General features: G+C 42.1%; 4 protein-coding genes across 14 annotated transcripts in view; 2 read left to right on the forward strand and 2 right to left on the reverse strand.

Annotated features, from left to right (window-relative positions):
* Positions 1 to 32,791: 32,791 nt before the first annotated feature.
* LOC100144286 (uncharacterized) lies at positions 32,792 to 41,653 on the reverse strand. 5 transcript variants are annotated; one of them, XM_012967966.3, is made up of 9 exons: positions 39,474 to 39,595; positions 39,076 to 39,194; positions 37,764 to 37,858; positions 37,376 to 37,467; positions 37,076 to 37,174; positions 35,568 to 35,677; positions 34,694 to 34,802; positions 34,249 to 34,360; positions 32,792 to 33,367 (listed from the first exon to the last, which is right to left on the reverse strand). In XM_012967966.3, the coding sequence occupies exons 1-9, from the start codon at positions 39,545 to 39,547 to the stop codon at positions 33,122 to 33,124; spliced, it is 1,056 nt and encodes a 351-aa protein (XP_012823420.1). In that variant the 5' UTR covers positions 39,548 to 39,595; the 3' UTR covers positions 32,792 to 33,121. The 5 variants fall into 5 exon arrangements, with proteins under 5 accessions (XP_012823420.1, XP_017951633.1, XP_012823423.1 ...); XM_018096144.1 differs by lacking the exons at positions 39,076 to 39,194; positions 39,474 to 39,595 and adding an exon at positions 41,566 to 41,653; XM_012967969.3 differs by lacking the exon at positions 39,076 to 39,194 and having other exon boundaries at positions 39,474 to 39,591.
* Positions 41,159 to 70,693, forward strand: med12 (mediator complex subunit 12). Of its 3 annotated transcripts, XM_012969009.3 has the most exons (44): positions 41,162 to 41,717; positions 45,241 to 45,345; positions 45,447 to 45,638; positions 47,553 to 47,712; positions 47,932 to 48,104; positions 52,658 to 52,768; positions 52,857 to 53,111; positions 53,266 to 53,412; positions 53,522 to 53,621; positions 53,711 to 53,847; positions 54,033 to 54,164; positions 54,278 to 54,407; positions 54,583 to 54,812; positions 56,144 to 56,224; positions 56,954 to 57,118; positions 57,223 to 57,367; positions 57,452 to 57,564; positions 57,894 to 58,037; positions 58,159 to 58,322; positions 58,503 to 58,634; positions 58,824 to 59,051; positions 59,200 to 59,344; positions 60,388 to 60,508; positions 60,651 to 60,752; positions 60,871 to 60,984; positions 61,078 to 61,241; positions 62,063 to 62,242; positions 62,459 to 62,530; positions 63,275 to 63,432; positions 63,528 to 63,689; positions 63,866 to 63,977; positions 64,116 to 64,205; positions 64,360 to 64,469; positions 65,145 to 65,280; positions 65,367 to 65,528; positions 66,032 to 66,415; positions 66,583 to 66,721; positions 66,802 to 66,989; positions 67,296 to 67,367; positions 67,518 to 67,741; positions 67,815 to 67,971; positions 68,117 to 68,308; positions 68,480 to 68,561; positions 68,722 to 69,126. In XM_012969009.3, exons 1-44 carry the CDS (start codon positions 41,490 to 41,492, stop codon positions 68,763 to 68,765), a joined length of 6,582 nt encoding a protein of 2,193 aa, XP_012824463.1. In that variant the 5' UTR covers positions 41,162 to 41,489; the 3' UTR covers positions 68,766 to 69,126. The 3 variants fall into 3 exon arrangements, with proteins under 3 accessions (XP_012824460.1, XP_031747371.1, XP_012824463.1); XM_012969006.3 differs by having other exon boundaries at positions 41,159 to 41,717; positions 57,223 to 57,564; positions 68,722 to 70,693; XM_031891511.1 differs by having other exon boundaries at positions 41,159 to 41,717; positions 57,223 to 57,564; positions 68,126 to 68,308; positions 68,722 to 70,693.
* Positions 70,694 to 73,073: 2,380 nt separating this feature from the next.
* On the reverse strand, positions 73,074 to 87,361 carry LOC100493164. Of its 3 annotated transcripts, none has more exons than XM_004916820.4 (10): positions 87,185 to 87,361; positions 83,350 to 83,653; positions 82,339 to 82,512; positions 79,826 to 79,983; positions 77,733 to 77,931; positions 77,141 to 77,237; positions 76,592 to 76,763; positions 75,591 to 75,731; positions 73,584 to 73,705; positions 73,074 to 73,279 (listed from the first exon to the last, which is right to left on the reverse strand). In XM_004916820.4, the coding sequence occupies exons 2-10, from the start codon at positions 83,601 to 83,603 to the stop codon at positions 73,223 to 73,225; spliced, it is 1,374 nt and encodes a 457-aa protein (XP_004916877.2). In that variant the 5' UTR covers positions 83,604 to 83,653; positions 87,185 to 87,361; the 3' UTR covers positions 73,074 to 73,222. The 3 variants fall into 3 exon arrangements, with proteins under 3 accessions (XP_004916877.2, XP_004916878.2, XP_012825008.2); XM_004916821.3 differs by lacking the exon at positions 87,185 to 87,361 and adding an exon at positions 87,036 to 87,164; XM_012969554.3 differs by lacking the exon at positions 87,185 to 87,361 and adding an exon at positions 86,019 to 86,379.
* Positions 87,362 to 103,423: 16,062 nt separating this feature from the next.
* The window catches only part of nlgn3 (neuroligin 3), a 52,055-nt gene continuing 11,299 nt past the window's right edge, over positions 103,424 to 144,179 (forward strand). The window contains exons 1-2 of one of the 3 annotated variants that reach the window (XM_012968135.3): positions 103,424 to 103,702; positions 141,332 to 141,922. In XM_012968135.3, coding sequence (XP_012823589.1) covers positions 141,484 to 141,922 — 439 coding nt within the window. In that variant the 5' untranslated portion in view covers positions 103,424 to 103,702; positions 141,332 to 141,483. Of the gene's footprint in view, positions 103,703 to 141,331; positions 141,923 to 144,179 lie in introns of those variants that run through there. The other 2 variants (XM_012968133.3, NM_001171827.1) reach the window with 2 other exon arrangements.

The raw sequence follows: 144,179 nt of genomic DNA on the forward strand, positions 1-144,179 counted from the left end.
CTAACATTGATGTACCATAAAAAGAGCAAAATCCAGCATGTCATTCTGAAGAACCACAAGTAAATATAAGAAAATGTTATTGGATAGGTATCATAAATATATATGGGATTTATATGGTGCCTATAGTAGCAGTGGGATAATAGCCTCTGGGAAGGGACTGTGGCTGTGGGATAGCAGGTATAGTAGGGAGAGATGGTGCCTATAGTAGCAGTGGGGGATAATAGCCTCTGGGAAGGGACTGGGGCTGTGGGATAGCAGGTATAGTAGGGAGAGATGGTGCCTATAGTAGCAGTGGGATAATAGCCTCTGGGAAGGGACTGTGGCTGTGGGATAGCAGGTATAGTAGGGAGAGATGGTGCCTATAGTAGCAGTGGGATAATAGCCTCTGGGAAAGGACTGTGGCTGTGGGATAGCAGGTATAGTAGGGAGAGATGGTGCCTATAGTAGCAGTGGGATAATAGCCTCTGGGAAAGGACTGTGGCTGTGAGATAGCAGGTATAGTAGGGAGAGATGGTTCCTATAGTAGCAGTGGGATAATAGCCTCTGGGAAGGGACTGTGGCTGTGGGATAGCAGGTATAGTAGGGAGAGATGGTGCCTATAGTAGCAGTGGGGGGATAATAGCCTCTGAGAAGGGACTGTGGCTGTGGGATAGCAGGTATAGTAGGGAGAGATGGTGCCTATAGTAGCAGTGGGGATAATAGCCTCTGAGAAGGGACTGTGGCTGTGGGATAGCAGGTATAGTAGGGAGAGATGGTGCCTATAGTAGCAGTGGGGATAATAGCCTCTGGGAAGGGACTGTGGCTGTGGGTTAGCAGGTATAGTAGGGAGAGATGGTGCCTATAGTAGCAGTGGGGGGATAATAGCCTCTGGGAAGAGACTGTGGCTGTGGGATAGCAGGTATAGTAGGGAGAGATGGTGCCTATAGTAGCAGTGGGGGGATAACAGCCTCTGGGAAGGGACTGTGACTGTGGGATAGCAGGTATAGTAGGGAGAGATGGTGCCTATAGTAGCAGTGGGGGGATAATAGCCTCGAGGAAGGGACTGTGGCTGTGGGATAGCAGGTATAGTAGGGAGAGATGGTGCCTATAGTAGCAGTGGGGGGATAATAGCCTCTGGGAAGGGACTGTGGCTGTGGGATAGCAGGTATAGTAGGGAGAGATGGTGCCTATAGTAGCAGTGGGGGGATAATAGCCTCTGGGAAGAGACTGTGGCTGTGGGATAGCAGGTATAGTAGGGAGAGATGGTGCCAATAGAAGCAGTGGGGATAATAGCCTCTGAGAAGAGACTGTGGTTTTGGAGTAGTAGATTTAGTAGCAAGGTAACAATAACAGCAATGTGCTATTATTACTATTGCCCAGCCAGCAGGCTTTCATTTGTCAGTTTGTAAATCATGACTCTCTTTTGCAGCTCAGGGCTGTGAAAGGTGCTCGGTGCCGCAGGAGCATAGGTTGGATAATTCTGCATGTTATCTTCTCTGTGTTTACAAAGGCTTTTATTATCTAAGGTCATATTATATTATCTAGAGATATTGTAGAGTGGAAATTTTGAAGCAACTGTATTTTAGCTGGGTAAGCAAGACTGAGTATGCCAATACTTTATTTCCAAAGATCAGGATCAAGTTTAAGAAGGCTTATTATTAAATATTCAGGAGTCTCTTTATGTGTTTCTCTAGTTCATTAAGGGCTGTGACAGACAGGGAGATTATTCACCGCGCGACAAATCTCCCATGTCGCGGGCGACTAATCTCCCCGAAATGCCATCCCACCGGCGAGAATGTAAATCGTCCCACCGGCATTTCGGGGTGACTAATCTCCCTGTCTGTCATAGCTCCAATAAGTCTAATGCCAAATGAAGCATATTTTCTCCCTGTGTTTATCTGCCCCTGTGCCCCTGACTGCTTTCTGATGTTCTGCACCCAGAGCCCCTGCATTGGCTCAGGTACATGGCGCTAACGTCAGTGCAAATATGAATACTTGAGTGTTTCTGCACCAAATTCCTCCCCTTGTGCCTGCACTTGGGCCGATGCAGTGGCTCATCAGAAAGCAGTTTGGAGAGTAGGGACAGAAAAACGCAAACTGAGAATCTACCTCATGTGGCGCTTGCCAGGGTCGTATTTATAAATGATAAAGTTTAAAAAATTAAAATCCCTCCCCAGTCGTTGCCAATTTCTCTGGGTGAAATTTTTCTCTCAGACGTGACATCACTCTGACACATACCAGCAGTGACGTCCAGTACTAGGCCTAGCCAGCTAGGCGCTCTAGGGAACCCGACTGGCCACTTTGCTGTACACACAACCCACCCTCCATGCGTACACAACCACAGTAACATGATACATTTGCACCGGGGGACAAGGACCAGTAAGCCTGTTTCTGGGGGGACAAGGGCATGGAATTGGGGTAGGCAGACTGAAGAAGTACATGCCTAGCGCCCCCCAGCATTGCACCCTAGACGTGTGTCTCTTATGCCTACACGTATTTCCAGCCCAGGTAACATCACATGCACTGGAAGTAATGTCAAGCACAGCTGTGCATGTGATGTCACTTCCTCTGTCTGGGGGGACATATTTCGGTCTGGCACCTAAGTACTTCCCTGGCACTAGCTGAAAGCTTGGCACTATGTCTTGTGACCGAATGCATTTGTTACCGGAGGTTAAACTGGAAAACCTTAATTAGTGGATACAATATTGCGTAACAGCTAATGAAAAACTAGAGCAAAAGGAAATGTGAATAATAAATTTGTGAAAGTGTAAATGTATGACACATATACAGTAGATTGATGAAACTGCATGACTTTGCAGGACTTGTACTTTTTGGTTGGTAACTTTGTAGTATATGTATATGGACATTCCAGTGCAGTAGTTTCTGGGTAAGGGCTGCGACAGACGGGGAGATTAGTCGCCCGCAACAAATCTCCCTTGCCGTGGGCGACTAATCTCCCCTAAATGCCATCCCACTAGCGAAAATGTAAATTGCCGGTGGGATTGCATACTCGGTGACTAAATCACCGAAGTTTCCTCTCAAGGCAACTTCGCCGATTGACGCGCCGTGTATACTATCCCACTGGCGATTTACATTCTCGCCGGTGGAAAGGCATATCGAGGAGATTAGTCGCCCGCGACAAGGGAGATTTGTCGCGGGCGACTAATCTCTCTGTGTGCCACAGCCCTAAAAGTCATTGTTATTGCAGGGCTATAAAGGAGACAATCTGTCTGTGTAGACAGACAGGGAGAGAAAGAGAGAGGGATGGTGGGACAAATTGGTAGCCATCTCAGCCTTTATAAATAAGTGACATATGTTGTAGCCCAGAGGGCCTGTGCTTAGGGCCTCACATCATTATCCTAGGTAGCTTATGTAACAGGGCAACATACAGTAGCAGTAGAAACAATGCAACCTTCATGTGGGTGGGGTCAAGTGAATAAGCCCCCATTAAGTCATGCCCAATGTTATAGTCTGGTATCAATGCTATTATCTGTACCAGTTACTAGGGATGGGCGAAATAATTTTGCAAGCCGAAAAAATGAGCAGCACAACAGTAAAATTCACTGCAAGTCGATTCCTTTGACGTGGGCTTCAAAAAATATGCATGCGTCAAAAGCCGACACGCGCATCATAGAAAGCAACGCCCGTGTCAAAGGAAGCAATGCGCGGCAAATTTTACTGTTGTGCAGCAAATCATTTTGCCCATCCCTACCACTTACATTGCACGTGTTCCCTATTGCAGCGCTGGCTTTAGATTAAAAATAGCATTTTCTTAATGGGGAAGCAATGCAATATTCCCAAGAATTACAACACACAAGACCAGGATGGTTCCACCATAAAGGTTGGACTAGGCCGGCTGGACACCAATAAAACCCATACACGATCCCCATCTGCCCACCCTGTCACTCCCCTGCTGCCCTCCTCCGCCAAATGCGGCAAAAATAAGTATAAGGTGCATGCACTGGGGGGAGCAGGTGGCCAGCGGGGGCCCCAAAGGTGTGTGTGGCCCTCTGGGGCATTGCACACTCCAGTCTGACCCAGTCTGAACCATTATAGGTGACTTTTGTGCAGTGTTAAAATGCTGCAATATGTATTTGTATTTTCTGACCTAGATATTCTTGAAACTAGCACTGATATTCACATATTTACCTTTTTTTGTCCAACCAAAGGTTGAACCTTCAAGGGGGACCCTTAAAGTGAAAGACAAGCTTGCAGGTGAGCACTGGCAAATACCAGAGGAGCTGCTGTAAGATGCCATAGACAGTCACTATTTACTGGGCAGGCAGGGGGCTGTTTGGGCCTCTGTGTACTTGAAATTCCAGTGTCTATTTTGAATCCCAGTCTGGGCCTGGCTGGCAAAACTGAAATGCATGTGGAACAACATACTATACTTGCAGCCCCAAGCACAACATGTTGGTCTACTTTTTCTAAACAGATGAAAACTGAGAAGAAACTTCCAAAATGGAAGTCTACAATGGAAACTGTATAAACTAAAGCCTTTGGATGAATATTTCTTGTTTTATCTACCAGGGAATTGCTACCCTGTAAATGGAATTCCCACTGCTGCCTCATTCTTTGTATATGTTTGATGCAGGTGCAGTCAGGGCTGGTTTTTATTACAGGGCAGAAACAGTATTTTCTCAGGGCCCCCAAGATCTAACAGAACAGTACCTTTGGGGTAAGCTGGGAGTGAAAATGACATCTCTATGGCATTCTGGGAGTTGGGTATCTCAGATTTATGTAAGGGCCACAGTCTCCCTGATTTCAAGGGCCCCCCTCATTTCTCTCTGTAGGTCGAATCTGTGTGAACTCTGAGCACTGTTGTTCCCCTTGCGCATATTTATTATTTTATTTGTTCGCGACTTGTCTCACGTCGACAGCCATAAACCTCAGTAAGTGAGGTGTTGTGTGGCACAAACATGATAAAATGTGATTCACTTTGGTAGATTTTTGCCTAAATATGTAAGTAACTGGCTTAGCCACGTTCCACAAACACCATAAAAACTGTCTGCTACAATAAAAAACTATATGCTGCTGACCTATAGACACCTATGCAGTAAAGTATTTGTAAACTCTCACTGAGACAACCTTTAGTTCTGGCAGGGTGCAGGGAAAACAGACTCTAAAGAACCAAAACCTGGGCATACACATACTAATAAAATCATACAAAACCTATTTTTTACGATTTGCAGACCATGTGTCGATCAGATTTATTGTCCCGATAATTTTCATACCATGGCGGCAGGTCGTTTAGTCGATCGGAAAGGTTAAAAAATATTGGTGGGTTAACCATAAAATCTGCAAATGTATTGTGTATCTGACAAAATCCCATCACATTGGAAGTTACTTTTGCATGATCTGTGTCTGCCAACTATTTCATGTTCAGATCATCCTCCGATTTGTGGCTCACACTCATTGGTGTAGATGCAAACAAGCAGACAAGACATGTTATGCTCATATAATAAGCAAAGATGTCTGTTTACTAAAGTGCAATAGAAGGCTATCATTGCACCAGAAATAACACCAGAGCTGCGCATATGTTTCCCTCTTTAACAATATCAGTATGCATGAATTAGTGTTGTCTTTAGCAATGGTGCCATAGTAAACCTCAATCTGCAATAAACACTTGCACTTTGCAGAAATAATCATAATATTAGCAGTTACACTTGCGTAAATAACATTGTTTATTTGATGAGCCAACATAGGCAATTTTAATGAACTTTAGTAAAGGGACACATATGCCCTTCTATGTTCCTCTCTGAGGGTCAATTAGGGTCTATTTTCCTTTTAACAAGAATGCCACTGCCTTCCCAGCAGTCCCCATTCAGACCTCACAAGAAGCTAACACTCATCATCCCCACCAAAAGTGACATGTGATATGCACTAAGGTTACAGATGTCTGCCTGGTTCTTAAGGTAATTTGGAGCCCCTTGCTGGAAATGGAAATTGTACACTTAAATGAGTGAGCTCCCTAAATAGAGTTCCTGCCGAAAATTCTTTTTCCTCATTTTTGTGCATGCTCATTAGGTCAGTTGTGGCTAACAGGGAGCACTTCAGCTGTCGCTATACTATAAATCTTATCTCACCTAGTCACCACTGGATGATCAAGGCCCTGGGCGCCATTGGTTAAGGTGCAGTGCCCTGCAGAATGGCAATTTCACACTGTTAATTGTCATGCATGGGCTTTACCTAAATGCTCTAGTGCACGCAGCAGCATAACTATAGAAGAAGCAGGCCTCATGGTCACAGGGGCCCCCCTGGCCGAGGGGTCTGTGTCCTCTATAGGTCTAAGATGTGCCCCCTCCCCAGCCACTCTCTTACCTACTCAGTGGGAGTGGCCAGGGAGCGGGGGACACGGTCAGGCAGGTGGAAGGTTGGTTGGGTTGGTGAGTGCCAGGCCCTCTGAAGATTTTTGCTCTGGGGTGGCGACCAGCAAGTCGTTGTTATGCTGCTGAGTGCAGGGCTGTCCAGCTGGAGGCCTTTAGTCTGGATGTGGCTCTCCAAAGGATTTTTATGACCCCCAGCCTGCTCAGAGGCCCCACATGCTTTACCATATGACATAATTATTTTAGTTGAATCCGGCCCTTCAACATGCTGTATGAGATACAATTCGACCACTACATGTAATTAGTGGTGGATCTATTGCATGTATGTTAGGTAATGTATGTTAGGCAGTAATCACTTGTGATGTCTAGGTTCAGAGCTCTTCAACTTCAGTCAGTGGCAGTCAGAAGTGTCTCCTTAGGTTTTAATAGAGTCCCTAACTATGTCACATGTAAAAAAGCTGTTACTACTTGTAATAAGCTAGAAATTATGAAGTAATTGCCCCAAAGAGACCTATTTCCAACCAGCAGGCTGAGAGATTTCTTCTTGGGTCAAACAGGACCACACAAGTGACTAGGTTACCCAGTTGCCCCTGTCTCTGGTTAGGAGTTAGCCCCATTGGGGCCATTTTGGCTACTGGGAGTGGGCAGAGGATTAAGCCCAAATGACATCATTACTGAGATAGCAATAGAGCACAAAGTCATTGGCTCCACCATAAGCATCACACTGGCGTCATCAGTGGTCATTCTGATGTCCAGCACTGGCTCTATGCTGGGAAAGGGAATGACCCTACATTCCCCAAATAGCTATTGTCAGGGAAACACCTGTTACTTGGGAAGAATACTGACACTTGTCCATCTGACTACATGTAAACACTGCAATGCACTTCTTATCAATCACCTGTGCCGCCATTTTCATGCAATTCTCATAGCAAGTAATGGGAAGGTGGGCTTTCCAAATAATTTTAAGCTGCCATAGTATTAGTAGGGGGCTGTATTTCTCCTACAACTACATATTTCTTTATGTTTACTTGATTTAAATGCATGATGCTTTTATGTTACTGGTCCCATCTGTGTTTTGCAATGCAGGAAACCTTTTCAGGGAATGCAGGAAATAGTTTTGATAGTTTGATAAAGATACAGATTTACTTTAAATATATACAGATATAAATGTCAGTTCATGAATCAAAAAGGTAACAAACCGGAAAGAGGCAAATATTATCTCAAGTGATTTTATATAACTGGAAAGTAAATATCCACTCTGACCCTATATTGTGTATTTCTTTAGATTCCTAAATCTAGGGAGTATGAAAATCTAAAGGAGCTTAATCTTTACATTAAAGGGACAGTTCACCTTTAAGCTAAATAATTTAAAAACTTATAAGAAAACAAAAATGAAGTCAAATTGCAAATTGTTTCTAAATAGCACTACATAATACTAAAAGGTCATTTAAAAGTTAAATAACCACTTTAATTTGGGGTGCTCACCTTCCAGCACCACCCACAAGCCTTTAGGGTGAAGACACACAGAGCTACTTAGTAGCAGCTACTTGTCACAGCTACTAAACGCCAGGAAAATACCCTGCCGTAGAAAAACACATATAGAGACATTTATCAGTAAATGATCAGCATTGTCTGTTTTTGTAGCCACGACAAGTAGCTGCTACTAGTAGCTCTGTGTGTCATCACCCTTAAGCTGGCCACACGGCGATTTTTGATCTTTTGTGCGACCATCGGTCAGGGCTGAATCTTCAGATATGGAGGTAGAAACAATAGGCTTTCTAGCTCCTTCTGTCGATTCAGCTCTGAAGGCAGATTTTGCTCAGGCGCCTTCTATGGCGCCCGATCAAAATCTTCTAACCTGCCCGATTAGCGAGTTGACCGATATCAGCAGCCTCCTGCGATATCAGTCATCTCGCCGAGTTGCCGTACACGCACCGAATATCGTATGAAACGAGGTTTTGTACGATATTATCGGTGCATGTATGGCCAGCTTAAGGGTGTAAAGGAATATAGATTCTACCTGTATAAAATATAAGATTAGCAACAATAAAAAGATAGAGCTATGGTAAAATGAGAGCTAGTATTATCCTGAGCTGCTGTCACATCCAGGGCCCATGTACCTTTCATGGCACCCTTGGTCACTGTAGATTTGGGTGACCTCCCCTCTAAGCAAGTGCTGTGACCCTTGGTCCCATTCCCTGGCGCATCCTATCTGTATGAAATAAAACAAATCATTTACTAACAAAACACGCATACAACACTCTTTCCTTGCAGAATTCTGTTTTTTTTCTTGCCAAGGAATGCAGGGCGACATTTATTTTTGACAATGACATCAAATTATTTTGTAGTCTGTTTTATGCTTAGTTACTGCATGGGGTGAATTTGTGCTGACAAAATGTTATGACTGCAAATTGATTTTTTGTTCACAAATGTATTTTTTATTTGATTTGTTTGCATTTTTGTTTTACAGATTTAAATAAACTAAAAAGAAAAGAAGAAAGAGGAAGGGGTAAGAGACAGACGCCACTTGGGAAGGTAATTCATTTTGAGATTGATACTGAATTCAATGTCATGTAGTAGTGATAAATTCTAGTTATAGATGATCTTTCATTTCTGGTTGGTTGTTTTTAAATATGGTGTATCAGGGGGTTGTACCTATAGAAGAAAGGGACCCTGCAACTGCTGATGGGTAGCGGTAACAGCAGTTTCAATTCATGCAGTGGTGTAACTATAGAGGAAGCAGACCCTGCAGTTGTGGGGGGGCCGGGGGGACAGGGGGACGTGAGGGAGGTGCAGGCAGGGAGGGGGGGCGTGAGGGAGGTGCAGGCAGGGAGGGGGGACGTGAGGGAGGTGCAGGCAGGGAGGGGGGGCGTGAGGGAGGTGCAGGCAGGGAGGGGGGCGTGAGGGAGGTGCAGGCAGGGAGGGGGGGCGTGAGGGAGGTGCAGGCAGGGAGGGGGGACGTGAGGGAGGTGCAGGCAGGGAGGGGGGGTGTGAGGGAGGTGCAGGCAGGGAGGGGGGACGTGAGGGAGGTGCAGGCAGGGAGGGGGGGTGTGAGGGAGGTGCAGGCAGGGAGGGGGGACGTGAGGGAGGTGCAGGCAGGGAGGGGGGACGTGAGGGAGGTGCAGGCAGGGAGGGGGGGCGTGAGGGAGGTGCAGGCAGGGAGGGGGGGCGTGAGGGAGGTGCAGGCAGGGAGGGGGGACGTGAGGGAGGTGCAGGCAGGGAGGGGGGGCGTGAGGGAGGTGCAGGGAGTTGGGATGTTAAGGGTGGGCAGGTAGTGCTTGTGTTACGTGCAGGCCCCTCTGGAGACTTTTTTGCGGGGGGCCCGGCGCGGTCTTGGAACGCCACTGAATATATGTTTATGAGAAATGAATGATTCCAAAAGTTTAGTGAGGCCCTTAAAAATTTTACTGTGAGGCCCAATAAATTCTAGTTACGCCATTGTGTCTCCACATCTGTATAAGTGCTGTATAAGTGGATCAAGTATACATTATCCCCAGCAACAATGACTGTGTGTTTTAGGCTGTGTAGTAAATACATTGTGCTAATCTCTGTTAAAGCCAATAGAGTAAGTGAAGAATGTGCACAATTGCTTTGTCCCGGGTGATTTCAAGATACCATTATTTCTACTTCAGAATGAATTAACAAATTTAACACTATATACCCAGGGAGCCCTTTCCCAAATGGAGGTTCTGCAAGTGCAATGAAACTGAATTTACCTCACCCGAGACTGTAAAAAAAGGGACTGAAGGTCACAAGAACAATGTCTCACTAAGGTTACATTGGGAATGAAGGAAGGTTACAAGATTAATAGCCCAGGTTAGCAATGTGCCTATATACACAGCTGGGTGGTTTTACACAGGTTACACAGTTATTTGGCTTTTGTGGCTCTATCTTATTTAGCATCTCCAGTTAGGACTGGCTACAGCTACAGAGATCAAGGCAATGTTTGGCACTCTGATGCCCCTGTTAATATGTGAACCAACTGGCTTCCATGGTACAGCTAAACCCTGTGTGTCTATTTGTGATAACAATGCAAAGCTGGAATAAAGAAGCTACATCTATAGATACATAAGGCCGATGACAATGTAAATCGCCAGTAGGCAAACATATGTGTTGATTTGGCTTTCTGAAGATGCCCAAAGTTGCCTCACAAGGTGATTTACATTCTCGCCGGTAGGAGGAGGAGATTAGTGGCCACCGGTAGAGCAGATTCATTGTGGGGCAAATAATCTCCTTGTGTGTTATCAGCCTAAAGCTGGCCTTACACGCACCGATAATATCGTACGAAACGAGGTTCGGTGTGTGTATGGCAAGTCGGCAAGTCGTCCGGAGGCTGCTGATATCGGTCAACTCGCCGATCGACCAGGTTAAAAGATTTTGATCGGGCGCCATAGAAGGCGTCTGAGCAAAATCTGCCGTCAGGGCTGAATTGGCAGAAGGAGGTAGAAATCCCATTGTTTCTACCTCCTTATCTGCTGTTTCCGCCCTGAGCGATAGTGGCAGATTTAACGATCTTTCGTGCGACCATCGCAAATCGCCACGTGTGTCGCCACCTTAAGGGCGAAGACATTTGGGGAGATTAGTGCCATGACTACGGGAACTGATCACAGCAAACTGCTACCATCAGGGTTGGACTGGGTGGTGCAGGGCCCACCAGAGCTACTGCCTCAGGGGCCCCTGCACCCCCCAATGGGCCCCTGCCGCAGCCTTCACACCCCCTGAAGGAGCCCACCAACCCGTCAAACCCCTTCCCCGAGCAAGCTTAAATTAAATTTAACTTCCACGCATCGGAGGAGCGCCCTGTGGGAATCGGGTCTGGGCCGCGGGGGCCCACTGGGTTTTTTCCTGGTGCTACGTCAGCCTAGACTTTTTAAAAAGTCACATAAATTAATCTTCCTGTGTGTCTTCGCCATGTGTGTCAATCATGCATGGAATATGACAGTTGACATTTTTGCTAGTTCCAGACAGGAAATGTTGCAGATATTTAGATACATTTGCAGTGCTACATGCAGATTATCAGGTCTCGTCCACACCCTCATTGTTTGAAAAGCTGATGTAAGAATGAGACAGAATTTTTGATTTACGCTTCCTTGTGACTGGCTCATGTATATTTTCTGCATATCTATAGCTAATATATGAAGGTGTCCCAAAAAAATATTTGACCTGCTCCATAAAAAGGCAAGAACATTTTAACAGTGGAGCATGTGGTGGTCTTTATATTAACTCAGTTTCTTAAGCTAGATTGCAGTTGTCAGTTTGCTGTTGGGTTGGTTGCTCCCCATTATTGTCAGTGAGAGATGGGCTTATGGCACACCGCACAGCGGGATCACCAGCTTCCCCATATTTCCAGATAAATTAGTCTGTTTTTGTGCAGAGCTTAAACAGGCCTGTGCTGAGCATACAAAGGATATAGTTCCCCTTTAATCTAGGTGCTTCTCTGGTCCCAGCACTTGGGGTGTTTGAAACAGTTATGTAGTTTGTACAAGTAAAACTGGGCTGCATGTTTTTAACTGTATTATGGTCTATTCATATTGCAGAAATCTTATCTAGAGCCCTGAATAAACCCATGGGGATGAATCACGTCACCTGTGCATTGAACAGAAGCAAATATTCTGTGCTTGGGAAGTTCACAATGTATTTGTGCAGATTCTGGTTCCAACCCATCTCTCAAGCACTGAAAATAAATGCCCTTTGCTCTCTTTAATGCAAACATGGTCTGGTCAATACTTTCTTATCATCCGATCCCCCACTTCTTGCTATTGTTTGTTCCCAGTTAGAGGATTAGTAGGAAGGTAGGAGAAGTATTGGGCAGCCTGGGGGGGTCCATTTACACATTAACCCAGTTGTTCCAGACATACCCCCACCATGGACTTTACCCCTTTTCTGGTTACGTGCAGAACGGCCAAAAAATTAGAGCGCAGGGGATTAGTGATTTAAATTAAACTTGTGCTTAAGGGTGAAAAAACACACAGAGCTACTTAGTAGCAACTACTTGTCACGGCTACTAAAGCCAGAAAATACCCTGCCATAGAAAATACTAAGAATTGCCTCTGCTAAAACACACGTAGAGACAATTATCAGTAAATGATCAGCATTGTCTATTATAGTAGCCGTGACAAGTAGCTACTACTAGTAGCTCCGTGTGTCTTCAACCTAAATCTTCCTCCCTTTCCTACAATCATAGCAAAGGCACCAGTCTTTGTTTTTATTGATATTTGCTGAAACCTTCTTTGGAATGTAGGCAGCCAGTATGGCACAAAAATACCCAAGAAAATTCATTTTGGACCACTGTATCCTCTACAGGTAAATGTTCTGTGTATTCTTGTTGCTATGTACTGGAGTCACAACTCTTGCCTGCTACACAAAAATTAGCACAAAAGGCAATATGTATGGCCCCACAAAAAATAGAAGTTGTTAAAGATTAGGACTTTGCTGCTGTTTGTTGTTCTGAGTCAGATCTTGGCTAGAGAAGGGCTGTACAGCGCAACATTCCCCCATCCCTTGAAAGCACAGGGTAGCGGTTTGTAACGTGTAAGTGGCAGCCCTTAGATCCAGGAGTTGTATGGAGGGTGTCTTTTAGAGCACTGACAGACCAGGAGATTAGTTGCCCACAATAAATTTTTTCTACTCAGGCAACTGAACTCCTGCAAATGCCTTCCTACTGGCAATAATTTAAATTGCCGGTCAAACATATGACTTTGGCTTTCCAAAGTTGCCTACAGTTTCCTTGTAAGGTACAGTAGAGGAAATTTATTGCAGGTAACTAATATCCTCATCTAAAATTGCCCTAAGCCCTCCCACATTAAGGTATGAAGTGTATGAAGGTATGGTTATATTTTTGTATGCACCAAGGTTGTGCAACCTGCAGCCCTCCAGCTGTCGAACTGCAAATTACCACCATCACACTAGGACATCCCCCCTTTAGCTACAGTTTCCGTTTGCCTCACCTGTCTTTCAGTGCCAAAGCTCATCTCTCTTACCTCTTGATGCTTATAAGAGCACTCTAAAGGCCATGGCCCAAGGGTAGATTAGTTGCCAGTGGTTAAATCTCGGCTACCACGGGTGACTAATCTTCCTGAAATGCCTTCCTGCAGGCAATAAGTCATGTGAACTTTCCTGAAGAAGACTTCGGAATGCAGCGCCGCATATGCCTTCCCAACGGCAATTCACTTTAGGGTCATTGCCCTAATATTCATAATATAGACTAAGATCCATTTGTTTGGCTAGGTGGGTGGCCAGGTTTGCCTAATCTGCCCATTTTTCCTGGGGACATTGTTCAAATGGCATAGGGTTCCAGAACAAACCCACAGGGTAGGACTGTGTCCTTGGCCCACTGCGTTCTTTGCCCAACGGTTGGCTCAGCTGCTATCTGGCCAAGTCCCAAGATATTGGTCAAGAAGACTGTACCCTTTATGTCAGCTCCATCAGATGGCTGGTGTACATCCAATGCCAGGCCCCACAAGCTGCAAGGTCACTAATATGACTTAGGGTTCAGGCTTAAAGGAAAACTATACCCCCACAATGAATACTTAACCAACAGATAGTTTATATTATATTAAAGGAATACTGTCATGGGAAAACATGTTTTTTTTCAAAATGCATCAGTTAATAGAGCTTCTCCAGCAGAATCCTGCATTGAAATCCGGTTTTCAAAAACCCAAACAGATTTTTTTATATTTCAATTTGAAATGTCCCATGGGGGTAGCCATATTCTTCATTTCCCAGGGTGCCACAGCCATGTGACCTGTGCTCTGATAAAGTCACACCTTTGCGCTGCACGTTGGAGTGATATCACCCCCCTCCCGGCAGCCGATCAGCAGAACAATGGGAAGGGAGCAAGAAAGCAGCTCCCAGTAGATATCAGAATAACACTCAGTAGTAAGAAATCCAAGTCTGGCTTGGGACTCCCCCAGTTACATGGGAGTAGGAGAAACAATAGGTTACCTGAAAGCAGTTCTAATGTGTAGCGCTGGCTCCTTCTGAAAGCTCAGACTCAGGCACAATGCACTGAGATGGCGCCTACACACCAATATTACAGCTAAAAAATACATTTGTTGGTTCAAGAATACAATTTTATATGGTGGAGGGAATTATTTATTTTTATTTATTTATTATATGCAAACAGTGTAATTTAGAAATAAAAAGTACCATAAAAATAAATAAATAAAAATATTTTTATTAAAATGGTTTATTTAGATGAAGCAGGGTTTTACATATGAACTGGTTTGTGTGATATATTTTTAAAGAGACCTACATTGTTCTGGGGTAACGTTTTCCTTTAACCTCAGTGTTTCATGTCTTTTTTATTAGATATAGTTGATGAATAATCATGCTTTTTTTGGAATTTGTTTAGAATATCATGGTGTAACACACCCCCCCGCCTGTTATTTGTCTCTAGTTAGGAACTGTCACGGGAATCACAATGAAATATGTGACCTCCTCTGTGTGACACTAGTATGACATGTCCCCACCCAGGGACTCGCTGTCTCTCAGTCCTGCCTCCCCCACCCCCTGCCCCCGGGCTCTCTGTCCCTAAAGGATCTGGAGACTGTAAGCAGGAGGGCAGGTCCAAAAAGTGTGACTGTCACACAAAATGTGTGACACTTTATAGGACTGTTGATTACTAAAAATATCTGGATTAAACTGCATCATTACAATCTCATGGTTAGAGGATTTTCCCAGCCGGATTGATAATGGGCTTATCGTTAACAGTTAATAATTATGGTACCAAACGATTCCTGGGAAGAAGGAACACAAGCTTCTGGCACCCACACCAAGCTGGTGCAATTTATGATTATACTTTAACCTGCCATTTATTTGAATCTAGCCTGAGGGCTGCCACCTGTTAAACTCTGTGAACCAGACAGTCTGGATTTTAGTTGACTGGTCAGGTCTGTAGGCCTTTCAGTATCAGGATTGTAGTGCTCATATATATACACTTCAGTGTTCATAGAGTTCTCCTTTGCTTTCCAAGGGCAGGATCTAATTCTACCCACCATTGGTGCTACTTGGAAAACAAACAACTGGCTGCTTTTAGCCCCTTGTTGGGAAAGGCACATTTACAAAATGTGCCTTTCTCCTTTCAATATGTTATTTTGAGTTTTTGTGCTTTGAGATAAAAATATCACACAGGACATAATGTCACTGTTATTGGAATCAAATATACTAAAACTAAAGGTGGATCACGTTTCGTATGATATTCGGTGCGCGTATGGTGGATGACGAGGCGAACGATATTGCGAAAGCCTTGGATATCGGTCATGTCGTCGATCAGGCGGGACAAAAGGTTTTGATCGGGCGTCATTGCCCAAGCAAAGACAAGCGTTTAGAGCTGAATCGCCAGTTGGAGATAGAATTCCTATTGTTCCTACCTCCATAATGGAAGATTCAGCCCTGAACGTTAATGTGACCAGTGCTCGCAGAAAAGATTGTAATTGTAACATGTATGGCCACCTATATAAACTCTGCCTTAGTACAAGACTGTGCAACATATACTTATATCACATCATATGACAGAGGGTCTGTTGTTACTATGTGGTGCCACCTGAATTGTATCTAAGCTTTAATACAGAAATATTTACAAAAACATTTATAGGTAATGGGCTGTTGGGTTGTTGTTACTCTGGGTGGGCAAAGTGCAGTTTGTGCTATGTACCTAACATGCAGCCAGGGTTTGCCAGGATTATACTTTATCTGACTGTTTCCTTTCCAGGGATAATAATCCCATTGCCTGTGTCTAATTGCTTAGTGCAGCAGGTACTTTTTACCTAAATCCAATAGAAGGGTCATTTTTACGAAGGTTCAGTTAGGTGTGTATATATATCAGTAGCGTACCCTGTTGACTTACCTGCTTTAATTTGATTTTCCTCTTTAACAAAGCAGTGACTTCTGCATTTATATTCACCCAAACTTATTAAGTACTTAGATTGTAAGCTCAGTGGTGTTTACAATCCGTCTCTTAGCCAGGTGGTATTTAGGCCCTATGCTGCCCTAGGCACTAACCTCTAGCTACCCCTTTTATCTCACCATTTAGAGCTTGAGCAGGACCAATGGCGTAACTACACCCCCCCCAACTCCCAGTCCCAGTTGTCCACCCACCATTCAGTTGTTTATGGTAAGTGGTGAACTTGAAGGCAGTGGTAAAGAGGACTACCATACAACAGACATTGTGGTCCGGGGCACCCAGGCAGTTGCGGGGTCTACCACTTGTGCCACTGAGCAGGACAGTCTGCACCTATTTCTATTGTCAAATAGAGGGGTACCACACAACCAAAGGCCAACAGCTTCAAATCTAAAGATGCTGTATCCCTTTGGCACCAACCTGCAATCCCCTAACCAACCTGCTGTTCACAGATTCCCCCACCAGCCTTCTTCTGCTCCAGCGCAATTGCCTCCACTGTGGTCTGGGGGGCAGGAGATTCAAACAGCTGTGAAAATCTCCCACCCAGTTTTCAGTGGAGAAGCAGCCATTGAGTGCCATGCTGCCCACTGGCCCAGGCCTTTGTAGCCTGCACACAAATCCAGGCCTGAGCAGCTTTAGAGGGGTGGTTTTAAGGTGCCTGTAGAGAAACCTATCCCTACTTGTAGTACATGGCTCATGTTGTTACACTTGCCTAGTTCTGTGGTGATTAAATGGGATACGCTTTTAAAGAATAAAAACAACTGAACTGAAGAGCTTCCATTTATAGTTTGGCTAACAATAATTCCCTTTGACAGCAACAGCCTGCTCACACCTGTCCAACAGAACTGGAAACGTTTCTATAGCGTTGTATATATGGGCTAAACTACACAGGAGATTTTGATCAGATTTTGTGGGTCAGATTTTATCTGTCATGCAACACCACAAAACAGTAGGAGATTCTGTAGGATAATACGAAATCTGATCCCCACAGCTGTAATGTAATGTTGGATCAGATAAAGTCGGATGGTGAGTTTTGTTCCTGCATCTACATCCGACAGTCAGTGTTTTTCAATGAAAGAAAAAAGTCTTTCAGACGCCATTAGATTTTATCTAGATGAGGACACAGCCCAGCGTTCCTTCCTACAGGCGCACTGTGTCAAATGGCAAATCTCCCGTGTAGTTTACACATCAGATTTGTCTATCAACACCATTATTATTTTTAACCCATGCAACTACATCCACCTTGTAGGATGTGATCTGTCAATCTGATGCCATCCCACAAAATCTCCCGTGTAGTTTAGCCCTTAGAGTGATATGCATGTCGGCCTTTATAAATGAGAATCTAGTCATTGATTTATTTGCTAAGTTTCTGGGAGTGAAAGAGAAGATTGATTTTCTGACTGGGCAAACAATGCTAAGGTATTTGTTAAGGGTCAGATTAGGGGCTGAGAAGGGAGAGAGGTGCCCGGGAATGTATGGTGCAGGAGGAAAGCTCCAGCCTCTGGGAGGGCAAAGCACTGCCCCTGTGTGTATGTGTTACTCCTGTGTGTATGTGTTACTCCTGTGTGTATGTGTTACTCCTGTGTGTATGTGTTACTCCTGTGTGTATGTGTTGCCCCTGTGTGTATGTGTTACTCCTGTGTGTATGTGTTACTCCTGTGTGTATGTGTTACTCCTGTGTGTATGTGTTACTCCTGTGTGTATGTGTTGCCCCTGTGTGTATGTGTTACTCCTGTGTGTATGTGTTACTCCTGTGTGTATGTGTTACTCCTGTGTGTATGTGTTACTCCTGTGTGTATGTGTTACTCCTGTGTGTATGTGTTACTCCTGTGTGTATGTGTTGCCCCTGTGTGTATGTGTTGCCCCTGTGTGTATGTGTTACTCCTGTGTGTACGTGTTGCCCCTGTGTGTATGTTGCCCCTGTGTGTATGTGTCGCCCCTGTGTGTACGTGTTGCCCCTGTGTGTATGTGTTACTCCTGTGTGTACATGTTGCCCCTGTGTGTATGTGTTACTCCTGTGTGTATGTGTTGCCCCTGTGTGTATGTGTTACTCCTGTGTGTACATGTTGCCCCTGTGTGTATGTGCCACCCCTGTGTGTATGTGTTACTCCTGTGTGTACGTGTCGCCCCTGTGTGTATGTGTTACTCCTGTGTGTATGTGTTACTCCTGTGTGTACATGTTGCCCCTGTGTGTATGTGCCACCCCTGTGTGTATGTGTTACTCCTGTGTGTACGTGTCGCCCCTGTGTGTATGTGTTACTCCTGTGTGTATGTGCCACCCCTGTGTGTATGTGTTACTCCTGTGTGTATGTGTTACTCCTGTGTGTACATGTTGCCCCTGTGTGTATGTTGCCCCTGTGTGTATGTGTCGCCCCTGTGTGTACGTGTTGCCCCTGTGTGTATGTGTTACTCCTGTGTGTACATGTTGCCCCTGTGTGTATGTGTTACTCCTGTGTGTATGTGTTGCCCCTGTGTGTATGTGTTACTCCTGTGTGTACATGTTGCCCCTGTGTGTATGTGCCACCCCTGTGTGTATGTGTTACTCCTGTGTGTACGTGTCGCCCCTGTGTGTATGTGTTACTCCTGTGTGTATGTGTTACTCCTGTGTGTACATGTTGCCCCTGTGTGTATGTGCCACCCCTGTGTGTATGTGTTACTCCTGTGTGTACGTGTCGCCCCTGTGTGTATGTGTTACTCCTGTGTGTATGTGCCACCCCTGTGTGTATGTGTTACTCCTGTGTGTATGTGTTACTCCTGTGTGTACGTGTTGCCCCTGTGTGTATGTGTCGCCCCTGTGTGTATGTGTTACTCCTGTGTGTACGTGTTGCCCCTGTGTGTACGTGTTACTCCTGTGTGTACGTGTTGCCCCTGTGTGTATGTGCCACCCCTGTGTGTATGTGTTACTCCTGTGTGTACGTGTTGCCCCTGTGTGTATGTGTCGCCCCTGTGTGTGTCAGGGCTTAGAGATCAGATTTAGTTTACTATTAATTTTGTTTCAGTGTTGTCCTGCCTCAGGTGGTGCAGGCAGAGAATAGCACTGTAACAGAATGTGCCAGCCTTGTGTACCACTCGGGAACATAGGAAACAGGGGCCTCCACCCTGGGCTCCACCTTTGCACATTGCAGCAGAGTGGCAGTTGTATATAGAGGAAAGACACTGTGCTGGCACGGGTGACTGGGGGTGTCTTTACTATAGTTTTCCCCTACAGAACAAATGTTCCAGGCCTCTGTGCTGCCAACCTGCTTCAACCCCTCTTTTAAAATATTTCAATTACATAATCACGTAAAATTGTATATGAAGGCATTTATTTTACACAATGTAAGTGTTTTCAAGTGTGGCCATTCCTGTCTGCAGCAATTAAAATATGTTTTCTGACACTTTATTGCCTGTGGGGAAAATGATTTCTTGCAGGTGACAATGTTCCCTGTGTATCACAATAAATACATTTTATACCAGGTACTAAAAAATTTGTCTACAATCAAAAACCAAAGGAAAATAGAAAGGTACACCCTGGTACCTCCCTGCTCAGTGATTCCAGATACTATAGATGCAGACAAATTTAGCACAGGTATGGGATCCCATATATTGTACAGATTACAGTATAGGGCTTGCAATACATTTGTGAGCAAGAGGAACACCAGGGGACACCAGGAACACCACTTGGCCCCCTACTGTTCTTTTAAAAAGCTCTACTTGCTAATGAGTGTTGTAGTTTAATAGCAACATTGCCAATAAATGGGTCTGGCAGTATACTGCCTCCTTTAGTTATAATAAATGGATGTGGTATTGGCATTGCAGGTATTTACAAAAATAAATGTGTGCATTTAAGCATAGTTTCCATAGGGGACCAGAATTCACTAAGTTCCACTTTCAATTAAACTAATTTGTTTTTTCCTGCACTTAAAGGTATTACTATTACAGGTAACAGACCCCTTATCTAGAAACCCATTATCGAGAAAAAGTTCCTAATTACGGAAAGGCCATCTCCCATACACTCCATTTTAATCAAATAATTCAGATGTTTAAAAATGATTTCCTTTTTCTCTGTAATAATAAAACAGTAGCTTGTACTTGATCCCAACTAAGATATAATTAATCCTTATGGGAGGCAAAACAATCCTACTGGGTTTAATTACTGTTTAAATAATGTTTTTAGCAGATTTTAGGTAGGAGATCTGAATTACGGTATCCAGAATACCCCAGGTCCCAAGCATTCTGGATAATGGGTCCCATACCTGTATTTCCACTCTCTACTTAAACAACTCCCTAGTTTTTCTGGAGATTGTGTGATTTCTAGAAATGCTACTATTTACCAGAGTGCAAACAATGAAATTGGTCAGTGTGCTAGGGGGCACAGTTACAGGGCCACAGAGGGAGAAGTGTTTTTTTATGTGGCCCTGTATATTCTCCATATGGTGTAACACTAAATTTACTTTGAGCTCCATGTTTATACATCTTGACCATCACTCTGTTCTGCACACATTCCGTTCAGCCCCCTGAGTCATTCTGAGCCCACACATGGGGTGCTAAACTAGTACATGTATCACCGGCAATGCCCTTCCAGTTCTAACTGCACCCACCCAGTGGCAATTAAGCAAAATCCATCAAAGTGATAAGAAAACTAAAAATATACAAGATATGCACACTTGTAGGCTTGCACATACACAGGCACATTTCTGGAGCACAGAAAAGGGAATTCACTTTGTGTCATCTTACTATGCTGACCCCATATTGAATTGCCTAAGGTCACAGGGCGGCGAGACAAGAATGGCATCAGGCCTCTGTGTAGACCACATTCCCAATCACTCAGCTCATATGAAGAGGGGTCCAGTTATGCTATGGTTTGACATGGGAAGTGCAGGAAATGGAATAAAAACTAAATGGTAATTACAATATAGACTGTACACGGGTGATTTCAGCTGGCGATATCAGACAGATTCTGAAGCTTATCTGCCTGTGTATGGGCACCACTGACGAGCCCCCCCAACCAAACTCTATGTTCACCCTTTAAATTTGATGGTTTGACCATGGGGCCAAATAGCCCGATATCGCCCACCCGTAGGTGGGAATATCGGAAGAATATCTACGCACTTGAAGACCTCGCCAATCGAGCGGATCTTACAGTGTATGGCTACCTTTATTCTACTCAAGGTTCCACTCCCATATCCTTAGTGACACACAGTAGAACTATACCTAGCCAGTTCCGTTGGAGATAAAGTTTATAACATTCCAGAACTGGCAGAAGATAATCTCTCCAGCACAACAGTCCATTCACTCCCTCGAGAAGTAAAGCTTCTCACCCCACAATGCTATCATGACTACTAGACAAATATATGCCTTGGCAGCTTTCAGACTGACCAAAACAGCAGCTTATATCAGTATTCATTACATGTCAAGATGTAATTTTTAAAAATACTGGGCATATACTGGCATTATTCCCCTAAATAGACAGTAAAGCACAGGGGTATTGTCATCATGTCCATAGCAATTATTTCCCTGCATACTGCTTGCTTTAGTAGGAGAAACTTTGTATAAACACCATTCTCATTAGAGCCACTGTTTAGCCATTATACAGCTTCTATACGTATGTTTAACATTCACTTTTAATACACAGTGAAAAGTAAATCTTTGGTGTTTTTGGTCTTCTTTCTTCATATATCTACTGTTACCTTGCACCTGGGTGAAGGTGTGCAGTCCTCTCTCTCTATATATATATATATATATTAGTATGTGTGTGTAGCAGAGTTACATATGTACAAATATTGAAACAGGCACATGTTCATGAAGTTCAACCTTTCACTCCATTCACTACTAACAATACTAATATACTGTACTATGAGTAATACATACAAGTAATATAAGTAGTACATGTAGCATTGTATATTTCCCCTTTCACAAAGGAATTTCTTAAAACTTTGTGTTGTATTTGCCATTATAACTTCTGTTAGAGACTGCCATACACACAAAAAGCCACCCCTTGTTCAATGCCAACTAATACAGGCAGTGGAGCTGGGGTGTCCAGTTTATTTCCTGGTGTCCCGCAGTCCCAGTCCGACCCTGAATATAGGGGTATATATATATATATATATATGTGTGTGTGTGTGTGTGTGTGTGTGTGTGTGTGTAATATAATAAGGGGGAACTTTTAATTTCAGGGAAGGTAGTTCATAACCGACAGTATTTGTATGAAATGCATTCAAATACTCTGAGCGAGCATCAGACAGCAATACAAACAGCTCACTTAGCTCCTCATCTCACAGAGTGACAGTACAGTTCATATCAGTTAATAAAGGAAAACCCCTTAAAACACATATCTAGAAATTCTATACTGAACTGACTGTACTGAGCCAGAGGTTGAGATGCCCTATAACTGTAATAATTGAGGCCTGCACACTGCCTACAGAAGTTCCTTGTCTTGTAACTTTTGCATGTCACACTGCACATGTTCAGTAATGATGTGTGAGTCCGGAAAAATTCAACCTGTCCCTGATCCTAAACCCCCGGGCTACCACTGGGGGGAGAGGGGTACAGTAGTGCCGGGCCCCATGAAATCTTTTTCCGTAAGAAGAGTCCGTGTCGCAAAAGTTACACAAAGTTATGTAAAAACTTTTTTCACCTGGGGCTAGCCATATTCTTTATTTCCCAAGGCCAAGTGACCTGTGCTCTGATAAACTTCAGTCACACTTTACTGAGGAGCTGCAAGTTGGAGTGATATAACCCCCCTCCCAGCAGCTGATCAGCACAACAATGGGAAGGGAGCAAGATAGCAGCTCCCAGTAGATATCAGAAGTCAGGCTTGGGACTCCTCCAGTTACATGGGAGTAGGATAAACAATAGGTTACTCGAAAGCAATTCTAATGTGTAGCGCTGGCTCCTTCTGAAAGCTCAGACTCAGGCACAATGCACTGAGATGGCGCCTACACACCAATATACAACTAAAAAAATACATTTGTTGGTTCAAGAATGAAAGTTTAAATGGTAGAGTGAATTGTTTGCTATGTAAACAGTGTAATTTGGAAATATAAAGTATTCCATAAAAATCATGACAGTGTCTCTTTAACTATTTATATGAACTGCTGTTTATATTGGGATCTATTTACTGAATTATATCAGTGTCTTCTACATGAACTTTCCAGCAAGGGAAAGACTGGTTACTGGGCCCCACAGCAAGATCATTGGGCTCCTACGCTTACGCAATTTATACTTCTGTTCATGGAGGACCCATATAAATAGCTTGTGCAAAGAAAGTGAGGTTACATCTGTCACAGAAGCTGACTATAATCACATGGAATGTGCCTCTTCTCTGCTAAATGGGATGTGGGGGCCTTGGGCTGGCACAGAAGGCTGAAACACAAGATGGAGCATGACTAGACTTATTCTTAGTTGAGCTTTAGTTCTCCTTTAAGTGTTAGGGGCTAATAAGTAGCCTTCTCCTGAAGGATAACAACTGCACAAACCCACCCCAAACACACAGAATTATTGGCACACATACTGTACAAACACCACACAACAACTGGTTGCACCCTGTGCCATGGAAATGCAATGAGCCAGGAGCGCTAGAGTAGCATGATATAATGACTGGGGCTGTGGTGTGTAATGAAAATGTGACGTGGGTTGTGGGTGTGGTGTATTTGGGCAAATAGCTTCGTAAGATAAGAAATTCTGATTAATTGGGGCGTGGGGATCAATCAATGGAATGTGCTGAGTCGCATGTGTAATATCCTGTATCAAGTTCCTTGCCCTTTTCACTCATGGACATTATTAACTATGCAGCTAGCTAGCAATAGGGCGCAGTGTTTATTTGGGCCAAGTTGTCTGTTATGCCTCTATGGGGAGGAAACATATTATGAGGACAGAACATACAGCCCCATATAATATGCAGTGCTTTCATAATGTAGTCTCTACTTCTTTTACTTGCTGTATTAAAAATTAGCAGTTTATTCACTGAGCTGCCCCTTAAAAGACTTTTCAGCCATTGCTTAAAAGGTACATGATCTCGTTTTAAGTTGCCATTTATATTCCTTGCACCCATTTTGTCCTGCAAAAGCGAAGGTTTTTACAAATTGGTGAGTATTACATGCTTCGTCACAGGGCTGTTTATATTCTTGGCTTCTGCTACTTTGTTTTTAAAGACAGAACCAGCAGTGTGGAAAACAGAAAAGGGATAAATAGCAGCAGCAGTTACATTTGTAAATAACTCCAAAAGCAGTTGCAGTTTTTAGGACTAAACATGTAAAAGTTGCTCAGAATTAGCTTTTCTTTCATTATATGAAAAACCATTCAGTGTCTTTTGTGCCACATGCCACAGACGCAGTACAGAGGGCAGGGCAAGAGAATGGAAGAATTATTGTAATTCTTTGTATTGTACCTATATATTCTGCAGTGCTATACAGAGTATGTTCAGCCATGCATATCATATACATAGGCAAAGGAAGCCACAACATGTTGCGGCTAGAGCTAATAATAAATGAATGGTGCTCCCTACGTTGCTCAGCTTGTTCTTAACTGATCTCATACGCAGAATATAGACTAGGGCCTTACAAAGGCAATTCTTTCTGAAGTGCAAGAAACTCAGAGCCAGGCTAAGTGTTATTGGCTCCCCTTTCTGTCCATTTGTCATCCTTCTTCTCCCCCCCCCCAATGTTTCTCCACAGCTCCCCTGGTTCACACTGCCCCCCAGCTATTGCTCCCTGCCAACTCCCTCTGCTGCTCCAGAGGCAGTTGCCTCATCTACCTATCCTTAGTTCCAGCCCTAACGTCTGACCTCAACATAGATTATCTCCCAGTTTTAATGTCTGTCCCTTCTCTAACTTCCATCGAACTGCTGCCTCAGTGCATGGACCTTCATGCTACCCACAACATCAGGCCTGGATCTGTGGAAAGGTCACAAAGGCCTTGGCCTAAGGCAGCACAGTTTTAGGGGTGACATGCCCACTTGCCTCACAGCTTTCAAATGTCCTGTCCCTGATGCAGTTAGGTTGAAGTCAACACACGGTTGTGGGGAAGAGGGGGCGAGCGTAGCTTCAGGTTTGTTATCGCACGCACGTGGGGAATTTTAACATGCATCTGCAGGCTGGCCTAGGGGAACATATATTTGAAATCTGTCTCTGCATGTTACTTCACACACTACTGAGAATATTAAATGTCACCCCTTGCACATAGCATGCTTTGTCCACCGCTGCCCTCGGAAAGAACAATTAAATTTGCACCTCGGTGGTATTTTGGTGCTGAGGTCTGCCTGTCAGCATTCTATGTGGAAGCCATTCATTAGAATAAGCAGTGTAACAGGCAGTGACAGGTGGGGAGACTATAGCTGTGTGTCAGACCAGTGACAGCCATGTTACAGGTGCCTGTATAAGGAATATTTTGCCTTTGAAATTGGCGTGCCCTTTCTTGGTGTAACTAAACATGAATAGATGGATATAAACTGAATCATAAGCACAATTCAGTTTATATCCAGGGAAATAGTGGTGAAATAAATCCAGACTTGGGACAGACAACCTCCGCTTCAGTGTTTCTCCTGTGCCTGCCATTGAAAGAGCAAGTCTCATATTTTGCTTGGGGAACGGTGCCCAGTGACAGGCTATTTTAATTGCCATGCTGAGCACTAAAGTGGTCAATATGTCCCATGTTCAATGCTGAGCGCATACCTAACATGGGTGCAAAGCGAGTTCACGTGCATTGCACTACAAATGTGAATGTTGGGTCCAGAGCCATGAAGGGGAAAAAGAAAGAGCAACAGTCCAGACAGTACCAGTTACACAAGCCCTGTAATACAATGAAAGCATAAAGATCAGAGGTGCTCCGTGCTCCTAAGGTAAATAAAGTCCAAATCTAATTGTAAGGCCGGTTTGTTTGTGGCATTAGACCTACTATGAACACTAAGGAAAACATTTAAGCTTAACAATGTGACTTTATTTATGGCTACTGAAACAAAGAGCAAAATGAAAGATAAGTTAAGTGGCATTCAATAAGATATTTACCATTGGATCAAGGGACATACATAGCTATTGTTTGGAACACCATCCATATCATGCAAACAAAGCCCAACACCTTGACTTAATTAACAACAACATCAACACAACAGATTGGAAGATATGATAAGGCGTCAGGGACGTGAATCAAAAGGAAGCGATTAGCTGTGTGTATAGAATTTCATAGGTGTAGTGTAGTCACAGAAGTGCAAGCTGAGCAATTCCTATTAATTAACAAGAGCACAATACTAGTGCACAGATTTATGGGTACTTGTAATGATTGTGCAAATAGCTGCAGGCCACTGCAATCCACTTTGGTGTGCAAAGACCTGCAGACTGCGCTTTGAATTGAATGCAACCTGTGTTAAGCTGGCCATAGGCTGCGCATGATTAAAAAGGGGCAGATGGAGGGGAGCACGTAGGCATCCTCCCCTGCCACCCATAAATCTTGCACGTCATTCTGAGAAGTAGGTAGATGCAGCAACCTACCTTACTGGGTTACCTGCATGTCATGCTGTTACGCTCAGCACTTAGTGCCAGATTTTTTTATTTGGCATTCAGTGTAGAGTGCAAGGGGTGAAAGTTCCGTACTGAATCAGCACTAAGGGGCACCTTCCCCTTTAAATTCATTCACCAAGCAGCCCCACGGTTCAAAAAATAGGTCCTAAGCTCCATGTTTTTTGGCCAGAATAAGTCTTGAGCCCTAGAATAGAGTTGCACCTCTCTTTGTATTGGATGGTACATAGCCACCTGATGCATGCCCCTAGCTTGTGTAACATTCCGAATGGAGGGAGCCATGTTTGGACCCTGGCGTGCGCATAATGAGCACGAGTGTGACATAGTATCTGTCAACATCATTTAGAAATATCCGAAACAGAATACTTAATTCTAAGCAGATTCCCAGATTTAATCATAGTTTAATCAGGCCCAAAAATCCTCAGTTTTCAGCTCTTCAGAGTTCTCAGAGTTCAGGCAAAAACCCATTTCTAGATCTTGCCAGTCGGACTATAGAATTTTACTTGGAATGAGCTTATTACTATACAGGGCTCTAGTGAGAATTCAGTTCAGCGTTGGTCTGTTTTTCCATGGGTACAAATGCAGAAATGAATTAAACCAATCAACACATGAGATTCAATGTAATAAGAATTGCTTTACTGTAAATGACTTCTAGAAAGAAGCCCCCAAAATAGTCCCTGGCATTTCAAGTACACAGAGGCCCAAACAGCCCCCCACCAGCCCAATAAATAGTGACTGTCTGTGGCATCTTACAGCAGCCCCTCTGGCATTTGCCAGAATCCACAGTCTGGGCCTGCATTCCCCCTATAAAATCATAACAACTGGTTCTACTTAGAACTGTAATTTTAACACTTTCATTTTTAGTGTGTAGTGGTGGAATGTTCCCCAAGCCAAACACTACCATTGTAATTTACGATGATTTTATTGGAATGTGGAAATATCTATCTTTGCAGTCTGTCGCGTTATTGACAATTTGCCAGTCATGCTTCTCAGGCAGAATCTGCACAGAGTACACACTGTTTAGTAGATTTTTTGCTTACCTTTATAATGATGACTTCCTTCTGTGGCCCAACTGTGTCAGGGGCTACTGGCCCAAAATTTGAATGTGAGGACTGGGAAACAGGAAGGAGAGGCAAGATAAATGCTGACTGACAGACTTCATACTTTATTTAAAGAGGATTAGCATTAATTATATTAACTTCATCTCACTAGAATAAGAAACATCCCAAATATAATCCTCAAAAAATCTTACTCTTCACTATTCCTATCTCGGCAACTGTCTCTACATGCAGCTTTATGTTGGAACTAAACTGGCCATGTTTAGCAAGGTTGCCCAACAAGCAGATCCTTCCCTCACTATGCGCGCCTTGAGGTGGAGCAATATTGGGCTGATCCAATTGTTTGGCTGAAGGGGCCGAATCTGCAGCTCAACTCAGTATGGCCACCTTCAGTCTCCCCTTCTGACTCAAAGTATCAGGCTAGCAACACTACAATTTAGGGATCGTCTACAACAGCAAACACAGTGGGAATCATTTATCAACACTGGGCAAATTTGCCCGTGAGCAGTAACCAATGGCAACCAATCAAATTGTTGCATTCATTGTTCTGCCTGCAGCTGGCTGAGCAAAGCCAATCTCTGGTTGGTTGCTATGGGTTACTGCCTATAGACAAATTTGCCCACTGTTGATAAATTAGCCCCAGTGAATTTTGTTTTGGTACTGTGCACTTATGTTCATGGGTGACCCTATATAAATATCTTTTATGGGGCCTCAAAATTTCTGATGATGGCCCTGGCCGGATATAAAATCCAGCACATATAGCAGCATTTTTAGTATTAGTTCTCCTTTAAAGAATGAGCGTTTCTGACTTGTGAGTCACCTTTCAGTTGAAGAGTCTGCTCAGAGTTGTACTTATAACAGAGCACATAGTACATTAGGAGGATGTGAACTGATGTTTGGGTTGAAAGGAAAAGAAGATGATGAAGGAAGTATTTCCGTTTGTATTATTTGTATGACATGTTATGATTTCCAGTGAGTTGTATTCATTATTGAAATAACTAGTGCATTAGACCTGGGCAATACTTGCCTGCTATAGGTTACACTAGGAAACAGCCACGTTCTTTATCTGGTTTGTTGAGAGCTTTGTTAGACCGGTTCTCCTTGTATTGCAGTCAAGTAGTACAAATGATTGGGTTTCCAGCACATTTTTTTTTAATGCATTTTCTTAATGTTAAAAAAGCTGAAATTGAGATGGTTTGGGGAATGTTTTTCTTTACAGGTCTAAATTTTAAATCTCAGTGCCCCATCTCTCAACCTGATCTTGTCCATCCAGAGGCCCAAACAACTCTCTAAAATATAGTGACTGTCTAAGGCAGTGCTGTCCAACTGGCAGCCCGCGACCCCCTCTGTGTGGCCCCCCACCTGTCTGGCTGCTTTGATGGCTTACCTTTGTGTAAGCTTTAAATTGTATCAGTACTGATCTTAACTGACCCCCTGCATGGTTCTCACCTCAGATTCAGGCTGTAATCCCTCTGTATTGTTTAAAAATTTAATCCCCTGTGTTGTTCACACCTTCTAATCTCTGCATTGTTTACCCCTTGCAGTGTTCACACCTCAGGCTCAGGCTGTAATCACCCACATTGTTCTCCTGTTCACACCTCAGACTCAGATTGTATGTACTGCCTGGCCTACCTGTGTGTAGACAGCATAGGGTAGGCAGAGTATGACACATAGGCAGCATAGGGCAGGGAGGGCATGGCACACACAGGCAGGGTAGGGCAGGCAGAGCATGGCACACACAGGCAGGGTAGGGCTGAGTATGGCACACACAGGCAGCATAGGGCAGAGTATGGCACACACAGGCATCATAGGGCAGGCAGAGTATGGCACACACAGGCAGTATAGGTTATAGTATATAGTGCTGCCTGTGTGTGCCATACTCTGCCTACCCTATGCTGCCTGTGGGAGGTGAACCTGGCAGGGGTTTGTTTTGGGAGATTGTTAGCAGTTGGAAATAGCGATGAAATGGTCTCTAAAGTGTGTAATTATATGCTGGGGGTTGCTTCCTTGGGGAGGAGGAGGCATATGGATTTAAGGGTATGTCTTTATATGACATAATATAATTCTTTCACATATAAATGATGGTGTGAGTGAGGACGAAGCATTTGGATTTTTACTGCACTACCACCATTGTGATAAAATGGGTGTGGTTTAAAGGGGGAGTGGTCAAAACTGGCTTCCATTAGCGGCCCTCCACCATGTACACGAGAGAAATTCCGGCCCTCGGCACCGCAGAAGTTGGACAGCACTGGTCTAAGGTATCTTACAGCAGCCCCTCTGGTATTTGCCAGAACCCACAGATCAAGCCAGTCCAGGCTTGGCCATTGCGGTCATTTGTATATGTTTCTTATGAAAACCTCATCAGAGGCCATGACTTTGTATTACAAACCCCATTGCAGATAGGGTTTAACTCATAGTATTACTTCTATGCAGTGACATATAGAGCAGGCCCAGTTCTGCTTTCTTAATACAGGTAGGGTTTCCACCTTTTGCTACATGTAACTCCGAGCTGGAATGTGAAGTCATTGGGTGGGGACGTGATGTCACTGGGGCGGATTGGTGATGTCACAGGACCTCGTCCATTTTGGAGAGTCCTGCCCAGTTTTTCAAATTGGGACAAATGGCAATCCTAAATACAGGGGGCACCGAGGCAGAATTTGCAGGTAAAACATTTTTTGCAGCGGGGGGGCTGTCCCAAAAAGTTACATCACTGAACCTATGAGGAAGATCACCTAAACCAATGCTGTAGTAGGCCAATTATTTTGCATTCCACATGTTTTAGGGCATGATTATAGAAAGAAATCTATGACGCCACTGAGTAAACTGGTGGCCTCTTGAAACCTCTTCCTCGACTTCCGGTCGGATAGCCATGACCTACAAATTTAGAAGTAAGGTACACAGGTCACTAAAAATTGGGGTGACTTTCTGTTCTTTAACACAGGTCAAATTTTAGGCACATTTTACAGGGGTCTATAGGCCAACTGTACTTATTTTGTGGTCTATGTGTAACAAGCTTGAAGATTAAGAGAGTAGAACCAATATGCTGGCAATCAGGGCACTGAAATACACTCAACTAATCACACTGCATTATCCAAAAAATTATACACACATGTACCTTATTATAAAGGGCATTTGTACCAAGTTATAGTTGGATAAAATAAACTCTTTGGCAGTCATCTAATAAGACATCTACCTATAATACTACCTGTTATATGATTTGCTAACAAATAAGGCATGACATTGACAAAGTCGGATTGTCTGCATTTTGGTAACAAAGCAATTTGGTACTTCATATTATTAGTTTCAGGATTTGGTTTGTGGGAGCCAGTGGGGGTTGTTTTATTCATGGGCACTTTAAAAATGCAAGCATTCTTGCTATACAGGATAAAATCTAAATAATCAATTCATGTAATAATAAAGGTTGAACATATTTGAACATAAGGCTAAACCATTGTATTCTTTATCTGAAATAGGAGAGCTGTAACAGTCTGCAGAAAAGTGGCCTGCTGAATGTTGCAAGTAAAACAGCCATATTACCTCATCTGCTGGTTGAATTCGGAATTGCAGCAGATATGACTTCCCTTGCTATGGGCTATCTCACATGGAACTTTGGATTAGAATTACTCTTTGCAGTAAAATAATAAAAATGGTAATAACCTAAGCCTGTGGCTTGCATTTATTGGGGGAAAAAAACAACAAAAAAAACAGGATTATGCAACAGCAACCAAAACAAAATCCAAGGGCACCTCAACCCTTGTGACAATGGCCCTTGCATGGCCCCATTTTCAGCAACTGTTGGTATCAGATTCCAAGCGTTTCCAAAGCAGCAGTATAATATGGAAATAAAAGACAGAGTCCATATCCTAAAGCTAGAGAATTCCTTTCTGCTAAGCCTTCCATAGGAAAAGCTGCTGTAGAACAGATTAAATGCTGATAGGGCAGTAACAGTCTGTTGATTTCAGTGCATGTTTTGGGACTCAATGTATTTATCAGAATCACAGTGAGGCAAAATTATCAATTATAAACTTGAAGTGCACACATATTGGGCACAGGAGGCAGTATCATGGCCTTTCTAAGTTCTGGCACATTAGTGATGAGTAAATCTGTCCTGTTTTGCTGAAAAATTAGCAAAACGCGTTTGTTGCGCAACTTTTTTGTCGCGGGTTTTTTTTTGGCTGTGACCACGCCCAATTTAGGAGCACAGGTTTCAAACGCCAAAACTGCAGTTGCCAATAGCAATCACCATAGAACAGTCTACTACAAGTTAGAAAATAAAAGCAAAGACCTGGTTGGTTGCTATGGGTAACTGTGCTGGTGCAATTTAGCACCTGTGTTTATCAGTCTTAATATTCCTACACTATGGTACTGAACAGGGTAGTGCTGCCCCCTGGTGCTTTGTTTTATTCTGCAGCTTCATACAGACCAGCACTCTAACATACTTACAAGGCTCTGCCCTTGCAGAAGAAAAAGGTATTATAATGTAGCCTTAAGGTGGCCATACACGGGCCGACTATAGCTGCCGATATCGGTCCCTTGGACCGATTCGGCAGCTAATCGGCCCGTGTATGGGCAGGGCAGAGCGGCCTGGCCGACCGATATCTGGCCTGAAATTGGCCAGATCTCGATCGGCCAGGTTAGAAAATCCAGTCGGATCGGGGACCGCATCGGCTCGTTGATGCGGTCCCCGATCCAACTGCCCCATTGCCGCCCACATAATCCGATTGTTTGGCCCCAGGGCCAAACGATCGGATTATTTTTTTTTACCTAAATGCTCCCCGATATCGCCCACCCGTAGGTGGGGATATCGGGGGAAGATCCGCTCGCTTGGCGACATCGCCAAGCGAGCGCATCTGCTCGTGTATGGCCACCTTTACTCTGCTACTCTAGAACTAGGAACACCTTTGTTTTATTATAAACATATTTTATAAACTAGTTATGTTCCAAAGTAATGAATACAAACCATGGACTTATTTAAAACCTTTACACGTCTGTCAGCTGCCTATGCATAGTAGTAAATAAAAGTCACCACCGCATAAATAAATGGTTTACACTGTGCTTTTAATATTAGTCAGTAATTCAGATCTGCCTATTATAGAGAGACTTGGAAACCATATTTGGGGCAGAGGAACAGAATTCTGGAAACAGAGTTTTTGAGAGATCAGTAAAATAGATAACAGGCAGAAATAGTTATTCCCTTCACTGACAGCCTGTAAAATAATATTTCAGAAGGGGCTGTGTTGCAGCATGGGCAAAGTCTGCACTAGTCCAGTAATTTATAACAACCAATTAGCACTTAGTATGGAGTATGCTAGGAGCATGAGACCAGTAAAAGATAAGGGTTACATTACCCAAGTGCATCCTAGAATTTCACACACACTCACTGGCAGATGCCCATGAATCCATAAGTTTTAATATGTTTGGCAAAGTCATCTTCACTGTGGCCTGAGCTTGCTTTGTAGTCAGCAAGTGCCTCTTCTCCTCTATAGACCCTGAATAATCCTCATTTGAGCCACTGTCCCAGGCGCTGATGTGACTGAGAGTTCCTCCACCACTGCTTCTCCAATCAAGAAAAACCAAAGAATGAAGGCAGCAATACATGGGGTTCATTATACCCTAAAAAGCAGAACACATTATAACATGGGTTTCATAAAGGCAAAATGGTTTAGCAGTGTGCTACCAAAATGGACACTACACACCCAGTGGTAACTTCAGAGCCCAAGAGCAAAAAGGCACAGTTGGGTAGCTGGGTTCTAAATTATTCACAACTTTAATATATATTTGCAAAACAGAAAATGTAAAATTTTGAAAGTGACAACAGTAAAATGGAATTGTTGTATGGCCCAGTAACAATGAATCAATCCTAGATGCATGGCCCCTGCTACTATTTCTTTAACAGGGTTTGGGCATAGACTAGGAATGGGCGCCTGCACTGCTCATCTGTTCATTTTACTTACAGGTCATAACAGATTATTTCTGCTTCATTGTTTAACTAACATTGTTTCAGTGGTGTGGTATAAAAGATTTATTTATGGGTTTGTTCTAAAAATAATAATCATCTATATTGTGGCATGCAAAAGATGCAAGTATTGATTTTACAGAATTATTTATTAACTGCTATGTCAAGCCTACACAACAGACTGGTGCAATGGAAGCATGTGTTGGTTGGTCTCCGATCTTTTCCTATAGCTTTCCTTCCAGGATTTGCTCAATTACCTCAGTTATGCACTGAGCCCTTAAAAAAATTAACAAATACAAGGCCTTTGATCGCTACAGGGACAAGGTTTAATTATTTCAATTGTTTAGAATATAATTTACAATGTAAAATAATGTATATAGTGCATGTGTCTCCTGAGGGCAGTCATTTAGTTATTCTTGATGTTGCTTAGATAAGATTTAGAAAAAAGCAAACCTGGCTTTATTCCCCCCCAAGAGTATGGACACTTACTCCCTTATTAACATTGGCCCAATTTGTGTTGCGTGTTGGGGTGTCTTACCATAATCACCCATGTTGTCAAAGCTGCCATCTGCATCTGTTGGGGAGGCTCTGTGTCCCCATAAGTCTCTACTAGAAGCAGCAGAAAATCACAAAAAATGTTGCAAACCCAGCTGTGGGGAGAGGAAAAGATAAGGGCTGGAACAACACAAGGCACAAATGAAATACCATTTCAAGCACTCAGTTGTAAGTGGGCATGCAAAATTGCTTCCATTCAAACACTATGTACTTGTATCTATACACACACTTTTACATACTTGGGTCTTCGGGTAAATAAATTGGGTTGTCCCAGCATTCTACAGAAGGTACAAAGTACAGGGCACCCCCAATGCAGCATGGCAGAGTATACTGTGCTATGGTGCCTGTGATATCTAGTGGAGTCACAGAGTAAAGGGAACTACCACAGGACTATGTTCCTAATTAGGGTGAATATTACAGAATCTCACCAGGTTATGAAGGCACTGCAGATCTGAAAAAACCTTCTACATAAATTGTGCTCCCTGAAACGCTCACTGCTGGTGTATATGCCACACCTCATCCTCAGCACAACTGGCACTGCAAGAGACAGAGAGAGAGAGACAGAGGAGCATAATGCCATTATATCATTTCTAAACAATGAATAAGGAAAGAGGTAACCTGCCTGTGTGGGAAGTGGAGTTCCAAGAGGAACTGGGGTATTTCTCCATTTAAAAACTTAAAGCAAGCAGACCTGTCGCTGTGTCCCCCAAAGCCCTGGGCTCACCTCTCCAGTGTTCAGACTGGGATGATGGGGGGGCACTGCTTTTGTAGCAAAGGAGCTCAGAAATCTGTTTCTGCATTTATTGTGGCAAACCAAAAAATACACAACACTTTGAGAGTACAAACTTACTTTCAGATAGTCACTAGTCACTCATGTGGTTACCTGACAATGGGATGTTGTCCCCCACACCCCCCAAAAAATGTTTTATATAATAATGTGGTAATATTTACTGATATATATTACAGTTTGGCGAGATTCTTTAATAGGTCACTTAACATGATACAAACTATCTGTTGGTTAACTATTCATTCTGGGGTATAGTTTTCCTTTAACTTTCTGCTTTGTATGAGGCACTGATAAGTGCTTATACTGTAACACATGGAATGCCAAACTTTTGACTGGCAGTGTACACAGTATTTATATAGGATTATATGGTTACTGATGCAGTAGGATTACAGTATACAGTACATATAATTATAATCTTCATATATACACTATTATCCTACTGCATCAATGAACACCTGAACAGTCTTGTACTGTATCTACTGCATTTCTATTCTAGTGGTATACACAGTACCTACCTTTAGTGATGGCATGTCTTAGAATCAATGGACTTCCCAGCAATGCAAGCATGAAGGGGACATACACAAGAATATCATGGAACAGCACAAGGCCTTGTTTAGAGTCACAGCTGAAAGAATGTATACATTTTACTTGCTATACATTAGTTGTACCCGAGACAGCAGAGAATTATGCTCAAGAGATTTCTGTGTGTCATGTTCCTTAAAGGAAAGCTAAACCCTAAAAATAAATAGAAATTAGAAATGATATTTACTACTATATTTTATTTTTGAACTTACTGCACCAGCCTAAAGGTGAAGCATAGATGAATCACTGGTATAGATACCAGTGATCCCCAACCAGTGGTTCATGAGCAACATGTTGCTCCCCAACCCCTTCAAATGTTTCTCCCAGTGGCCTCAAAGTAGGTGCTAATTTTTGAATTTCTGGCTTGGAGGCAAGTATTGGTTGCATAAAACCCAGCGTAAAGTCAAAGAGAGCCTTCTATAGGCTGCCAATCCACAAAAGGAGCAACAAAATAGCCAATTATAGCTCTTATTACACCCCCTGGAGCTTTCTCCATGCTTGTGTTGCTCCTCAACACTTTTTCCGTTTGAATGTGGCTCATGGGTATAAAAGGTTGGGGGATCCCTGATCGATACAGTAGTAAAGATCCAGGCTCTTACAGTTTTCATAGGCGATCACCATGCTAGTTTTTGTTAGCAATGTCAGTGACACGCACATGCCCAGTGTGCTTTGAGCAGCTGTGTTAAAGCAAATTTTTGGGGTTCTTGCACATTATCAAGCAGAAAATGACACGTCTGCCATGTACTAATAATCTGATTTAATTACTAATAAGCCTTATATTGTGATATTTATATTCTATATACAGTATATTGAGAGTGGGACAGCAGCACAGAGTAGTAAAAGCTACTGGGGCATCTTTGGAGGCATGGATCTTCACTGCTACAGGGCTGTGGTTGCCTTGAGCTGGTACAGAAGCCAAAAACATGATGTGCAAAATGTCTGCCCTAACTCTTTAGTCAACAGACCTATGGTACAGCTGCATAAGGCAATCTAAATAAAGCAACCGACTAACACATCTCAGATTTTTTAAAAAGATGATCTACAGGCTTATCTCACTAGCTTGTATGCACTAATAACACAAGATACCTTTAATATCCTCTTTCAGAAATCACAGAGCAATATTACACAGGAAACAAAACTAACAGAGATTGGGAGGCAGCACTGCTATCCTTTATAATGGTAAAAGTGGTTGTTAGGGCAAAAGTTTCTCAGATTGCATAAGCCTAGTAATTTCTATAAATTATAATGTGAAGACCTTTGAAGACCATTCCCAGTATCAAACTGGCCTACATGAATACCAGAGTATCTCCCAGTAGGCTTAGGCCTTAACTGGCTCCAGGAAAGGACGATTTAGGGTACAGTAAATCCAGGCCACAGAAGTTGGGTTTCTTTTGGGCCCTGGGAAACCTAATGGCGGGAACTTATGGAAAAATTTTGTTACCTGTCTTCAGGTGTATTAGGAAGCACAAGAATCAGTAACCCATGAAGCCACAGGAGACTTGGGGCCCCCCAGCATACAAAAGCATACAATTTTCTGAACCTGTAAGAGACAGGGAGATAAATCAGTCACAACACTGGATTAGCAACCAGTATTTGGGGTAAGCCATATAAGTCCCTAAGTGTGGCCATGCAAGGAAGTACATATTCCCCAATGAAAAGAAAACAAAGTGAGCACATTTTAAATCCACGGATCCAAATCAAGTCACATCAAGCAAACTTATATCATACCCATCTTCATTACCTCTCTGGATTTGGGCTGAAGAGCTGAGCTACCTCCAGAGAGAAGCAGAAAAATGCCCAGAACAATACAGAATAGAAGTAAAGGATCCACGTCTGCAGACACAAGAGTAAAAAAAAATCAATGTTTCTGGGTAACATGGGTGAAACGCAGTTGGCCAGTCGAGAATATAAAGGGCATTATAGTTCATATTTAAATACTAGCATATTTTGCAGTACTGTGTCATGTTTTTGGACAGACAAAAGCATAACAATTACAAAAGATGGGTCAAGCATAAATAAAGAATACAAATAAAGGGGTATAAATGATTAGGTGTTAGATAGTAAAGATAAAATATGGCAGAAAGTTACAGTGAAAATGACTTCTTATTGGTCAGTAACAAACAACTCACTGAAATCAGCACACAAACAGCTCGAGGGAACCAAGACTCCTGACTGGATAAAAAATCTGGAGCACACAGCCAAATGAGAGAGCGCAGCAATAAACCTGAAAAAAGATAATATATATTAATATATTCATGCTCTGTAAGGGACACAGGGAGATTTGTTGCCACGAAATCTAGGCTACCGTGGGTGACAAATCTCCCCAGAAAGCTTTCCCACTGGTGATATCATGGTGTCAAAACACACTAGGCAATTCATTTTCTGAAGCCGCCTGAAGTTTCCTTGCAAAATAGGGGTCTAGTTTATCGTGGGCAAGTATTTGGGGTGGGAAATCCTTCTGTATAACACTCAAATTATATATATTTGATACAGGTATGGGATCCGTTATCTGGAAAACCATTTTTTTATTTTTAAAATAAAACAGTACTTTGCACTTGATGCTAACTAAGCTATAATTAATCCTTATTGGAGGCAATATAATAATCAATATAATGCCTGTTGCGTTATTTTACTAGCATCACTTTAAATAAGCGGCACTTGTAAAAAATGCAAAGTACAGATTATTGTTAACATTACGCAAGCAAAGGTTTTGTCAGCCCTTTCATTATGCGCTTAATTATAATTAAGCATGTTAATCCTACCTGCACAAAAACATTTGACCCAATACACCTTAAGATGAGATTTACTTTTAAAAATGGCCATTGGCCAATGATCAATAGCTAAAAGTGGACAGTATCTGAAAAAGCTGCACACTGTGGCACAAGGTTTTAAGAAGTGGCTGGACAGATAACGCTCAGCTACCATTGTTAAAAATGTCAAATTAACATTTTGGGATGCAATTATGTTTAGGATAATCAGACACCTAGAAATTCCCATGCAGCCTTACAGAAGCACACACTTACATTGTTTGTTGCAGCTACACACATGACACAGATAGATGCACCTTATTCGTGCATCTGGTGCTCTCACTTTCATTCACAATGCAGGTGAACATGCAAGCCAATGTATTGGGCCTACTGTATTTTTAAAGCATATTCAAGAACACTGCAGCTGAAATATGCCCTAAAACCATGCCCTTAGAGCTGCTAGCTTACCTTTTTAAAACCAATTAGATGAAGTTAACATGCTGCTGTTTAGGTTTGAATGTTATTTGGTTTGCATGCACTAGTTACGTATCTGGGCTGATAAGCAGCCCTGCAGTATGTATGTTTTACAGGTGTTTGGATTTAAAGGGACGACGTGTCCCTTCAGAAAATTTGCCACATCCTTTGTGATAAATGCAGGGTTACCAAAGGCATTCAGGTAAATTAGATTACACACCTGATGTTCCCAGGAAAGTGGCCACATTCAATATCCTGCCCATGCTCACACATTGTTGCTCCTTCTTGCCATAACTGCGGTAATAACAGAACGCCAAGACACCCAGTCCCATTACTGCACTGCAGACACATGTTGAATGACAGAGTGTTGGTTTGAAACCCAGGACTAAATTAGTGCCAGTGTCGGCCAAATAACAGCACATTCTGGGCAAGTGCACTGATGCCATATTAATAGACTAACATCAAACCTTACTCTGAAAAACAATCCCCCATCACAACTGAAACTGAGCAATAAGTGTGGGGTGTGAAACATCCGATCTGGGTGGTGCTAGTGTGTCCCATGTGCTGTTAATTGCAGGTTGGCTAGTTGAGCCAATGAAATACTACTGCAATGCTTACCCCAGTTCAGCACAGACTGCCCAAAAACAAAAGGTTCTTTCATCTATGTTGTGTTTCTTTCCTATTAAAGACATTTAATAGGAATAATTTATAAGCCATGACAGTTACAAATGACGTGCACTGCAGTTCTATATAAATCTGAGGGCCAAAGTTTGGAGGTCAGATATTGGTTGAGTAGGATGTTGGGAGGGGCCTATACATGAGCCAATAAGCTGCACTCAATTTCGAGGGGCCAACTCAGTTTGAATCAGCCTGTGTATGTGCATGGACCAGAATCTTGTATTCATGATCTTTTAACATTATAAGCATAGCATCTTTGTTAAAAAGGTGTACCAATAATCACAGTATTTATTATAAACTGATATAAAAAAAAAAGATTTTAGCAAGAAAGCCTTATGCTGCTGACTAGAATAACTAGAATACAGCAGACCTGGGTAAGATGGGGGACCATGACAATCGCTGGGTCTGCTGTACAGAGTCATCAACCAGCACTATTTCATGAGGGCAATAATGATACAATCCTGGGCTTTTTCACACTCTATTTCATGTTATCATTTAGTGTGAATAGGAATTCAGACCTAAAAAGGACTGAATCATTGTCTCATTCATGACATGGGGCTGGTTGATGTCTCTGGTACAATTCCAGGTCCCCCACATTTGTCTGCCAATGGCGCCTGGCGCCACAAAAAAGTGTATTGGTTGAGGAGGTAATAACAGGGGAGGAACTACCAGCAGGGGGTGCTGGACGCTTGTGCCGATTCAAATCAACCATAAAAACTTCACCCAGGTCCCTTTGCTTAAAGTTCCCTTATTGGATAGTAGCAGTCCCGCCATATGGCTGAGGGCGCAAGCCCCTCCCACCACCCCACTGGGGAGGGCATTACACCACTGATTTAAAGGGAAACACCTAATGTGGTGCAGTGATTTTAGCACAGCCATAAACACTTCATAACTGTACCTATATAAAGGGAAATATGTTGGAAGGAAACCACTAAATGTAGGGCTTCAACAACACATTTCCCATAGGTATACCTATATCATACCTCCCAATATTGAAAATTGTGATCATTTGGCCATGACCTGATCTGCTCCATTCATGTCCAGTTTTATCCAAAAATGTCCCTGATCAAAACCTTGCCCACTCTCTTCTGAGTTGTTTGAAATATTCCTGGGGAGCTGAAGTGATCTGAGCCTTGCCTTGCACAGTTTATTTCCCATAAGCTTTCAATACAAGTTGGTGGGCTGCACTGCAATCAGAAAATCACCTCAATATAAAGTATTCCTGAGTTCCATATTGTACCAGTGATGTGCTATGCTTTGGAGTTGTGCACCCAAATTAAAATGAACCCTCATGATTGAAAAGGCCTATAACAGGGTGCCCTAAGCATGATAGGGGTAGGGCTACCACCCAGCCAGTATTTAACCAGCCCAGCCTGTAAGTCACCAGCTAGGCCAGGCCAGATTTACTGGCAATATAATTGTAGGCCAATTTTCAATACCCTATGAATCCCTCCTTCCCCTCTCCACTGACAGATTACTCCTTATAAAGCCAGACCTGCCTAGAATCCGCCCATGTGACACCCCCACCTGCACCCCTGGCTGAAGGCCGGTAAAATAGTAAAAGAAAAAAAAAAACAGCGTCCCTATGGATGGGGGGTGTATCAAGGTGTGGCCAGGAGTGTTGTCAAGGAGCACACACAAAAAGGCACTGGACTGGCAATGTTATCTCTAGGCATGCCTGAAATGGGCATGTTTCTTTTTTTCTGACGTTTCTTAGATACAAAATAGAGTTCAAGTCAGCCTGAAGCGTACAGGTTAGTAAATAAAACACAATAGAATGCTACGAATGCGACCCCTTGTGGTAAAACTGGGTACGGGCAACAGAGTTTCCCTTTAAAAAGCGCTTGTCTTGACCAGGGATGGGAGGTTTTCTTCTAGTGAACATATCCAGTACCTATAATATTACATTCAGCAGCCAACCATTCAAGACATAAGACGGCCGTGACAAGCACAAACATGGCCGCCCTGGCCTCACTGCTCTCAGTATCACGTGACCAGGCGCGCCCGCAGCGCTCTGTGTTTGTGCCCAGACCTGTTGGTTCCATCCGACGTCATGTCGTGCGCGCCGCCGAGCAAGGAAGGAAGATGGCGGCCTTCGGGATCCTGAGCTACGAGCACCGGCCGCTGAAAAGACCCCGTCTTGGACCCCCAGACGTGTACCCTCAAGACGCCAAACAGAAGGAGGTGAGACCCGAGGGGCTGTCAGGGCTCCAGAATGGAAGAGAAGGCTGCTTAAACCGATCTGGCACTAGGGGATTGTGGGAAAGGGGCCATTTAAAGGCAACACACACAAATAAGGATAATCTGCAAACCTATAAATCGGGGGATTTTACCAACAGTTGAAAGATTTAGCAGCCATTGTGCTTTATTAGCTTTGTACAAACAGCTGCAGCTGAAATAATGGCAGCAAAAAATATGATAGTTTGCTACAGGTTACTGCTTAGGTGCAATTAATTTGCCCTGTGCAGCTAAATGAACCAGTCCTCCAGGGGAGGATTGATACACATGAAAAAGAAAAAAAAAAGCAGGGTAATGGGCAGAAGGATATATCTAGGCTATTTAAAGTTTGGCACAGAAGGCAAAAAGGTAGTTTTAACAAAATTAACATTACAATCAACTTATAGGGCACCAACATATTCCCCACTTCTGTGAATATAACAATTTATATACAGACATAACAATAGTATTGGGATAATGAGAACACTGTTTACAAAGGCTTGTAATCTGAAGGCTGGGGCAAACAAAGTAGAAGGTTGACTGGTAAATTAGCAAGGTATATTGGCAAGGTTATTGCTTAAAGAGGCTGTAGAGGTTGAATATGCAAAGGCTAAATGCAAGGCTATCTAGGAGAGAATGGGTACTAGTAAATATAGCTTTTGCTGGTGCTGATGATATGAGTTCCAGGCCAGAGCTTACAAGGGAACAGGTATGGTGCCCGATAGTGATTTCTGGCTAAAAAAATAATGGCTGGAGAGAAGCAAAGCACAGAAAGTGATTTCACTGGTGGGTGAGATTTACAGAAATATAAGATAGATGGGGCAATACACCTCTATTTGTAAATACATCACTAATCAATACAATAATAGAATATGATTAAATACAATTGCATTTAAGATTAAGTGACCACTTGAAGTTGGTCTTGTCTCTGTACAGCTGACCTTCTAAATGGGTGTGTAACTTACAGACACGAACAGGGCAGTAAGTGCAATTAACAGTGGTTGAGGCATTGCTACATAAGTGCCAGACTGAGTCAGATGTTATGCTTCAGAAAGAGTCTTTAAGTTTAGTTTTAACGGGGTTGAAGGAGGATTCTCTCCAAAGGAATTCAGAGATGGAATCCAAATGTATAATGTGGGAGGTGTGGCCAGGCAGTGGCTATGAGAGGAAAGATGAAGTTAGCAGGAGAATGGACTTATGCCTACCTGTGAGCCAAAATAGTCACAACAAACAGGTGAAGGTGTCATAGAACCTATGCCCCTTTTAGAGGAGAGGTCAGATTTTGGGAGGCCAGTTAGTATTAAGTTGTGGTATTCTACTTGGCTAAAATTCCAGTTGACTGTCTTAGCTATTGATTAAACAAGAGAAGGCAATGTTGCTTAGGTAAAAGTGCCAGTTGTTAATGATAATGTTAACATGACCAGAGTCAAAGATTACACCCAGGTGGCATGTTGAATTACAAGGGATAATGATCACGCCATTAGTAGCAATAATAAAACGGGAAGAAGGACCAGGTTTAGGTAGAAAGTTGATATGTTCAGTTTTTGTTAAAGGAACAGTAAATGAAAGTGTATAAAAGTAACTAAAATTTAATGTTCTGCTGCCCTGCACTGGTAAAAGTTGTGTGTTTACTTCAGAAAGTCTACTATAACTTAAATAAATAAGCTGCTGTGTAGTATGGGGGCAGCCATTCAAAGGAGAAAAGGCACAGGCACATAGCAGATAACAGATAAAACACTATTGTATTCTACAGAACTTGTCTGTTATCTGCTATGTAACCTGTGCCTTTTCTCCTTTTTTCCAGCTTGAATGGCTGCCCCCGTGGCTACACAGCAGCTTATTATATAAATTATAGTAGTGTTACTGTAGCAAACACACCAGTTTTACCAGTGCAGGGCAACAGTGCATTATATTTTTATTACTTTAAAGCTCTTTTATTTTTTGGTGTTACTGTTCCTTTAAGCTTCATTGAAATGGGGGTTAGTTTAGGAGGCAATGGTTAGATGGCAGTTTGAGATCTAATGCTTAAGTTCAGTTGTTAGTACAGGTAAGGGGTTTGATAAATATATTTGGGTATACTCACAATAGGATTTTGTTAGCATAAAAGACACAGAAGGATATGGTGGAAGAGTGAGAAGAACCCCCAGGATGCAGCTGGATTATGGATAACCAGGGAATAAAGAATTTGAGAAGGGAGTGGTAGACACATATTCAGATGATAGGTTCAGGAGGGTTAGAATATGGATAGGACTTTTAAAGAATCAAAGCTTTGCATAAATGTTTAAGAAGGGAGTTTAATTGCAAGCTTACATAAATTGAGACCTTTGAAGATTAAGGCTTTTAGTTGTTTGTGGAAAGGACAATGCTGGGTTGAGTAGGTCAGAAAAGAAAGAATGTTGAAGTTAAGGCTTTGGGAGGTTGACCACAGAAGAGCCAAGGCAGGGGTAGGTTGGCTGCTGAAGAGCTGAGTCATATGTTGACCAGAAAAGGCTGGAGAAAGCTAGCCAAATGTTTAGGGTCAGTTTCTGAAGGTTTTTGAGGGAAAATCAAAGGGCTAGGGGTACGTTGGATAGGAAGTGAGAAGAAGCTGGCAAGAGAAGAATGAAGGCCTTTGAGAGGTTTTCCAGTAAAGAGTGAAGGACAGTGAAAGTTTGTACAAGGAAAAATGGAGACCAGATACTGGCTCATGAAGAGTGGTGGCCAGTGAGATCTGTGCCAGGGAAGAGTGTGGGTTGCCAAGAGGATGGCCTGGAATAAGTAGAAACCAGAGATTAGTTTTCTGGGAAAAAGACTGCATAGTAATGTTAGGTGGGTCAGAGGGGAAGTGGAAGTTGGCTATGCATAAACAAAGGCTGGGTGGAATTGGAGGACATTGATGAATGGAGGCATCCTTAGAAATGGATGCTTGAGGCAGGTTGTCAAGCAAAGTGGATGTTAGCAAGGGAAAAGTGGAGACGGGAGAGAGGTTAGTCATGGAGGATTGGTGGAGGTTTGCCTCTAAAGGGCCTAATCTGGAGTTTGGTAAGGTAGCTGAGGCGAAGGGACAGAGTGAAGAATGAGAGGAATGGATAAAGGATACTGGATATGGAAGAACAGTCTTGAGGAAGGTTGGCCAGCATAGTAGCAATGGTAATATATTATGCTTGGTTAGGGTTAGCTGTACAAATGCTAGCTGATGACGAGGTGGTGGCTGTGGAGGAGTTAGATGGAAGACATCTGTGCATAAAGCTGACCTTAGGGGTAACTGCACACTATACAGAATATTACATTTGAACAGCAAAAATCAAAATATATTGTGCCTTTGTAGGGCAGTAGAAGGTAAAATGCTATACTTCTAGATTTATTTGACCTGGCAACAGAAAATTATTATTATTATTAAAAACAAAAAAAAGGCTGGCCCATGGTGGAGATGTCTCAGTGTTGCTTGAAAATTGATTACAACCTATTATGATACTGACATTTGGAATGTACTGTTCCTGTACTCTTCCAGGATGAACTTACAGCTTTGAATGTGAAACAAGGATTTAACAATCAGCCAGCTGTGTCGGCAGATGAACATGGCAGTGCTAAAAATGTCAACTTTAACCCTGCCAAGGTAATTTCTCCTATCCAAAACCAAATATCCTCCATATTTAGCCAATGCCAGTTACCTTGTTTGTTTCTGGGTTCTAAATAAATTCTACTTTGCATTTATAGATCAGCTCTAACTTCAGCAGTATCATGTCAGAGAAGCTGCGTTGCAACACTTTGCCAGACACTGGCCGCAGGAAACCACAGGTCAATCAAAAGGACAATTTCATGCTGGTCACTGTTCGCACTCAGAGTTCAATCAACACCTGGTTCTCGGACTTGGCTGGTACCAAGCCCCTCACACACCTCGCAAAAAAAGTGAGTCACATGTTTAATCGCTTTGTGCATATGTATGTAATATGACATGTACAAGACAAGAGCTTTGGTTTCCTTTACAGAAGAGAACCTTGGAAACATCATGTAATTTTTGTAGTGACCACTGCAGAGTACCTACTAAGATAATATATGTTTAAAATATATGCTTGTAGACTTTTTTTGTAACTGTGCAAAAAAACGTTTTAGAAAGCAGAGCTGAGGGTGTCTGGGTTGAGGTTAGCAAGGGGTTCTGAAAGGATTTGGGCGAAGGAGTTCTGATCGTAACGGATCCCGACAGTAGGATGCAGCAAGATACATAAAGCCACATATGCTGTGGAAGTGAGACTGAAACTAAACAGCAGCTGGCAGTGGCGCCTCTAGTGTTTTAGAAGATTCAAGATAGACATCTTTCTTGTGCAAGAACAGGCGATCCAAGTCCTTTTTAATGGCAATCACTGACTGTCCCGGTTGCCTTTAAAATAATTCTAATTAAAAATGATTTATTCTTGATCCATTATAATATGTAATTGTTAGGCTGAGATTGTCTGCTGCTAAAAACAGAGTTATTTGGAAGAGACCTGTAACCCCAAAGCTTCCTAAATGTTTGCTGAAACCTGACAGAGAAAACTTTAAAGTTATTATCATCGCAGCACTATTCATGGTGCTGCAAAGGGCTTTTTCACCATACCCTTTAAACTGTTATAACCATGATGTTGCCCTGTTGGCTGTCAGACAAACACCAGACCTCCAGCTGGAGAGCACCAGGATCTACATAAATTGCAAAATAATAGAATGCCTTCGAGCATCCAATATATGGTGGACAATTACCCTCTCCTACCATTTAGTGTAAGGGTTGCACTATAAGTTTGAGGGCAGGGGTCATGCTCATATCATTTCTGAACATGCTCAATGTACTACATTCTTAATCTGCAAACGCATTCCTACAATTTATTACTAAGAATAGATCACTATGTCAGATTTAGGCTTTAGGCCTGCACTAGAGCAAATCAAACACCTAATATAGTTATTTGTCCCTTCTTCGGTCTCACCGGACTGAAATCTCTTATATCTTCCTCAGTTGTTTCTCAATGATTGGGGTTTTTAATTCTGTTGAACGCTATAGAAGCCAAGAAGTTAACTGCCCGTCAACTGCAACATAGAATAGTTGGCAATGGTGATGGGCCATAGAGGCATATGGAGTCAGAAAGTCGTTTCGTTTCAGCCCTTCTGTCTTACCATTGGTGCAACCTTTGTGCATCTTGAAAAACTTCCAAAACTTCCCTTGCAGCCATTTTCCCTTGATTTTCTAGTCTTAAAGGAACAGTAACACTAAAAAATAAAAATGTTTTAAAATAATTAAAATATAATGTACTGTTGCCCTGCACTGGTAAAAGTTGTGTGTTTGCTTCAGAAAGACTACTGTAGTTAATAGAAATAGCTGTTGTGTAGCCATGGGGCAGCCATTTAAATTGAAAAAAGGAGAAAAGGCACAGGTTACATAAGAAGATTACAGATAACTGTGTAGAATACAATGGGAATCTAGGCTACTTATCTGTTATCTGCTTAGTAACCTGTGCCTTTTCTCCTTTTTTCAATTTAAATGGCTGCTCCCATGGCTACACAGCAGGGTATTTATATAAACTTTAGCAGTGTTTATGAAGCAAACACATAACTTTTATCAGTGCAGGGCAATAGTACATAATATATTAATTATTTTTATACACTTTCATTTTTTGGTGTTACTGTTCCTTTAAGTAAGAATATCTCTGCTGTGGTATCTTCCAAATTTTGTGAACACATTAGGAAAAAGCATAACAGGCTTTGTCTTTGTGCATAAATCTAATCATAAAAACACTTAGTAAATATGGTACAGCCTACATTTCAAACATAACCTCTTTTCTTTTTCGTGACATGCAGGTACCCATATTTGGAAAGAAGGAAGAAGTCTTCGGCTTTCTAGCTCGTTTCTCAGTGCCTGTGATGAGGGCTGCCTGGCTCATTAAGATGACCTGTGCATATTATGCAGCCATTACAGAAACCAAAGTGAAAAAGAGGCATGTCATGGATCCCATCATAGGTAAAATGCATCTCATTTGGGTAATAAAGGGACATGTAGAATGAGTGATCAGTGCATATCAACAATATTCAAAATGAGCGTTTTGTGTGAAAAGTTAGTGATCTGTGTGGATCAGCACCAGTGATCTGTCAACAGTTTATTGTTGGGTAATAAAAAATGTATGTATAGTTTCAGCCTAAACCTGAAGGAAATCTAGGAACTTTCTCATTCTTTGTGCAGAGTGGACACAAATTATCACCCGGTATCTGTGGGAGCAGCTGCAGAAGATTGCAGACTATTACCGTCCAGCCCTTGGGGGCTGTTCCTCTCCTTCAGGTCCTATGCCACCAGAGGTGGAAGTGGCTCTAAAACAGTGGGAATACAATGAGAAACTGGCTTTGTTTATGTTCCAGGTGAGAGCTTTTTTTGTATTGCACTTTTCCCACATTTCATGCTTTCTGGTGCTGTCCTACCCAACTAAAGAAATTCTAGCTTATTATGGTACAGTAGGCTGGTGTGGTACTGGCTATGACCTTCTGTTAGCAAAACTAGCTTTTCGGGGCAGGGATTTTTCAGTTGGTAATGGGGATACAAGAGTCCACAAGAATGATGGATGGGTTGTCAGAGGAAAGGAAATATAAAAACAAAGCAGCAAAGTTGGTAAAAAGTGTGATATTGGTTACAGGGGTTCAGTATACCAAGCTATACAGGAGTAAAGCACCACAAGAACTGAACTTCAGAACATCAGGGAGAGATTCCCTCTGATTGTTTATGGGCAGTATGTGGCAGCAATTTTTATGCTACTTTTTTAAAGGACAGGGAAAGTGTCATTACCCCGGAGGTAAATACCTCCAAGCTAATATAATCGCTAACCCTGTAAGCTAGGTCAGTGTTTCTATTTACTGAAAAGCGCACTTGCCCAGGTTCATTTTGCTGTGAGCGTTACGCTGCCCAGCTGTATGGGACAATACGCATGGGTTGTATTTTTAAGAAATTGGGGCATGCCAATACACATTTCTAAAATTTTACTGCACATGCAGTTTAAAAGTTCCCTTTTAAAATACCTTGTGAGTTGTATGGTGCAGTGAGAAATTGTAACCTACAACACCCATGGTCATGGCTTGAACCAAAAAGTTTTCTGTGGACCTAAACAATTTCTAAAGAGTTTGGACTGTAAGGTAGATCGTATACAAATGGGGGCAATTCAGCACCGCTGTAACCCACCCCAGGGGTGGTCGAACAACAAAGATCACACCAAGAGCAAGGTGTGGAATACTCTAAATGATGTTAAAGAACCCCAGGCTAGCATCTAAGGAACTGAAGGGCCTCTCTTGCGTCAGTGAATGCATGTAGAAAGCCACTTCTATAAAAGAGAAAAGCTTTCTGTCTGTCTGCAGTTTGCTAAAAAAAAAACACATGGATAAGTCAGAAGCCTATTGGAAGAATGCTATGTGGATGGATGAGACCAAAAATAAAACTATGGCTTGAATGAGAAGTGTTATGTTTAGCAAAAGCAGACACTGCATTCCAGCATGAGAATCTTATCCCTTGTATAAAACATGGTGGTGGCATTGTTCCATCCCTAGGACCTTGTGCTCTGTGAGGAGTTGGGCTGTATTTTTAGAATGCTGGAAAAAAGGATGTCTGTCCATTGCTATTCTGTACTCACTGCTGTCTCTGACTATTGAAGCAATGAAGCAGAAGCCAGCTCTCATCCAGCCAAGAATCCCACTGCTTTGCATGCTTCTTCTCAGATCTGGTTCTGCTTCATTGTTTCAGTAGTAAGAACCAGCAAAATGGCAAGGGACAGACTTAGTGCTGCTTCCAGTAGCAGTTACAATTACAAAGAATTTTAAAACTAATACATATGTCTATCAAGATTCTCATCCAGGTCATTATACACAGTATCTAGTAGAATTAATTCTAAAACAACTGGACTTTTCTGATTTTTTTCCCTTTAAAACGTTTCACCACTCATCCGAGTGGCTTCTTTACTTCAAGCGCAAGGAAGTTTTCTATAGACAAAAACATGGCTGTGCTATGGGTTCCCCTGTGTCTCCAATTGTAGCAAAAATGTACATGAAAGAAGTGCAAAAGAAAGCCATGGACACCTTTAAGGGAACACCAAGTCATTGGTTCAGATATGTGGATGACACCTGGGTCAAAATTAAAGCATGCAAGGTTCCAGCCTTCACTGAACACACAAACTCGGTGGACAAAAACATCAGGTTCACAAGAAAAGATGTATAAGACCGCAAACTGGCATTTTTGCACTGTACAATAGTTATCAACGAAAGGGGGAACCTGGATATTGAAGTATACAGGAAACCCACTCACACAGATCAGTACTTACTGTTTGATTCCCACCACCCTTAGGGACATAAACTTGGTGTTATTAGGACTCTACATCATTGGGATGAAACTGTGGCAACCAATGCAGGGGCTAAAGAGAAGGAATACAAACATCTAAAAGAAGCTCTAAAAACTTGTGCCAGACTGGGCCTTTATCAAAACTAAATCAAAGACAAGCAAAAAGAACAGACCAACAAACAGAAGGGAGGAACACAGCAGGCGAAGCAACATAGTTATTCCATATGTTGCTGGAACATCAGAAAAGATTAGGAGAATTTTCAACACACATCACATTCCTGTGTTTTTCAAACCCAACAACACTCTGAGATGGAAGTTGGCGCACACTAAAGACCCTACACCAAAGCACATGAAAAGTAATTGAAAAGTAATGTGGTCTATGCTGTCCAGTGTAGTGAAGAGTGCTCAGACTTATACATTGGGGAGACAAAACAACCTCTCTGTAAGAGAATAGCCCAACATAGGAGGGAGATCTCCTCAGGGCAAGACTTGGCAGTCTATCTACACCTCAAAGAAAAAGGTCACTCTTTTGAGGACAGTAACGTGCATATTTTGGACCGAGAGGACAGATGGTTTGAAAAAGGGGTGAAAGAGACCATTCAAGAAGCCTAAAGAAACCATCCCTGAACAGAGGAGGGGGCCTGCGACACCGCTTGTCATCAACATACAATGCCGCTTTGACATCCTTACCCCAGCTGTTTCACAATAGTTCACACTTTCAGTCATGAAACGTTTTCAAGGACAAAAACTCAGAAAAGTCCAGTTGTTTTAGACTTAATTCTGCTAGAAAACTAGTACAAATTTATAATGAATGCATGCTGGAAAATTTCTTAAGTTTGCTTTAATTGTAATGGCTTTTTGGGTTAGCTGCATCTTTAATTTCTGTCTGTTGATTACTGGGTATGCTTCATGCAGGCACCCCTTTGCTATCATATCTTTTATTTACCAAATAATGGATTGTTGAGGTTATCAGTGGCACGTGCAGTATTGTAAAGGAGTAGTTCACCTTTAGGGCTCTGGCACACGGGGAGATTAGTCGCCCGCGACAAATCTCCTCCCTGTTCACGGGCGACTAATCTCCCAGAGTTGCCATCAGTTGCCATCCCACCGGCAAAAATTTAAGTTGCCGGTGGGATGGCACACGCGGCGGCGCGATTTCGGCAAATCGCCGAAAATGCCTCGCGAGGCAACTTCGGCGATTTGCCAAAATCACCTGCGCAGCTTGTGCCATCCCACCGGCGACTTACATTTTTGCCGGTGGGATGGCAACTGATGGCAACTCGGGGAGATTAGTCGCCCGTGAACAGGGAGATTTGTCGCGGGCGACTAATCTCCCCGTGTGCCAGAGCCCTTAAGATTATTTTTAGTATGTTATAGAATGGTCATCTAAGCAACTTTTCTATTGGCGTTCATTATTTATTTTGTATGGATTTGTAATGATTTGCCACCTTCTTCTCACCCTGACAGCCAAAACTCTCTTGCTCTGTGAGGGCACAATTTAATAGTAATTGTTACTTTTTATTACTCATTTTTCTGTTAAAGTCCTCTCCTATTTATATACCAGTCTCTCATTCAAACCATTTCCTGGTTGCTAAGGTAATTTAAACCCTAGCAACCAGATAACTGCTGAAATTCCAAACTGGAGCATTGCTGAATAAAAAGTGAAATAATTAAAAAAAAAAAAATACAGAATAAAAAATGAAGACCAATTGCAAACTGTCTTACAATATTACTCTCTGCATCATACTAAAGGTTAACTCAAAGGTGAGCAACCCCTTTAAATGCTGTAGTCCTCTTGGCAAACCGCTTCAATACAAAATACACTTGCTGCCAGGCTGTTTAGAAGAATGGCAGATGCACTCCCTACAGCGCAGCATAGTGTCACTGAGCATTCATACACTAAGAACTGAAAGCTGCCATTCTTTCATGACTGTGCCATAGGCAGGAGCAATCCACATTTACCTGACTGCCTGCTGAAATGGTTCTTCCCTAGAAGGCCTTCTCATAAAAGGAAAAGGAAAAATGTTTTATACATGATATGGCCCCACTTCCTTATACATGATCATAAAAGGTATAATGTCCTTCTCTTTGTGGTGGCCTTCACTGATTAGGAATGCGCTCAGTTGAAGCCAATCTTTTCCTGGCTTATAATTGGCATGCCATAGCAGCTGCCAAGCCCCAAAGCGCTACTCTACCTGTTATGGCTCAAACCACTTTAGTGCTCCTTTAAGTGATTACGTCAGCTTGGGATAACTCATTTATGTGATTATTCAACCTTTACGAGCCAAAGCAAAGCACTAGAAAAAATGTTGAGATTTTAGACACAACCACAAAATACCTTGCAAAGAGTGTTGGACTCCCTATAGAGCTTGCAAAAAGAAGGCAGAAATAGTCCTTGCCTCACACAGCAATTAAATCTCAACTATCCATTAGAGTTAGAATCACTTTACATATCTGAGCAGCACTGAGGCATCTGGGATGATAAAAAAAGAAATGAAGATTATTTTGCTATTTCAGAAAGAGCTATTGGTAATGATAGGTTGCCATATCTATTCATGGCTAAGGATATAAACCGCTATTCTCTTTATTTATGCAGGACGGAATGTTGGATCGGCACGAGTTTCTCACATGGGTCCTGGAATGTTTTGAGAAGATTCGTCAGGGAGAAGATGAGCTTTTGAAACTATTACTCCCACTTCTTCTGCGGGTGAGTATTGTAAGAATTCTTGGTGTTGGTAAGTGTAATGTCTGTTGAACCTTCTTTTGACCTTCTTGACTCCACATCTGTGCTTCAGTATTCCAATTCCCTGGTTCAGTCTGCTTACCTCTCCCGGCGTCTGGCCTATTTCTGCACAAGGAGACTAGCACAGCTGTTGGAGGGCAGTGGGAGCCACCCAGGACACCTAATGACAGCACAGACAGGCACAGCTTTGCCTCCAGCACCTGCACCACCACCTCCTTCTGGATCAGCACCTTCCTCACCTTTCAGTGACCTTCTGCAGTGCCCACAGCATAGACCTCTTGTGTTTGGGCTAAGCTGCATGCTGCAGGTATGGATATGCTCTTTTTGGTATTACCCTAAACCCACCTGAAGTGCACAATACTGTCTATTCTGTGTGCTGTCCACCATTCAGCAAAATTAATGTATTCTTTTTGCTTTCTTTACTTTTTATTAAAAGTTTGCCATCTGTTTTCTCTTTACAGAGTATTGTCCTTTGCTGTCCTAGTGCTCTTGTGTGGCATTACTCTTTAACTGATAACCGAATAAAAACTGGGTCACCTCTGGACCACCTTCCCATTGCGCCCTCCAGTTTGCCTATGCCTGGAGGCAGTTCTGCCTTCACACAGCAGGTTAGTGGTGACTAAGGGCTGTGATTATGTCCCATCCATAAGCAGCCAAAGAAACCATGTCCCACTCTTTGTTTGCTCTCACAATGTATCAATTACTTATTTATTATAGGTGCGTAGAAAACTGCGGGACATGGAGCAGCAGATAAAAGAGCGAGGGAGATCAGTAGAGGTCAGGTGGTCATTTGATAAATGTCAGGAGGCCACTGCAGGTACATTTGTTAATACTGACTTGTTGTTTGCTTAAAGTTTTTTTTTTGCCTCTTACATGGCAGTCCTTCTGAGTGGTGCCTTCTTCCAGGTTTTCCTATTGGGCGGGTCCTTCATACTCTGGAAGTTCTAGACAGTCACAGCTTTGAGAAATCGGACTTCAGCAACAACCTGGACTCTTTGTATAACAGAATATTTGGACTTGGCCTAGGCAAAGATGGGCATGAGGTAATGGGAAATGGTTGAAGGAACCCTTGCTTGCATTTTTCTTATTATGACCCAAATTCTTTAGTTTAGGGATTTTCTGTACATGCTTCCTTATACATATGTTTACTTTCTTTTTTATGGATATTATTGTCTCCCTTTCCCACTGGTTTTTAGCCTAAAATAGTTTGTTTTTTTTTAACCTGGAGATATCACCTGATGATGATGCAGTAGTCACGCTTCTCTGTGAGTGGGCTGTCAGCTGTAAACGTTATGGTCACCACCGAGCACTGGTGGTGGCAAAGTTACTGGAGAAGCGGCAGGCAGAGATTGAAGCCGAGGTATGCCTCTGAAGCCTCTTTATTTTAAAGTTGTATCTCAAAGGAATGACTGCACAGGGGACATTTTTCTTAAGATCTCTCATGTGCTTTGTGTCACCTTGTTTCCCTGCCAGCGATGTGGAGACTCAGAGGCAGTTGATGAAAAGGGATCTGTATCTTCTGGGTCTTTGTCTGCTCTGAGTGCACCTCCTGTGTTCCAAGAAGTCCTGCTTCAGTTCCTTGATACACAGGCCCCTATGCTAAGTAAGTGTGATTAAGTTGGGGTTGGTTATACTTTATATTTTTGTGTCTGGTATTTCTTCCCCCCCCCCCCCCCCCCCCCTTCCCTAATGCTTACATATGCAGTTTTTTAATCCTCTTCTTTCTAAAAAAATCTTTTTCCTTTGAACTGACCTAAGTGTTTTGTATTCTCCACCAGCGGACCCGGCTAATGAGAGCGAACGTGTGGAATTCTATAATCTGGTGCTGCTATTTTGTGAACTAATTCGACATGATGTTTTTTCACACAACATGTACATGTGCACACTTATATCCCGTGGAGACTTAGGGATCGACCCACATGCACCCCGACCCCGCTCCCCATATGAGGACCCTTCTGATGACACTGACCGCAAAGAAGGAGAGGCCAATAGCAGCATAAAATTAGAGGTATGCAAAAACATACACAGGTATAAAATAAACCATGAATAAGAACAAATGCTTAGCATTTTTAGGAATTTTTTTTTGTTTCAGTATCATATCAGTCTAGCATTCAAATACTTATGTAAAATATATATTGATGCACTAAAAATCTGGATGCTTTCAACAAGGTACTTAATGACGTGGACCAGAGTATCTGCTTTCTTAGTGTATTAAAATAACACTAATAACAATATTTTTTGTGTATTGTGTTTTCACCAGTATTCAGACTTGTCCAACTTGGGTTCCAGTGTCAGTCAAAGCACCTATTGTAATAATTTATACATTTATCCAGATCTAAAAGCCTATAGCAAACTATTAGATGTTAACGTTTTATAATATTGCTTTAGATGCTTCTCACTTTTGGAGGTTTTTGCACTTTTCCTATCAAAACTAGCATTTGTACTTCACTTCCCTGTCCTTCAGCCTAACATCAGTCCCCCCTTTGCTGTCCCCTTGATGAATGTCACCTCAGCATAGCATATGTCTTTCCACTTTTACCAATGCTAACATGGATCATCAAAGGGAACGGGTCAGTACCATACTACTTACCCACCTTTACTGGCCATGGTGGACATGGCAGTTCTCTATACAAGTGTTTCCTCCCTCCATAAAGTGGTCTCATTAGGATGTAGCCATTCCTTACCTCTGCCCCAAGTCCAAAAACCACAAAAAGGTCATGCTAAACTTCTTAGACCTGGTTTGTGTCTTGAACTATTACGTTATAAGGACTGAAGTGATTTTTAAGTCTGGGGACCTGTTTTTAATTTTGACTGGTGTTTGCCAGGGGCAACCTGCTTCAAAAACCACCATTGCTCAGTGTATCAAGGAATCCATCTGCAGAGCTTATGTGGCCCAAGGTCATCCTGTGCCACTGGGAGTTTAGGTACACTCCACTCAAGCAAGTACCTATTGGATGTTTAGGAACCAAGCATCTTCCTTGCATTCCTTTGCCAAACTGTATTGTCTTGATATAGTTGTGGCTTCTGACACTTTGTGAAGCCCTCCTGATGGTTTCGGCCGTAATTTGTACATAGTTTGATTACCTTTGTTTACTGGCTTTGCTATTCAAAACAGAACAAGTGAGGCTGTGTTTAAGGTTTATCTGTAGTGGGAGGAGAGTATTTGTACTAGTGTCTTGTGGTGGAGACTATGCCCACAGTTACTGTGTCCACTGAGAGACTGAAAAGATAAAGAATTAATGGTGAATGCCTAGTTTTTGTTGTTCCATACTCATTCAAATTACAGTTTCTTTATTTCCCCTGCATTTCCATTTATGTTTTTGTCTCTGTCTGTGTCAGGATACCACTCTCTCGGAAACCATGGATATTGATCATGGCTCTGGGGCTTTATTCGAGGACATGGAGAAAAGTGAATTTCCGGTAACTAGGCTTATATCCTTTTTTTTTTATTGTTTTCATTTTGTTACGTTCATTGTCCATTATTTCCTATGCTAGATTCTTTTAAGGACATTTGTGTGTAGGTATGTGATATATCTGCCCCAACCCCTGTCTAACTGCAGATATGCCATATATAATATCAGGTTATGCCTTGTACTTTACTGTTTGTGGAAGGTAAACAAATTAAAGATTAAAGATTAATTGTAATTGTCCTACTCATAATTTGGAAATATGTCCTTATGACATAAAATGGCTTATGCTACCCTACCCATTCTATAGGGTTGTTTTATACAACATAAAATTTGGGTAGTGGAATAATACAAATGTGCTATAGAACTTAGGGCTGTCCTTGTTAAATATTTGCCTGTTAGACTGTTAGTGCCAGGAGACCCTCTTCAAAACCTGGAACATATGGCTGTAGATTTTTAACTTGGGCTTTGACATAATGCAGCTGGCTGGCTCTTCCCAATGACTGTTGCTGGTCATGAGTGATTAGCCATTTGCAAATCTGTTTGCACACTTTAGGCCATGGTAAGCTTCTGTTGAGGTTGCTAGAACAAGCTATGTACATATAGATCTTGTGTTATCCAGTATGATTACCTTTAGGAATGTTATGTTACGCTTAAAATACTCCTTTAGTGTTTTACTTCAAATGTGTTCTTTGGTTTGCTTTTTTACACTAACTTTCGTTGCTATTCTTTCTTCTTTTAGATGTTTTCACCTGCCATGCGCTGTGAGGGGCGAAGTCCTGGTCCTGAAGATGGGGACCGAGATATCCGCCGCACAGTGAAAGGTTTGAATGGGGAGGGACCTCTTTCCGCACTGTATGATCAACCGCGACATATACAATATGCCACACATTTCCCTATCCCACAGGTACGTTGTCCTCTCCATCAAAAAGTGTTTCCTTCGTCAAATTGCTGAATTCTTGTTATTATGCCTATTAATGTTAAAAAAACATTCTTCTCTTGTGTCTCAAGGAGGAGTCGTGCAGCCATGAATGTAATCAGAGGCTTGTTGTTCTTTATGGGGTGGGAAGGCAAAGAGATGATGCCCGTCACATAATCAAGAGGATTACACGTGATATCCTGAAGGTGCTAAATCGCAAAAGCACCTCTGAAACAGGTAAGGTGGTGGTCATGGGGAAGGTCAAACAGATTGAGAAGCAAGTAAATGTACCAAAACTGACTCTTTCTCCTTGTGGAACAGATGAGGGGCAGCGCAGACGCAGGGCAAAGCCTGAAGCATTTCCCACTGCAGAGGAGATTTTTTGCCGCTTTCAGCAACTTTCACATTTTGATCAGCACCAAGTCACTGCACAGGTATCGTAACTTGTGAATTCTCTGGCGCGGGTGTGCCTTATTATTGAAGCGATACCTGGAATATAAGCAAAATCATCCCATGTTGGCTTCTTGTGGGTCTGAGTTGCATTGTGTGATGAGTGATACATAGAGTGGTTTGGTGGTGTCTAGAATATAAGACTCATTGTGATGGGTGAGTAACGCTTTAGCCCAGTTTAGGGCAATGCTAAACGTATCTGCCTTCTCTACCTGGCACTGGCTAAATTGGTTGGCTGGTAAATTCATAAATTGGACCTTTTCCTGGCATGAGTAAATGTTTAGCCATTGTTTGTCTCGTGTTTTAATCTTAGGTATCACGGAATGTGTTGGAACAAATCACAAGCTTTGCTCTTGGTCTCTCCTATCACCTGCCCTTGGTACAACATATCCAGTTTATCTTCGACTTGATGGAATATTCTTTAAACATTAGTGGTCTCATTGACTTTGCTATTCAGGTATTGCTTTCTGTCTGCTGACTTTATCAGTTATGTTATCTGTATTTCTCTGTGGGTTCCAGAATACTGAGTTTCTTTTGATACTATTTTTTCCCTGTCTTTTTTTTTTTTTTTATTACAGCTGCTGAATGAGCTCAGCGTGGTAGAGGCTGAGCTCCTGCTGAAATCTTCTAGTCTGGTTGGCAGTTACACCATGGGTCTGTGTTTGTGCATTGTTGCTGTTCTGCGTCATTATCACACTTGCCTGATCCTCAACCAGGAGCAGACTGCTCAGGTGTTCGAAGGGTGAGCAAGGGGGTGCTCTGGGAAAATGTGCAGCTACATGCTGGGGAAGGAAGTAATCAGTCTGCATACATTTTTGGCAGAGAATATAGGCTGCATATAAATAGGGATTTTGCTATGGTAGCTGTGCAGGCTATAGTGTGGTGCTATTCTCCAGAGGTTCATACAGTGTGTTTCTTACAGGTTGTGTGGAGTGGTGAAGCATGGAATGAATCGTTCAGATGGCTCATCTGCGGAGCGATGCATCCTGGCATATCTCTATGATTTGTACACATCATGTAGCCACTTAAAGAGCAAATTTGGGGAGCTTTTCAGGTGAGTTAATGCAGAGATCTACCACTTGTCTGTGGAGATGAGGCACAATTACTTGTTGATTGGTCTGTACCTTAGATTTAGTTTGGGGTTCACAACTCACTTGCAAGATTTTTCCACACAAAATCAATCTTGTGAACCTTTAAAGCACTGACAACTGAACATTATGTAAAATGTATACTTTCTCTACAGTGACTTCTGCTCAAAGGTGAAGAATACAATTTATTGTAATGTTGAGCCATCAGACTCCAACATGCTGTGGGAACAAGAGTTTATGCTAGACACCATCATTAACCCATCCGGACATAGTGTTAACTGTGGAATGCTGGGAAAGTTGCTGAGTGACTCCCCAACCAACCGCTATAGTTTTGTGTGCAATGCACTTGTCCATGTGTGTGCGGGAGACCACGATACAGACAGGTGAGAACTTGACTTGCATGACAGAAACAAGCGAAAGCTATAAAGTTATAATGCGTTAGTACATCAGCAAGCAGGTTAAGCAGGAATGTCTATTTCAGTCACAAGTGCGGCTATTGGAAATAAAGTGATTGTGTGTTCTTGTGTTCAGGGTAAATGACATTGCCATTTTGTGCGCTGAACTGACTGGATCCTGCAAAGCCCTGAGCTCCGAGTGGCTGGGAGTCCTAAAAGCCCTCTGCTGTTCATCCAACAATGGCACATGTGGCTTCAATGATCTGCTCTGCAATGTGGATGTAAGGAAAATCAAAATGTTATTCATTGTTATGTTCTGACATTTCTTCCACTGAAAATTGTTGCATGGGCTTAATTCTTGTTGACACCTTATGGTAGTGCTGTCTGTTCTCCATGACTTGGGCCAGTTATGTGATTTTTCATATGTATGAGGAATGGATTATTGTCAAATGAAGTCTGTGGAGAACTAGGGGCCATAAAATTATTTTGAAGGGCCACTGATAGACAGCTATGTCATGCTGTTTGGTGGGAGCATCACAGCATCAAATGATGTCATGTAATTTTCGGCAAATACATAGTAGCTCTGAAACAGCAGACGGGTGAGTGCTAACTTAGTTGCTGTTGGTAGCACTGGGACAGTTTTGTTCAGCTGCTGTCACTTTAACCCAAGGTTTACATTAGCCCTTACCTGACACAGGGTGCTCATTATACTGAAGTATTTGTACACAGTCACACTGTGTGTGCAGTATAAACTGCAGCTAACTGCAGTAAGACGGATGATTTGTTACAAAGGGTTGATGCTCTGGAGTAATACTTAGGTTAATGCCAATGGTGGCCTGAAATGTTGCTGATGTCCCAGGTCTAAACCATGTTTTTGGAATAAAGGCTTTCTAATGTGCTGTGCTCTTCTATTGTACAATTTCTGCAATGGGTCATGAAAATTTACAGTACACGCATAGGCTAAGGAGGTATGTAGGAGCTGGCTCTGAAGTTTGTGCTTTCAGTTATAGCCACTTTTAACTCTAACTTTTCTTCTAGTTGTCTCCAGTTCTGTCTCCCTTTCCCTCCCCTGTGCTTTGTCTGTAGCATAACAATATAGAAAAGAGTAGGAAGGGGCCTTGACAGAGGTACTAATTAGTAAGCTGATTGGAACTTAATTGGCATAATTCTGCTTTTGTCATGTACCATTAACAACAAAAGTATTTTAGTTCATATTTTTACTGCCCTTTAAACTTAAGTTTTGGTTATATACCAGCAAATGTTTTCTGCCAGGTTTAAGACCTATTCTCTGACAATTTCTTATCACTAATGTTTCTCTCATCAGGTTAGTGATCTCTCTTTCCACGATTCTCTTGCCACCTTTGTTGCAATCTTAGTTGCTCGCCAGTGTCTCCTTTTGGAAGATCTGATTCGCTGTGCTGCTATCCCATCCTTGCTAAATGCTGGCAAGTATTTCTTATTTGTAGTAAGTGGTTGGGTGTATGTTTACATGGGTTTTAGGTAACAATGCCAGTTTGTGAGAGGTTTTATTGATGAGGGGACTTTCCCAGCATGCAATGAGCAGGATTCTGTATTTTACTTCCTCAGCTTGCAGTGAGCAGGACTCAGAGGCCGGGGCTCGTCTCACCTGCCGAATTTTACTCCATCTCTTCAAAACCCCACAGCTGAACCCTTGTGAACCTGATGGTAGTGAGTATGACGATCAGAGGGTGGGAAGGAATCCTCATAAAGGATCCATGAGTAAACAACTATGCAATTGTTAAGAAATTCTTTAGTATTGTTAAGTATTCTCCTTCTTTACCATAAGGTAAACCAACTGTTGGAATCCGTTCATCTTGTGACCGCCACCTTCTGGCAGCATCTCAGAATCGTATCGTGGATGGGGCTGTGTTTGCTGTGCTGAAAGCTGTGTTTGTTTTAGGTAGGTAGTCACTTCAACTTGCCTATTTGCCTATAATCACAAGATCCATACCTGCAATTTGCATCCTTGTCCCTCTGCCTTTATTATTCCAAGGTGATGCAGAGCTGAGGGGCTCAGGATTCTCACATCCCACTGGCACTGATAATGCTTCAGAGGAAGATATAGCTACCAGGAGAGCAGGGGGTCGGCCAGTATCAATTGAAACAGCCAGTTTGGATGAATATGCAAAATATGTTCTACGCAGCATATGCCAGCAAGTGAGTAACACATTTTACAGCTATAAAATTCTGACCTCACCGTCAATCTGCCCTAATAAATACTTTCTACCTATCCATGGCTTTCAAAATGGTTGCACTTATATCTGAACCTGTGGCCCCCCCAGGCTATTCCAAAAATTCAGCCCATGTGTGGTGTTGGTAATTGGGGCAGCCGTTTTCAGTCTTGCTGAATGGCGGGCCTTTCAGATGAATGGTTACTTACCTGTTTGTTCCTTTATTTTCTGGTACGGAGAATTACAGACTGGCTAGAAAGTCTCACATTATGCTATGTCCACAGTGCATGAAGCCAAGCCTGGCCTGGTAGGATTTTACAAAACTTTAGCTAGGATCTACTTACCTGTTTGTAATTCTCCGTACCAGAAAATAAAAACAAACAGGTAAGTAGATCCTAGCTAAAGTTTTGTAAAATCCTACCAAGCCAGGCTTGGCTTCATGCACTGTGGACATAGCATAATGTGAGACTTTCTAGCCAGTCTGTAATTCTCCGTACTAGAAATTCTCACATTATGCTATGTTCACAGTGCATGAAGCCAAGCCTGGCCTGGTAGGATTTTACAAAACTTAAGATAGGATCTGCCCAACCCAATTTAAGTTTGGCTTTAAGTTCCAGTTCCTGGCTTGTGGCCAGGATTGTGCTAGAGATGCCCCGTACTTAACTGGAGATGAACTCCCCTACCCAGAGAACAGAAATAATTTGCTATTTGGAAAACCAGGGAAAACAAAATGTGCTAGTGCCTTATGTTAGAAAATGAGCTAAAAACTTCTTTTAGTGAATCTTGTTAATTATATTTTTGTTGCAGGAATGGGTTGGAGAGCGCTGTGTGCGTTCCCTGTGCGAGGACTCTAATGATCTACAGGACCCTGTTCTGAGCAGTGCTCAGGCTCAGCGCCTCATGCAGCTTATCTGTTACCCACACAGACTGAATGATACCGAGCAGGGAGATAATCCACAGAGGCAGCGAATCAAACACATCTTGCAGGTGAGTATGGATCTAAGGTAATATAACAGAAACCAAACGATACTGAGCACAAAAATAAAGGATAGAGAAATTGTGCTTCTGTTTTATTCATGGTAAAGGGATAACCAGAGAACCCTGTATTTATTCTGTTCTCATTCCTGTTGTTCCTGCATCTTTTGCTGCCATTCACCTTTAATTCCTTGCACAGTTGAACCTTATTTTTATTTTTCCCAACAGAACCTGGATCAGTGGACAATGCGTCAGTCAGCACTGGAATTGCAGCTAATGATTAAACAGACACCAAGCAATGTAAGGAGTGTCATTCTGTTAGGGGCCTATGGGGAACATAGTATTTGCAAGTTTTTTTTAAATAATTTTTTTATGGCTATACTTTGTCAGTGGAACATGTGACACAATGAACTATGACTTTGACATAGTATCACTTAGCCACAATCTGTTACATTTTAAAAATAATGTTTCTTTGCTTTCAAAAACTTTTTATGAATTGACCAAAAGTTTGTAAAAGCAATTTTATTTTAAAAATGTAACACATTGCAATGGAAACATTTGCATCCATACTTGTTTCACAATCAGTGGCTTGCAATATAATATTTCACCAATAGAGGTTGCTGTGTAAACACTGTACACAGTATTAATATATGGTCATAAGCAGCTTTCAGTAGCTTGGAAAAAGACTGGTGTTGGTCTGAAAAATTGCTAGTGCCCAGGTCAGGGAACCGTTACTTCAATAAAGGCTTTTAAGAAGATATTGCCTCATTGGTACTGTCTGGTCAAAGAATATTGGATGATCAGATGGATGTGGGTGTTATGTGACTTGCACCAAATATCAAATATATTGTCTTAAAGGTGCTGATCAAAAATTTGCTGTGACAACTAAAGTTTTAGCCAAGAATGTGTGATGTTGGGCAATATCTTATACACTAGTGTTACCCATAATATCTGAGGAACTGTGAATGTTTTTTTCCCTATTCTTGGGGGACACAGCAACTGCACTTGGGCAATTAATGTCTAAATCTTGATTGTTACCAACAGGAAATGAATTCTTTATTAGAAAATATTGCTAAAGCCACAATTGAAGTATTCCAGCAATCGGCCGAGAATGCCTGCGCAGCCCCCGCCAATAGTGCTGCCCTGAGCAATGCTACCTCCAGCAACGCTCCTCCCAACAGCAAGACAAAACCAGTACTCAGGCAAGTGATGCTTCTGTTGTGGTCTATTACTCTATGGCTTTGTTTACCTTTCATATTATTCATTAGCAATAACTAAAAAATCCTTGTCAATGCAGTTCTTTAGAGCGGTCTGGGGCTTGGCTTGTGGCCCCTCTCATTGCAAAGCTGCCTACATCAGTTCAAGGTCATGTGCTAAAAGCAGCAGGGGAGGAGCTAGAGAAGGGCCAACACCTAGGATCTTCTTCTCGCAAGGAACGTGACCGTCAGAAGCAGAAAAGGTGAGTAGATTGTGAATGGCAAAGGAAGACCAGTTGGGGAGTTCTTATTGAGAGCAATACGTAAGGGTGATATGAATGTATAGGAAATGTTTGTTCAGTCACCTGATAAAAGGCTGAGGTTGTTTCCTTTTCCTTATGTTGCTTGTGTTATATATTCTTATGTCTGTGCCTTGCAGTATGTCCTTGCTAAGTCAGCAGCCATTTTTGTCACTGGTATTGACCTGCCTAAAGGGACAGGATGAGCAGCGGGAGGGGCTTCTGACATCACTCTATGGCCAGGTGCAACAGGTAGGTTGGGTAACAGTCCCTTTATGTTTTTCTCTTACCAACACCACCCACTATCACTTTTTCCACAGCTTTTAACCTTCATACATTTGAATTGCTTTTGAATCACTGTCCTTTTAAATCCAAACCCTCCCACTTCAGATTGTTAGCAACTGGCGGGAAGATCAGTATCAGGACGACTGCAAAACTCCTCAGCTGCTGCATGATGTATTGAAACTGAGGCTTAACCTGGTAAGTAAGAGAAAGAAATATAAAGCAGAGGATGAAGTGTGATAAATGAATTATGTTTCTTAGCAATAGAAGTCCCTACAAGAATGCAGCGGAAAATGCAGGTGAATTTATCCTTTATTACTGACATCTTCCCTGTCCTCAATTTCCTTTCTAGGTTGGTGGGATGTTTGATACAGTTCAGCGCAGCACTCAGCAAACCACTGAATGGGCTGTTCTTCTGCTGGACATTATCAGCAGTGGTACAGTGGATATGCAGTCAAACAAGTAACGTATACACACTCTTTGTGCCTCTTCATCTGTACTTGTTTGCTTTGCCCACTGATTCCCATAATCAGTTTGTTTTCTCTTCCTTAGCCTTAGATTTAAATAGCTAAAAAAAGAAAAAAAAAATCAGGATTTTGCTAATCAGGCTGTTTTGTTAGGGAAAAATCAGAATTCAGTGACAAATCCTAGCCAATCCCTCTATAAACTATAAATCCTGTGATTAAAGCAGGCATAGAGTATCAATTTGACATTGCATTTTTATACCTCTTAAAGGAGAAGGAAAGGGTTAATCATTGGGGTGTGTCCAAATGTTAGGCACCCTTATTGAAATTACAGTAGCTTACTCAAATCCACAGGTCAGTGCTTCTGTTAGCAGTGCTCACTGAAAAGTACCCCCATTGATGTACCCTTTCCCTCTTGTTCAGTAAAGGAGGAAAGAACCTTTTAAAGTTACCCTTTGTGCTGTTTTATTTAAAAATCCGGCTGCTTTCCCATGGTGTGCACCAGTTGGCAGCACTAAAGGTTGCCAGCCAATGCCCATTGATAAGCAAGTAGCCAGCAGTGAGGTGGGTCATATTTATATGTGACACCAACAAATTGACATTCAGTACCATGTATTGTATATGACTACTCATCATCAGCTGTTTGTAATCTCATCTTTATGTTGCTTTGCAGCGAGCTCTTCACGACTGTCCTAGACATGCTCAGTGTTCTGATCAACGGAACTCTGGCAGCTGATATGTCCAGTATATCTCAGGGGAGCATGGAAGAGAATAAAAGGGCATACATGAACTTAGTAAAGAAACTGCGGGTAAGGGATTCTATGCATGCCTTTTTTCCTATTTGTATAGAAACAACCACATCTCTTCTAATCTCTTCTTTCTATGTTTCCTGTAGAAAGAGCTGGGTGATCGTCAGTCTGAGAGTCTAGAAAAGGTTCGTCAGCTCCTTCCTCTCCCCAAGCAGACTCGGGATGTAATAACTTGCGAGCCACAGGGATCTCTTATTGATACCAAAGGCAACAAGATTGCAGGTTTTGATTCTATTTTCAAAAAGGAGGTGAGTGCTTTAAGCTTTAAGTCTTGCTGTGCAATGCATGACCTTGGTATAGCTGCTACTGCAGGTGACAGGACAGTAAAGAGTAAATTGGAGTTTCAGCTTCTATAGTTAGATCCTTTCAGTTGATAGTTCTACTCCACTGCTCTGTGGTCCTTCTTCTGAGTAAGACACCCAGGATCTCTGGTTGCCCTAAAACACAACATATCAAACATGTATCAGAAAGCTGCAGGCTGACAGCTGGGGTTTGACCAGGAACAGAGCCCTTTTGCAGTACACCCAGATGTAGGCCACCTTGGGGCTTCTTGGCTAGGATCCTCTTAGCCACCGTGTTTTGTCCCAGAAATTAAGAATAAATAAAATTAGGATTGTACTCTCCTTTTCCTTACCGTTGGTACATTTCCTCTCTGCGGCTTCCCACTAACCAGCCTGCATTTTGCCTGCCTTTGCTGCTTTTCTTTTTCACATCGATTTTCTCCCTAAATATCTCCTCCTTCCTTCTACAGGGTCTTCAGGTTTCCACCAAACAGAAGATCTCCCCTTGGGATCTGTTTGAGGGGATAAAACAGTCTGCTCCTCTTTCTTGGGGCTGGTTTGGTACTGTACGTGTGGACAGACGTGTGTCTCGCATGGAGGAGCAACAACGTTTGCTCTTGTATCACACCCACTTGAAACCAAAGCCTCGTAGTTACTACCTAGAGAACCTTCCTCTTCCACCTGAGGATGAAGAACCTCCTACTCCTACAAGTACCGAGCCTGACAAAAAGCTCAGCGAGGCTCTTAAGGTGGACAAAAGTGGAGTGGGTGGCACCACTAACACTGATGACAGGAAGAAGCCAAGCAAGCCCAAAAGAGAGAAAAAGAGGAACATGGCACCCAGCAAAGTAGAGGTTTGTCTGTCTCTTTTGTTCTCCCAGCGTGAGCACCAAGATTTACTGTTATCCGCAACAAGATATTTGAGTTGCAATCTCAAATATTGTAGTTGCTACTCAAATATCTGAGCACTTCTTTGCCACTTCCTACCATCTTAACAAGCCCTTTGCTTGTGACCTAATAGGAATTTCCACTTGGTCCTGGCCGCCCGGGCCCTTATGGAATGGTCCCCACTGATCTTCTGCATACCCAGGCTGCTGGAATGTCCCGTTTACCTTATGCAACCCAGAACATGTATGCTCAGAACCAACCACTACCACCAGGTAAGTATATGTCTTACTTCCTTTGGCAATAAACTTTCAAAAGGAAATATTCTAAGCCTTCCTGTTCTGAACACTCCTAGGTGGTCCGCGTCTAGATAACTCATACAGACCTACGCGGATGGCTATGGTAAAGGTTCCTGCCCGACCTCAGTATGTCAGTGGAGTCCCTCAAGCTGGGATGATGGACTCATACAAGCCTGTGATGTACAGACCACAGCCGCCAATTCCTCAGGGGCAACTATTAAGACAGCAGCTGCAGGCTAAGTTGGTGAGTTTGAGGTTGTTTTTGGTGATCAGGAAAATTTGGATAAATATAAATAGTGTTCAGTGTCTTTGCAAGGCTGTTTTAGCCAGAGATCAGTTTTCACTGGTGGTTCTGCATACAAGAGCTTTGACCTTCCCCCTTCGTAGTTTGTGGGAGGAATGTGCATTTCAGAGAGGACCTGAGATTAGCACTAAAAACTTATGCAGATTTTTGGTAAAATAGTGGTGGTCTCTTATGTAGTTTACTCCATACACATCTGTGTGTCAGTATTACTCGGGCAGATTCAGAATATTATCGTCTCCTTTATAGGCACAAGGAATGATGCCGCAGCCTGTACGGCAGATGAGTCAAACTCCTTCATATGGCTCTATGCAGCCTCAGGTATGAATGGGGGGATTAAGTGGGTTGTTTCATTCTGTATTTTTCTGAGAACTGACTTGTTTACTCTTCTTTTGCCACCATTTTAATTATATCATAAAATGTCAAACTTTTTTTTATGATATTATTTCTTTTCTTACTGTACTTCCCTAGGGTTACACATCATATGGCTCTCATATGACCTTGCAGCAACACCCTCCTCCATCCCAGGCTGGTGCTTTGGTGCCCCCACCATACAGTACTCAGCAATACCCTGGATCTCTTCCCCCTTCTGGTGGGGCTCTTCTTGATCCAGTGCGCCAGATGCAGCAGAGACCCAGCGGCTATGTGCACCAGCAAGCCTCTGGTTTCAGTCACAGTGCTTCAGCTGGACAAAGGTATGTACAGCTGTAGATAGGCGTGTCAGTTGCTGATTAAATGACCATAATAACACTGTTTGTACCATTGCAGATTCCCGCACCAGCAGATAACTCAGACAGGCATGATGCCAAGCATGGGTCACCTTACTACACAGCCAGTAACAGGTGCAATTCGGCCTCAGCTGTTACCTGAACAGCAGCAACAACAACAGCAGCAGCAGTATTTAAGACAGCAACAGATATTAAGGGTAAGAGGTTAGAAAACTAAGGGGCTATGATAATATTTTCAAACTAGTTTCTATATCTGGCCTCCTGGGTTGCTAGGCCGAGTGACAGAGGCTTAGGGATTTGCAGAATTTATTTTGAGTAATAAGCAGACATAACTATTTTCAGCAACAACAGCAGCAACAACAACAACAACAACAGCAGCAGCAGCAGCAACAGCAGCAGCAGCAACAGCAGCAGCAGAATCAGGCACCACCTCAGCAACAAGCCCCTCCACAACCACCTCCCCAGCAGGTCCCCACAGTCCCACAGCCACAAACGCAAGGACAGCCACCAGGGCTTGGCATGCAGACACTGCAAGTAAGTGTGGGGGTTGGCTCTGTGCTGTCTGTGTCCACTGAATGGAGGTACTTGCATGAATTACTGAACTTCACTGGCGACTTTATTCCCATTGGCTTCCTGTCTTTCCTCACAGATCTAAGTTTTACACATTTTTAGTTTAACCTTTTTCCTCACAAATCTCTCTCTCAGTTTCAGAGACAGGGTTTACAGCAGACCCAGCAACAACAGCAAACGGCAGCTCTGGTCCGCCAGCTCCAGCAGCAACTGTCCAGTAAGTAAATCTCCAAGCTGAGGCACCATAATCTACACACAATGGGCAACCCTCACTATAGAACTTACCTTGCCGCCATTGCAGTTCCAAAGCCAGTGAAGAAACAAACACCCACAAAGTCTGTCTTTATCTGTACCCATTAATGCTGCTTCTTTTCCAGGCACACAGCCACAACAAAACTCCAATCCGTTTGGCCGCTACTGAAAGGTCGTTCCTCCCTGTGATTTTGTACCTCTTTTGGATGAATTCTCTCGGCTCTCTCCAGATTGATGAGACAGAAAGGCAGCACTTTAGAAGATTTTATTTAATTCAAGGAGCGGAATGCGTTTCTGGTTCCTGTTAGAAGTGATCGGTGTTACCAGATTTTCTGTGACGTAAAAAAAAAAAGGAATTAATTGTGGATCTGAATATTGCATATGTCCAAGTCACAGAACGAGGGACGTGTATATCTTGTATCCTCCCCCCTAGTGAATTATGGGGGTTCTTATGTCTTGTGAACATTTATCTTTTAAAATGTTTTTAATATTTTGTTAACCAAATGATTAAATTGTCATTTTGTAAAGTATTTATATGACTGTGCAATCTCAGCTATCAAACAGATACCTCTGAGGGCTGAATCTGATCTCTGACCATGTCTAGTATGTACTGAGTGATTTGTGCCAGCAGGTGGTATCTGGTCCTACTGTGGCTAGCAGAAACCTTTACTGCAAAAGAAAGCCATAGGCTTTTACAATGTTACATTTGGCGTTTTCTCATCATGTGACTGACTTGTGCATTCTGTATATGAGTGACACTTTCTTGCCAGCTACAGATTGCAACTGCACTTCTAGTCATTCCTCATACACTATAGTGTGTAGTATACCTCTGTCTTATACACCCAGAACATGAGGTTTTTTTCTTATAGGTCAGGTGTGATAACGCTCCATGTGTATCTGTAGTGTGCACTGGTCTCTGTGCGGTACTCACAAGTCTAGAGTATCACAGACATAAGCTTTAGATTTCAGTTTGAGGTCTGTGTACAGATGTATTCTGTGTGTAATTCAGTGTTGCAACTGCATAAAGAAAAAATGCCGACATCATAACTGGACTGTGGACAATACAAACAGTAAAGCTGTGTTTTTTAGATTCAAGTACTCGTTTGAGGACCAGCATCAGGCCAAGGCCTCCTTAGCTCATCATGAGGTTAAAGATGAATAGGAACATTCATTTTTCCAGTCTCCTTGATGGGGTATCCAAGCAGATAAATAAGCCTTTACTCCAAATCTCACCTTAAAGGAGAAGAAAAGGTTAAATCACTGGGGGGAGGGGGTGGGGAATCAATAGGCACCCTCCAGGGATTATAAAATCATAACCCCAGCCCCCAGGGCTCCTGCTAGTAGTTTTGAGTGAGCACCACTGAGTGATTGCATTCCACTTCTTCAGTGGCCCCGGGCTGGCACTGCCCAGTACTGTAAAAAACAAAAAACCGCTTTTTGCTTACAGTTAGGCTTTAGCCTGACCAGAGAGAAGAGGGATAAATATCGCTCTGTGGTGCATGCTCAGAAGTACCCTGGGCTGGTGCAGCTTTCTTCTAACAGGAGGCACCAACCTGGGGTATCAGGTAAGTGGTTATAATAACCCCCCCCCCTCCCTGGGATTAAACTGGCCTTCATCCTGGACTTTCAAGTCTTTCTAAAATGGCAAATAAGCACTGACCATAAATCCTAGCCATACTAGCCTTCAGGCTGGGCCTCCTGTTATGTTTCCAGCCCCCAGTTTGGATTTATATGCACAAAATTAATCTCCAGTTAGAAATTACTTTGTCCTGAGAGCCCAGTATTACTGCTCTAATGTAGATGTTTGGTTTGCTATCCAAAAGACCTTGCTATTGTGTCCTTGTACCTGAGACCCATTAACATGCTATTGCCCTCAAGGTTAATTTTCTGTTGCTTTCCATCATCATCCTTGTTCAAACTCGCAATAACAATGCAGTCATTGTGTCCATTCCAATGCCATTCTGCCATAACCTCTTTCACCAACATATATTAATTGGCCTTCTGTTACTGTGTACCATGCAGCATCATTATATGTCAAGCTAATATTTTGCTTTATGCAGTCATTTCTCAGGAGCAATAAAGGAAACATATCTCAGGCTATCTCTACTTTCATTATATGTCGTCTTCATATCTAGGAAGGATTTGTGAAGCTCATGTTTGCCACTCTGTTCACGTTAATGAATTTTCTGAGGATGTCCTGCCTTACACATTACTTGATTATTTTCTCATTGCAGATATATTTCAAAAGAGTAACAAACCATTAATCTCTCAGTAGCTACAGGGCATCCATGCTAAGTATCATACCTCTGGTTTTCTTTTACTTTCTAAAATCATGCCATTTGTGGATATAAGAATGTTTTCATGCACTGAAGCATTTTCATCAGCAGATACAATAGAAGAGGCAGCCAATTACAGAACCAACTCTGTAGTAGTACAGATGGCTCAGCTCCAATAAATAATTAGTGGCTGCCAAAGGATGTGGTAGTTTAATATGTAAAGCTAATGTGAATAAGGCCCAGGGCCTAATGGTGTATACACCCTTAAGTACTTTGAGATCTTCCCAGACTCCCTTTCATCTGGTATGGTTCTAGTAGTTTGGAGGAAACTAATGTAATTCTGATATTTAAAAAGAGACTAGCTCACCATGGCAGTTGTAGGTCTCTGTATTGGGCAGGTTATTTGATGGTTTAGGGATCAAGTTCAGGAGATTTTTCTGGACATTGGCATTATAATTAAGAATCAGAATGGCTTTATGGTGGAGTGTATCATAAGTTTACCGTATATACTCGAGTATAAGCCGAGGTACCTAATTTTACCTAAAAAAACTGGAAAAACTTAGACTCGAGTATAAACCTAGGGTGGGAAATGCAGCAGCTACTGCTAAGTTTTATTAAAATAAATACCAACAGAATTACATTAAATGAGGCATCAGTGGGGTATATGTTTTTAAGTATTTATTTTAAATAGAAACTGTAAACTAGCTCTGTAAGTGGAGGGTCAACAAAACAATTGTTTTATCAACAATGATACCTTAAGAGTACTCTGCAACCAAGCTAAAACACAAAGTTAAAATCCTTCAAAACTATATATGGTTTATATAGAATATAAAGTGAAATGTCTAGTGCAGAATGGGACAGGTGAGGATGGTAGATGAAGATAAATTTGGGAGCGGGCCAGGGCACTGTAGGGTCTGGTTGCGGGTGGCCTAATTTGCACACAGAGGGTGCTAGTTTGGAGGGACCCATGGCACCCGACTCGAGTATAAGCCGAGGGTGACTTTTTGAGCACATTTTGGGTAATGAAAAACTAGGCTTATACTCGAGTATATACAGTAACTGCTTTTTGTGGTGAACTAAGTAGGATCTTACACAAAGGGTATGCAGTAGATGTGATCTACTTGCACTTTGCCAAAGGGTTTGCTACATAGAGATTTGATTTCTTAGGCTAATGCCTGCAGATTAAGAATCAGCCTTTTCCTGTGCCCACACCTAGAGCCATACATTCGGGCTAGATGCAGTTACAGAGAGCGGAGATCAGCAGCAAAATCTGTTCCGGGTGCAGGCATAGGGGCCGATTCTTGGCCTGCGTTTAGCCAAAGGCTGAGAATCGGCCCCATGTCGCTTTAGCCTAAATGAACGAATGTTGGTCTTGATAAAGCAATCATTAATTTTCTCATTGAAGTCAGGTTCTTAGTGGATCACCTACAGACCCTTTCAGCACCCCACTATTATGTAATTTGATCATTAATTATTTGGAGATGGGCATTGTAAATAAAGTATCTAGCCAATGAGTGCATGCAGACAAACAGAAGCAGGATTTGGTATCAATGCAATCAGACCTGGACAAACCAGTTGTCTGGGCGGCTATATGGCAGATTTTAAGTGAAAGAAATGTAAAGTTACGCACGTATATCCATAAGTGGACTAAGTTAGGTAAATCCTTAATGGAGAAGGACCTGAGGTGGATTACAATTGTAGCAAGCAATGCCAGTTGGCAGCAGGAAGGGCTATCGGTACGGATTCATGGGGAGGCAGTTCTCCCATTTACAGAGCACTGACTGCAGTGCAGTTTAGGTTTCTAGTGGGACAGTAGGGAGGGAGTTTTGTGAATTCTCATGGGAGGGGGGAGCAGGAGAGCTGCACAGACTCTGACCCCAGGAATGAAGGATTTTTCTGAGAGAGGAAGTTAGATACCTTAAGTTTACAAAAGGACTCGTGCAGCGTTTGTGGCTTATGGCTGTATTTACATAGACCTTTCTGATAAGGCTTACTTAGTTTTTACCTTTCCTTTAATCAGCCAGAAGAGCTAAATTTATATGCAATAATAAGCAAGCCCCCCAAGTCCAGCACTCCCCATCCCCCAGGGCCCCCTTTGACTGCAGGGTCTGATTCCTCTATTATAAAGCCACTGCTGGAAACCATTAGAGCTAGTCAGTCCTCACACTCATTCATACATCCAACAGAAACTTTAGATTATATATATATATAAATACATCTTTATTACACAAAATAAAGGCAGTACTCCTACCAGAATAAATAAGGAAATTATCAACCTGGGGGTATTTAAAATCACATTGTTAAACATGCAAAACATATTTTTCCTTCTAGATGAAAGGGCATCAAACAGTTACTGATCAGCCACAGAGTTGGACAGGGATGAACTGCGCAGGTTGTACCGCGGCGCCTGAAAAAAGATCAAGGAGATTATTAATGGCATTGAAAAGACACAGAAAAGCCTCACCTGGCCCCCAGCCCCACCTGTGACTTGTGCACCACACCCACTCACACTTCTATCTTTTTATACGCAGCAATGCATGTACGGCACTGGCACATTCTTGGGTTTTTTTTTTTTTTTTTTTACACAATACATCCCCTTTAAAGAATAAGGCAGAACTAATTTCTTTGCAAAAGTTTGCTTATGTGTGCACATCCCTCCCAACATCATTCCAAGTGCCGGACTTAACCCAGAGGAAACATGTAGAACTTACTGTTGGCTGAGGAACAGCAATATTGTACACAGCTGGCTCAGAGGCCCGAGAGGTCCTCCCACGGCTCACTCTGCGCGATGGAGAACGGCTCCTCCTTTTTGGCGTGCTTGTGATTTGTGCCTCTGTGGAATAAACCAAAGAATTCTCTATGATCATTTTATACAATAGCTTTACATCTGCAGGCCAAGGACTAAAAATGGAAGGTTACACAAAGAAAATCAGAACTGATGCAACTAAACCACCAGTAAATAGCTAGCAAATACCTTTTAGGTTCTAGTTGTTTTTTATTTCAAAAGGCATGTGAGGGTTGGTGGGAGGGTGCTACTACACGTAGCCTCCTTACCTATGAGAGTTAATCAATTACACCAGACAATGTCTAAAGCTACATTGATGTGATACAGACCATCAGGATGAGGAATGCATCAATGCGCTGATTTAAACCTGCCCAATCGACATCTGGCAGATTTTTGGGCAGGCCTGTCTGAGGGCCCCATACACGTGCATCCTTGTCAGCACTTGTATGGGCACCTTTATAAGTAAGCTCCTCTAGGGCAGGGTCTGATGTGTCAGTGCCATGTAAACAATAATATTTAAGAAAAAATATTTTCCCACTAGGACTAACTGGCTTACAGAGCCCACTAGGTAGAGGCATTGTGTTTATACTAGATAACCAGGCTTACTGCATACCTCCCAACTGTCCCGCTTTACGCGGGACAGTCCCGCTTTTGCCACCCTGTCCCGCTGTCCCGGATAGGTGCGGATCTGTCCCGCTTTTAAAGGGCTCCGCTCCCGTGACGTCACACGCACGTCTCCCCTTAGCGCCGCAGCTTCTGCACCACTCGCTTCAGTTTTAACCAAAAGCCATTCACAGTGCAGAAGCTGCGGCGCTAAGGGGAGACGTGCATGTGACGTCACGAGGATGAGAAGAAGAGCCCTGGGGCGCAGCTGAGGAAGCTGGTGGTAGGAGCAGGGGGACGCTGGGGAGGACACTGGAGGAAGGTAAGGGCAGCTGGAGGATGTTGGGGAGGATGTTGGGGGGGCTGAAGGATGTTGGGGGGGCTGAAGGATGTTGGGGAGGATGTTGGCGGGAGCTGAAGGATATTGGGGGAGCTGAAGGGTGTTGGGGGGAGCTGAAGGATGTTGGGCGGAGCTGAAGGATGTTGGGGGGAGCTGAAGGATGTTGGGGGAAGCTGAAGGATGTTGGGGGAAGCTGAAGGATGTTGGGGGAAGCTGAAGGATGTTGGGGGAAGCTGAAGGATGTTGGGGGAAGCTGAAGGATGTTGGGGAGGATGTTGGGGGAGCTGAAGGATGTTGGGGAGGATGTTGGGGGGGGCTGAAGGATGTTGGGGGGAGCTGAAGGATATTGGGGAGGATGTTGGGGGGAGCTGGAGGATGTTGGGGGGGCTGAAGTATGTTGGGGAGGATGTTGGGGGAGCAAAACATAACACCTGGCTACCAATGTCTGTCATGAGTCGGTCATTAAATACAGGTGCCACAGAGCATAATGAAATCCTTAGGGCCACAATATGTCATAAAATGATTGGGGCCACCGTGTCTGTCTTCTGGTGCACTTTGTGTATGTTATGCTTTTCAGGTGTGGTTTTGTAAAATGGGCCTGTTTGGGGGGGTCGTGGCCATAAAGTAGGCGTGACCTAAAAAATTTTGCCGCGCTACACGCAGCAGACATTTTTGTCCCTCCTTCTGATTTTAAAATGTTGGGAGGTATGTTACTGCACCAGCTCCTCTAACTTTTGGACTATTCAGTGAAGGGGAGGCAAAAGCAGTGGATAGTTCAGCCCAGCCTGAAGGATGGTTAATGGGTGAGGGGGGGGTTAGCCCATTTTCACTTAACTTTTTTTTTTACATCATATACTTGTACCATTGTTATTAAGGAATGTACTCTGATGGAATAAGACTATTGTAACTGTACATAGGAATACTTTATTTAGGATATAGCTTTACATCCATGACTTTGTGGCAAAGAGATGGGGTGTTATCCAGTCTCACCGAGTGGCTCATTGTAGAGAGAGTCAAGCAACAAACTGTGCACTTTATGCTCTTGGATAAATGACGGATCAGGAAGCCCCGAATCTGCTGCCACCAGGGGGATGATGTCCTGCTGCAGCTCAGGCTTGTTAAGAAGCTTCTCTGAAGGGGGAAACAGACATTTATAAACAGTTCAACTTCAGCATGTTTGTACATTATTAAAAGGAGAGGTTAACCAGCAGGCAATCATGAAGAGCAAAATTTTTGTGCAAGGTATGGATTTGCAGTGAAATTCCACACTCCAAGTATTTTTGGGAAACCACCACAAGATTTTTCACAGCAAAAAAAAAATCTGCAATGTATTTTGCACAAAAACCAATAGCCACATAAAAATTTGACTTCAATGTGTTTTGCAAATGTGTACATTTTTGCAAATCTCCCAGAGTTTAGTGGGCAATGGTATTCTATGGTAATTGTGTTTTAATGTAAGATTCATGAGAAATACAAGCAATAAGGTCTAAAAAAAAACCCCCAAAGAATATAGCATCTGCAACTTCTGCTCTGGATTTTCTATCTGGCACTGGGCACACATCCTCAGACTGGGATTCAAAATATGCCCGGGCATTCCAAGTACACAGAGGCCCAAACAGCCCCCCACCAGCCCAATAAATAGTGACTGTCTATGGCATTTTACAGCAGCCCCTCTGGCATTTGCCAGAATCCACAAATTGCCAGTCCGGGCCTGCACATTCCCCAAACAGAAGTGCTCAAATTATGAGCTCTATGGGGTCCAAATTGCACTACTTAATACTCTTGCACTTCTGCCTTGGGGAACCATTTCATATATATAATATCAGTGGGCAAGGACAAGTTTTTTTTTTCTATCTGTTCTCTTCCCATATAAACTATTTTACTTCCCAGCATCCTTTTAGAGGTTACACTGGGATTAGGAAGCAGGGAACTGTACTTTATTAACAGTCAGAGGTTGTCCCTGCTTAAGGGCACAGTGAGGAGAATATTACCAGCCTCCCGGAGAATGCTCTGCAGCTCTGCTTTGGTTTCCTGCAGCCCTTGCAGCACCTCCAGGCTCTGCTTCTGTACATCCCTATGGGTCAAAAAAAAGTAGAGGAGGATCGAGAGGCCAATCGAAGTGGAGATTTTCCGCACTATTCCGACCCAGAAGGATATACTCTCCTGGAAGAGATTGAAAGTGGCATTTTCAGAGGAGGTTCCTTAATCCCCCATATAGATCTGCACCCAAAAAAGGGTTATTTGACTTCACAACAGCCTTTATAGATTACATTTTTTGGCTCACTATTATTGAAAATACTTTTTATTTTGCACAGTCTATGGTCCCTTTGGACCATTTATTACATGACATTCTTAACCTTTGTAATAAAAGGCACAGAGTTTGCCCAGGTACAGTAACCAATAACAAGCCATAACAGATGACAAGTAAATGCTTCCTGCTGATTGGTTGCTGTAGGTGAAGAGAATTGCACCTCATATTACATTTTATTTTGTAACTCTATCAATGGAGTGCATGAATGGAGTGCATAATGAGCTCTCACCGTTTGTTCAAAGCTGGAATCAGAGCCTTCCAGGATATATGAGCAGATAGTTCTCTCCGTGTATATATTGGCTGCAATCAGGCCAAACAGAATCAACCTTAAATACAAACAAACACAGATGAAAACACAAAGTATATCGGCTACAGCAAAAAACAAAACAAAACAAGGAATCCCACCCCTTGCTTAAATTTGGAAGTCAGATGTATTGAAACTGAGCATTTAGGATTGGTGGGGGTTAGTATGATTTTTATTGTACATTTGGTGCAGTAAAGTGTAAGACTTTAGGCTTTATGATCTGGAAAGGGATGGGAGATATTCTATATTAGAGGCGTGCCTCCTGTAGCTAGATACAAGCCTATAATGGCTATCTATGGATTCTGGCAAATGCCAGAGGGGCTGCCTTAAGATGCCATAGACTTACTATTTTTGGGGGCTGTTTGGACCTCTGTGTACTTAAAATGCCAGGACCTATTTTAAATCTCAATTCAGGCCTCCTGGCTTGGTGTCTCAGCTTGCACCCTCTGTATTGTATTAAAGAGAGAGAGAGACATGGCCAATCTCAGCTATAGATCGCAAGGCAAACTTGGGTTACCTGGCACCAGCAGTTCGTTGTGTAGAAGTCAGCAGGAAAACAGCAGCACTGGCCATGAGGTTGTAAAGAAAGGAATACAGAATGTTGGACTCGCCCACAACAAACTGGTGTAGGTAGGTGATGCGGTTGAAGATTTCAGAGAACAACAATCGCTGCTCATTGGCAGACTGCCGCATCTCATGGAAAGCTTGCTTCACTCCTAAAGGGGACAAAGAGAGATTTCTCTCAAACCATATACCAATGTCCTTTACTGGCTCAGAGGCTAAAAATGTATGTTCTCCTCTCGTCAGAGGAATCCTATATGACACCGATCTATCTGCCTCAATGTGGCTACAGATAAGTGCTGACAGAGGCGCAGGCTGCCACACATAGGCCAAAACACATTTAGAGAAAATGAATTAATGGGCAATAATGAAGATCTGTTATCCAGAATGCTCGGGACCTGGGGTTTTCGGGATAAGGGGGTCTTTCTGTAATTTGGATACATACCTTACATCTACTAAATATTTTTATATATTAAATAAATCTAATAGGGTTGTTTTTCCGCCAATAAGGATTTATTATTTCTTTAGGATCAAGTACAAGTTACTGTTTTAATATTAAAGAGAAAAAAATAAATCATTTAAAAAATGTATAATTATTTGGATAAAACAGAGTCTATGGCAGATGACCTTCTCATAATTCAGAGCTTTCTGGATAATGGGTTTCCAGATAATGGCTCCCATGCCTGCACAAATATCTAAAGGACAAGACACTCCTTTTGGGGGGGGATCTGGAAAGCAAAGGTTCCAATTGCCATCAATATCCACCCAATTAACTATCCAACACCCCATGCTGAGCACTATAGCCACGGTGAAAAAACTACAGCTGACCGTGCCACCATGGGGGAAGTGAGCCTCTCCTCTGTAATTCTCAAAATGTATTGCACCACAATATAATGTAATTAGCTGCTGTGTGTTTAAATAACTAGATCCCTGGAAAGATAAAATATATTTCTTCAGTTCATATGGATTGACAGTGAATTAGTATTGGTTCCCTTTAATTCAATCTCTCTAAATTAGTTTTGGCCTATGTCCTAACTGATAGCTGGGCTGAAATTTAACCCAAGATCATACATGAGACTTGGATGAGTTCTTAAAGGAACAGTAACACTAAAAAATGAAAGAGCTTTAAAATAATAAATATATAATGCACTGTTGCCCTGCACTGGTATATATAAATTATAGTAGTGTTACTGTAGCAAACACACCAGTGTTTGCTACAGTAACACTACTATAATTTATATAATAAGCTGCTGTGTAGCCATGGGGGCAGCCATTCAAGCTGGAAAAAAGGCACAGGTTACATAGCAGATAACATATGTTGTAGAATACAATAGTGTTTTATCTGTTATCTGCTATGTGCCTGTGCCTTTTCTCCTTTGAATGGCTGCCTCCATGGCTACATAGCAGCTTATTTATCTAAATTATAGTAGACTTTCTGAAGTAAACACACAACTTTTACCAGTGCAGGGCAGCAGCACATTATATTTTAGTTACTTTTATACACTTTTTTGGTGTTACTGTTCCTTTAAACAACATAATACCCAAGGCTTTTGTGATACTAAAATCTGCAGTTAGTATTGGTGTTGTTGTATATAGTTTATGTATGTGAGTGTATAGGTAGGTCAGTATAGGTTTGTATGTGCTGGGTTTACTTGGAAGGGTTGAACTTGATGGACTCTGGTCTTTTTTCAACCCTATGTAACTATGTACTATGTACTTGCAGAGAACAGGGCTTAGCAAAGCAAGGCTGAGTTTAGGGGTTTCTGAGGCAATACTAATGGTCTTGATGCAGCCACTGTTTCTACAGTTGTGGGGCCCACCGTACTACCTGAGGGATATATTTCTAATATTAAAACCAAATAATTTGCAGGGCAAAGTTATTCTACATATTTATCACCAGGAAATGTTCTTTCATATCTGTGGACGAAACATGAAAAACATGGAGAAATCACTTAACCCCAGAATTATCTCCAGCAGTGCCTTTGCCCTAAAATTGTCCATAGAAAACCAGTGTGTATGAAGACACTAAATCCATTCCAATGTACTCACCCAAAGTGGACTCCTGGAGGGTCTGTTTCAGCATGTTGCCATTGCGCAGGATCTCCTCCTGTGACTGGAGAGTAGCATTCTGTGCTTGCATCATCTCTTCTGCCATCAGGTTTGTGGCCTCTAGTTGCTGAGCCACGCTGTCAGAGTTTACAGTCAGTCTGGAAGGGAGAAGAAAATAGTCCCGATAAATACCACGAAACCAGACAACCCCAATGTTAAAGTGATTTATTTAAATCTAATTTGAATCTCACAAGAAGAAAATTGCCCAAAATTATCATCTTAAAATTCTAAAACTGCAGAAATTGCTATAAATAGACTCACCACACGTACCTCAGTATAGGTGATATGGTGACTTCTCACTGTACTTTAGAATCAATCCAAGAAGTGAAAATAATTTGTCTTGCTAAGATATTGTTTCTATGCAGAAGCCCCACATTTAGAATAGTCAAGCTAATCACATGGGACTAGACAATGTTGTCCACTTTCCTCCTTTTCCCTCATATAGAAGTCTTAACAACAGAGCAGCATAAATGAACTTGAACTGGATAACTGGGACTTTCCTGTAGGAAAGTATACTATTATGTATCAGTTCTAAATCATAACATTGATTGTTTCATGACTCTAGATGCAAAACCTAGTTACACATTTAACAAGAAGAATGTCCATGCCTTTTTCCACTAAATGCTTTACCCAGTGTCGCACTGGGATACCAGGGGCCCACCAGAAAACCTTAGCACTTAGGCCTACTCTCCAAAATTATTACTTCTCCTCTCCCCACTCAACCTCTTTATTCATCCAGTATCTTTTTATTATCACTCTATCTTTTTAGCCTTGTTGTTTTCACACAGAAATAGGGAATGACCATGGAATAGGCCAAGAGTTTAGGAGCAGAAGGGCCCACTGACAACTGTGCCCACTGGGAGTTTTCCTGGTATCCCTGTGGGTCAGTCCGACACTAGCTTTACCCCTACTTCTACACAAACACCATGGCTCCACCATCTTCCAGTTGTTACTTAAACAGTAATAAGTGTGTGGTATCAAATCTATAAACCATTTTAGATTTGATCAAATTATAAAGGAAGGCAAACTATTTGCCCCAAAAAGGATTTCTTGAAATAGACACAGCTTTTGAACAGATACAATAAAAAACACATACCAGAACTGTCAAAAATATACACAAATCTGAATCATCGGAATTATCCAAGTAATCCCAACTACATAGAGAAGTGGGAAGCCAGGCTAACAGAATATCACTCTCACAGAGTGGAAAGAGAGCTTCATGTTATGTAATAAATCAAGTATTGTCTCTAAAACACAAGACACCAATTGCACAATGCTCTTCCAATGGAACTGTGGTCATTAATCATGTGTTTCTGGGTATCCCTCCACCGCTGGAGCATCAGTAATGATAGAGACAATGACTCCACTACACATCTGGTGAGCATGCTAATTTATCCAACTTTTTTTTGGACTCAGATTACGGACAACACACACAAAGTGACTGGAACCCTGTTATCCATGCAGGCAGGACCAGTAAGAACAAACAACATATCCTTACTGTTTACTTTAAGCTGCTAAAGCAATGACAACCTCCTACAATATATAAGGCAGAATAGTGACCTAATTCAGCCTTTTAAGGGGTGGTTCATCTATGAATGTATAGTATGTTATAGAATGGCCTATTCTTGCATGTTTTCAATTTGATTTCATTTTTAATAGTTTTTGAATTATTTGCCTTCCTCTTCCGATACCTCCCAGCAACCAAAAAGCTATTGCTTTGCGAGACTACAGCTTTTGTTATTATTCCTTTTTATTACTTATCTTACTATTTAGGCCCTCCTATATACATATTTATGTCACTGTTTTAAACCACTGTCTGGTTGCTAGGTTAAATTGGACCCTAGCAACCAAATAGCCACTGAAATTCCAAACTGGAGAGCTGCTGAACAAAAAGGTGATCATTCAAAGAATGGCAAATAATAAAAAATGAAGACCAACTGCAAATTGTCACATCATACTATAAGTTAATTTGAAGGATAACAACCTCTTTAAGATTCCCCTGGTGAAGGAGGGAGGATGAGTCTAGACCCTTAGCTGCAAAGCCCCAGAAAATATCATTCCTCAAAAGAGGATCCAGGCAATCCAGCTAGTTTGCCTTAAAATGCAGACAATGGTATTCTGGGGACTTGCACCTGGGCCCCCAAGGTTGCTCAGAAAATGTATATCTTTACAACATTAGATGTCAGGTTTGTGGTGCCAGCTAACACAAGCCAAACTTGGGCACTTCCAGTGGTTTGCAAGTATTCTACAAAGGATTATAAAAATGGAGAGAAATATTTTTTTCCCCTTTCCAGAGTTATCAACACCTTATTTCTACTGACACATTCTCCATAGATATCAGCACATCTATAAGTAGCTGCTGGAGGAAATTACTTTGCATGGTTCTTTTAAATATTTATGGAGTTTGCTGCCAAGACATGCAACATGATAGCCCCCCAAATCATTATACTCACCGCAGTATGATGTCCTGGGCCTGCTCCTGCCATATCTCATTCTGCAGATAGTAACAGATGCTGTGTGCATGGGTGAAAAACTCTGTGTAGGCATTAAAGGCCACAGAATCCATCCCCCGAGTGCACTGCCGGATAGAGCTTTGTTCTGTGCAAGTTGGGAAATCACGACCTGACCTGCACAGAATCAGTAAAAAACAGGAACACATTAAAAAGAATATTGGCAAATGAAAAAAATACAACAGAACGTAAGGAATGGCTACTCATATGTTGGGTATCGTGAGTGCATATAAGTGTGGGAGTGGGCACAACTGCCCATGACAGGGAGGTGTATACAAGCCGCAAACTGCATAACTGCAGGTAAAATAAAATCATGATGGGTGCCCATTCTTAAAGGGACTCTGTCATGATGTTTATGGTGTACTTTATACTCCCATGGTACTAGAGGAGTCCCTAGCCAGACTTGGATTTCTTACTATTGAGTGCTATTCTAATATCTACTGGGAGCTGTTATTTGCTCCCTTCCCATTGTTCTGCTGATCGGCTGCTGGGAGGGAGGTGATATCACTCCAACTTGCAGCTCAGCAGCAAAGTGTAACTGAAGTGTGTCACATGGCTGTGGCACCCATGGGAAATTTCAAAACTGAATATAAAAAAATCTGTTTATGCTTTTGAAAAATGCAGGATTCTGTTGGAGAAGCCCTATTAATGGATTTGTTTTGAGAGAAAAAAACATTTTCCCATGACAGTATTTTTTTAATGGACTGTAAAGAAGCAGAGTGCCTTGGTATGGCCCAAATGCAGTTCCCCTTAGGTACATTAGATGGAGCAGTTTGCGCAAGACTGCTGGAGAGCTGCCATATCTTTGCTTTGCATCATGCCTAGGAAGGCACAGATCAACAAGTTTGTATTTGTGAAAGTGTAATGTAATCCCAATGGCAAGGAAGAAACATGGGTGTTTGTACTCCAGCTCTGTCTGGTACATATTTACCAAAAATAGGATGGCGCTCATACCTCTCTAGATGGCAGTGAGTGAATGCTAGAGCGATACGACTCTGCTCTTCTTCATTCAGCCTTTTGCAGCCCACATCCACCCTCTGAAGGGCTTGGTGCCAACAGTCTCCGTAGCGGGGGTGGCGAGCAAAGTCCTGAAGCACTTGTAGCTGTGCCCTGCCCTTCTCTATCATCCCTGCATCAGGATCACAGTCTCCGTGCCACAGGCTGGCAGCCAATAACAGGAAGAAGGTGAAAGGAGTCCTCTGGGCCATTGGTGTCAAGTAAAGTGCACTATGGATTTCTTCTGCGCCAGAGGGGAAACCTGAGCATAAAGAAAAAATGGAGTGAAAGGGCTTTCCCTAATGGTTTTCTAGATAACACACATGCCTTAGGGCAGTGGCACACGGGGAGATTAGTCGCCCACGATAAGAAAGTGGTATAAATGCATTCTGCATATTCACAAACCTCCTAAATTCTAACTCAGCCTCCACTTTTCATTTTTTTGGTGAAAGAAAGCATATAGACACTTGTTAAAACTACAAAAACAGAGAAGAACAACAACATTTTAAACAGTTTCTCCTGACATTTTTATAAATGGAGTAAAGCCTGGCAGTGTCTGACTGGCCCACCGGGATACCAGGAAAACTCCCCGTGGGCCCAGGTGTCAGTGGGCGCTCCTGCTCACCCAACCATATGCCTTGTATGCCATTTCCATTTCAGAACAAAGAGAAGAAATGGAAGGATGCATGATAATATTTGAGGAGAAGTGATGAATAAAAAATGAGCGGAGTGAAGGAAAAAATAGTTTGGAGAGTGGGCCTGCCACCTGAGGTTTTGTGGTGGGCCCCTGGCACCCCAGTCCAACCCATTTTTCTCAACTCTTCTGCTCTGCATTGCTTTCTTTAATCTCCATTCACCTCTCTTTTTGTGGGAGTATGGGGGACTCATTAACATGTTCATGGATGTCAATTAGCAGCCTATTGGCAGAGTACATTCCCATTTTCTGTCTAATCATAGAATAGCAATAGGTGTAGCATCAGAAAAAAAATGTATTTGATTCTATTATAAATACAAAAGTAACTTATTTCTACCATAAAATAGGTGGCCCTTACTGTGAATTATTTTGCTAGTTTGAGGCAATAGTAGCATTTTGTGGGAATGTATCAGGAGGTTCTACTTTAACAGGAGATAATCCCTAATGGATATACCATCAGTTGAGAGATGAGAAATTCCATTTTGGCCTTTAAAAGAAGCAGGAAATCTCTTCTCTAAAGGCGCAATCATTAGCACAAGGTGCAGGTACGGCAGAGAGTCACCTGACAGGATTAGAAAGATCTAAAGCCAAATTGAAAAAAAATGGCCTAAAAATGTCATTGTGAAAGACAAGATATAGAAACTGCTGGTTTAAGAGACAAATTAACAGAAGCGGAGAGAGAGGTTTGTGAATACGGCAGGAAATCCAACTAATCTACCTCCACTTTTATTTTGTCTCAATAATGAATTAAGCTCTGAGAGTTATAGTTCAATTTCTGGGCTGCTGAATGAAAATTCACACCGGGTGTGTGTTTTTGTTTAAATATCTATTACAGGTGACATGGTGAGTCTGGTCTACTGGGTTTTAAGCTCTTGAAAGGAGAAAACACAAGGAATGCAGTTTCCTTGTTACCAAACCCTACTGACGATGGTAGTGGTAGTGGTAGTGGTGGGGGTTGCAAATTCATTCATCGCCTAAAATGCTCTGCCATTTATTCTAATATAGGCAGAGTCTTGTGTCTGACTTAGATCTGCTGATTGAAAAAAATGGAGTAGTCTGTCAGCACAACCAAGAAACAAACAGCATCAACTTATAATAGAAAGGCATTTAGCTGACGTCTACAGAGAATGCATAAGGAAAGGCAAGCAGTATGTCAGCTCCAAACCTACACACAAAATACAGTTATATGCCCTTATACTATACTTTCTAAAAGGTAAACACAAGAGTAAATAGAATATTTCCCCCAGACATACAGCTAATCATACAGTAAAAAACTCCAGGCAATATAATAACCTTGTGCCTTATCACAGGCTTCAGCTGCAGCAGCAAAGAAAATCAAGTAGAAATGTATCTGTTGGGTACTATAACAAAATGATCAGCCGTAACATTATGGAGAGCACGGGAAAAAGATGCACCATGCAGAAACCCATAGCAACCAGACACTTGTCATCATTAGACTAACTGTGATAAGCTGCATAAAGCAAATTGCTGATTGGGTGCTATCGGATACTGTCCTGGAACAAATCAAAACAAAGAGCAGATTAAATGCAGAGTTTATGTACAGTATGGTACCCTTACTAGGGGTAGCAACAAACCCCACTTGGAAAAACGAATTAACTTGGTAGGAATACATATGATTATTTACTACTCTTTTTTGTAGGTATGGATATCTTCCAGGACAGGAATGCAAAGGGAACTTCACGTAAAAGTTATTGGTACTACTTTTACACTAAAGTAATCACAACAAGGATTTATTTAAATGGATGATTTATTCTCTTGGAGTTTCTAAATTCTTAATTACTCTGCCTGAAACACACATAAAAAAATCCCAACTCTGGTTGCTATGTTGAGCACCCCAGCAACCAGAGTTTGTAATTATCAGTTATTAGTTTTCTTATAAACTGCTCGTTTCTTTCTCTGTTCAGGCCCTCACCTTTAGGGCACATACACACCAGCATTGCCTGTTGTGTTCCAGTGCGGTGGCTTTTTCATGCTTTCTGCAGCACAGGGACAAATAAATTAACATTCATGTGTGTTCAGTGCTTCACTGCAGTCCTGTCTGTACAGGCCCCGTAGGAATAAATGTGCTGTCAACTCAAGCTTTTCCGTTCAATGGACCAGTGGTGTAACTATAGAAAGTAAAGACCCTGTGAGGGCCTGGCAAGAGAGGAGGGTCAAGAGTGACCTGAGACATGCACAGAATCACAGTTGTACAGATATGGGACCTGTAATCAAGAATGCTCGGGACCTGGGGTTTTCCAGATAAGGGGGTATTTTGGATTTCCAAGCCTTAATTCTTCTAAAAAAAAAAAAAAAAAAACATTTAACGTTGATTAAACCTAATAGGATTGTATTGCCTTTAATAGGGATTCATTATAGCTTAGCTGGGATCAAGTACAAGGTACTGATTTATTATTACAGAGAAAAAGGAAAAGGGGGTGGGGGGCTGTAGTATAGAGGGCTCAGTGAGGTCAGGACTAAAGACAATCTACGTTTTTGGGCCAAACAATGATCTAGTCCAGTGCTGTCCAATTTAGTACATATAGTGGGCCAATAATTTCTCATATAGCATGTTTGAGGGCTAGATTCTATAAAATGATATCATACAGTGAAGTCTACAGAGCCTTTGGGCAGACTGGGGGCCATGAATATCCTTTGGAGGGCAGACCGGGGGCCATGAAAATCCTCTGGGGTTGCATCTGGGCCACCAGTTGGACAGCCCTGATCTAGTCCATTCCTCGTGCTGTAGGGCTGATTAGCAATTAGTTGATAAGCACAATACAACACTGCTTAATAAGCTATAACAGCAAGCCTGCAGATTTAAATGGATGATGCGCCAGCTCTATGCCGAGCGTGCCTACAGGACTGAATTTCACCTGCACATTATTTTGGCACAACTAAAATGACAATGTTTGCCCTTACATGCTGATTTACATTTGGTTTCCTGTACCTGTCGGTCCCTGGAGGAATTTCACTGCATTTTACATTTGTCTGCCACCCATCAGCTTCAGGGCAGATGTCAAATAGGTTAAAATTAACAAATAAAAATATATTCCACAAGGTCTAATATAACCAACAATAAAAATACTTCAATCTTACCCCAAAACTGTGTATGTGGAAGAGAGACGAAGTTAATACAACTGGTCGGAAGGGCAAAACCCCCAGCAAATTAGTCTAATTGCCTAACACTGGTGGGAAGGTTTAACATGAGTGGAGTCATCAACAGGAATCTATGCTGATGAATTCCCCCAGCAGGTACTATTGGGTAGGATTTTTAAGGGCTAGCCTCACATTCAGCATTGCCACCTTTCCCCTTTAAAAGCTTAAACACATTGAATTCTTGTCCTGCATAGCTATTAAGCAATTTGTTAAGATGCCTGCTACAGACTGCATAGATTTGTGCAGCCATGCCAAATACATGTATAAAAATAAGTAGAAATTAAGTTTATTCACACAATGTAAAATTTCTAAGTAGCCAAGTAGTACTGGGATTTGACAGGACTGAAATATTACATAAATGACTTATGTCGAACCTGACGATCTCCTACCCTTGAGATCTACAACTCATAAAAGAAACCCTTCTCTCAGGGATATGGTTGCAACTCTTAGGGGCACATTTACTAATCCACGAATCCGAATCACGAATGTGAAAAAATTGTCTTTGAAACGAAAATTTCGGAAGATCGCAAATATCACGAAAATGCTTACGAAAAAATCGTATTAGTCACGATAATATCGTATTGACAATCCGAAAGTCACGAAATTTTCGTACCGAACAATTGTAAACAGCGGTAAAACATTTCCGATTTTTTTTTTTTTAAATTGTTTTTATTGAGTTTTATTTAACATAAAGAAAGAAAAGGAAGAAGAGAGAGGAGATAGGAAAGAATGGAAATAAATAAAATAGCATGTTACAGTTCTTGGTACAGGCAGTCTGAACAATGACTTACTTATGTAGCATTTGGTACAGGCATTGAGTTTCCTTACAATGATTCAAACAAGGCATTTACAGCCTAAACATAGGTGGATGTTTAGACAGCTGTATTTTTCCCAACTTATATTGTTTACTGTTGTTTCCGAGGGGGGGGGAGAGGGAGAAAGGGTGGGGGGGGAGAGGGTAGAGGGGGGTGAGTGTAGGGTTAAGGGAGGGGGGCTGACTCTCCTTTATGGTAATAATGCAGGTAAATGTTCAGTTATCCATGGGGTCCACACTTTGTGGAACTTTTGGGGGCATCCTCTGCTAAGGTATGTCAAGTGGTATAGGGGGACTGAGCTGTTAATGAGGTCTATCCATTGTTTTTTTTTGGGGGGGTGTTCTGATTTCCATTTGAGGGTTATTAGTCTTTTGGCTTGTATAAAGAGAAAACATAGCAATGTTCTTTCAGCTGGGGCCGGGGTTATGTCTTCCACTTGGTTTAGTAGTAGTGGGGGTATCTCTAAAGGTAATATGAGTGCCAATAGGCGGCTAGTTTCTTCGGTTATTTTGGTCCAAAATCTTTTAATTGTAGGGCAGGCCCACATCATGTGTATATAGTCGGCTGGGGATTGAGAGCATTTTGGGCAAATGTCAGGAATTTCAGGGTTGATTAGGTGGAGTCTGTGAGGGGTGAGGTAGGTTCTGTGTAGGAATCTAAACTGGATCATTTTATCTTTGGAGTTAATTAGGGTTGAGTTATAGGTTTCTAAGGTCTCTGTCCACATTTCGGGTGTTAGGTGGGGGATGTCTCTTTTCCATTTTTCATAGAGTTTGGGAAGTATGGGTTTTTCGGGTTTGTTAAGCAGTGAGTAGAATTGAGATACTGGTTTAAGTAGATTTGGTTCTAGGACCATTTCTTAAATTCTTCTGGGGGTAGTGTCTATTTTGTTTTTCCCAAATTGGGCTTGCAGAGCATGGCGCAATTGTAGAAATCTAAAGTACATTTTGTTGGGTAGGTTAAATTTCACTTTAAGGGTGTCAAAGGTGGGTATTTCACCTTGTTCTATGATTTCTCCTAGGTATTTTATTTGGTGTTTGGCCCAGATGTTTGGATCAGGGATTGTTAGTAGGTGGGGGAGGTGAGGGTTGTGCCAGAGAGGTGTATTTTTGGAACACCAACTTTCCTTTCTAGGGAAGTATACTAGTGCTGTTTTCCAGGTTTTTACAGTAGCTCTCATTAGGGGAGGAAGTGTTGCATTGTTACTAATGCCCCGATAGAGTAGGTTTTTGAGTGTTTCTAGTGAATTGACTAGTTGAGCTTCCAGTATAGTGGCTGCGTTATCCAGGGTTGGGGAGCCCCACCACCAGGCATTTACAAGTTTAGTGGCGATATAATAAAGAAACATGTTGGGGGCGGCCAGCCCGCCTGAGTCGGAGGGATGTTGTAGTGTTGTTAGGGCTGTTCTGGGGGGGGTTGAGGCCCAATACATTGTAGATAGTAAGGTTTTAAGTTTATGGAAAAAACTACGTGGTATCATAACCGGTGCTTGGCGGAATAAATATGTAAATTTGGGGAGGAGAATCATTTTGAATAGGTTAATACGGCCTAACAGGGTTAATGGGAGATTGCGCCATGCTTTGTTTTTGTTTTCTACTAGTGCTAGCAGGGGGTTTAGATTGAGTTCTACGTATTTCTCTACTTCCCTATGTATGTATACACCTAAGTATTTGAATGTTGTGGTCCATTGCAGGGGGGCTTTATATTTAAGTGTGTCTAGGGAGAAGGTATCTATGGGAAAAATTATTGACTTATTCCAGTTAATTTTTAGTCCAGAGTATATTGTGTGTGTGTTTATAATTCTGAGGGCTGAGTCTAAGGTTTTGTATGGGTTTTCTAGGAAGAGTATCGTGTCATCAGCATACATGGCTATGGTTTCAGTGAGTTTGCCTATCTGTAGGCCTTTAACGGATGGTGTATTTTTAAGTATAGCAGCCAGAGGTTCCATTGCGATAGCAAACAATAAAGGGGAGAGGGGGCAACCCTGCCTGGTGCCTCTAGAGAGCGAGAAGGGGGATGAAATTGTTTGGTTTGTTTTTATGCGGGCAAGAGGATTGTTGTAGAGGGCAGAGACCCATTTTTGAAAATTTTTGCCTATGCCCATGATCTCCATAGTGGCCCACAGGTATGTCCATTCTACAGAATCGAAAGCTTTTTCATTGTCGAGTGCTGTCAGGACCCTATGGCCGGAGTTGTCATGGGTAATTGTTAGGTTAGTGTAGAGCCTGCGGATATTGATATCCGTAGTGCGTCCTGGTATAAAGCCAGTCTGATCAGGGGATATCAGTTTTGTAATAATTAAGTTTAATCTGCGGGCCAGAATTTTGGCCAAGATTTTTGCGTCTACGTTTATTAGGGATATGGGCCTATAGGAGGCGCAATTAAGTGGGTCTTTGCCCGGTTTTAGTAGTAGGGTGATAAGGGTCTCGCTCATTGATGCCGGCAGGCTTGCCCCCTCCAAAACATTGTTATATAAAGAAGTTAGTAATGGGGCTAGGATTTCCGCATGTTTAAGGTACACATCTGTAGGTAGGCCATCAGGTCCAGGAGTCTTTCCTTTGGATAGGGATGAAACAGCTTCAGTCAGTTCTATTTCGGTGATATGTCTGTCCAGTTGGAGTTTGTCTTGTATATCTAGAGATGGAAGAGGGATTGTCCGGAGGTATGCTAGTATTTCATTTTCTGTTTGAGTTATACGGGATGTGTAGAGATTTTCATAATAGGACTTGAATACCTTGTTGATCTCTGCGGGGTTTGAGATGGTTTGGTGGTTCTCATCCTTGATTGCTGGTATGTTGGTGAGGGGCGATATCTCTCTTGATAGCAGTGCAAGGAGTTTGCTGTTTTTGTCCCCGGTGGAGAAGATGTTGGCTTTAAAGTTAAGCTGTGATTTTTTAACCTGTTTTGTTTGGATTGTTTGTAAGGCGTTTTGGGCAGCCAGTAGGTCTCGTTTCGTTTGTGGGGAGGGGAATTGCAGAAATTCCTCTTCTGCTGTGGTGACAGCTTTTTCCAGGTTTGTTATTTCTTGTTGAGTGTTTCTGTTAAAGGTTTTTATTTGTTGAATGTAAAGGCCACGAGTATATGCTTTGAGAGTGTCCCAGACAGATTGTGGGGTGCTAGAGTTGGTGTTGATTTCTGTGTATATTTTTAGTTCTCCGTCGATTGTTTCATTTATTTTCTTTTGTTGAAGCCAGAAGCCGTTCAGCCTCCAGAGTTTGTCTGGGATTCTAGGGTCAACTTCTATTGTTACCATCAGGGGGGAGTGATCCGAGATACCTCCTGGGAGTATTTCCGCTTGAATGGTTTGTGTTACTAGTTCTTGGGACCCAAGTGCCAGGTCAATGCGTGACATTGTGTTGTGAGAGTGGGAGAAGCAGGTGAATTTTCTTTCTCCAGGGTGTTTTATTCTCCACAGGTCCTGGAGGTTAAGAGTTGTGGCCCATTTGGGGAGGGCGGAGGAGGGTCTGTTGCTCGGGTATAGTCTGTCGTTAGGTTCGGACATCACTGCGTTGAAGTCTCCCATAAATAGTAACGGAGTGAGGGGTAGGGTTAGGATTTTGTCCATTATTTGGGATAATAGAGTTGCAGAGAAGGGGGGTGGGATATATACATTAGTAATGATATATTGTTTGCCTTGCAGGGTGCAGTGTATGATAATGTAGCGTCCGTCTGGGTCCGTTATTATCTTGATTAGGGTGAATGGGCAGTTCCTTGAGACCAGAATTGCGACTCCTCTGGCATAAGAGGAGTATGTAGATTGGTAGTGAGCTCCCAGCCATGGTCTATGTAGTGTTTTGAGTTTGCTTTTATCTATGTGCGTTTCTTGTAGTAGTATTAGGTGGGGTTTAGAGCGTCTGATGGTTTTGAATACTAAGCCCCGTTTTATTGGGTCCCCCAGTCCGCGTACGTTCCACGATAGTAGTTTAATTTCTGTCATGGTTGCGTTTTGGTGGGATCCCAGTGGCGGTGTGGTAGGTTTTGTGGGTCAGCCGGTAAAGGTAGGGAATATAAGGAGACAACAGTAATTTTCCGAAGGTGTCCTGGTGACATAATACGTCAGCCCGCCCTACTTGCTCTTTCCCAACTTGAGCAAGTTTTGTTCCCATAACTGTTAACTGGTTAACGAGAGTAAAGGAGGGGGAACTGAGCCGTTTCAGTTCCTTGGTTCTAGGTTGCTCGAACTGTTTTGTATTAGTTTTGCGTGTTGTTTATTTCTCCGGGCGAAGTTTCTTGCCGGGTTCAAGTATGTGTCGTGATAGTTATTCCCCTTGGGTACTTCATTTTATTGTTTTAGGGGGCGCGTTGCCCGGTTGGAAGATGCCGGGGGGATCGGGGTGGAGGAGGATGGCCAACCAGTGTTTCTAGCCATTTTATTGTTTCTTCTGGGGAAGTAAAAAAATGTGCTTTGTCATCTTTTATTACTCTCAGGCGGGCTGGGAATGTCATAGAGTATGGGAGTTGTAGTTTCCTGAGTTTTTCTTTGACGGTAGTAAACTTAAGGCGCTGGTTGCGGACTTCCATAGAGAAGTCTGGAAATATGGATACGTTATGGTTCTCAAATTGTATTGGGCCCTTAGTCCTAGCTTCCTGCAGTATTTTGTCTCGGTCTTTGTAGTTAAGAATCCGAGCAATGATGGGGCGTGACGGTGCGCCCGGTGGTGGGGGTCTGCTAGGGATCCTATGGGCCCTTTCAATTATGAAGCATTGGGAGAATGTTTCCTTGCCAAATGTTTGAACAAGCCAGTTCTCCACAAAGAGTTCTACTTGCCTGCCCTCTGCTCGTTCCGGAATTCCCACTATGCGGACATTGTTCCGCCGTAGGCGGTTTTCCAAGTCATCTGTTTTTGCTTGGAGGGCGGCAATTTTGTTAGTGTGGTTATCAATTATATTTTGGAGGGGCTGTGTTCTGTCCTCCAGGTCAGATATGCGCCTTTCTGTTTCGTGTGTGCGCTCCCTTAAGTTTTGTGCTTAAGTTTTGGAGCTCACCTTATGCTTCTGTGCCGTGACGGTTTCCTCCTCCGTGTCTCCCCATGCTGTGCTTGGAGTCGCGTCGCCATCTTGGGATGGTGTAGGTGTTGGGTCCGTCTGTCTGGATCGCTGTGGCGCAGCTTTATATTTCCCCATTTCGCCTCCCTGGGGTGAGTGCCGGATGTTATATACCCTTTTTGGGGGCAAAAAATCAGGTTCAGGTGCGGTTTAAGGGGCAATGTCAGGATTGAGGCCCGGAGCTCTCTTTTCTGCGTCCTAGTCCATGCGCGGTTAGACACGCCCCCATTTCCGATTTTTTAGTGCAAATGTCTGGAAAAGTCGTGCGCTGTACGAAAAAGTCGTGCGCCATACAAAAAAGTCGTGCGCCGTACGAAAAAGTCGTGCCGACGCCTGAAAAAATTGGCGAAAATACACTTGGAGCGTTCGTGCTTTTGTAAATGTGCCCCTTAGTGCACAGGCCCACTACATTCATTTGCAGGGGATACATAGTTAAAGGGATTCTGTCGTGATTTTTATGATATACTTTTTATTTCGAAATTACACTGTTTACATAGCAAATAATTCACTCTACCATTTAAACTTTTATTCTTGAACCAACAAATGTATTTTTTAGCTGTAATATTGGTGTGTAGGCGCCATCTCAGTGCATTGTGCGTGAGAAGTGCTACACATTAGAACTGCTTTCAGGTAACCTATTGTTTCTCCTACTCCCATGTAACTGGAGGAGTCCCAAGCCAGACTTGGATTTCTTACTATCTAGTGCCATTCTGATATCTACTTGGATCTGGTATCTTGCTTCCTTCCCATTGTTCTGCTGATTGGCTGCTGGGAGGGGGGGGGGGTGGATATCACTCCAACTTGCAGCACAGCAGTAAAGTGTGACTGAAGTTTATCAGAGCACAGGTCACATGGCTGTGGCACCCTGGGAAATGAGGAATATGGCTAGCCCCATGTGAAATTTCAAAATTATTCTGCTGGAGTAGCACTATTAATTGACTCGTTTTGGGAAAAAAACATGTTTTCCTAGTATTTCTTTAAGTGAATATTAGTCGCCTGACCTCTAAACTTGGCTGGGGCCTAGTAATTTTACTCTGGCATTGTAACCCACTGCAACCAATCAGCAGTTAGTTCTGGCCATTCAACTGCAGCAAAACGAATAAAAGCAAAATTAGATTTGTTTTTTATTACTACCCGATAGATACCCTCCAAAAGGGGTGTAACCTAATGAGTGTAATTAAGGCATTTATCCAGTCAGCATAACAAATGAGAAGCTAGCCAAGCTCCAAGACTATATTATAGCATAGGCATAACATTATATTATTTGTAAAACTGTCATAAAGAGAACATCAAGTTCACCAAAGCCTCAATCAAGTTTTACAAACAAGGATCTTTGTGAAATTAAATTGTAAGCTCCACTGGGGCAGAGATTAATGTAAATCATGAAAAATTTCTTTAAGAGTTGCAAAATACATTTACACTAAATAAAGGGTAATAAGTTACAATAGAGCACGAGTTCAGTCCTAGCACAGCTCCTGTCGCAGGTGATGTTTCCATATGGGCAAATACTCATTTACTTTCATCGAGACACTCCCATTTGGCCCCCTTTCTGCAGAGTTGCTGGGCTCCAGGTCAGGTTAGAAATGGTCAAACTTCAACCCACTGGTATTAACTGGTATTGGGGCCCCAGTGGTGAGAAATACTTTAATCTTTTATTCTGTAGAGGAGATGTCTTTTGACTTTAATAATACATAAGGTTCATTCTTCAGTACATCATCAAACACTATACATAGTGACTATTTAGGTGACCTATATTCCCATGTGATGATCCTTGAACTGAGCTCAGCTCTAATCCTCATACTATAAGTCTTATTTTAACAGTCCCCTGAACACCTCTCTCCACTATGTATTCTTTTATTGAGGCTACAAATGAACATCCCTCTCCTTGCTGTATAGAATTCTTGCAGTCCATTTCCTAAAGCCCTTATAAACAGGAGCCCATCTTAAGTTTGCAAAATGACCATCTGACTTTCACAAGGTAAATAGAGATAAATGTGTTCCCTTTGAAGGTGACTTTACTGGTAACCACAAGTCAATGATCCAAGCCAGCATTAAGTCGTGTGTGATCTAGTACCTCAATGTAGCGAAACCCCATTTCATTGGTAGTCTATTACTAGGCAAAAAAGTATAATAGAAAAAATTATTCGCAAAATTATTAAGCCACCCTAACTTCTTCTATTGCCTCAGACAGGACATTAGGTTAAAGCCAGTAGCTATGTAGAAGTTTGCAATCTAAATAAAAAAAAGAAGACAAATCAGAAATGTACTTCCTGTGAAGGAACTGACAGAGAGTGAAGGAACTGACAGAGAGTAAAAGAACTGATAGATGAACTGACAGAGAGTGAAGGAACTGACAGAGAGTGACTAGGTCAGAGCCCTGCAGTTGGCTAAAGCTGGCCATTAACAGGCTGCACTGGCCACATTTATGAGGTAGCACCTTATTAGCCAGTATATTGGGCAAAAATTACCTTTTAGGCTCCCCGACCGGTATCTGATCAGAGCTCAGTCAGATAAGGGTCAGGAAGTTTTGATAATCCTTTGGGGTGAGGACCATAATAGGGTCATACCGGACCATAACTAGGGAAAGGAGCCATTGGTGCAATGGTGTTGGGACACTTGAACCCTAGGCACATACCAGGCCTAGACTGGGATTCAAAATAAGCCCTTGTATTTTAAGTACACGTGCCTAAACAGTCCCCCCACCCCCACAAAATAGCGAGTGTCTAAGCAGTCCCTCTGGCATTTGCCAGAATCCACAGATTGCCAGTCTGGGCCTGAAATATACCTCTCCTGCCTCCTCTAACTCCAGCCCTGTGCATCAGCAGGTGCAATTGTTGAGGGGGGTTGAGAGGAGTGGTGGGTAGCAGTGTTGGCGGGCAGATTGAGATCGTTGGTGGGAAAGCCATATGGGTGAGGGGTGGGCGGATGGGGCAAGGGGCTTGTCTTGGACACCCATCTGTGTTGGCCCAGCTCTGGCCTCTTTGGCAAATATCCCCTGATTTGGTGACACTGACAAACAAATGTTGTGTACTGTCAGTTTAAAGGGGTAGTTCAGCTTTAAATTAACTTCTAGTTAAGGCAGTGATATTTTGAGACACTTTGCAGTTGATCCTTTAATATGTTCATCTAACCCACAAAGTGGCCTGATTGTGGTAAGTATAGAGATTGGCACCAGAAAGTAAAGTGCACAGTGGAAGGAGATGCACTGAGGCAGGACATGGACCAAATTTTTCCGGCCATTCATAGCAAGTAATTTAACTGCCTCAACAATGAGCTGTGATGTGTGACACACATATTGGGAAACTTGAACTTATTGACTGGTAAAGGTGTTAGGTACATAGCTGCCTTGCACCCGGGGCTGGCACACCTTAGTAGGCACAACTAGGGGATGTGCAAATGGTGCTAGCAGAAATGAGTGGGCCATGTAGGCTTAAGCTCGCTTCTGCTTCGTGTTTTGACGAGTGCAATTCTCACCACATTTTAGTAATTTTGTGGTACATGATAAATGAGCCTTTCATATTCCCAATGTGGTGGCTATCACGTATGCATCACACTTGAGATTTGTATATACAGACACTGTATTTTAAAGCCATTGGGTACAAGCAGGGTTAGTAGTGCCACTACTTGCCTAAACAAGCTGTGACAAGAAACCAGACTTGGTGGCCATACACGTAGCAATTCTGATCTTTCCAGCTTGTTCGTTTCCCCCACTCATGTTTAGAGCTGAATCGTCAGATGTGGAGGTAGAAACAATAGCAATTCTACCCCCACCTGCCGATTCAGCACTTAACGCACATTTTGTCAAAATCTTTTAACCGGGCCCATCGACGATATGACCGATATCCGCAGCCTTTGTGATATCGGTCGTCTCGTCGATCCACCACACACACTGAATATCGAGGTTTCGTACGATATCATTGGTGCATGTATGGCCAGCTTAAAAGAGTTCTTAGAATGAAAAGTGGGCTGATATGTGATATTCTTTCTTCTCTTTAATGTGCTGCACACATACAGGCTGGGTGATTAATCCAGTTCTCATACTGGGTCACTGTGACAATAGGGATCTTCCTCTATCTTCCAGCAAAGTATTTGCACATTTGTGACAGTATGGGGACATGTATGAAGTACTAGATATGTACTAGGGAAATGGGGGAAGTTATTTAAGGTCACAAATGCCCAGTGTGAAATCTGTTATCGATAGTTTTATCTCTATCTAAGAACAGTGGGTGAGAGACAGAAAGGACTGGTTGTGTGTTATTACAATTCCATAAATATAATAATGTAGTTAATCTATATGATAATAGATGAATAAGCAATGTAACAGTGACTGTCAAAATGAACCCAACCGCACATGCTCGCAGATTGGATGCAAGCTGTAGCCAACATTTTGCATCCAGTAAAGCAATAACCAGACAGCTCTCTGCAATATTTTTTACTGTGCATTATGTGCTCACACTACATGTTTTGGACAGAGCCTTTTCTCAGTGATAACAATGAGAATTATTGGTATAAAAAGTAAAAAAGTCCATTGACCCCTATGATTCAAATCAACAGGACCCATAAATCCATGAACCCATTGTGGCTTTTTTAGAGTGAGGTGTGTGTCACTGCCAGTACTTAGTGTTAACCATGTGATCCTCTTGACACAAGTGTGCTGCGTCTATTGATGCAGAGTTCAGAGGTGGGAGGGAGGCCTCTGGAAAGCAATTTTTTTCCTCTTTAAGGCTGCCTTTCTCATTGAGAATCCAGGTGTATGGCATGGAGAGATGAAGGCTCTCACATTTACTTAAAGGGGAACTCCTGCTTCCAAACCAAAATTTGTTAAATAGCCCCACACAACAAAGACACCCATAATATACCTATCACTGTAATCTGTTTCTTCAAAAAGTATAAATAAATGCTATTTCCAGCTGCATTATTTGAAATCCTGACAGGGGAGAAGGGACTGAAAATTGTTACAAATTGTAACAACTTCTCATCAGCTTACAGACAGCATGCAGGAACTACATAACCCACAATGCATTGGACTGTAATGTTGCTTTCCTTATTAACAGGGAATTGTGGGATTGGGAGGATATCGGCTGAAGGCAGGCTGAGGACAATCGACTACTGTTACATTTTTTTTGAGTCACATAGTAGTTGAACAGATCAGCGGGAGAACAGGGGGCCAGGCTTAGGTAACTATTCCAAACCATATAATAACATTAAAAATCATGAAAAGGCTGCATATTTTTTAATTGATGTATATTGCAAAGTTGCTTGAAATTATGTTTACTTAACTTGTGTTTGGTTGGAGTTCCCCTTTAATAGCCTACCAAACTCTCAGCTTTAAATCCCTGCTGCAGAAAAATGCTATCTTCTCAGCTAGTTTGTCTCCTCTCAAGATCATTTTGATGGCTTCCTATTAGGCTCCAAATGCACAAAAATCTTTCTTTCAAAGCCGTACTTTTATTCTCCTTACCCTTACATAGTAGATCCCAGTGCTATTGTTCCAAGGTAAGCTTGCTCTGACAGCTGTCAGCACTGCGGTCACCTCTGCCACCCTTCTTACATTATGTACCTTATTTATTGAGCTCAGATGAACTTTCTTTCCACTAAGCTCCACCTTTCTCAATGTTCTTTTTATAGACACTCTCTCATTGAAGCACTCTAAAGTATGTACTAAGCTGTAGAATTCCTCTAATGATCCAATTTTCTTAATTCAACTCTTTATGGTTGGTACTCATTAAGATTTCTTTCTCTACAAGGTAAGACCTTAGTAGCATATACTGTATTTTATAATGATAACCAATTAAGTACTATTTACTCATTACATGCATTACAGATAAAGCAGTGTGTTGTGGAAATAGGAATTGCTCGCTATTCTCTCGGCGAGGCTTTTCAGTTTATAGCAAATGAGCAATACTCAATGGAAGCGAAACTATTGTGAAAAAGTAAGGCTATTTAGAGAGCGCTTTGTATTACATATGGAGGCACACTTCAGCAGCTGTTGCTTAACTCAATCAAGACACTTGAACAAAATAAACAAAATGCGTGCTAGGTTATCAGTGTATTATCCAGACATCATTTTCCCTTTGGTCTCCTTCCGAGCAGTGGCCAGGGGGCCCATTGAGTAGATGGAGGTGCATGAGTCAGCTAGCCGACCGCTGAATAAAATCACCATTGTTATCTGATAGAACTGAGAAGAATGTGGAAGCAGGAGGATGCTACATAACTGTTCCAAATCTTTATTAACTGAGGTCAAACATGCAACCTTCTAGCTTTTGTAAACTACTAATCTTTTCAACATCCACAGGCAGACGACTCAAGATCCGACGGTTTGGCGAGATTGCCAAAGGAGCAGATGTATCCCCTGATGTGACCACCTAAAGATGGCCATACATGCACCAATATAATTTTTGGACCATGTGTGGGCTCTGAATTATTTTCGTACCATTGGCAATCGCTCGTTTACTCATTCAGAAAACTAAAATCTGAACATATATGCCACTTTAAGGTACTCAGGCCAAATGATCAGATTACAACAATGGGAATAGGAGCCATCAAAGTAAGCTGCGTCCATAAGCCCATGTGGTCCCTGATCCAGCAGCAAAATTAGACCTGCCCAATTGACATCTGCCCAATTTTTGGCCAAGTATCGGTCGGGTAGCCCTGTGAGAGGTCCCTATTTACAGGCAGATAAGCTGCTGAATAAGTATGAAGGAGAGACTACCTCAGTAAAACTGCACTAACATGTACAGCTTCCATCTGCTTTCGCGTTTCAGGCCAATCCCCACTTGGCTACGCAAAAGTGGAGGCAGCTACTCAAGCAAGGGAGAAAGCTGTACTTGTAGTTTTACTGAGGTGCATAAGGAAGCAGATCCACTTCTCACAGCCTGCAAAGAAAAACACTGGCTAACATCAGTGGAGCCAATGCTCCATGTGCCCTTAGCCTTAGGGCTAAACTCCACAGGAGATTTAGTGGGTTACATTTTACCTGATCTTGTCATGCAACACCACAAAACAGTACAAGATTCTGTAGGATCCTAAAAAATCTGATCCCCACAGCTGAAATGCAAGTTGGATCAGATAAGATGGTGGGTTTTTGCATCTACATGTCAGACACCATCAGATTTGATCTCGGAGGATGCAGACACATCACGCAGTGTTCTCTCCTAATGGGCGTGTGTCGTGTCAAATCTTTTCATGCAGTTTACACATCAGATTTTTATATGAGTCCCATTAAATTTTGAACCATGTTACTACATCCAACTTGTGGGATGCGTTTTGTAGATCAAACACCATCCGACAAAAGCTCCCATGGAGTTTAGCCGTTATGATGGCCATACACAGGCTGACAAGGACACAAAACAGCTGCCTTTTTATTGTTGCAGGTGCTCTCCATCTTCTGATGCGCACTATAGTAGCAGATTTAATGTTTCAGCAGATAAGATTTTAAAACAATCTTAATTCTTAATCTCACCAATAACCATATTATATGTAGCTGACCCTTTGGAAAGTGCTAACTAAAATCAAGGGCTTCCTGAAGTCATCAAAGAGCTTTCTACATCCCTCTACTGAGAGTTTGGACTGATATTCTTTTGTAGAATTCTGAAGTTCTCCCAAATTATAAGAATGTTTTCTCCCACCTGCAGATTGTTTTTTATTACTCTTGCATTTAACCATTCCTGGGTGCTTTTTTAAGTGTGCTTCAGCTCATTGTCCTGTTGCAAGACACCTGCTTTTTGACGAGTTCAATATTTAATATGCCTTATTATCTCCAGGAGCAGCAAAGCAACTTTAAAACATCAGCAACATTCTCCATGAAGCACCAGCCCAGGGTATGAGCTAAATAATTACAATCACTGGGAGAGGGGGCTGACATATGGCACCCCCCAGTAACTGTTCCCTTCCTTCTCCTTAAAACCTGTACAGTAGCTAAATATGTGCTTCTTAGAATTCTTTTGCAAGGGAAACCCTTGGAAGTATATTAATTACATTTCCTGCTCTTGGACCAGGAATTACCCTATATATTCCAGTTACTGACAAAAAAATGTACATTACTCTTGTCCCAATCAATAAATTGTTTTCCACAGGAGGATCAGTGTTTCAAATTTACTTTATGTTCCCTGTGGCCAGTAAAGATGCCACACCGACCACAATTTAAAAGATATCTGACAAGAAGATGTTTACAACCAATAGAAAAATTAGGTTTCGATATCTTGCCCATAAAAAAGGAAGAACAGTAAGACACTCAGCTATAGAAGATCAAGTGATACACAGGCCTTATATCTACATCTACCTTATATCTAAACCACATATGAAATACATTTTTGGCTGGCATATACATTTTAGGGAAAGTAGTTTGCCACTAGTAGTGGATTTCCATGCTACAAATTGGTACCCCTGTTTTATTACATTGAGGCATCTGTTCTAAAAACTGCACAATGTTCTTTAGAGTATGAAGGGTTTTTAACATTTACACATACCCCTTAAAATGTGGTTGGTGTCGGCTCCAGTTTGCAGGTCAGACAAGTTCTGCTTTAAATGAGGTACCAGAGAACATATCCCTGATATTGGAAAAGGAAACACTGATTCTCCTGTGGCAAAACCCTGTATTGATTGCTGTGAGAGTAATGTACATTTTTGTCAGTCACTGGAATGGATATGGTAATTCCTGGTCCGAGAGGAGGGGATGTAATTACTCGACATCTTAAATTAGAAGTGAAATGGATTTTTTCTTTTAGGTTTATATAAGCTCTTCTGGTTTAAAGGACAAGGAAAGTGGAAAAGTGAGTTCTGGCCCGGGTAAGCAGCTGTTAATCAGAAGGCAATATTGTACCTGCTACTCAGTCCTAAATTTGCCCAAAGGCTATCAGAGGATTGTCTTCTATTCTTTAACCTGGTAATAATCATTTTTCTACCTACTTATTCTGGCCTTTGGGTTTAGAATTGAGGCACGTGCAGGTTTTCCATCTACCAATCTGCTCATGTCTAGTTACTGCCAAAGACGAGTGGGTCAGGTTGAACATGTGCCCTAATGTCCTGTAGAAGTAGGAAGATTGACATCAGCAGATCCAATATGGAGATTGCAAATGGTGCTGGAATCATTAAAAGGGTTGCAATAAACAGTGGAGCATAAAAGCTGCTGACTTAGCCCCTCCAGGCCTAGAGGAATTGGCCTATATATCTGGCTTGTCTGATGGCCAGCCAGACCAGTATCGGCCACAAATATGCCAGATATCTATTGGGCAGGTGAATAAATCCTGTTCAGCGAGGACCACCTTGTTCCATTATTGTCTCCAAATGATTGGATCATCCTGATTTTGCCCAATTTGCTGGTAACCACACCCCGCACCTTATAATGTATGCCCAGTATAGTTAAATGTACGATTCTCCTCCCTCTTGCGGTTCTGCCGTTACAATGTGCTACACTAGTTGCTACATTTCCCTGAAGCATCAGTGGAAGGTCAGCAAGTAATGCATCAGTTGGACCACTTGCTCTGTGACATACTTTAGTAACGCTTTAGAAGCTGCTACTGATGTAAACAGGGTCAGACTGGGGTGTCCTGGGACCACCGGGACTTCCACCTGGGGTCCCCCATCCTAATTGCGCTGTCAGACTCCCTGCCCCCACCAGGTTCTTTGCGCTAGCAATTACCAGAGGGTGCAGGCCAGGGTTGGTGGGGGCTCTGGGGCCACTGGGATTTTTCCAGGGTCCCTGCCAGGCCAGTCCGACCCTGGATGTAAAATCAGGTGGAATGTCCCCTAACAGGCTGTCCTATATAATGTTTTATAGATTTGTAACATTGATTTGAGATGAATGAAGAAAATGGACTCAAGTTGGACCACAGCAGCTAAGCACAACCAGGGCCATGTTACATCGTTTTGGGTCTGGGGCCAAGTTTCACCATTGCTTCCCAGCTGGCTGCCTCATCAATTATCATCACCAGGGCAGACAATGGGGGGGGGGTTAGTTCTAACACCTATGAAGTATGGAACCCAAAGAGTCTCAAAGCTTCTTTCTCTCTGTAACTAGATTGTAAGCTCCACAGGGACAGGAGAGAATGGCGCTCAATATCTGTAGCAGCAGCACTGTACTAATAAAGGCTGATCATAGTAACACTGTATAGGAGTAAGTGGGAGCTGGCATGGAGACTGCACCATAGCAGAAAAGACACCAAAACCACTCCCCAAAGCTGAGCTCTTATTCTCAGCAGTCAAGGTCAGTGCTTGCCGGCCCCACCCAATTTTCTAGTTATCTTGGTAAGAAGCAACTCGGCACCAAGGGCTTGCTTTCCTTCTATCCAGGAATAACACCATAGCCGGCATCACCAGGGCAATGCCAGCGGCACCAGAACACGGCTCCGGTACATCTAAACAGCCCTGAGCCCACAGCACCAGCGATTTCACTCGTCACAGGGGCGCCTCAGCCACATCCGAGCTAAGCCCCGCCCCTGCGCGCCCCCCAGTCCCTCTCACCCTCAGCTCCCTCATCCTTCTGTGCGCGTCCCCGACACTGATGCTGCTGCTGGTGCTGCGGGCGGCGGGAGACGAGGGGGAACCGGAGAGAGAAAGGCCCCGGGCCGGACACACCCGGAGCGGAGACGCGGGTCGGGTGAGGCATAACCTATATTGTTTTACATTTCTCCTATACACCTGCCGCAGCCGCCTCCCTTTACCCCGACCGCTTCCCTCCCCTATGTCTCCCATATCCAACACGGATACCTCATTCACATCCCTATAGAGATCAGCGCTGTGTCTCTGGCAGCATCACCCACGTAAAGTCGCAGGGAGCAGTCGGGCAAATGGCCTCCGTCTGACTATATGGGCACATCCTTTGCATATAGATGGATATGAACAAGGTACAGTCCCCCCCATTCCCTTTGATACCCACGATCCCATCACATGTTTGTTTGTGCCCTAGAAGGGAGCCAATGACAAGCAATCAGGGATGCTTACCTATGGGAACCCCATACATATCCTATATATACATATCCTATATATACATATCCTATATATACCTATCCTATATATAATGCCATAGATTTGCTCTATAATCGGGTTTCCCTGCTCTTGCCTATGATTACACATCTCCCTTTATGCATTACTGCAATTTCCTGATTATTCCATTTCTCATCTATTTTAAAAGCTTATATCAACTCCCAGTTCCACTGATAGGGTTCAGCAGCTGGTGGATCTGGGAGCTGTAGTTTGACAACATCTGCAACAACATGTGATTGCTTGAATAAAGGATGTCCAGTTTGCAACCCTTTGGCTATTGTTAAACTGTAACTTTAACCTTCGTCAGTCTAAGGGCACTGGAATTTGTAGTCCAACAAACATGGGGGGAACTGGCCACATGTTGCATATATCGCTTACATATTTTTTCCCCTGATTGGGTTCATATCAGCCATGTTTGGTATCTTTTTGCATTTACAATATTTAGCAGTGTTGCTGTGAAGTTTCCCTTATTCTTATTTTAGATCAGGAATGTCCAGGATCTTGTGTTTCAGTTGTAATTTCAGCTGTAATGGATTCTGGGAGTTGTAGTCCTATACCAGTTAGAAGGCGACAGGTTGAAATCCCTGCTGCGGAGCGTATCCATTGAAATAAAATGTGTTTGTTTAGCTCAAGCATGTTTGATTCTTTTTGCTGTGATAACATCTGCTGTCTGATCCCGGGGAGAATTGCCCACATCTAGCAAGCCTCCTGTGAAGTTTCCCTTCATCTTATTCACATCTATAGAGCTCCCCTTCCCGTCTGTAGAAGTAGGGGCCCTGTGTTTAAATGCTTTGATCATATCGCTTATAAGTTGTTTGCTCCCGAAGACCCCCGAAGTGAGCGTGCACTATTATGCACGTTGGCCAACTGTCAGTCATTTTCAGGGGCAATGCCTCTTTGACTTTGTGACCAGTGACTATGCAAGTATAGGACCTGTTATCCAGAATTCTTGGGACCTGGGATTTTCCAGATAAGGGGTCTTTTTGTAATTTGGATCACCATGCTTTAAGTCTACTAAATAATCATTTAAACATTAAATAAACCCAGCAGAATTGTTTTGCTTACGGCTTACGATCATGTACAATGTAATATTTTATAATTATAGAGAAAGGAATATGTTTTAAAATTTTGAATTATTTGATTAAAATGAAGTCTGTGGGAGATAGCCTTCCCATAATTATTCATTTCCGGATAATGGATCCGATAGCTTTGAGGTGATTTCTAATATCCCCAAATTTTACAACAGGGGGTACTTTATTATAATACACAAGTTTTACTGAATCATGTGACAGAAGTTACATCGCTAAGCATTGATTATAACTAATGACATCACCAAGCACTGTTTATAAGGATATAATGTATAAGATATTCATGTGTATTATAAGTATATCATTCATCACTGTGGAATACCATGACCATATAAAGGTACAAGGCCAAGTGCTTATTTACAGGTCACGGAACTCCAAGGTGACTTCCAATATCCAACAGTGGATACATTATTTTGTATAATAAACAAGTTTGAGTAAGTCACATGACAGAGATTACATCACTGAACACCAATTATAACTGATAACATCACTTAACACTATTTATAAGGACATCATTTTTATTATATTCATGGGTCTTGTGTATTATAAGGATATGGTTGTACATAACTCTTTTGTATTATAGGTAAATATAATATTATGCTCACCCTTTTTTAACCACTGTGTGTGCAGATTGTGTTTCTGTATGGTTACTTATGGGATAAAGATATAATGCAAGCTGAGTGGCTAACTGGACACTGTTGGAAGCATGCCCAGGGGTGTGTGCCCATTGTGCCTCCTGTAGACAGATGCCAATGACTATATCTGTGTATATGATAAATTAGGAGAACAGCAGCTTACACCTTTAGGGCAAAGACATACAAGGCGATTAGTCAACACAACTTTTTAAAAAGTCGTGGAGACTAATCTGCGCAGTGATTAGTTGCAGCGACTTCCATTCTATGCTATTGCAGAAAAGCCACTGCGATCAGTGCGGCAGACTTACTTAAAAGTTGCAGCAACAAATCACCCCATGTGTCTTCACCCTTATTGTATCTTTGTTTTTTGCAAGCTTCCTACTTTTGTTTATTTGTGTAACATACTTTTTATATTCTTGGTGTACCTGCAGGCTCATACAGTAACAGTGACTCTAAATCTATTTAGAAACACTACACCATTTTTTTGCATAATAAAATATAATTCTAAGCAGCTTTCCAATATACATTAATTAAACATGTTGATGGTTTTGCAGACACTTGCATGTAATTGCTACTGAAAGCAGTATCTGTCTATCACTTTCTATCCTCTGCGCTTCTGGGTCTGACTCTAGAAACAGTGTAAGAGAAACCACTGGGTTGACCAGATTGTGAAGATGCATGGCATTGTGGGTATTGAAGTCCCGACTACATAGGAGCTGGATACTAGTGATGTGCAGGTCAAGTTTTTCTCGACCTGTCCACTGACTGTAACCTGTCTGCTCCCAGCCCGAACCGTACCTGACCCAGCTAGTCCCCTCTGTTTATAGACCAGGACCCAACCCACCCTCCAATGACATATAAATAAGAGAGCCGGAACAGGGAAGCTGGCAGTTTAAGGTGGCGAGCTCGACCGAACCCGCCTGCGACCCGAAAACCTCCCAACCTGCGGGTAAATCTGTGGGTCCCACGTGTTTCAGGCCACCTGTACATCACTACTGGACCTTGCTACATTGTTTTGAGAGTCAAAATCAGATGTACAGAAAGAGAAACATAAATACCGTTCCAGATAATTTTAAAACCACTGAACAGTTTTAATTAATGTAAATCGGAAAGTTAGTTGGAATTGACTATGCAATAAAATATTCCTTGTGTGTCGATCCCCTTTAGCAGACTGCAGGTTCCCAAAGGCCTGTAGTCAGCCTTCTATTTCTAGACCTTTTAGTAATTTTATTAGTGTAGACAACTGCCTATTAGCTGACCATATATGAACTGACCAGGACCCCAGCTTAAGTAATTGGGAGATCATAATATCATACTCTGTCTAAAAGAAACCTGCTTTTCCCCTAACACTTAGGTGGCATGTGCACTCCTCGTGCCATATCCCATTGCTGAAACACTTTCCTAGGGCTGCGGCCCCATTTTTCTTTAATTTATTTTACTGCGTACCCACTTTATGTTCTCTTGCAGCATTACTAGTACATATAACAGCAGGGTAGTGCTCTATTTTGAGCTCTGCTAAGAGATCAGCAATGTATTATAGAGATCAGGAGATGCAAGTTAAGTTTGTAAGGAACATCAGCAGTGGTGTAGCAATAGAGACTTCAGACTCGGCGGCTGTTGGGGGGCCCAGGGGATGTAGAAATCCTCACGGGGGATCCTGACATATGAATAGTTTCAGTTAAAGTCTTCAAAACAGATATATTTTCTCAGTGTTTTGTATATTTGGGTCCCCTTTAAAGATTATTGAATGGTTCCCTTTAACATTTAGTTGTGCCTCTGCTTAAGAGTGATTTTGAAGTGCCAGATTACCTACTGTGTGCCCAGATGGGCTTCGGAATTACATGCTGTGAGATGCAGCCAGTGGCTTCCCTGTGTGGAATGTAGATCCTGATAATTTATAGGTTTTATAGCACCAGTACCTGGTCTGAACCAATGCAAAAACACTGCTTAGACTGAGTCCCATTTGATTCCCTCGTACCCATCTGAGATAAGTATCAGCCCTTTATACCACCTATGCCACCGGTTCTGTATTGCCAGAAAGCCACTGGGAGAGATTGCTGTGCTTCACTGGGCCGGGAAACTCATCATCAAAACTGTGCAATGCGTTTGATTTGCTTATTAGCTGCTTGTGACCTCAGTAACTACAGTATATATTTATAAATACCCCAAGGTCTTTATAAATATAGGTCCCATGGTGAGAAGCAGCGAACAAGCAAATCATTCATGTAGGGAATGCGAGGCAGTGAATAGGATATCCCGCAGTTCTTTTGTCTGCATGTCTGAAGAAGGCATTAACAGTGGCACGCAGCATAGGTATCCTAGCTGGCTAATGCAGCCAATAACAGGGTTGTGTTCAAAGCTGAATAAAATGGGGGATGTACATTCCAAGTATTGAAACTGGGTGCATTTATCCTTCTAGAAAGACAAAAATAGCCCAACACAGATAAACTTTAGAGACATTTATGGGGTTTTTTCTCTACTGTTGAGTAGAGTCCTACAGCAACCAGGTATCCTGAGTGCATGGTGGGTTGGGTGGGTGCTGGTAGATGCATGTGGTTGCAGGTCCATTCTGGTATTTTGCATCACCGTAATGCATTAGTTAGCACTGTTTGCTGTGCTGGGGTCCTATGTTCAATTCCAGCCAGGGTATTGTGTTTATGTTCTTCCTGTGTCAGTGTGGGGATTCTTCTGGGTTTACTTTCTTCCAAAAGCATACAGGCAGGTTAGTTGATTTCCATTAAAACTGACTGTTGCATGAATGTGATAGGGACCTTACTGTTAGGGTGAAGACACACGGAGCTACGATTAGCAGCTACTTGTCAAAACTTCAAAAATAAACAATGCTGATCATTTACTGATAAATGTCTTTACATGTGTTTTAGCAGAGGCAATTCTGAGTATTGTCTATGGCAGGGTATTTTCTGGAATTTAGTAACCATGACAAGTAGCTGCTACTAAGTAGCTCCGTGTGTCTTTGCCCTTAGTGTTATAAAGGGTGCAAACGGAGCTGTTTGGGCTATGTACCATTGCAGATTGTAACACTATTGATGTCAACAAAGGTACAGGGCCATGTTTAATGATCATGTCATTGGCATCTTAGAGCAGCTGTATTTGTTCAGATGTACAGCAGACCTTACGTCACTGTAACACATATTGTTACAGGTTTGTGTTTAACAGTTTGCAAATTTTTTTACGGTGCTGGGATATGAAAACATTGCCAATAATAGTTTCATTTGCAGGCAATGTGATGCTTACAGTATGTTGTTTGAAACACTGACAAGTTGTATATTTAAGTGGCAGCAGACACAACAGCTTGCTTCATGTTAAAGGGCCTGCTATAACATTTATACTATTCCTTTTATCTGCTGAAAATCTGCCATATGCGCAGGACGTGTATATTTCCATAGGCCGTTATGAGGGGCAAAGTTAATACTCGTATGTGTGTTTAACTCAATCCATTAGCAATAAATCCATGTAATTCATTCATACGCGCATTGTTATCGGCATCAGCCACATGCCCAGGTTACGTGAAATACACGCTGTCTTCCTGTTAGAGTCACGATCTTTGATTGGTTGAATGTTTGCTGTAGACTGTGAAGCATGAATTGATTATTCTGAAAAGACAAATGCATGGTTACGTGTGTTTAGATTACATAGGGCAGCCCAACTCAGGCAGTGGTGTTATGCAATTTAGCTTCAAGGATCTTCATTCATTTGAAGTATATATTCATTTCTCAGCATTCAGGTTCTGAGTTCTGCTTGCTTCAGCAGTATAGTAACCCTGCCCATCTTCCCCTTGTGCTGAGAAATAGAGCTGACTCTCTTATTGAATTTCAGCATTACCTACTGTGATGCCATTTTGGTATTTCTGTTCTTGGATATGGTAAAGTCCAGGGGATTGCAAACAGGGGGTGAGTGCAGGCTTTGTGGGGGCCCAAAGAGCAGAAGTTCTTCTTTCAGTGGCATGTGGTGTGTTGTGTTTGGACTTTGCCAAGTTACACAACATCATTACATTTAAATGGATGAATTCAAACTAAAATAAAAATAATTTTACAGCAGTGGGGCTCACCGGTTGGATAGGGGGCAGCAATGAATCAAATTAAGGGATCCAGCCTAAAACTGGCCATACACAAGCTGATAAAAATGGCAGCTTATCGGCTGTGTACGGGGCACCCAGGAGTCCTGCCTAATCAATATCTGGGTTTGAAAATTACTTTTGGTGAAGGTTGCATTGTTGTGTTGTTGGAATCTTCTCATAATGGGTCTCTGTAGCCCCCTCCCACTATGATCCAGTTGTTGGCCTGGGGACCAAATGACTGCATCTTGCCGATTGGAAGCCAGATTGGGTAATTAGCCATTTGTTTGTACACCAAGTTTAAAGACCAGTTATGGAAATTACACAATATGTTGAGGTTTTACATATTCCTTCCTATGAGTTTAGGGAACCCAACCAAATGTTAGATCACAAACTGGGGTGTTACTAAACCCAAAAAAAACAAAGAGGAAAATAATTTGTATAAAAAAGAAAAAATAGCATTTCGCAATGTAATATTCTTCACTAGACCATTTGTTGCAATTTTAATTTCACATATTGGCGTATTCTTGCAACTGTTTGCACGAAAGGAACAATTTTTCAAATTGCCCCTATTTTTTATGCTAACTTTTATCACATCTGAGCAACACGCCTCTTTAAGAGGCTTTTGATTGGAGCAGCGTTGTGCATGCTCAATGAATGCCTACATTTCTAAGTGCCAAACAGGGGAGCTTGCCATGAAAAAGCATTCGAATAAATACATACAAATTGCCTGAGTGCTCATAAGTACACTCAGAGCAAAGCAAAGCAGTCTCTTTCAACAACAAATATTTTACACACATTCCTTCCTTTGATTTTATTTAGAAAATTCTGACTATACTGGTTGCTCTTTTTCAAATAATGAGGATTTTTAAGATGTTTCATGTATTTACCCTAAGAAAAGTTTCTAGAGGGATTGGATCATTTCTTTATTCACCGAGTCCTTGAAGCGGTAGCACTGGGGGCAGGGGAAGCAACTCATCATTCATGTGAGTACACATTCATTTACCGTGCTCCTCAGTGTGCTTAAGCACCAGGAATGACTTCTTTACCTCACGTTCTACACGACAGATTAAATTAAGTGGCAGGCTTTAATACTGAATAAATAATTCATTCTGAAATATTAAAACTTCAAATCAATAAGCCTCTACCTAGTGTGTGTGTATATTTGTGTGTGTGAACATATATATCAAAGAGTGGCCAACATTTCCATTTGTAAAGCATTCTTCGGTTCTATAGACTAAAACTTTGACCTTTAAAACCACCGTCGACAGTTCCAGCTATAATTACGACTTTTCAGGACCTACACATACAACTAAAGACCAAAATCTTGACCATTAAAACAGCAGTCAGCATTTCTGTCTAAATTTAGATCCAACTGTAGGTGATAAACATGACCATTTAAACAGTGGTCAGTATTTCCATTTATAATTAATTTTTTTCAGGGCCTAAGGCTAATATCCTGTGGGGAGATTAGTATCTGCGATTAGTTCCAGCGACTATTCGTTCATCTGTAGATTACTACAGATTTCAACAATGGATTCTATTTCCCACCAGACAGCGCGTCATATTCCCCAGCATTTCCAATGGGGAAATTTGCAAACAATCACAGCGACTTCCAGCCCAACGCGTTTTCCTTTTAGTTATTCCAGTAGTTTTGAATGGCAATGCTTTCTTTGTAAGAACGCTCAAAAAACGGTCTTGATATGCGATTTGAAGTAGTGTAGTTGGTTTAGGTACGGGAGATTCATATTGTACTTTATGTAGAGACGAACGAATGACTGGTCGCTGGCACTCACTTTTTAAAAATCATAGTGACTAATCTCTTTGTGGGACATTAGCCTAAAGGTAGAACCTTTGGTTCAGACCAAAACTCTGACCATTAAAACAGTGGTCAATATTTCCATAAAAACCCTTTTTTGTACTTGTAGTTCCATCTACAAGTACACATTTTTAGTACCTAGACCAGGGATCCCCAACCTTTTTTACTTGTGAGCCACACTCAAATGTAAAAAGTGTTAGTGAGCCACACAAGCATATAAAAAGTTTTTTGGGGATGCCAAATAAGGGCTGTGATTGGCTATTTGGTAGCCCCATGTGGACTACTGGACTTCAGTAGGCTCTGATTGGGGTTACTCTGTGTCTTTATGCTTTCAAAACCTGCCTCCAAGACAGAGATTTCAAAAAGAGCACCTTCTTTGAGGCCACTGGGAGCAACATCAAAGGAGGTGGTGAGAAACATGTTGCTCTGGAGCCACTGGTTGGGGATCACTGACCTAGACAATGGCAAACCAACATTTACCAATTAAACAGCATTTTCATCTGTAATTAGACCTACTTCAGGGTATAAAGAACCATCTATAGACCTAAGCTTTATGCATTAAAGCAGTGGTCATCATTTCCATCTATAAGTAGACCTTTTTTCAGGACCTATAGATCCAACTGTAGACAAAAAATTGACCATTAAAACAGCAGTTAACATTTTCAAGTCCTAACCTTTGACCATGGAAACAGTGGTCAATGTTTCTATTCATCAGTAGATCTTTTTCAGTTCATAAAGGGCCAGCTATAGACTGCACACATATAAATACCTAAGCAAATATGCCTGATCATCAGACCCAAGTGTATTATTTACATAAATAGAATATTAGTGGGGGGTTTTAAAATGCACATGTAGCGTATCTCAAGAGCATGGAACGTGAGATCACTTGCAGAAACTTACTTACCCAGTTGACCCACCAGCTGAGGCGCTTTCACTGTTTTTTAATTCAAGAGTACTTCAGTGTGTGAGAGCTCCACATCTCCCTTTCTAGCCTAATGTAGGTTGGGAGTCATATTTGGGTAACAACAGCTGTACAGTTGAGTGCTTAAGATCCCTGGTTAATAACATGCTTTAGATAACCAAGAAAAATGTGTAAGCATATCTAAAACAGTCAGATTCCTTGTTCATTTTCTACTGAAGCTTATTTAGGTAGTAGTGCCAGCCAGCATGCTGCATGAAGTGATAGGCCTATCTACACTATTGGTGTATAATAAAATTGTTCATCGTTTTACTTGATCCATAGTGCCACAATCATTGTTTCTATTTCATTGCACTTCTACTCTAAGTGCTGTAGGGTTTGCATGGTGTGCACATATCCACATCTATCCACCCCTTATTGTCCAGAATTCCTGTTGTGGTACACTATGTTGCCTTCCTCTCCATAGAGACATTTCACCACTGGGATGTGTAGTATTCCATTGGTGCTTATTTATTATTTATGAACTCTGCGTGTGGCCTTTCTTTCCCCTCTCCTTCTTGCATTTTTCTCTCATAAATATAGAACTTTGTTTCTATGATTCCAAGAAGCCACGGCTCAGTAGCCTGTATTCCATGCAAACACAGCGATTGGAGGATCCTGTGTGAATGTTTAAACAGCTATTGCTTGTGCCATATGCAGAATGGAAGGGGACTTGTTAAATCAAAGATACGTTTTATTGCTGAATACTTTATGAAAGTCGGAGAACTCTTTTCTGTAGAGTAAGATTAAGCCTTACATGACTGTGAGGAAGCTCAACATCATGGCTTACTTTTCTGTGTCTGTCCTATGGCTCTGGATAACACCCCAACCCCCATGTCTAGGAGGACTATAATTTTAAGGCCCCCATACACAGGTCGATTTTTTACTGTCAAACGACCAATTCCCGAACGATCCGATACTATCGTTAAGTTATCATATAGTTGATGGTGTGCGAACGATCGTCGGGCCACTAATCGACCCGACATTATCGTCCCCAAAATCGATCGGCCAGGTTTAAAATTTTTTGTAGTTTAACGATAAAATCTGCCAGTTGGTGTGAGTGTCAGACATTTGTCTTCGAACGATTGTTCTCTGCGCATGTCATGATTGCCAGCAGCGGAAGTCAACGAACATAATTAAATTAATACCGCTTCCGCCACGACATTGGATCGTACGTAGATGTACGATCATACGTATTTTACGATAATGATACGATGGAATCTTTTGCAAATTATCGTTGCCCGTGGATGGCATATCGTATGGAAACCCGATCGCCATACGATCGTTTGTCGACATAATCGTTTGTCGCACAACGAGTGAAATCGCCTCGTGTATGGGGACCTTAAGACATATGAGCTTCTTACAGCAGGTTTCTGTTGTGATTTATCTCAGTTTGGAGCAGCTGGCCTAGAAACTCATGCATTGATATAATTCTGTTAATCAGCTGGCAGCCACTGGGAAAAAGTCTACATATGTGAGCAATTGTGGGTATAAATAGTAATATTTGCAAGATCTTTATTACTTATCCTTACTTTGTGAGGATGGCAGATTCCGTTTCTCAGTTTGTAGCTTCAGGACTTTGATTTTTATAAGTATGAACCAGAAAATCTGCTTTGGTTAATCTTTCATACAGCACCCTCATTGGCAGACCCTGTATGTATGAATATAATAATAACTAAAACAAAGACAATGACAGCAAAATAGAACAAGTTGTTTTGGATTGCCGTTAAATTCTTCATTGTATGTTTTTTCTTGTCCATTTGAATACATTTAGTTGTACATTACTTCTGAGGATCTGAAATATTACCATGTAAGTTGTTAAGTGAACTTAAGCGCGTGCCTCTTCTGCCTACCCATAGTTCCAGACTGGAATATGAGGCTGTTGATATACAGGCTATTTCATTGAGCTGTTGAAATAGCTTTATGGGGTCTTCTTCCTGCCTGCCTCTAGCCCAGTTTGTTATATCACGTAGGGTCAAACCATGCGACTAAGCTTTCCCATGCAGGCCTGGCCTATGGTATTTCTTTATGTGTTTGTATGTTTTCTCCTGTCCTAGCAAAAAAAAGGCAACGTTTTGCTCTTTGGAACCCTTTGTGCACAGTAATAAAGATCTTTTTTTTTAAATGTTACGTAGCTATAAAATGACAATTATGAGCAGACATATGGTGTGATTTCCACTCATACCTAGCAGTGCTGATTGAAAGAAAGGAACTTGCAATGGACTTCAGGGTGACAGGCATCATGACTGACTGCTGCTATAACAACTCAGATTGGCTTTTACATCTTGTTTGAGGAGTGCCACAAATGTTATCCAGGAAAGATTTAGGAAGCCTCTCTATTGCTGGGAACTCACTGAATACCAGTAGGGGGGTTTTGCCTGAATAAGGAGCTCACTGAAGCTTTAACTTATTTGATTGAAACATTTCATGTATCCTACAGACTGAAAAGATGAGCAGAAGATAAGAGCAAATAATATAGCTGCGCCACTAAATGGCATATAAAGAGATTGTCATTATTCCAAATGAATGTAATCTGAAAGATCTCTTATGTGTTTATTGGAATTAATGAGTATGAGCAGTATGGCTATGCTGCTGATGCAATTAATCCCCCCGAGCAATGCATCTCGGCATAGCAAAGCCTTGTTGTTCTCTCGTGTACTTATATCAATTGATTAATGGCCTGTGCTTCATTTATGTGGGTCACTGTGGGCTAACTTACAGTTGACCACAGCAGAGCTTTTCATGATTGCCAAAGGGCTACCTCAGTAACACTTACATTTTCTCATTCATTCTTACCTGGCGTCTGAGGAACAAAATGGGCATTTCACAACTGCTTCTCTGCTGAATACATTGGCTGTTCTGCTGCATGGTGTATTGTTAGATATATGTGCCCAAGGTATTTAAAATGAACTGTTATTTTGTTCTGCCATATTCTGGAGCCAAGTATAAAAAGGTTTAAATAGTAGAGTTTACACCCCACAGGTATATAACTAATATATGAGCTGAGAAAAAACAAAGAAACCTTCATCAAAAACTTCATCAAAAACTGCAAGAGGGAAGAGAGAGAAGGATTCCATTTTGTGTGCTAAGAACATGATTTAGCTACCAATAAGCTGGGCATACATTGAAATACCCACTGTATGTTCAGTGTATACAAGCATTGAAGCACTGAATATTATAGCACTGTATAAATATGTGTTAATAATAATAATAAAAATGGCCAAAGCTGCACATGGACAGTAACCTGTGACAGCTGTGCAACTGTTTGCTATTATTTTTCTGCCTGCAGTTGGTTAACCAAAGATAATCAGTGATTAGTTTGGTATGGGTTCCTTGATACCTCTATGAGGTACCTTATACGCATGAGTCGTGTAACTTTGCTAGAAATTAACTACCACATTTATTCTATATTGCAAAGTTGCTTACATAAAATTCTAATCCTTTACTATGTTTCATTATATTTTTATCTATAGGGTTAGTACATCTAGGTGGGTTTCGTACAATCTCAAGTTTGTTTAAGATGTATTAAACTTTTAAGTAATGGAAAGAGCATTTCCCTTTCTATGCCTATAAATAAACACGAGACTTGACTGTACTATAGAGACTTCCTTCTTTTTCCCCTTGATCATTCATGAAATAGATCAGTCATTTAATATTGATGGGAAACTGGTGGGCCCTTCATCAGTTAATGGAGGGTTACCAGGTCATCAGACTTTTATCAGTTTATTGATTGATTATTTATCTTCCATTGACATGGTTCAGAAGTTCATATAGGGAACCTTGGGGAGAGAGTGGGCTCATTCGCCTTCTCTCTTACCTGTGTCCTGAGACTGGGAGTCCAGTAAAAAAAAATCCCAAGAGGCTCTCTTTTCTCTCTAATAGGAATGACATTAATTCAGGGGGATAATGAACAATGCCATGCTAATGTACAGTTATTGGTTAGGGCTGGATGTGAATAGTATAAAGTCAAGGCACAGCAACACATAAAGAGCAACCCTAGGATCTGCTATATTCATTCATGGCTACATATGCTATTCAGCTGTTCAGTTTGCCTCTATTCAGTTGCCTCGCGAGACTTTTTCGGCGATTTGCGCAAAATCGCGCCGCCGCGTGTGCCATCCCACCGGCGACTTACATTTTCGCCGGTGGGATGGCAGGTGAAGGCAACTCGGGGAGATTAGTCGCCTGCGAACAGGGAGTTTTGTCTCGGGCGACTAATCTCCCCGTGTGCCAGAGCCCTTAGGTGCCACACGTTGATACCTATGGACTACTATCCCTGCAAACCAAATAAGCCACTACTGACAGTGTATATTAGCCCTGATCCAGTCAGTGTTAAACTAATAGATAGGATTGTTAACATCAACACATTCATCTGCTTATCTTCTTCATTATTCTTAACCTCCATTCTCAAGTAATTGAAATACAAACTCATTCTACAGCCTGTGTACACTGGTATAAGTTAAAGTGGTGCTCATTTACTGACCCAGCAACCAATAGCAATCAATCACAGATCTGCTTTCATTATTCTGCCTGCAGTAGATTTAGCCATATTTGCTTAGTGTTAATAAAACAGTATCTATCTATCTATCTATCTATCTATCTATCTATCTATCTATCTATCTATCTTCTATCTATCTGTCTGTCAAATCAATCTATCACCTCCTCTCTCTTTCCCTATTATTTTCCTAATTAATGACTACTGATACTATATTAATTAGTAATCTGCCTAAAATATAAATTTTAGCAACTTTATAATATACATTGATTAAAGAATTTCAAAGGTTTTGAATTACAGGCATGAGATTTGTTATCCAGAAACCCATTATCCAGAAAGCTTCAAATTATGGGAAGGGTATTTCAATATTGTTTTTAAATAATTTCATTTTTCTTCCTGTAAATGTTATTGCTGTTGCTCTATTTGTGTGTTTAATAAACACAAATGAAAATGCCAGTTAGGAAAGTGCAGTGGTTAAATTCTTTGATTTCTTCCTCTACTGATATTGTAGGGGTCCCAGTGCAAGTGCTAAAGGACTATGGGCCAGAGGCTTGCTGCACTCTGCTCCTTTTAGCAGATTAAAAATGTGACACAAGGTGCAGTGCTATTGGGAGCAGGGCAGCCCTGCCAAGGCTCCTTAGCACCCTAGGTCTGCTGGCATTCCCTAACTTCCATGTCTGAAGGATATGCTAGTTAGAGGGTGAGATGGGGATGATTTTGTGCCTTTATAAACCTGGCTTGCTTGAATCCAACACTGCTAAATGCTGTATTCATGGCGGTAGCTTAGGTTAACCTGCACATTTACTGCAAAAATAATGGCCCGTTATTTGCATTTTGCAACCTTGTCTTGCTGTTTGTAGATGATCACTCAGATCTCTGAAAAAAGGGATTTTAAAAGGAATCTCTCTGTGTACATTTCATCTTTACCAGCACTCTACTTTAAAAACAGCAAATGAGTTGAATGTAAAGTCACCTACCTCTTCATGCACCCTGCCTTTATTTTTCTTAAGCATTTTATTTATTTGTATCACTGGCAAATGCTGACATAGCCTTAATATTGAGTAAGGATCATTGGTTAAATACAAACAAAATTTACTACCAAATAAACCTCCTGTAAGCTGATAGTGTGCATGGAGGCTACCTAATAGCCAATCTTAGCCCTTATTTGGCACACCTGGGAACTTTTTTTATACTTGTGATGCTCCCCAAGTCTTTTTATATTAGAATGTTGCTCATGGTTAAAAAAGGTTGGGGATCTCTGCCTTACTATGTTGTATTATTGATGCCATGTACCCCAAGCAAGGTAAAATGAATTATTGGCAATGTGAACAGTGCAATATAGTAATAAAATCTATGCCATAAAAATCTTGACAGAATCCTGTTGCAAAATTTACCAAAGAAGATTTGAATTTATTCCCATTTTGGTAAATTGTGCGCAAGTTACTGTGTACACTGCAATGTGGCGACTTCACACTGCACTTGTGCTTGTAAAGATCCTTATTGGAGGCAACAGAATTCACATATCCTTCACCCGTCTTCACAAGAGAACAGCAACAGAAATGAATGCACTCTGAAGATGCCACAACCCCGTAATAGATCTTTTAGAATTCAATGCATATAAATCCCCTTTGTCAACTTTGTCATATTATTTTACATATAATTGTCGTGTGGAAAACATCAACTCTTTTGGATTCGAGAATATTACGACTCAATTGACACATAAAGAGCTCTTTCTGAAAATTCCCCCAGGATCATTAGACCCAACAACCCAGTTAAATCATAAGTGTATTCACATCCTATTCCCCCAGGGTGTCTAGCTGTGCCTTTTTTCACCTGACTGGTTCAGAATGCCTGATTTCAGCTCTCTTCTTATTCCAGCATTAGCAGCGGCAGACTATTCCCCCGCCGTAACACCACCCTGAAAGGAATTTTAGGTGCCTATCCTTGGCTTGGGCAGCTGATTCAGCTCAGCCTGGAAAGTTTCTACCCCCAACTCCCTGTAGAATGCCAGCAAAATACCTAATATTAATGAGTAATTGGTTTTAGAAACTGCCCAAAAGGTCTATATATTTTTAGTTTTTCTGTTATCAGTCCTGTTATTGCTATTTTACAAGCACAGTGTATATCACTTTCATTTTATTAGGTAGTACTTACTTTTTTCAGATTGGGCATAACAGGGCGTAGCAGCATGGCTGGGATAAAAAGAAGGGTGAGTTGACTGCTACTTCACTGTAATCAGGGGGGAAGCAAAATTAAACTTGACTCCCATCTAAAGTTTGAAGATGGGTTTAAGAAAACCATAAATAATCAATACTCCTGTGAAAGGAATATTGATTTACTTCAAACTCCCCTTAACATGAAGGGCTTGAAATAAACACACTCGCTTTAGTGAAGGGGTATGAGAGCCTAGTCACTGGGGGGCCTCAAAACTTTATTTAGCCTTTTATTGGCAAATATTTTATTAAGCAAGGCAACTTAATTTACTGTAACCCTGTTATACTGGCCAAACAGCAAATGAGTGGATCTTTCCCCCATACATCCACCTAAGGCGGGCAATTTCGTGCTAGGGCCAAATGACTGTATCACAACAACATGGATACAGGCTGTCAGGACAAGTAGCACATCCATGAGCTGCTGTGGTCCTCAATCCTACGGCAAAATCAGACCTGCTTGATCAACATCTGGGCAATTATTGGCCGGTTGGCCCATCGCAGGGCCCCATACACAGGCTAATAAGCTGGCGAACTGGTCTGAAGGGCCCAAATCGGTAGCTTATATGTGCCTATGTATGATGTACTTAGTTCTTATGTTTACATTTTTGTTTGTGTGACAGTGCACAGAATAGGGCCATTTCCCTATAAATAACCATAAGTTTGTATGTATGAATATCTTTATTTATAAAGCGCTATTTATATAGGCAGTGCTATACAGTAGAACAATAAATTAATATAAAACAGGGGGTCATAAAAATAATAGATAAATACAAAGTATGATAATAAATAAGTTAAGAATCAAAGAGACCAGAGGATAGAGGTCCCTGCCCCGTAGCGCTTACAATCTAAATGGGAGGGTAACTTACAGACACAAATAGGAGGATAAGAGTGCTGCAGGTTACAGTGGTGGCGCTGCAATATAAGTAAGAGACAGGAGTCATTTACCCCCCAAACAGCGTGCTGAGTTGATAGGGTTGGTGAGTGTGCCATATGACAGACTGTAGTCAAAAGACTTTTTAGTTGGTGGTTAATACTGAGTTTTTATATTCTAAAGAACTTCACCATATGGTCAGCCAGTGGTCATTTTTGACCAGATTAGCTGTCTGGCACATAGTGTTCTCCAGTCATATGATCTGATTGTTGAAATCCAATCAGTGGAAGGTCTTCAGAATAGAGTGCAATCTGCCTTCCACGTTTGTGGCCAAATTGCTATCAAGGCTTTGGGCAGTATAATCAGATTTATCAGGAATTCAGTTCTGTGACCAGCTCAATATCTATCACCAAAACATGGCCATCCCTGACTGCAGAACCCATTTACCTCTACTCTCTCCATGTGCATATAGAAAGTGATTTTTTTTAATTTCAAGTTAATTTTTTTGTGAATGGAGAATATTTTGTGGATTGCTGCTTGCTAGGTTAAGATTGTACTACGTGTTAACCATGGGACATATATTGACTTTCTGATCAATAAACAGCACTTTGTTGATTTATGGCTAAGCTTTCACCATAGGGCCCTATGGGACATTTCTTTCAGTAGTTCTAAGTAGGGTCTCTAGAGCCCTGTGTTCTCCTTACTGCAGGGTTTGCGAACCTATGTTCTTTCAGTGCTCATTAAACTCTGCTCAGCTAACGAGCTGCAGTATGCTGTTTCAAGCACAACCAATGTTTTCCATAGTATCCATGTTAGGTTCAGATTAGTGGCTACATAAGGGTAAGCTAGAAACACTAGCTGCAGAGTCTCTGGGCCACGATGCTTCTTTTACAGAGATTTTTTTTTTAGCATAATGACATAGTAGTCTCAAGCAAATTGAGCTATAATAGTATAATAAACAGCTGCATGATGTGCTTACATGGTTTTCTCATTTTGTTTTGCTTCCATATTATATGTAATTAATAAATGAAAAAAAAACCAGTCCACTTGCATATGAAATTATTTTTCAAAAATACTATGTGCCAATGGGCCTCTTTGACCAATTACATTTTGAGAATTTAGGTTCAAACTGGCCTTGCCATTTTTGAAAGATAACATTGTACACTCTCTAAGAGCTATGGCACACTGTGCTACTTGTAGCCAGGTACTGTTGCATCTACAAAAAACAGAATATCTTGGAATAGACAATACTGAGATTTAAGCATGCCCAATACCCCCCTTCAGACCCAGTTGGCAGTTTATTTGCCTTTGTATGGGGCCCTCTAGTGGCCCTAACCTACCAATATGTGGTCAGAAATCAGGCAGATATTGATTGGGCAGCTTTAAAAAGCTTGTCGATCGGGCGGGACGGGCCCTATATATGCATTTAGGGCTGAATCTACAGGTAGAGGGAGAATCCCTAATGTTGCTACCTCCATATCTGACGATTCAGCTCTGAACGTCAGTGGAGGGAACGAACAATCTTTGTCGCAGGAAAGATCGTTACTGTAAGGTGTATGGCTACCTTTATTCGTCAGCTTGGAGGGGGGCAACTCTTGGGTGCCTGTATAGGAGCTGAAGGGCTGGGAATGGTAGCTTTTTTTGATCCAATTAAACATATGCAGTAGTCTTATGTGCACATACCAGTTGGATCAAAATGGTAGCGGGTAAAAGCAAGAGTGCTTATGGCAGCAGTGGATGGAAATCTATACCAATGTTGTTGAGCCTCCATTACTTCATAGCAAGAGTACATGTACATGAAAATGTGACATGAACAATCCCTTCCAATTGCTTCCCGTGATATTCAGTAGATTAAAAGCAATGACTTTTCACACTGGCTGGCTTTCAGGCTCAGTGCCCTCTTCCACTACCATCCCTAGAGGTGTCAACAAATCACCAAGGGCTCTTACTTTCCAGTAAACATGAAAGAGTTATTGAACAGTTCCTGTAAACACTAATTAATTTACAGTTTATTAGAGGTAAGTCTAATGAACAAGCAAAATAATGCAAGCATACATACGCAGGACATTCAAGTGGAGCATTATATTATTAACACCCAGGAGCTCTATAATGCAGCCCCTTAAAATTGCCTGTTGCTGGGGAGTGGACCAAACCACACTGTAGACTTGGGATACATTTTATAGAGGCTTGGTTATCATCAAGTGCAAGGTACTGCGTTCTTCTTATAAAGAAAACAAGGAAGTAATCAACGATATACATATGATTTGCTTTAAATGGACTCTGTGGCAGATGGCCCTCCTGTATTTTGGAGCCTTCTGGAGTCTATCCAGATAATGCACCTTATACAGTACTTGTACAGCCTGGTTTCTTGGAATAAAGGAAAGAAATAATTCATTTGTTGCCAAATGAATAATTTAGTTTTTTTTTTGTTTTTTTTAGAAAAAAAAAATTCTAAGGTACATGTTTTGAAACAAGGGTTTCATACACACAGCAGATGCAGGCCTGCAAATTTCCCCGCAATTAGTTGCGCAAAAAACAAAAACGTTAATTAAAGGTACTTGCGTCAACATGTACTCTTTGCACTTATATAGTTGCAATCCTTCTCCCTGCTCCAAATTGAGCACCTTTCTGCCTACTGACACGGGAACCCTGTAGCCACCACCTGAACCAGGCCTGAAGCAACTGCATCACATTTCATGCATCAGCTACAGTTGCATCAGCCACAGCTTCCACTGGTGACTGAAACAACACTGGAATTTTGGGAAAGAAACACTACATTGTGGGTTAAAAAAAAAAATCAGAATTGCACATTGGACACTGAACCTGTAGTAAATAAATAACCCCTATTATGTGTTTACTCTGGAAAAATATGTCTGAAATTTTATGAACTCACTTTCCATTATTGCTAAATTAAACCTTTAATTTTATAACACATGGAAACAGGAACAACTTTTTGATTTGAAAATACGAAGGTCCCTGTTTTGGGCAGCTGTTTAGGTGACCCCATGACCCCCATTAGCTATAATGACAAACAATTCTTCATGGTTTTTGCCCCTAAAATGCAAAGTGTGTTATTCTATTTAGATTTAATCATATGGCTTAGGCTAACACTTGAAAATCTTTTTTTTGTGCCTCTTTTAAGGTGGCCATACACATAGCGATTTTCACCAATGGTCGCACGAAAGATCATTCCCACCCTCCACTGATGTGGGAGGAATTCTACCTCCTTCTGCCGATTCAGCCCTGAACGTGGATTTTGCTTGGGCGCCATAATCTTTTAACCCGCCCGATCGACGAGTCAACCGATATCCGCAGCGATATTGGTTGCCTCGTCTAGCCGCCATACACACACCGAATATCGTACAAAACAAGGTTTCATACGGTATTATCGGTGCGTGTATGGCCAGCTTAAGCCCCTTTTGTATGACCAAGCACTTGTTTGCGTACATCCCAAAGAGTCCCCATATGGAGTTAGTGGCATAGTGCAGACTTGTGCATGGCTATTAGCACTACTCCATGTTAGCAATTGTGCCCCCCTTCCTCTGGCAGCAGCTTGTGTCTGTATCATTTGTTCAGTTCACATACATAATATTGGATGCACCGCTGAAGTTATGTGGCATTTGTGGTTAGGTCAGTACAGCACCCCCCTTCTCTGCACAGGGAAAACAGATGTGAGCTACAGCAGCACTTTGTAGAGTTATTTTATTTTATACCTTCATTCCATATTAGAACTGAAGGGATTAAAAATGTATTAACTGTCTGCTCTCTCTCTCGCTCATGAGTATTTGTAGGTCATTTTGTCTTTAAACCTCAAAATAAGAACAATTCTACCTTGGGTAAGTCTCTTTGGACCCAACATGCTGGAAGTGTTCAAATCTGTCATGGTTTTGTTATAATCAGTGCTCAGGTTAGATGGGGTTATCTCTGAACTGCTTCAAACTGATATATTAGACATATCTGGTGAATACAATATCCTAGCAAATAAGGATAAGCCAACCTTCAGATAGTAGATAAATACTAAACTAAAAATAAATCCAACAAAAAAATAAGCAGTTAGAAGGTTGCTGGAAGTTCTCTACAGTTACAACTGCTGGCAGCTCTGTACCATGCCTTTGGTTAGCCGGGAAATGGGTGGCATTAAAGAAACCACATACTGCATGAACTGGTGTTGGTGAATGGAAAAAAAGTAACTTGGGAACCAGTGGTTCCCAAACTGTGAGGCAGTGGGGGCTGAGATTGAAGGCTAAGGTAAGATTGTGATCCTATTCATCATTCTTCAATATATAAAAATGTTATTATGACGTTAGTAGTTTTTTCAGGACAGTGGTTATTCTGCTTGTATTACATTTATTTATACAGTCATATCAGCGTCCTTCTGCTAGTGCTATCCACATGGGACCTTTCACCCAATCTGGAGCAGAAGCCCTTATTCTACACTGCATTAGCAAAGCCTGCCCTGTAATGTTCTGCAGTTTCTGTGCACTGCCCAGTCTGCCTTGTGCTTTTAAGAGGTGATGATTGCTGTCAGTGATATTAATAAATGCATCGTCTGGGGAGGGGGGTTCTAAGTAGAATGTGTCCGTGCCAGATTCATCTATTAAGTGAGCTTCACCTGTATGTTCTGCTTAGCTGTATTCTGCAAAGCGTGATATGTAAAAAGCTGGTTCAGAGAGTAGGGCTAATGCCACACATGACAGATTCTAGAATTAGCCCTACGCTTGAATCAGTGCTCTTCTTTGTCTGCACCTGGAGCCACTGCACCGGCCAGGCTGCAGAAGTACGCAAATATGCATTTCACACTAAAATCTGCTCTGATTCAAGTGTAGGGGCAGATATGCAGCCTGCGTAGGTCAAGAATCTTCCACATGTAGCATAACGCTTGTGCTTGTGCCGCACAGTTAATTGTGCTGGTGCTTCTGTACATATCCTGTGGTTTTCTAAACCACAGCCTACTATATTGTTAGGGAACTATATTTTTGTATATAACAGTGTAGTCCAACAGGAGGACTATGGGCAAGATGTGTCCCTCCAAAGGATTTTTATGGCCTCCATTCTGTTGGAATGCTCCGGAGACTTTACTGTATGACATCATCATTTTAATTTAATCCTGACCTCGAACGTGCAGTATGAGAAATATTCGGTCCACTTCATGTAATAAATAGGACAGCCCTGCTTTATAAGCTACCCTGTACAGTGAATCAGAATTCAGAAAGGAAAAGGGATGAAGGGGATCACTTGACCAGATAAAAATATTGATACAATTATAAATGACATATTGTAATAGACAGTCCTAACTTTTTTTTTGTATTTGTACTGTATCAAGAAACAGAGGTAAAGGAGGGCATGCATGCCAGCGAGACACATTCAAATAATGATAAATATATTGTTGTTTCTGGTCGAGGGTACATGCACTTTTTATTGTTATATGTACCTTTAAAAGAAGGACACATTAGCCTTTGTGTAAATTGCCCTACTATATTATGGGGCAAGTTTTACATTCATTGACTATTGCATGTGGCAGGTTTTACATTCTAAAAAGCAGACTATGTTGGTATAAATGTTTCATTTAATATTTTCCATTTTTCTGGAGCTAAAAGTATTTGCCAAGAGAGACATATATCTGTCAAACCTATAAGTTATGTGAACCCATAGAATACCTAACAGTACTTACAGTACATTGGACTAAAACCTTCTACCCTTTCTTTGGAATGCAGTGTAGAGCTGAATCTGTTCTAGAAACATATTTTGCTCAATAATTTCCTGAATCTCTTGAAATTGGGGACTTTAGTTGGGTGACTAGATCACTAGAAAATTCCAGAACTCATCTAGAAAGTCCAGCTAGAAGGGCTCTGCAGATTGCAATTGAATTTGAATGCAATCAATGCAGCTCTGCAACATGCATTTATTAGTTGTGTCCCTGAATTTTCAAGTAATCTGGTCACCTTAGACTATAGCATGTTGCTTTAAAACATTTTAGATATCAGTCTGTTTCCATCTAGCTGCCCGGTACCAACCCACATTCAAACACTGGCATTCTGGGTGTAATAGGTGCTAAACTACTGTTGGGGCCCCAGGCTTCTGTAATTGCTTTGGGTCCATTATTCTTTAAGCCTGACTAGATTCAGTCTGTTCCTACTGTCAGCACAGAGTCTTGTGTGACATTATCCCTGATTTTGCAATATATCATAGCATCATTCAGAAGGTATCTCTGGAATCCTAGGGAGGGCTGGGTCATAAAAAATGTCCTGTAAGGAAGAATCTGGCCCCAGTCATCATCAAGATACCATATTTTGTAATCTGTAGTAATACACAACTTTGCATGGTGGACCAGTTGTCATTAAAGTGGACCTGTCACCCAGACATAAAAAGCTGTATAATAAAAGTCCTTTTCAAATTAAACATGAAACCCAAATTCATTTTTATATTAACACATCCAAACCCATTATAAAGGCATTTAAAAATCCCAGTTTGGGCATAGAGGCGGGGCAGACAATAACTTTAGCTGTCCGTTCAGCACTACCTAGATGTCTCTGCACATCTCACTTTTCCCCTCCTTCCTCCTCATCTAATTGTGTAGCCAGTGCATGGGCATGGGCATCAGGTCCCCCATTCTGGCATATAAACAAGATTTTGGCATGATACAAAGCTTGCCTTACTAACATTGTCCACAAAATGGTGCCTGCCTGCTTGCTTTGACTGAGTAATTCTATGACGGAATGAAACAAGATTTATATTATTTATATAGAGTAAGTAAAGTTTATTTTGCTCAACTAACAATATAGAAAATAATTTGGAGTTATTTCTTAGGGTGACAGGTCCCACATTGCTCAGCAACACACTTTAGGCCCTACTGAGCATGCTTCCTGAGCTTTCAACTCCCTGACATCTGTAAGGGCTCTGGCACACGGGGAGATTAGTCGTCCACGACAAAACTCCCTGTTCGCGGGCGACTAATCTCCCCGAGTTGCTTTCCCCTGCCATCCCACCGGCGAAAATGTAAGTCGGCGGTGGGATGGCACACGCGGCGGCGCGATTTCGCGCAAATCGCCGAAAAAGCCTCGCGAGTCTTTTTCGGCGATTTCGGGAAATCGCGCCGCGGCGTGTGCCATCCCGCCGGCGACTTACATGTTCGCCGGTGGCATGGCAGGGGAAGGTAACTCGGGGAGATTAGTCGCCCGCGAACAGGGAGTTTTGTCGCGGGCAACTAATCTCCCCGTGTGCCAGAGCCCAAACTGTTGCAATTGATACACTGGTTGCTGACATTTTCCTGCTGATGCTGAGAAATGTATCAATCAGTGTACAGGTATGGGACCGGTTATCCAAAATGCATAGGACCTTGGGTTTTCTGAAAGAGGGGTCTTTCTGTAATTTGGATCTCCATACCTTGTCTACTAAAAAAATAATTTAAATATTTAATTAAACCCAGTAGGATTGTTTTGCCTCCAATATGGATCAATTATATCTTAGGATCAAGTACATGGTACTGTTTTATTATTACAGGTATTGGACCCCTTATCCAGAAACCCATTATCCAGAAAGTTCCAAATTACGGAAAAGCCATCTCCCATAGACTCCATTTTAATTAAATAATTCACATTTTTAATAATGATTTCCTTTTTCTCTGTGATAATAAAACAGTACCTTGTACTTGATCCCAACTAAGATACAATTAATCCTTATTGGAGCCAAAACAATCCTAATTTGGTTTAATTACTGTTTAAATAATTTTATTAGCAAACTTAAGGTATGAGATCTGATCTACGGAAAGACCCCTTATACGGAAAACCCTAGGTCCCGAGCATTCTGGATAATGGGTCCCATACCTGTACAGAGAAAAAGGAAATCATTTTTAAAAAACATGAATTCTTTTATTAAAATGGAGTCTGTGAGAGATGACTTTCCCATAATTCATAGCTTTCTGGATAATGGGTCTCCGGATAACAGATCCCATACCTGTATCAGTTTGGAGAGTTGTTGACCTAATATACAGAGGAAAATGAAACAAATTCTTTTTTTGGTGTTAAAAATTATGTTATGTGAAGGTAAACTGCCCCTTTAAAGACCCTTTGGAAGCCCTGTGATGGTTGATGTCCTCATTAGCGGTGCCACCACTTTTGGTACCGAAGTGATATATCTTTTGCAGAATATTTTGACATTCATCTTGTGTGAAATAATGTTCTTTCCTTGCGGGAATTGATGAATATAGGTTATGAAGCATCTCAGGATTATGATGAATCTGACGAAGGACCTTCAATCTCCCATTGAACACTTGTAAAAGCGTTGAAGCTGCTTATAGCTGAGAATCCATTTCTGGGATGTTTTCTCCCCCGTAGTGTGGGGGAGTACGACTGTTGAATGCTTATTATAAGTGTGATACAGATAGGCAGAGCTGTTCTGACACAGTAGCAGGGCTGCAGAACAGTGATATCTGGACTGATAGCATTGACCTCGGCTGATAAGCAGTAGCACTGGGCAGTGCTTCAGGCTTGTGCTGACTCTGTTGCCAAAGTATCCCAGATAACTTCAATAAATAACGTGTGCAGGCTTCCAAGTGGGGATGTTGCTTGCTCTGTGCCAATATACTGTTTGGCTTATTGTGCTGCTAGTAGTACAGTAATAGGTTTGGTAATGCAAGTTTTATGCCGATTATGATTTTTCTGATTTGTCCATTTCTGTTCTTTTAAAAGGAACCACAATATAATATTTAAGGATGGAGTGTGTAGGGCAGGGATCCCCAACCTTTCTTACCCCAGTCAAAGGTAAAAAGACTTGGGGAGCAACACAAGCATCATAACAGTTCATGGAGGTTCCAAATAAGTGCTAAGATTGGCTATTAGGCAGCCTCTATGCACACAATCAGCTTATAGGAGGCTTTATTTGGGAGTAAATCTTGTTTTTGTTCAATCAGAACTTGCCACCAAGTCAGGAATTCAAAAATAACTACCTGGTTTGGGGGCACTGAGAGCAACATCCAAGGGGTTGGTGAGCAACATGTTGCCCCTGAGCCACTTGTTGGGGATCACTGGTGTAGGGGATATTGGTACAGTCAAAGAAACTGGTCAGTGGCACATGCATAGTCATCAGTCCAGACCAAATATAAAGCAAAGAATGGGATCCCTTATCTGGAAACCTGTTATCCGCAAAGTAACGAATTACAGAAAGGCCATCTTCTATATACTCCATTATAAGCAAATAATTATAATTTTTAAAAATGATTACTGATTAATGATTACTTTTTCCCTCTAATAATAAAACAGTACTTGATCCCAACTAAGATATAATTAATCCTTATTGGAGGCAATAGAAGCCTATTGGGTTTATTCAATATTTAAATGATTTTTAGCAGACTTAAGTTATGGAGATCCAAATTACAGAAGGATCCCTTATCCGGAAGACCCCAGGTCCCAAACATTCTGGATAATAGGTCCCATACCTGTATAAGGGAATGGAATGCAGTGTACAAAAAATGGCAGCAATGGTCCTTTTTTTAATTTTATGTTTTCACACTGCATTTTGTTCTTTACAAAATGCCCCAGGTCTCTGCGCTCTATTTGGGAGGTAATGTTTATCAGGGCTCTATTGGGTGCTAGTGCTCTAACGCTTGTGCCCCATGGTTAAGTAAATGGCCCCTTGTGTCTTTGACAGTGCAGTTACCCAAAGTTAAGTGTCAGCAATTATTTGTATTAGTCTGCTACAAGCTATAAAGTGATTATTTCGTTGGTGGCTGCGCATATATTAGCACCTATGTTATGATCATTATCCTGGGTATATATAGCACCGACACATTTTTGCCGCCCAGATTTTTCATCAGCCCATCCCCCATTGGAGTTTACAATGTAAACACATACTATAGGTTAATATATATATCAGAAGCTGGCTAGCCTGCCTGTGTGTTTGGAAGTGTGGGAGCAAACTGAAGTACCTAAAGGAAAGCCATGCAAATACATGGAGAGCATACAGGCACACAAACTCTTTGCTCAGGTCAGGACAGAAGGCAGCAGTACTAACCACCCACTAGTAAATTAGTGCCAGTGTCAGCACCTCTTTTATGGACAGAACTAGGCCACCATAATGCTGAAAAAACAAGCTTTGTCTACTGGTAGATCTATGCAAACAACTTGTTTAGCAATGTACAGGGTTTTCTGGATAAAGGGTCTTTCTGTAAATTGAATCTCCATAGCGTAAAATCACCAAAACATGAATTAAATCCAATACAGGTATGGGACCTATTATCCAGAATGCTCGGGACCTGGGGTTTTTCGGATAAGGGTCTTTCCATAATTTGGATCTCCATACCTCCATACCAAGTCTGCTAAAAAATAATTTAAATATTGAATAAACCCAATAGGCTTGCTTTGCCTCCAAAAAGGATTACTTATATCTTAGTTGGGATCAAGTACAAGCTACTGTTTTATTGTTACAGGAAAAAAGGAAATCATTTTTAAAAACTAGAATTATTTGCTTATATTGGAGTCTATGGGAGATGGCTTTTCCGTAATTCAGAACTTTCTGCATAACAGGTTTCTGGATAAGGGATCCTGTACTACTGTTTTTGCCTCTAATAAGGATTAATTATAACTTAGTTGGGATAAAGTACAAAGTACTGTTTTGTTATAACAGAGCAAGAGGAAATCATTTTGAAACATCTACTGGGTAAATTATTTGATTAAAATGGAGTCTATGGGAGATGGTCTTTCCGTAATTCAGAGCTTTCTGGATAAATTAATATTTATAGCAATAAATGGTGCACTGACATTGTTGCCTTGTGCACTGACATTGTTGTTTCTAAATCTATGCCTTCTGATATTTCATTTGGTTATACATGAATGGTTCCCAAACTATTCGTCCGGCCTTCCAGGGAAAGGGCATGGAGTTGTGGCTGGTGGGTAATTCCCAAAAGCCATTTAGGGTAAGGTTTGGAAAGAATGTGTATTTGCTGATATTCAGGGTGAATGCTTTGCTGCCCTTCTTTTTTTTTTTTTTTTTTGTATCTGTGGCTGAAGGGATTATAAAACAATGTAGCCTTGTTTTGGCTAAGGGGTGGCCCTGATCAAATATTGAATAGGATAAAAAAAGGAGTCATTGAACTAAAAAGTTCAGAAAACCACTGCTATAAATCAAGTTCCCTTCATTCACTCCTTGTCCCACGCCTCTTGAGCATGTCTTATTTTATCATTTTATCATGTCTGTCAAGTATGCCTCTTGCTTTCAGCCTTGGCACTTTGCAAACTGTACATTTGCCTGTAGCATAGCTTATCTTCCTTTCCAAGTATCCTGGCTCTCCACTAGTCTGAGCTGTCAGGGGGAAATATAGCTTTGGAATAGGTAGAATGGTAAATTTAGGTTTTTATATGTACTTTAGAGAGAAAGACAGAGAGCAAAAGGATCTATTCTTTAAGTGTGGATGGGAACGGCCATTTTGCTTTTTTTGAGGCATTCACAGACAGAGTGAATCTGTCCTTTCTTGCAATGCTTTATTGTTACATTTTCAGAATACATAAAAATCAATTGAAAACTGACAGGCCTCACTTAGAAATATACATGACAAAATGTTACCAAGGAATGCTTAATGCATGCAAACTTTATCCTCACTTAGCTGTCTATTCGTGGTACATAACCCCTTCTCATAAATAGGGTTTATTTTCCCTTGACTTCCTTAGTGGCGTAAGCATTTATATTGTTCCTAGGTACTTTGCTGGCTTGAGTAGCATGCAATCCCATCCAACCCCTGCTGTTTCTCCCCCAGCCCCTGAAAAAGTGGAGCACCGGCATTCATCTCTCTGCCAGTTCCTGTAGAGTGCATTCCCTCTGCCTGTATGTCCTCAATCAACAGAGAATGACCCATTTATTCACATTTAATGCTGTCCTAACAAAATGGAAGCCCTTGCAAAAACCCCTTCTGTGCGATTCACGTTTCTGCTGCCCTTGTGTGTAGGTTTGTAATCCTGTTATACAGGTCTGCTTCATGAATAAGTGATGCTACTAACACACTGTATTCTCTCAGACCCTATATATATGTCCTTTATCGTGTGACTTTATTATAGGACCTTTTGGGAATTAGTTTCTGCTGTAAGGCACCTTGGAGCTAGGCCCCTGCCTCATAGTGAATACCTAGCCTAAAGCAGCCTTTTATTTGCCATAGTCTTTCTTCCATTCTCTCGCATCCAGGGTGGGATTCACCTCCATGTGTTCATCTGCTTTCACTGTGACTCCACATATGCAACTCCTGCCTATCCATGGAGAACATTGCCTGAGCACTCATTCAATTTTCTGTTGCACTCCAGCATGGCCCTTAGAACTCTATGCATTTATGCTGCAATTTTTCCCAGAATGCCCAGCCCTTGGGTTCCTATTCTACAGGCCATGCTTATAGCAGAAATGGCATAACTGTGCTGCATTTTAGTTCCAGTCCTGTTTGCCTTTAGCCGATGCAACATGTGACAGGCTCTTAAGCATGAAGCACTCTTGCTGTAAGCCCCCCTGGATTTGCTGCAAAGTGTGGCCTTAGCATTCAGAGCAATGTGCGTATCCCCGCAGAGAATGCACCCCGCCTTCAGCCCCCCTGCGTGCCCCCGCAGAGTGTGACCTTAACTGATACAGTAGCTCTGTGCCTATCATGTCAGACAGGCAGCAGTGCTGAGCCCCCCCGCCTGTTGCTGCACTGGGCTCCCCTACAGCTACACACTCCTGCCTGTTGCTGCAGAGTGTCTCAGACAGGAAAGTGTTATAAAGATGTTGGGGGAGGGTACCCGAGCTGAATAGAGGCGCGCGACAGGCTGCAGTTTCTATGGCAACGGCGTGAATGAGTGAACATGAAAATCAGCCGCAGACCCTCACTGCAGGAGAGAAGGAGGTGGGAAGAGGGTGCTCCTGTGTTGAGAGGGGGGTTGGGGATGTGTGGAGGGAGGGGACCTCCTGAGTGAGGAGGTGACAGAGCTTTCTGAGACGCTGCTCAAGCAGCCCATTCCTCATCTGTGTTATGCCTCCATGTCTAACCTTGTACCACATTCACCTGTTCTTCTCCATCCCTCTCCCCCCATTTCCTCTCTAACCCCTCTGTCTATCATCTGCCGTTATCGTTTCTATAGGTGATCCATCCCTTTTATAGCTATCCCATTCCCTCTTGCCCCCCCACTATTTCTTAGTCTCACCGCCCTTCTTCTCGCCCTGTAACTGTTGTGCTTCTCAGTTGATAACCTTATGCGCATAGAGAACCCCAAGAGCCATCCAGAATCTCAGTCACTCTTTTCCACATCCAATTATGCCTTTTCCATCTCTTCTTTGCCTCAGTCCTTCACTGCTCATGTGTCACAGCTTCTCATTTCCCTGTGCCTCTGCTTCCTTTTCCCTACCTGTGCCTCCTGGGCAGGGCTTTCATATCTTGCATTGCCTGGGCTTGTTATGCTGTCTGGACTTGGCATGTTTGTTTGTCACATTGTTTTTGTTGTTCCCCAGTGTATTGTGCAACAAAATATAAATTAACTAAACAGTAATTATTCCTATCTGTGCCTTACACAAGTCCCCTAATTATGTTTCAGCCCAGTCCCTTTCCCTGTGTTCCCCACCTCTGTGCCTTACGTCTCCCTTCCTGTCGGTCCCCTTGTTAAAGCACCTGCTGTGCCATTCTTATCATTTTCCTATTCCTATGCTTTCCTCAACTTTTTCTGTGTCTCAGTTCCCCCCATGTACAGTCTTAGGTTAAATTCTTATTTAATCTTTGCTTTTGCCTCACTTATGCTACCAGTGCCCCTCATGTAGGTACCAGCTCATACCATTTGCCCTTTCTCTGTGCCTCCAGTCATGTGTCAGCTCAGACACTTCTCTCATTTTCCCCTTAAGGGCAGGCACTTATGAGTGTTTGCTTCTGCGCTTCTATGCGCTGTGCAGCATGTTGCATCCCACCTGCGTTTGTCGCTTAAATACACCTCTGTTAGAATGAGCACTATAGGAAGAATATGATGCGTTTGTTTCTGTGGCGGAACGCAGGGAAGCGAGGTGCTCGTGAGTGTGAGCCCTGACTGAGCACTGTGCCTCAGCGCTCCCACTTATGTTCTAATTCCACCAATCTTTTCACTAGCTTCCCCCTGTGCCTCACTTATCTTCATCTGCTCCTCAGGCCCTCCTCAGATGTGCCATCTTCCTATTTCCCCTTTACTGTGTCAATTTTATCTTATTTGACCTGTCTCCTTTATTTATATGTCCCCAAACTCAGACTAGCTTTCCCGTCCTCATTTATTTCTCTTTGTTTTCTTTATGCCCTCAGTGTTTTTGCATTCTTTATTCCCTCATATCCTTCCATAAGGCATTCTACCCCACTCACCTTTCCACACGCACCTTAAGTAGTTTTCCTGCTTGCAGTAATGCCTCAATTGTATCTATTCCTTCCATTTAACTAATGCTCACTAATGGTATAATCCTGTTTATTTAATGTGATTTTTCCCTCTGCTATTACCTGCTACTTCCCCTCTTCTGTCCTTCCTTTTGTTTCCTGTCCTTAGTTATTTCTGTTACATGTTTCCCCTGCCCTGCTATTCACTCTCACCACTTCTCCTGCCCACTTGTATTGCTATCTTTTCCTTCTTGGCTCTGTAAGGTATCTTACACAAAGGCGTTTTGGCAGCTTTAGCTGCTCGGCTCTATTACCCACTTCCCCTTCTTAGATCTATATGTTTCTTCCCCTGCTCAGTTATATTACCAGCATCAGCTGCTCAGCTTACTTCCACTGCAAAACCTATTACCTACCTTCTTCCTACTCATCTGTATTTCCTACTTCCAGTGCTTAGCTGTATCACCCACTTCCTTTTCTCTGCTCAGTATGCCTCCTTCTTTGATCAGTTATATTAACTTTACCTATTCTACTCTGTTACCTCTTTTCTCAGCTTGGTAATATCACCCTTTTCCTATACTCACCTCCTTCGCCCAGTTCCTTTACTAAACTCAGTTACTCACTTCCCATTCTCAGCTCTATTACCTGCTTCCTATTCTCAGCTCTATTACTCACTTCTTATTCTCAGCTCTATTACCTGCTTCCTATTTTCAGCTCTATTACCCACTTCCCATTGTCAGCTTTGTTACTCTCTTCCCATTCTCAGTTCCATTACCTGCTTCCCATTCTCAGCTCTATTACCCGCTTCCCATTCTCAGCTTTGTTACTCTCTTTCCATTCTCAGCTCCATTACCCGCTTCCTATTCTCAGCTTTGTTACTCTCTTCCCATTCTCAGCTCCATTACCCGCTTCCTATTCTAAGCTTTGTTACTCTCTTCCCATTCTCAGCTCCATTACCCACTTCCTATTCTCAGCTTTGTTACTCTCTTCCCATTCTCAGCTCCATTACCCGCTTCCTATTCTCAGCTTTGTTACTCTCTTCCCATTCTCAGCTCCATTACCCGCTTCCTATTCTCAGCTTTGTTACTCTCTTCCCATTCTCAGCTCCATTACCCGCTTCCTATTCTCAGCTTTGTTACTCACTTCCCATTCTCAGCTCTATTACTCGCTTCCCATTCTCAGCTCTATTACCTGCTTCCTATTCTCAGCTTTGTTACTCTCTTCCCATTCTCAGCTCCATTACCCGCTTCTTATTCTCAGCTTTGTTACTCACTTCCCATTCTCAGCTCTATTACTCGCTTCCCATTCTCAGCTCTATTACCCGCTTCCCATTCTCAGCTCTATTACCTGCTTCCTATTCTCAGCTTTGTTACTCTCTTCCCATTCTCAGCTCCATTACCCGCTTCTTATTCTCAGCTTTGTTACTCACTTCCCATTCTCAGCTCTATTACTCGCTTCCCATTCTCAGCTCTATTACCCGCTTCCCATTCTCAGCTCTATTACCTGCTTCCTATTCTCAGCTCTATTACCAGCTTCCCATTCTCAGCTTTGTTACTCTCTTCCCATTCTCAGCTCCATTACCCGCTTCCTATTCTCAGCTTTGTTACTCACTTCCCATTCTCAGCTCTATTACCTGCTTCCCATTCTCAGCTCTATTACCAGCCCCCATTCTCAGCTCTATTAATTGCTTCCCATTCTCAGCTCTATTAATTGCTTCCCATTCTCAGCTCTATTACCCACTTCCCATTCTCAGCTCTATTGCCTGCTTCCCATTCTCAGCTCTATTACTTGCTTCCTATTCTCAGCTCTATTACCTGGTTCCAATCTCAGCTTTGTTACTCACTTCCCATTCTCAGCTCTATTACCCGCTTCCCATTCTCAGCTCTATTACCCACTTCCCAATCTCAGCTCTATTGCCTGTTTCCCATTCTCAGCTCTATTACCTGCTTCCCATTCTCGACTTTATTACTCTCTTCCCATTCTCGGCTCTATTACCTGCTTCCTATTCTCAGCTTTATTACCCACTTCCGTTTCTTAGCTCTATTACCTGCTTCCCATTCTCAGCTCTATTACCTGTTTCCCATTCTCAGCTCTATTACCTGCTTCCTATTCTCAGCTTTATTACCCACTTCCGTTTCTTAGCCTTATTACCTGCTTCCCATTCTTAGCTCTATTATCCGCTTCCCATTCTCAGCATTATTACCCGCTTCCCATTCTCAGCGTTATTACCCGCTTCCCATTCTCAGCTTTATTACCCGCTTCCCATTCTCAGCTTTATTATCTGCTTCCCATTCTCAGCTTTGTTACTCGCTTCCCATTCTCAGCTCTATTACCCGCTTCCCATTCTCAGCTCTATTGCTCTCTTCCCATTCTCAGCTCTTTTAGGGCTCTGGCACACGGGGAGATTAGTCGACAATGTAAGTCGCCGGTGGGATGGCACACGCGGCGGCGCGATTTCACGCAAATCGGCGGAAAAGCCTTGCGAATCTTTTTCGGCGATATCCCCGTGTGCCAGAGCCCTTAGCTCTATTACCAGCTTCCCATTCTCAGCTCTATTACCTGCTTCCTATTCTCAGCTTTCTTAGCTCTATTATCCGCTTCCCATTCTCAGCTTTATTACCCGCTTCCCATTCTCAGCTTTATTACCTGCTTCCCATTCTCAACTTTATTACCTGTTTCCCATTCTCAGCTTTATTACCTGCTTCCCATTCTCAGCTTTATTACCTGCTTCCCATTCTAAGCTTTATTACCTGCTTCCCTTTCTAAGCTTTATTATCTACTTCCCATTCTCAGCACTATTATCTGCTTCCCATTCTCAGCTTTATTACCTGCTTCCCTTTCTAAGCTTTATTATCTACTTCCCATTCTCAGCACTATTACCCGCTTCCCATTCTCAGCTCTATTACTCGCTTCCCATTCTCAGCACTATTACCCGCTTTCCATTCTCAGCTCTATTACCCATTTCCCATTCTCAGCTTTTTTACCCACTTCCCACTCTCAGCTCTCTTACCCACTTCCCATTCTCAGCTCTACTACCCACTTCCCATTCTCGGCTCTATTACCCACTTCCCATTCTCAGCTCTATTACACACTTCCTATTCTCAGCTCTTTTACCTGCTTCCCATTCTCAGCTCTATTACCTGCTTCCCATTCTCAGCTCTATTACCCACTTCCCATTCTCAGCTCTATTACCTGCTTCCCATTCTCAGCTCTATTGCTCTCTTCCCATTCTTAGCTCTATTACCCGCTTCCCATTCTCAGCTCTATTACCCGCTTCCCATTCTCAGCTCTATTACCTGCTTCCCATTCTCAGCTCTATTACCCGCTTCCCATTCTCAGCTCTATTACCTGTGCCCCATTGTCAGCTCTATTACCCAATTCCCATTCTCAGCTTTATAGGCAACTTTCAGTGCTGACTTTAGTTAGCGACTTTTCCTGCGTAGTTTCCATACTCAAGTACAATATTGCTACTAATTGTTGTCTCTTATATCTCTTCAATCTTAGTAGTCCATTCAATCCTTATTAGCTTATAGCAGTTATTCTACCCCTTTTCTTTTTTCCCAGTAAACCTTATTTTCTGTTTCTTACGTTCCCAATTTCACACCCCATTTCTTTTATTGCCCCTACTGCCCCTGCTCTCCCCCTTTTAGCAACAGCCCAGCCTAATTTTCTGTGCTAATCACTTCCTATGTCTCCTCTTTTATCTGGGTTAAATTCCCAGCCAATCTTCCTTCCCCTTTCTGCTTTGCCTCCTCCTCTCATCAATACCACACTTCAGCCCCTTCTGAACTCCCTCCACTTTCCCACTCCTCCTGCTTGCCATTGCTTCCTGATTCCCTATTTCCTGTTTGCCCTCCCTGCTCCGCTCTTACTGCCCCTCTCTCTATTTCATCCTTTCTTTGTCTTCTCAGTGATCTTTATTCCCCTCTCCTAATGCCTTGCTGTGCCCCCTGTCCTCCTGTGCCTCAAAACATTTCTCCCTCCCTCTGTCTCACACACAACCATTTACATTCTGCTGCTGTGCCTCTTCTGTCACCATCTTAAAGTAACAGATCTCATAGTTTGGGGGTGGGGTGGGTTGGGGGGAGACTCTTCTATGTATACAGGAATGCTGCTGTGCATTTTTTCCCAAACTAATTGGTGCCATTTGTGGGTCAGGAGAGCAGTGGTCACCCATACATCATCCATATTGGCACTAATGTTGGCGTATGCATATGGGAACCTGGATAGAGCAGATTTAGTGGAATCTGCACAGTATGCGATCCCCAGAATCTGCTAGAGTTTGCAGAATATGATAGGAAATTCAAGAGCATTTCTGTGCAACCTGCAGGGAAAAGATGTGGGAGTAGGAATGCAGAGGAGGAGAATTAGTCCACAGCATTGCACTGTCTCTTCTGTAGTCTGTGCCAAAAGAGTGCAGGATGCTGGGAGTCGTGCCATGTGCAGCTCGGGATGGATTCTCTTGCTTGTCAGGAACTAAAATCTTGTGTTTAAATGGTGTGAAAGCACAATATGAAGCGGAAGAACAAGAGGGGGGATCTGAAAATGGCAAATGGCACAATGCTTTCTGTAAAGGGAGTGGCTTCACGCTTAAGAAAGAAGAGGTGCAGTGATGGCATGGATCATAACTGACCTGAACGAAAGTGATCTAATTTTTTTTCATATGGATCAGTTAAAAGAGTCACTGAAGTTAGAATGCAAGTTTCTTGTTATAAAAGATGCTGGTGATATCTACAGCTGGATATATACATTTGCCTGTATGCGTGTGCATACATTTATAAATGCTGGGCAATATAAAGTCCTCAATGATTTCTGATACATTTTGGGATATATACATTTTGATATATTTTGGGATAGGATGGGTTGGGAGGACACGTTCTGTTATGGTACTAAGGGTTTTTGGTGTTAGGAGGTATGAGTGTAAATGTGCATGGAGATGAGACACAGATAGCGTTGCCACCTGGCAACTATGTAACCACCTTGGCCAGCACAAATGACACTTGGTGTAAAGGAGGAGACATAACAGTTTGGACAGTGGTTCTCAACCTTGCTAATGCCGCAAACCTTTAATACAGTTCCTTGTGGAACTTGTGGTGACCACCAACCATAAATTATTCCCAAGACCATAGGAAATATGTGTTTTCCGATGTTCGTAGGCGACCCCTGTGAAGGGGTCATTCGACCCACAGGTTGAGAACTGCTAAGTTAGGAAGACCGGATATTTTTCCCGTAAAGGGTGGCACTGGCATCCCTAAGAGCAGAAGGGTAGAGCTTCAGAAAGCTGAAGGGCTGATAATGCCACACTGAGATGCTCTGAACAATTAGTGCCATGTCCACACTACAAATTAAAGTAATTGGTGCTACTGCAGAATGTGAACAAATTTTGGGCACTCTCCCTCAACGAACAATAGAACAGATGGATCTAAACCACTTCTTTCATCTTTTCATCTTTTTTATTTAATATTTCAGAGGATCCTGTTTACAGTGGACAAGAATGTAATTTGGGTATGTGTGGAAGGGCTGTGTATATGGAGAGAATCTGCCATCAGTGAAGACAGTATTTATAAGCAGTTTATATAGAGCAGGACTGCCTGAAGGGAGGGAGACTGTGTTTAATGACTGTTACCTATCTGAAATCTATATCGTCTACATACAGGCTCTTCCGAAATGTTCATTGTATTTGTTTAGTGGAAAAACTTATTAACTTTTGATAAATCTGCCTTTTAGCATCACAATTTTGTTTTCGGAGCTTTATTATAAATGATGCACAAATACTGCTATTAAACGTGTGGCCGTCCTGCAAATGACATATAATTTCTTGTTGTTGGCAAAGAATTAACACAGTGCCAGCAATCAGGGCCATATTTATCATATAGGCACCCAAGGGCCCGTGCCTAGGGCAGTATCTTTAGTGGTGGGACTGTCAGTGGAAATGAGGGGCTGTTGGCTATTCTGACATTCTGCTAAACCTTGTGAGTAATCTTTGCCCCAAAACAGTACAGCCAGCAAATTGTATTTGAAAGGAATATGTATTATACTTGTCTTTCTGTATAAGAGGAGGCAGAATAAGAACAGCACGTTATATGCGGGAATGTGTTTCCTTTGGGAGTCTTCACCTGGTGTGAGGACAAATTGTAATGCATTTTGTGTCACAACACAGACAAACGCCGGGCCAGTTTAATATAGTACTGGAAGCTTGGCTGGGTAGCAGAAGACAGTGGCCCAAGGACATATGTAAACAACTTGCCGGGGTGTGCATATGAATACCTGCAATTGTATCTTTGTGCATAATTTTAGCAGTCTGTGAAAGGTTGTTTTGTGTGTTCTATATTATATGAAGTTGTGTGTGTTTGTTTTGTGCTTCCAACATGTTGCAAGTCAATATGTATGTATGTAGTGATCTACTTGTGGGAAAAGGGGACTAGTGTGTGCACTGCTTACTGCCACACATACATTTAGTCTGTGCAGCAAAGGCTGGGTGCTGTATGCAGCCCACATAGAGCGTGTTGGAAGAATGAATGAAAGCAGTGTCTATAGTGGGTGTATTTAAAATGCAAGGCAGTCCACATAAAACAAACAGGATGCTGTCATTTGGGCCAAAATAGCATGTGCAACAAGCTTTGTGTAATATGCTTTTCATTTATTTTTCTAAATTGACCCCAAAGCCATAACAGGGGTCCCAGATTATGGGCTCTTGCCTTGCTTGTATATGAAAATGATGCATTTGTTCCCACTTATAACCAACATTTATTCCTCTCTTCAGATCACTTGGACCCTGTCGGCTATCCCGATGCCTATCTACCCTGTGTATTGCTTGTGTAGTGCAAGATGTGAATGACATCCTTTGAGGGCAAACCTGTATTCCTGTTGCTACCAGTGAAGTGTCCTTGATGCGAGAGCTATACCACTTGGACCATGCATGGGGTTGGGCTGAAAGTGGCCCCCAGGAAGCTGAGTCTGGTCCTGTGGGTTCTGAGTGTCACCTCCCGTGTCCTGTCCTCTCATGCACAGGTGTATTCTCAGACCGTCAACACACACTACGGCAAACTGCGTGGCACACGTGTGCCCTTACCAAGCGAAATCCTGGGTCCTGTGGATCAGTACCTAGGAGTGCCCTATGCTGCACCACCTGTGGGAGAGAAACGTTTTCTCCCACCAGAACCACCACCCTCCTGGTCCGGAATAAGGAATGCCACCCATTTCTCTCCAGTGTGCCCTCAGAACATACAGAATGCAGTACCAGATATTATGATGCCTGTTTGGTTCACTTCAAACTTGGACACTGTGACAGGGTACTTGCAGGAACAGAGTGAGGATTGCCTGTATCTCAATATCTATGTGCCCACAGAGGATGGTGAGTAATAAGGGGTGCAGTAAGACCCCCTTCAAACATCTGGGTTTTAAGCTGGCTTTCGTGTTGTCCCTCCAGTGTTAAGATGTCCACAGCATGGAGGGGAGGGTGTTTGCTTGCTGCATGATGTATATCAGAAGCAATGAGTGCTCTTTGCTAGTTTCATTTCCAGCAATGTGTCTCCCACCCTATAGCAGTTTGTATTTCGCAGCCAAACTTAAACTCTTTTTGCATTTTGCTTATTCCCTGTCTCCCTTGATTGTGATTTTCCTCCTAGGGCAATAGTGCTTGTCTGTCACCATTTGTATTTCTTTTTTATTTCCCAGAACACACTCAAGGTGTAACCTTTCCCTTCCTCCTGTAATCGCTCTACACCCAATAAACCTCTCAGCCTCTAAGGTCTTATTTTCTCATATCTGTCCACATTTACCTTTAATCATCAGTGTTTCTCCATGTTGTTAATCACCCATAGATAGCCCTTTCATTTTTAAATAAACCACTGTCTAGGCCAAACTCCTTCCTTACTTTGTTGTCCCTCACTGTGCACCATGATTCAACTCAACTTTTTACTGATCATTTCTGTTTTTCATTTATAACTCTATATCTTCATACCTCTCATTACCATCTTTCCACTGAAATGCTATTCACATTCCCTAACTGACTTGCCCTTATTCTTTGCTTTTTGCATTACCCCCTATAATGCTTCATCATTTTAGGTGTGACAACCGTCTTTAAAGTTTCCCTTCTTAAGTCTTTTTTTTAACTCTTCCTCCTTTTAGACCCATTTGCTTCCTGTTCTTTATTTCCCACTATGCTTTTGTTTTGGTACTTGCCTCCTCCATATTTCCCTTATATTTTGTCTAGTTTGCTGTTATTTATGTAGATTTTTTGTGGTTGTCCACCTTCTTGTCACTTGTTTATGCCCTCCTTTCTTATTCTCATTCTTATTTGTTGCTTTCACTACATTCCCAGGAGGTGTAACTAAAGGCCCATGGCCGTGTACACCTTGTTGCAGAGCATCCATCTTTAGCTTCCAATACTAATTTTTCCGCAGCTTTTTATTTCTCTCAGTGTCATATAACTAGAAGATTCTGGGCCCCACAGTATAATCATTTTAGCCCCTAAATCACCCTCATTTAGTTAAATATCTCTGTAATATCTGCATGGGCTTCCATTATTCAGCTATACTGCCCAGAACTTTAGATCCACCACATCTATCTACTTCCAATTCTACCTCCCCATGTTATTGAAATCCCATTACCTGCTGCTTTTTTCAGTTTCTGTCACCATGCTGGGCTTGAATCTTTCTTTTAGTTTGTAGGCCTTTGCTTTGGCATTTCTCTGTTTCTTGTTTTGCCATTTAGACTGCTTATAGCACTTTTTTTATTGTAATATTTTTTATTACTCTTTTATCTATGTCTTTATTGTTATTCTCTTGGCCTCACATGTCAGTTTGCCCTTTCTGGCCTCTCCTTGCTTAGGTACAGCGTAACTGCTTATTTGAACTCCCTTTTCACAGTCTCATACTCACTTCCCTCATCTTTGACAGCTTACTCTTAAACACCTTTGCTCTATGCAGTTCAGTCTTGAGGACAATTTCTTCACTTAGATTTGGGTCATGCCCTTAACCTTAATTCTTTTGTGTTTTTAATAGCTCTTATGTAACCAAACAAGCATGTTGCTATTTTTTGTCTTTAGTCTGACTCTTAACTCCTCCTGACTGAATTTGCTTTCCTGCTGCCTCCATAATATCTGACTTATTATTTCCATTCTCAGTCCTCACCTTCATTCCTCTGAACTTTTGTCATTTACGTAACTGTTGCAGTCTTTGGCCTGATTCCTCCTGTTTCCCTTTCCTTCATCCCCATTCCTTTTTTTCTGATTCTTTCTCAGCTCAACATTCCTTCTACCCAGGCTATGTATATTGATTTTGTAAAGGATTTGGGTGGATATGTTGCATTTGCCAGGATTTTGGGCCACACGTACCACACCCCAATATATATAAATCGGGAATGTGTGGTGTTATTTTCTACATGGGTGTTGCTCTGCCACTCAGCACCTCTCAGCTGATTACTTAGGCCAGAGAGCTGCTCAGTGCCAAAAATGTCTCAATGTAGCCCCACTGTCCAGCACTATTAGGTACTTATCCAGATGAGAAGATGGGATGGGTCTGCATGGGGTAGGGACAACCAGGATTTCCTGGCGCATAAGGCTTTATACCCCTCACATGATGAGAGGGAGCACAGCCACAACAGGCTTG

Source organism: Xenopus tropicalis, chromosome 8 (genome assembly GCF_000004195.4).
Source record: "Xenopus tropicalis strain Nigerian chromosome 8, UCB_Xtro_10.0, whole genome shotgun sequence".
NCBI classification, from domain to species: Eukaryota; Metazoa; Chordata; class Amphibia; order Anura; family Pipidae; genus Xenopus; species Xenopus tropicalis.

Excerpts from the sequence above, each read along its gene's own strand:
- LOC100144286 (NM_001122813.1), bottom strand. The coding sequence starts at position 39,301 with ATGGCATCAGTGCACTTGCCCAGAATGTGCTGTTATTTGGCCGACACT. Across the intron at positions 37,859-39,075 it reads CACTTTCCTGGGAACATCAG|GTTTATTGCTGCGCTCTCTC; the intron begins GTGTGTAATCTA and ends ATCTTTTTTCAG. Across the intron at positions 35,678-37,075 it reads CCTAATACACCTGAAGACAG|CTGTGACTCTAAACAAGGCC; the intron begins GTAACAAAATTT and ends ACATTCTTTCAG.
- med12 (XM_012969006.3), top strand. The coding sequence starts at position 41,490 with ATGGCCGCCCTGGCCTCACTGCTCTCAGTATCACGTGACCAGGCGCGC. Across the intron at positions 63,433-63,527 it reads AAGACAAAACCAGTACTCAG|TTCTTTAGAGCGGTCTGGGG; the intron begins GCAAGTGATGCT and ends TTGTCAATGCAG. Across the intron at positions 66,990-67,295 it reads AGCAGCTGCAGGCTAAGTTG|GCACAAGGAATGATGCCGCA; the intron begins GTGAGTTTGAGG and ends TCTCCTTTATAG.
- LOC100493164 (XM_012969554.3), bottom strand. The coding sequence starts at position 86,043 with ATGCTGGTGTGTATGTGCCCTAAAG. Across the intron at positions 82,513-83,349 it reads ACTCACTGCCATCTAGAGAG|GTCAGGTCGTGATTTCCCAA; the intron begins GTATGAGCGCCA and ends GATTCTGTGCAG. Across the intron at positions 79,984-82,338 it reads GCCCAGGACATCATACTGCG|ACTGACTGTAAACTCTGACA; the intron begins GTGAGTATAATG and ends TCTCCCTTCCAG.